Genomic DNA, 144,179 nt, shown 5'->3' on the forward strand with positions numbered 1-144,179 from the left:
AAGTCACGTACAAATGAGCCCTTAATTGAATTTTAAATCTTAATCCCTACCATTAGAATCGTTAATAATGTCTAACTTGGCTTTAGTCCAACGTTTTTATGGTGAGCAGGATGGATTCAATGAACAATGTTGTCTGTGCGTAGGGTTAAAATAAATAATAATAAAATCTCTGGACAATCCACCCAACGCCATCTAATTCCAAGCTAAGCAAAGCTTGTGTTATGGGAACTAGACAACTGATACAAATAATTAAATACACTTTTTTGTAAATGCATAATATACATAGAAACACCCAGACCAACACAAATAATCATGAATACAAATGTTTGAACTGTAGGTATGAGGAATCGAACCCGCGACCATTGGAAGTGAGGCGATTTGTTGTATCGCTAGACCAACAATGCCATCAAATTGCCATCTAAGAAATAAGCAAACTAATCAAGCAATAAATTTTTACCCTGTCTTACTTACTTGTGCCGCTAATTATAAATGCCGAAATTATAAATTATAGACACATTATTACTCGTAATTAAAATATCGTATTAAAATGGCGAATTATGGGGTACTACGATCGCAACAAATTCATTTTGCGTTGTAAGTAGTGTTCAATTCACGTATACATATAATAACGGTTGATAATTTCCATTAGATGACTTATCGACAGGTTTGCCATTCGAGTTACAATAAAAGAATTTCAGATATATATAATGATATAGAGTCATAAAGTTAATCCACTTTGTAACTACTCGTATATAAATCTGCACCCAGATGCTCTTTCGACGCACTCTAATCAACGTATATCTGAGGAAGATCAGATTCATAGTAACCTTAACTAAGATTCAGAAATACATTGTCTCGCTCCTCGCTACCAATTTGACACCAGGCACGTGTTCAAAACTTCAAAGAACGTGTCGCGGACGGGGTCATATTGATATGGCGTCAGCGTTTCGCTAACTCACCAATTAACGATTTCCAAAAATCACTCTTAAACGTCAGTTTAATAAGGATTATTTTTTAAAATGTCAACCTAGGGTTGTCGAAGGAAGTGATCCGTCAACATGCGGTGACGTAATCAACGCGTGCGACATTATAATGAGCTTTAAATTTACTGTTTCTATTGGATTTTATGGTTAAAAGCGTGCCTCACATATATCATGATACCTTTAGGTTATTCCACAGTCTTGTGACATGGACAATTGTAGCATTAAAAAAGAAATAAAACTCCGGAACTGTTTACTTAATAGTATTAGTGTAAGCATCGCCCATTTTAAATAGAGACTATATGGGTTAGCACCAACCAAAAATATTTTATTTATTTACTTACATCACTTTCACATATAAATATGCAGTGCAAGTTCAAAAAGATAATAGACAATAAGATATCCTCACGATCCTTACTCCTCCTCCTTATCGTTACAATCATAATCTTAGATAGGGTATTCAGAGGCAGTACTTGATATTTCCGCAAATCACTAAATATGTATATTTGAATCCAACGTGGCTGATGCCGACTGTTTCTGATTTTTTTTTTTGCTACAGATGTTTTTATTAACGGAGAGTTAGACAGAAATTTAAATTTGTTACTAGTAATTTACTATAAAATTACCAGGTGTCGGCTTTCTAGTTCTTTAGCTCTCAAGTTTAACAATTCTCAGTTAAACAAACCAGTACTTTATTTTGCCTAAACTAAAGTAATAAACACTCCTCGATTGTAATAAGACGTTATTAACTCCTATATAAGAAATATTAATTATTTATTTATAATAATATTATATTGAAATTAATAACCAGAATAAGAATTGAACTAAAAGTATATATCTACCTGTATGCAGAATATTTAGTACGAATTTAAAGCTTCACTAATTGCCAATAATCAACGGTCTTAAAATTATTTTGTAAATTTATTAAAAAAAAGAAAGTAACAATTTACCATAAAACCAAATTTCTAATTTAGCATCTCATAAAAACTGCCTATAAAACATATATTTTGCACGAATAAAATCCGGCCTCGTAATGAAGACATTATCAAGGCACTAATGAACGCGTCTTAAATCGCAAATTGATTTTGATTTGAGGTAACAATTAATATGCAAATTGAAACATTCTGTCTCAGACCGGCTAATGTTAATAAACAAATATTACAAATGTACCTTATTAACATAGCTATGTTATATGGTTATAACTGTCGTGTGGGTTTATCATATAAACTTACAGTTAATTGAGGATTTAATTGTCGTTTTATACCAAGAGACGGTCATAAACCGGGTTCATCTCATAATAGCATGATAATTGTATATTTTTTCAACCGACTTTAAAAGCAGGAGACTGTTATTTACTCGTCTAAGTAAGGCGCAATTAACAACTAGAAGTTTAGTTTCAGTATTTAATTTTGTTACAACTATACTCCATTGTTTGGCGGAATGATTAATACGTTATTATTTCAAACTCTTGCCCGTTATTAATAAAAAGTAAAACAAAGAAAACCTTTTAAATCAGAAAAAAATATACAATATTGATATAAAAAGATAAAAGATAACTAGCAAAAATAGACGACTTTTATAAAGTTCCTTATATTTGAACTTTTAAGAATTGAATTGTAAGTTACAATCTGGGTTTAGAATCTAAATTTCTATTTTCGGTATAGCATATTATATAATTCAATATTAGTGTAGATGTCATATTTATTACAAGCTCAACAAAACCCCTAAAGATGTTTTATAACAATACCAATATAGATAGCAAGCAAACGGAACAGGCGTACAGAATTCCTAATGAGCGTTTCCATACCCATCGTTTCTTATCAGCTCCACCCTTCCATTGAAATGGTCGCACAATATGTCATAATTATTTAATTAATGCAGCCTCACCCAGGGTTATCTGTGGACTTCATAATTCATGCCACCTACATGGAATGAATTTCGAACGACATGTTATACCGCAGATAATTGTATATTAATTTAGCACAAATTGATTTAAATTCAGATTGATTTTGTTACTTTTTAATTTTGGAATATATGATTTCATTGGATCAATGTTATTGTAAGTATATTGTTATGATCTTTATTTGTACGAATGTTTTATGTCGAAAATAAATGTATAAAAAAATATGAATAATTTCTTCATATTCAAATAGGATTCAATTCATTTGAGCTTTTACAGGTACAATATTCTTGAATAAAATTGTAAGAATGTTTTAATATACGGAGAAATAGAAAAAACTTAAAATTCATAGCGCTGACAATAAAATCTGATTGCACTAAAAATGCAATAAAAAATGAGTGCGCAGCGTTTTTTATGTTGATTATCGCATGCCTTTTGTTACTGTGTAATTAATTATTTTAAATAATATCTGTTTAAAAGAGCAATACACAAGTTTCTTACTCATTGTTCTTGTGATGAGTCTGCGTTTCGAATGATTGGTAGAATAAAAATATATTACTATTCAAAAGTGCTTCTATTGAGTTTATTTCAATAAAAATTGTATCTATTTTTAAAATATAAAATGTTTATTAAGTAGCAATGTGTAAGTTATTTAGTATATAACAGACCAATATTATGTGGAATAGAAGACATTACATTTAAAATTACATATTAGATTGATATGAATGTATGTAGGTATACCCTACATACATTCTTATCAATCTAATATTAGATAGAAATAGTCACTGTCAATTGCTAATAATATAATTAAGATATCTTCACATAATCAAAATGAAGTGAAAATCTATATTTGCCCTAATATAAAGGAAATTGGTATAACAAAATCATTATTTCGGTTATAGAAGCGTAACTAAATAAAATAAATAACGGTCTATGGTAAGGTAATAAAAAATAAATATATTCATCGTCTCATCACATGTAATAAAAAGGAAAAAATAATTATATACTGCTAAAGGTCAAGAACAAGATCAGGGGTCCGCAACATTGAGAGGCGTAATGACACAACATCTAAGTAGGCAAAGGGCATCATTCAAATTGGATCACGATCTCTTAGAACAATTCGTAACAAATGTCAAGATCATAAAGGACCCCACTTTGGTCGACTTCAATATCTACACAGACTGAGGGGGTGATCGTGAGCATACTGACAAAACCTATCAAAGAATTCGTTTTCAAATAGAAGCGTAAATGTAAATGTCTGTCAATAATTTGAATGAGGTTATAAGGTCACACGACAGGTTAACAGGATGTTCGTATTTATAAAATCGTGAATTCAATTGTGTTGTTACATTGAATTGAATAGAGTTAAGAAGTGAGTATTAAGATGAGTGTACTTAGCTATACAAATAAATAAAATTGAAGTGTCTGTATGTAATTTAAAATTAATAGCTTTTCATTAAATGCATATGAAAATATACATACAGCACTTACATAAAAACCTCATTTAAAAATTTTTGTCTGTTTGTTCTTGCTATCTCTATCTTTTAAACGGCTAAACCAATTTTGATAGGGCTTTCACTAGCAGATAGTTAATGTTATAACAGTTAATAGTTTAGGCTATTTTTGTTTTGAAAATTTAATTTCACGCACACAAAGTCGCGGGTAGCAGCTAGTTTCATAATAAAAACAATAATAGATTTAGTATATGCTTATTAAAATAGTTACAGAAGATTTTTAAAGTATTGTTCAGAAATAAAGTTTATTTGAATATTTAAAAAAAAAATAGTACGTATTGCTCTCGTAATTGGGAAAGGTATCAAAAAATAAAAGCATGTGATATATCTGGAGTTTAATAGCAGTAGCAATATATTAGCTTTTGATAATGAAATATAGAATTTCAACAATTTTTATTGCATGTTGTTGACAATTGCAAACATTTAAGAATATCATCTAGTCTCATTGTATTATAATTTAAGATTAATATATGCCAAACGAAGCATGTATCCCAATTATGAATACGTATTCTCGTTTACACGCAAGAAATCACACGAGGAATCGAAGCAATATCTATGATTGAGATTAATAATAACAAAATGCAACCGTAAGCGTTGGCCGCAGAATATGCATTCGCACCAATATCAGATATTACCGTGTGCCGTGTATATTATTAAATGCCTCACTATAGATAGGATTCGCTTAGCGGTCGGAGGTACCGCATTTACATTTGCTCGTAACGAAGTACTAGACCCTACCTCACAATGCTATCTCGGAAGGCAGAAACCAGTTATGATCCATTATCAGATCCTATGCCCGGGGTGGCACTAAAATGTCGGCTCGATCCTGCTTTGTTTATTAAATTATGTCCACCGCCGCCATAAATATCGGCCGGTGAGACGCGTTCATTTAGTGAAATACCGATCCGAGCGCGATACTGTATGAATTATGTCGTGTCCCCAAGAACACCGTCTTAAAGTCGCATAAACATGGCCGAGAAAAGAAAAATAAACTCTTATCTAGATTGCACTGAAGGACGCTGAAGGTGTATAAAGAAGTTTTGGAAAAATTAAGTATAATTTCACAACGTTTGCGTTTTATAATGATCTGTGGGGTATTAAACGTAATTGAATGAAAAACAAACGAAAGTCGGTGGCGAGAGAGAAATAAAGCTGGTGAAAAAGGAAGAGTCGAGATGTAATGATAGAGATAACTCGAGCCAATTACGGGGAACGTAGAACTGCTGCATTGGCAGGGTAAAAATGAACTCCAAGTTGGCAAATATGCAAGCGCGGTATTAGGATAAAATACGACGAAACGAATACTACTTATAAGTTGAAGTCTCTTATAAGATTCTAAGAAATCGCAGTATATTTTAATATATAGGCTATACAAATAGAAATAAAATAATACATACATATATCTATGGATAATAAATCATTATTAATTTGTATTTTATTTTAATTATGCATATTGAAGTAAAATAAAACTGTCTTTCTAATTATTGTATTATTGAAATCCTTTCAAATATACGATAAGAACCTCCCATTCTTTATTAAAAGGAGAGTCATATGCCTTTCGGTATTAATTAAAAATAAAAAGATTTCATAAGTAACTCAATTTTGAAAAGCGATACAGAACTAACGATCCATGAATGAAAGCTCAACCATTACATAAGGATATAAATACATAACATGTACAATATATAATGTTTATAATACCAAATGTCATACAACTGTCACATCTTAAATTATACAGATGGAAATCAACGAAAGTGTGTACAAACATTTACTTTTTCGGTGCATGCAGTCGCAACAAACTATCGTGCTTCAATTTCAGACTTATCTATTCGGGTCTTTGTTTGCTTGACAGGTGCATTAGTGCGCTATCGTATAACAATTAAATGCATCATGCTGCATCACTGTGAGTAGAAGAAGGGATCGGATCTAACTATATTCGTATAATAGATGATTTTGATTTAGATGCTTTATACCAAAGGTGCTCTTTTAACAGTCAGGCCAAATGAAGGAGTCAGACAATCTCAGGCATATAATAAAGTCATATTTACTATATATTCCAGTTTCATATAACTACTAATTTTGGTTATTAGTATTTACTACCGAACATTGAAGTTGTTTATAAAGTAAGTTGTTATTTAGAAAACTTTCTATAACAAAGAATACTGAGACTATATATTTGTGTCAAATGTTAATTTTGTAACAAGTTATCTATTTTGTTTCTCTTTGTCAAGATTAATCACAATTTTATTTATTATCAGTATTATTCGATATCGCTATGTCTTCCATATAACTCAGTTACCTGTTATATATTTCTCCATAGACTACTTTACAATAATGATTGATTAAAACAAACCTTTTACGTTTTTCATGTTAAACTTAACGTAACGTAAAATTATAATAGATTTTCAGAACACATGACCGCTAACTAAAGCTAAAGTTAATTGACCTTCTCAAGGCTCGAGGCAAGGAAAGAAAAGGCTTGTCTCTTATCGCCCACCTTAAAACCCTGGACATAAGTTGATTTTTGTCACAACTATTGTTTTTATGACGTAGATGAGGAATAAGTAAGGATTTTTTTAAATTTATAAGGAGGCAAAGCGGGTTTTCTATTTCCTAGACAGTATGGAGGAACAAACTTAGACATTTCGATTAAAAAATTCTAAACTCTTCTATACTATATTATTGTGATGACATCGTACTATATAGAATATTGTATATGCAATTTCAAAATTGGACAATAACATTTTGAAACATAAATTTGATTATGTATAGAAATAAGAATATATTTTCTATAATTGTACCTCAAGGTAATCGTAAAATGTTACAATGACTCTAAATATAACGCTTTAATAAAACTCAATCACACACGCTACCGTACATCGGTACCGAAAATAAACCTCTATGACCGTTATATAGTTTCACTTTAATCAATCATCTTTATCGACAAATAAATAATTGTAACTAATTTTTTAACCTCAATACAAAGTATGTTAAACGTCATATAATTTAGAAAGGTCAGTACAGCGACCAGTTTATTCATTTTTACATTAAACAAAGATTAAATATCTAACTGCTTATAAGGTAATTTGAACGGGGATTTGAGGCAAGTTCGAACACAATCATGCCTTCAGGTTATTTGCAGCTGTGGAGGTGAGCTGATAATATACGTATTTATATTGTTCTCTCTCTCGTGTATATATAATATGATAGAGAGGAAACGTTTGATTACACGTTTTATTATGTACACGATTTGATGTAGGAAAAATTGGGTTATTAATACAGAATTATAAGAACTGATTCTGGTTAGCTCAATGCCCTGTGGGATACAAAATAGGTATACATACATATAATGGATAATGACTTGGTAATTATAGATTTTTGCTTTTTTTGGTTAATATTAAATCCTTTCTTCGTGTACTCTTAACAAATCTGAGTATATTTTATATAATTAGAACCAAATAATAGAAATAATTTGTAGTGAACGGTGTTTTTTTATCTCCTCCCCTTATTTACTACATATGTAGAGTGGAAGAATAAGTAACGAAGTTTTAAAAAAAGAGTATTAATTAGATATTTAAATATATTCACTATTCTTAATAATATTATAAATGCGAAAGTTTGTGGGTATGGATGTTTGTTACTCTTTCACGCAAAAACCACTGAACGGATTTTGATGACACTTTACAGTAATATAGCTTATGCATCAGAATGCGCGGGTGAAACCTCGGGCATATATTAATTTTTTTGTCTGTATCTAAAACAGGAATTTCAACTATTTAACATTTCGTGCATCCAAAATTTAGTGATTTGGATGTCTTAAAACACTATTTTATAGCTTTTAAATGGCAGGCAACAGTTCTTAGTGGTGCCGTCGTAAAACCTTGGCTATCTCGGTGTTGGTCACCGATGATAAGTTGTATTAATGTGTGGGATGACACGAAGGCTTTTTTTGTACAAAATAAGTGGAACGGGATTCTTTATACGGCTTTTAAATCGCTTAAACTATATGATTATTGATATATATTTTTGGTAGAAACTTGAGATAAAAATTCTTTAAAATGCGAATTATTACATATTAGCTATCCGCGCGGTTTCGTTCGTATGAAATTTTTAGCTTATATGTTATTCTGATAAGTCACATTATTGTAATGTTTCCTTAAAACTCATTTAGTAGTTTTTGCATGAAAGAATAACAAACATCCACATCCACCACATCCACACTCATAAACTTCCGCGTTTGTAATATTAATAAGATTGCATATAAATCTTAGATTTACTCTGACAACAATAACGTTATATTATTATTAATTAGCGTTAGTGACATACATACTAGCTTCGGCCTGTGGCTGCATTCACGTGATCATGATTGGCCAATGTATATGCACATATCCTTCCTTATTATAAAGAAATTATTTCATTTAGTATTTTTCCATAAATTAAGATATTCAAACATTCGAAAAGTTTTATTGTTTCAGATTTCAGTATAATATATTTAGTAAAAAAATACGCATTTCAACGTTACTTAAATTATGAACAATGTTATTCAAAATAATACTATAAATGAATATGTAATATATAGAATGAAAACTTATATAAATAATTGTCTAAAAAGATATGTGTAGGATGATCACTGTTAGGTCAGCGTAGGAGTGACTTTTTACCTTATTACAATTTCTATATTATTATATAATAAGCATATCGTTATAGGCAAGTAGGTACTTTTAATATAAAAAGTATTTTATTTTGGTCGTTTAAATATAATAGTTAGTATAAAAAGAGTTTAGCTTCGTATTTTTTGTGGAACGGTTAGAGATCAGCGTCTATATGTAGCTATAAATATATATTATGTGTAAATACTATATTTTAAACAAATGTTTGTGTCGTGCGAGAATCGAACCCGTGATCATCGATAGTGACGCGGCGTATAAGACTCGAAGACACTAGGAACAGGTGGTAATCGAAAAGGATACCCTTAGTATGTTAAAAATACTGCTTAACGATTAACAAGAATATTGTCGAAATAAAATTATTCATTAAAACTTTCTTTAATGTAATTGAATATTCCAACTAAAGCAGTAGCAATTTCCCACTTCGCATATAACATTAGAGATATTGCTAACGTTACCAATAACTTCCTAGAGCACGGCGCCGCCGGTTTCCGATGTACGAATGGTCAAACATACGAAATATTGTTCCGTGTACCGATACATTGTTCGGGACAGGCCGTATTTAGAACTAGCGAGTGCTGTGGTAAATGGGTGTAAGTATAAAAATGAAAATTTTTAACATAATTTTTATTACATAATATAGTTATTTTACAGATTGAAAGAATACTAGTATTGTGTAGTTCGATAATTTTTATACAAAGTCTAATCTTTTTCATTTTTTAAAACACTATTAAATTGCGATAACGCTTTCTTTGAAATAACAGTAAAAAATAATTTTATTTAAAATAAATAGTGCCATTTCATTTACCACTTATTTTTTAAATAAATATGGTATCTTAAAAATATGTGGTACGTGCAATCGATTTCGAAAAAACACGAATTTATTTTTAGGACTGATATTGGTATATATTAATGTAAAATACATAGTATGTGGGAGTTTATTAAAGTAAAGAAAATATTAAAACAAAATAATGTAACGAACCTAAAATTGTTTATTTTCAACTTACACTCCTTTGATCGTCGAGTCGACATAACATTAAAGGTCAGTACAAGTGAGCTATAAATAAGGTATTTAAACCAATGTGTGTGGCCGAGCCTTAACTGGTGGCACGGTATTCATGGGAAAGTCCGCAGTATTACAATAGTTACTATTTATTTGATAGTTGTATTGACGTATTGATAAAACCGGTAGTATACACTCCGACTTTGAAATATTGGTGAGACCAATATTATTTTTATTGCTGGTAAAGTATGGGGTTAAAGGGACAAATGGTGCGATATTTAATAAAGAAATATTTGTACTTCAATAAAAGACTTACTGAGATAGCCTTTGTAAAAAGTTATATGATGAGATTGATGTACCCACATATCAGTCTCAACTATTTAAACTGATAAGCGGTTTGCTTTTTTTTTCTTTATTCATGTAGGTCTGTTACAGACTCTTATGATATGTCAAATCCACCGTCAGTTCTGAATGAATGATTTCGATATTTTTAAGGGTTAAATTACAGGGTACACTGACCTGACATCTTGTTCCTTCAGATTGAGTGCTACTGACATTTTAATGTGACATGTAAGTCACATGTTGATGTGAACTTCGTAATGCTGTTCCAGTACATAAGTTAATGGTCTCTATGATGTAGCGGATTAGCACACTTGTATTTAATTGTATCTGTCAGTATCCATAAAACAAGCTGCTTAGCTTGGAACTAGATGGCGCTGTGTGAAGTGTCCAAAGATATTATTATTATATAATTATAGATGGCGATTGCCAGTAATTGTCACGTTAGTCGTTGTCTGGATTTCCAGAATGAATACATATAATACCTAGTTAGAATTAAGAGAACTTATATATAACTTATAGAACTTGTTAGAATAAGAAGAATTCATAGTACTTTCTAAAACATCCTTCGTCGTCTTACAGGATAATAACACTGCACTGACCGAATACCTACTCAAGTAACCATACATCAATATTTAAGTGCTTTGTTATTACAAAATAAATCTGTGCCGGTATGGCTGGTTCCAGAAATTGAACTAGTTTTACGAGTGCATTATCTCCAGTTTAAAGCCATGCCATCGATAAAGTCCAGTATAACCGAAACAAATGGATATTGCCATTTTACTGGTTGCAACATTATTGTAACGATAACTGTATATGTTGTTTGTCTATGCTTTTATGAAGATATAAATGGCGCAGGAGAAATTATTACCCGACTTTTATGTACATTACTAGTTGTGCCCGCGGCTTCACTCGCGGGAAATTTATTACCTACATGTTATTTTGATGTATAAAGTTACATAATTGTATAGTTTAGATAAAATAGTTTTTGCATAAAAGAGTAATAAATCTATCTATACTCACAAACTTCCGAGTTTATAATATTAGGAAGATGTAACTAAAAATTAAGAAATAAATGGGATACCTACACCCGGGTTGCAAGTCCAGGGAATTGTTGGGAGTTTCTCTCATTGTCACATGAGGGACCCAGCACTCTCACTCGGTGAATTCATAAAATGCTAAGAAATTCATTTCTCTAAGCGAGCTCCATCATATAGGTATCTACATATACTTTACACTCGTGGGGGAGAGAATTCTAGTGATAGAGATTAATAACTCCATTGCCGTACCCGGTGTCATTTTTATCTCATTTTTAATGTTTTTTTTATTACTATCGCTTTTCAAATTATCTATTGCTGTGGAACATAGTTGAGACGGCTTTCGGTATACGTAATTCAATCCAATTATCTATCCAACATTAAATTATTCCTGGTAGACCCCGGCAATAATATTAATAATTTATTTGCACTGACCTTCCTAATAGGATGTATAGGGGGTAAGGAATTGTTAGTAATGGAAATGGTATCCCCTTTACTAGCAATGTGCTACTAGCTACATGTGACCCGCCTGGAAACAATTGTGGTTAATTCTTAGTTAATTCGCCACGGTGGACTGAATGCACTGATTAAGTTCATATTTATCATTCATCTTTTTGACGCAGATTTGATGAGAAGAGATGGTTTAGCACAACGGCTTATTTCCGATAGTCGCGAGTTCGATTCCTCGCACGGCATTGTAATATTTGTATTCATGAGTATGATTGTTTGTATAGGGCTGCATGTTTTCAATGTATACTGTGTATGTATTTTCTAAAAAAAAAAATAATTTGTATCAGTTATCTAGTATTCATAACGCAAGCTTTAGCTAGCCTAACTTGGGTCTGGATGCTGCTGTGTGAATTGCCCTGAGATTATTATTATTATCATCTGATGCTAGTATATGCCATTAACAAGTAGGGGCGTAACTTCATCACCACCTACTAAAACATTATATTTAACTATAGAAGCTCCGGAACTGAGATAAGTTTAATTAAGATCTATTCAGCAGTTTTGTCGTAAAAATATAACAAATAGACAGATATTGCGCATTTACAATATTATTATAGTGTGGATAAGAACTGCCGGGAGACATTACTGCAAAAAGTTTTAAACAAAGCAAATTTTACATAAAAATAAAACATAAAATATTTATAAAATAATTATGCGCATCTACTGAAGTAATGATGGCTATACATGGTAGTACACATTGCATAAAACAATGAAGTTGTCCAAGTTGTAAGTTGAATAAATTAACCGCCTACCACAACAAATGGTAACTTGATAAAAGAGCGCCCCGCTATAAACAAACAAAAATATGAATCGAGATTAAGGTAAGTAATACACGGGCGTATATTATCGGAACCGAACAAGCGTGGGTCGACGTAAATGGTAGTCAAAGGAACACGCTGTATGTGCGGTGACCACACGCCTCATTGATGACAAGACCGTCCCGTTATGTAATAAAGTCCCAATATTCAACATTTTGTGTTGTATTTTCTAAGTAATAATACAAATTTAGTATGAGAGATGACATGGTAGAGTTACTTAGATAGTAGCGGTTATAAAAGAAGCCAATAATAATACCTGCGTGATTGAACATTTTATAGCCATAAAAAGGGTTATTTAAAAAAATATAAATGTGTTTCTAATTTTTTTCGAGGAATTAAAAACAAATAAAAATTACAAGCACTTTAAAGAAATAAAGCTAACTTAAGTTGTATTAGTTACATGCCAATTTCTTAATTTTAATTGATAATGAATAATTTGCATTATTCCTTAGTCTTCAAGATTGTCAATAGATAAGGAGCACTGCATATCTCACAGCATATTTTGTGATATATAGGCAAGAATAAAACTTCTTGCCTATAGTCAATAGTAAGTCAATATTGTTAATAAATGTATAAATACTTACTTAATTTCGAATTGTAAAATTGCTATTAACTTTTGTTTATTAGTATTAGTATATTAGTCCTGTTGTATGACGTAACTAGTGGTCATTATAGTTGCAAAAGAGACACTGTATCATTTGCAATTACACGTTATTGTACCTTTGTGCTATTTAACGTTCGGACCATGGCCTTTCGCTCAATGTGGCATTGTAAGCAAAATAGTTCTCCATATATTTCTGTCAATTTTAATACCGCGACGCGTCTAATGCCTTTTTAATAACGAACTAGATTGGGGTTTATGCTAAATTCATTTTAATTAAACTCATTTCGAATATATTCGCTACTGATATGTATATAATTTAATACAGTTAGGTAATAAAAAAAATATTACTTAGAACTTCCATCTGAAGAATCACTTTTGCTAAGATAATATATATCCAAATGTATATTTATACAATACTAAATACATTGAAGAAAAAATATCTGATTTGCATAATATACATATAATACTTACGGACTAAAAAAAATTATCTAATTTTTATTTTTCAGTTATTTTTCAACAAGATTATAATTAGAATATGGCTTATTAGATTGGAAACATTTAACTTCCAAAATACAAATAGATAAACCTACTGTGACTGTACATTAATTGGCGTTTCTAAAATTAGTTAATTAACTTATATCTTGACCCTAAACTTAAGCCTTCTGACCTTTAGATACTTAACATTTATCTGACCAATTTGGTCTTAACCTTATCCAAAACATTAATCATCCAACCCACAGTCTAAGCCCATTAGCCTGCAAAAACACCAATGGATAAAACCATGTATGTATGAGAAGCTCAAATGTAAACAAACTTAATCCTGAGCACAATCAAGCGCATAGTAAAGGAGTGTCTACACTGACAGTGGCATTTTATTAAATTGTTATGTAGACAACTAAAAAGCCTAACAGCCCTGTTTCGTTTAGTAGCAATTATATCCTGTATCTATGAACATTAGATGACATATAATATACTACATACTGTAATACATGGATTGGCGCTTCTGATATCAAAATTGTAAATCGGACCATCATAACTTTTAATCTGAAAAAAAAAACATTACAAACAAATTACTTGGAAAAGGTGACGAACAATTACAACTTAGTACAAAATCTGCATCATAAAATAAGTCATTATTGATAACTAAAAGATAGGGCTGCTGTGTTAATATTATATTTATATAATAGTGTAAATGGAAAATTTGTCATGTCAGTATTATTTCTGATATTTAGACGCTATTACAAGCGTACTGGTAACTCGAAATAATTATTTACGTCTACTGAAGTAAATAATTATTACGAGCAAATAAATCAGATTTCCCGCTTTCTTAGTCTTTATGTACACCATCTACGGCTCCTTCAGCTTATAACAGTATCAAAATATCCGGATCTAAAATTAGAACGATAAATATCTCATTTATATACTGTGTACAATAAATCTGGTGTATGATATACGCGGATGTGGATGTCCCATTAAACGAATCCTTCAGATAATCCACTAAGAAAAGCCGACATGTCTCCGTCAACAGTCGACGTGCGCGTTTTCCTTGGCAGGCGTCGAAGTTCTCAACATATTTACATTTTCACACATAAAGTAAATTCCTCGTATCCAAAAGTTGGAGTGCTGGTAAACGAAAATGGCGATTCATCACAAGTTTTAATCTGTTCTAGAGTTTGGCCCACTTGCGGTTTTGTTGAGTGCAAACGGACGTTCTGAACGCTGAGCTTTGTTAGGTTTACAAAATCAGAACATTAAGATTTATATAAACACTAGAATCGGCTCGCAACTTCGTTGTGACTACAATTATTTGGATTGAAACTAGGTTATATTCTTCTTCATATCCGAGAAATTTTATAACGTAACGAGCTTGATTTTGTAGGAATATGTCCTTACATGTTTTGATTATTTATATATTTTCTATTATAATCAAGAGTACATAAACTGCATCAGAAATAATATACACAATTAATTGATTTTTCATTTATATTACACAAATAATTGATGTACGAATGAAAGTAAAGGCCAAAATGAAGCGGAACTTAATTGTAAATTCGCAATAATGGTCTAGACTACTTTTTGTCAATGGAAATCTTCGTTGCGGTAGGCTAAATGGTGAATGGGTCGAACATTTATACTATTTTGATGTACTTATTTTTGAAAGCTAGGAATAATTATGTATTCTTACCTAGTTCTAGCCTTTGTCCAGCAGTGAGGCTTTAAAAACATGCAATAAAGATCACGCACGTTTGCACCTTACCATACGTGTAAGTATTTGTACCGTACAATTTCTGGACGCAGCGGTCTGCGGTTCACCGTTTCACCTGAATGTATTTTACTGAAATACCTCTGTATGGAATGAAATATTTTTAGTTCCATTGCGTGACGACAAAACACACGCAACACTGTTTTGATTTATACCACTGGGTTACCGACGGTTCGTTACAGTCACATAATTGGGATGTTGATACCATAAAAAGTAATTTACTAGGGTTTGATTATGGAAAATTATACTTAGAGTCAACCTTACACTTTGTTTCATAAATTTAACGCTTTTCATTTAATATTAATAATAATAACATCCCTGGACAATACACATAGCGCCATCTCGTCAGGTCAGGTAGAACTTGTGTTATGTATACTAGAAAACTGACAGATATACTCAGTGTACACTTTCTTTGTAACTACATACATAATATGCATAGAAAACACTTAGACAAATAATTACACTCATGAATACAATGTTTGTATCGTGCAAGGTATCAGATCCGCGACCATAGATACGCAACTACGATTATATTATATTATCAATAAAATTATTCTTATTGCCATGCATTTATTTAAGAGAGAGAAAAATTGGAAGTAAGAACTAAGAATTATTTAGAAATAGCTAGGGTAACTGTTTACCATCCCCATCTGATGGTATACAGTTACCCTAGCTATTTCTAATAAATTCTTTATTCTACAGCCCTTATAATATATACTTGATGGCTGCCACTTTGTATAAAAAAATTGTACTCTAAGGTCAAAAAGCATAGAAACTGTATATTTAAATTTATAAATACAGATGTTTATTATGATAATTAAAAATATATATACTTTTTTATTCTATTACAGTACTACTTTGTTTTTTTATTTTTGACAAAGTTCAGTAAACCTCAGCTTAACGATATTTCCATTCTTTTTATTGCCTTCGTAAATATTCCAAAACACTGAAAAATACAACAACATGAAAATCAATTCATCAGAGGCGGAGTGGATCCAAATTTGTAACGTTTATTTTTGAACGAGTCCTTTTGCGTGGACTATTTGTTTGAAATCTTACAGAAATACCTCATTTAATATTGATAGTCTATTACAGTAAGCCCCTACAAGTTACCGGGTCTCTTTGTAACACGACACCGCACTGTCGACTTCTAATTGATGCTGTCAGTCAAAATAAAGCGGGACTCAACAATGGCCGAGTATCCATTTGATCGTCCTCTGGGAACCTTAGAGGTATTAGATTAAAGCATTTATAATTTTATTGTTCGACTTGACCTTTTTGATGGTCTATACTCAAGTTTTTTTGTAACTGGAATGACAAGTAAGCTAAGCCCACCTAATGGAAATTAACAAACCTCCTATAGCCATTACTTAGGATGACTTTAATCCTAATTTGTCTGTGTAGCTTACTCTAACCTATGATAGCCGGGGGGAAAGGGGATTGTTAGTAATGGGAACTAGTAACTCCTATTGCTAGCAATGTACCATGTCAGGTCGACCTCCACGCGGTTCCCCCTGGAAACCATCGTGATAAATTCACCTGGAATTGACCTGACCTCATGCTCATATTATCATCCTCCACTGGTGCCCGCCAGCGTAAACCGTTAGCGCAGGCGGGTGCACCTTGCCATTATCATACGCAAAAAAAAAACCTTCGGATAGCCGGGGGGAAAGGGGATTGTTAGTAATGTGGACTGATGATCTTATTGCTAGCAATGTACCATGTCAGGTCGACCTCCACGCGGTTCCCCCTGGAAACCATCGTGATAAATTCTTGAATTTGTCACGATGGGCTAACTGACCTGATCTCATGCTCATCTTATCATCCTCCACTGATGCCCCGCCAGTGTAAACCGTTAGCGCAGGCGGGTGCACCATTCCATTATCATTCATAAAAAAAAAAACCTATGATAGCCACCAATCCGCTTTTCAATTATTTTAATTCAAGAATGCGATACGGCACTCAAGATCTTTAACATTAAAGGACACAGATGCATGATATCTTAGTTCGCTGAATTGGTAACATATTATGTGGTTCCACTGGTGGTAAAAACTACTTACCTATATCACGGACGTCACGTTGTTCTATCGTCATATGTATATATGTGTCATCATGTGTTGCCAATTTTATAAAATAAATCCATAAATAAGCCATAAAGAATAAAGAATAAAATATTATTAGGATGTAAAATTATCCTAATAATATTTTATTCTTTTTACACATATGAAAATCCTTGTTACAATAACTCACTGTCACTCACAAAAACTGCGACATTCGTTCCAAATTACTGAAAAAAATACTCTTCTTTTTTATTCCGAGTTCGGATGGCTTTTCGATTTGTAATATATCACGGGTTTAATTGACTGAGAAATAAAGGGATTAAACGGATATATCCCTTTGATAGTGCCGTACTTATTTCATAGCCCTTTCCCTGCAGACGTTTGCTTTGCTAATAGACTTTCACTTTCTTGAAATCCTTAGAGCACTATTATTTTAAATTGGATTATGGAACGAGAATAGTAATAGATTTTTATTCTGTTCCAGTAAAACAAAGGAAATATTACTTTATTCAATTTACATAATAATACAAAAAATTGCAAAGATTTGGTAATTACTATTCGTTTTGTTCCATAAAAATAAAACTAATTAAAGAATTTAATTTTTTTAATGTTAATTAAAAACATTCAATATTTATTTATATAATAATTGTTCTATAAATAAACATATATGTATATGCATGTAACTGTAAATTATTAATCAATATAAATAATTTCCATAAATTGCTTGCATTGTATATGGATTTTCCTATGAATGATCTATTTTCAAAGGAAATCCCATATATACAGATTATACTTAATGCTAAATACTACTATTACTACTAAGTATTACTATTTATTTTTATTTGCAAGCTGTTAAAAACATTAATATCGTTCTAAAATATCAACATAAAATCTTACAAAAGGTAAAACTTTATATGTTTTTAAATTTATATTTTATAGCTTTTACTAACAGAATCTGCTTAAGCGTAATCTAACTTATCTCATTAGGTGTCACATATAATTTCAACCTTATTGCTCTATATTTTAGAACTAATAACATTGAAATAAGAAACATCTAAAGCCGATCATAATATTGTAATCCCACGTAATCGACAGTGGCTCAACTTCGTTTGTCATGAGCCTATCGTCTAATCCTTCCAAAACTCAGACTAAACACGTATTACCTCTATAAAATTCAGTTTCGTTACTTTTCAAATCGTTCGGGTTATAAAATTTTACTGTGGACTTTAAATTTAATATCGACGACGATAAAATCAAAGGTGAAGTATGAATAGGCGTGATTAAAGCTAACCATCCATAAAATTGTGGTTATTTGATGTAACGCGTTTGCAGGATTATAAAAGTCATCCGATAGGTTGTTTTATTTACGTATACATTGGCTATTAAGTATGATAAATCGTGCAATTTATGGCACACATAAAGACACCCCATAAAATATTACAAATGCCTACACGTAAACAATGTATTGCTTGAAAAAACCGCCGTAAGTGGAATAAGTGTTTAAAAATAAATTGAACATATATTGTTTATATTAAGAAGAATACAGGCATTTTAAACAAATTATTTAAGACAAAATAATAAGTAGAACAACAATCGTATTTCATTTACGTTTGTTGTGTTTTTTTAGAGAGAAGGAGTTAAGATCTGGTTTTATGGGAAAAATATCGCTGTGATAATATTACGTATAGCATAAAAAAGAGACGAATTTTACATTTCATTAGGACTAACTTATTATTTTTTTATATAATTGGTATGACAAACAAGCTGACATCACAAAAGCAGTCTACATTATTTTGACAAACTGCTGGCCTTTCTATTTTGAATATCTAAGAGATTTTAGTTCTGTGCTGTCTGATTGATCAATACACAAAATTAATATTCTAGACAGAACCAAATATATTAAGAAAAAAACATACAAAAAATATATTGTACAAATTATATTTTTCACTTACTATCCCTGCGACTTCGTCTGCGTGGAACAATGGCCTTGGATATGAATTTTAATTATTTAGGCTAATTATTTTACAAATAAGACACGCATGACAGCATTCTAGCTTCAAAAATGTCGAATTTCCAAACAAAATTTCATCCCCTATTTTATCTAAGGATAATCCTTAAAAATTTGAATGTCATATTTATTTATATTTAATCTATAGCCTAAAAATAAGTTTCAAGTTTCTAGCTTTAAAAATAACGATACTTCCATACAACCTATCATATTTACTTTCAACTTACTACCCTTTTTTCTTAATAAAAAGTAGCCTATATCCTTTCTCAGACTTTAGAGTATCTGTGTACTAAATTACATTTAAATCGGTTCAGTAGCTTTGACGTGAAAGCGCGACCGACAGAGAGACAGACAGAGTTACTTTCGAATTTACAATATTAGTATGTTAAAGTCTATTCTAAAAATAATAAAACAATCATTACAAAATGCTTATATAAAGTAACTAAGTCATATTTGTTTTTCGGCATTTAATATATTTTATGTCTGGTATAAATGGCTCGTAAAGATGTACGATAAAAATTCTTATTTCCTTACATGTAGCCAAGTACGTGCAAATAAACCGTTTAGTAAACTGTTATGTAATATGTACATATTCAATAATAAAGGTCCATCTACACACGCACACTAAACGCAGCGTGCCGTCGCATGACAAATTCATAATCGTCACGAGAACGCAGCTTTGTGTTAACTGAAGTATTTATGAGCGTCTAATCACGCGCTCAGTTGTCGGGACATCTCAATTAGTAAAGCTCAATGCACGAACGACTATTCAAATGCGATTTTTACGAGCGTACGTAAGCTCCTTAGAAACTAACAATATATATTATGTTTATAGAGATTCGTAGGGATTATAGATTATAGTAGGAATAAAATTATGTTTAAGTATAATATAATTTTGCAAAAAAATGCCTTAATTCACATGCTTTGAAAACGTTATGACTGGAGCGGGGATACAACGAATATTTTATTAAAAATCAAATAATAATTATAAACGTGTATATTTCCCAAATGGGTTCATAGCGAAGGGTAACAAGAACTAGTAAAAGTCACATATAAAAAACAGATATTAAAAAGTTTATAAAAAGAAAGCTGCCAGCAACAAACATATACATATATATATATATACTAGTTTTGAGTAAATTTATATAGCTATAAAATATATTTTAGTATATAAATGATATTGCAAAAAGTCCACCGTTTGGAATAAACATTTTCGTTATGGTAACTATATCTGGGTTGTAGGGTGAGAGGAGGCAGTGAAATTATAAATTAGTCCTTTGGAATTGCATCGAATAGATGTATCACGGCGTTACATAAACATTTGATGTCAGTAGTTTCGTTAGTATATATAGTACTACTATATAATATTATCTTATCTGTGGTACTACTAACCATTTGGTGGGTTATCAGCTTAGTTTCCATCATAAATGCATAAAAATCTATATTTACAAGTACTCTTGCTTCATATACATACATTAATGTTTAAATTGTTCTTCATTCATGACATTTACAGTAATTTCTCAGTCAATAAGTACTTGTGAATACATACATTTGTATTCATTGTTTGGGGAAACCAGAATCTTAAAAATCTTTGAATACAAGGTTTTGGTTTTAAGACTTAAAGATACATCGATACAGACATTTACACCTTTATTTGGCATGTTTTAGTGCTCATTTTTATATTCACCAAATAAAAGTAAATGACCACAGAGAATTCTTTATCTCTTTGTGTGTATTTGGAACTGAACAACAAATAAATATATTTTACATGCTTTTACGGCTAATGAAGACAAAAACATTTGGAAAATGTACGCGGTCATTCCACAGTATGATATCGAAATATAAGAATAACTTTTTATTAGGAGCCTTAAACGATATCAAACGTTGAATCCGAAAAATTTAAATGCTTATAGTCAATTATATTTTGGTTATTTGGAATTTAAATATTTTAATTTATTTAATTTTACAGACAACTAAAATTGGGCTAGTCTATAGGGGACTTTTCAACACAATTTTACAATGTAAGTATTCGTGCCATCGTATATATACACATATAGTTTCATAAACCAGCTTCTTCAAACTGCGATAACTAGTGATCTGCCACGGTTATGCCCGGCTACTCAAAATTTTGTGAATATACAAAGTAGGCAGAATACCAACCAGATGGTTGAATGAGTAACCACAGCTGGAAAATTATGACACTGACAGTGCTTGGTAGGCTACGTTATGCTGAAGTAAAAGATCTTTATACAAAAGTTATAAAGTAGATAGCCTGACGCTCAAGAATAATGTAACTTTGAAGCAATGAAATAATTTCTCAAATCTGTACCTACTTCCGATGTTTACTATGGGATACAGTTACATAGTTACTCCAATATAATCGTAGATATAAGACTACAATGAATTAGGACCAGTAATACAAACTAAATATTGTCTACTAAGCTGTACACAAACCACTCCTTCGTTATAATATTTGTGAAGATAAAATTAATAATATATCAGGACATCCAGATCGTTACAAATAATCATACTCATGAATACAAATGCTAGTACCATAAGAGGAATCGAACCCGCGAACATTGGAAGTAAGGCGGTGTGCTAAACTGCTAGACCACCGAGGTCAATGTCTACTTTTTGTTTAAAAAATACATTCACTTCTTCAACTGTCCCCTTTTCCAAACTTTCAATGTCTCCCGAGTCCCGAACGGTGTATTTCGAGGCTCTACCGAAAATACGTAGATATGTATTGTGAAATAAAAAGCATTGCTGTGTTCAGATTATACGTATTTGATATTTCAATTTATACTGCTGCGAGTTTAATGGATTTATTTGGTTCCCGTATTGTGTTAAACGGGAATTATTACGTGTGTAAACCGAAACTGTTAAGTGTCTTCTTTGTCTTATATTTTTACATGCATTTCGTAATATCCATCCATTGTGGCTTGTAAGAGTATTACTTAAGACATTTTACCGATATACAGTTATTGCTTTCGGAAGTCCGATTTACGAAATCCCCATTATTGTTTTTTTTTTTTATTGAAAATGCAAATGCATTTCTGCGTCGTTGCGCTAAGTAGTCCTGAGTGAATTATATTTTCAAGTGTTATAAAGTTCTTGGAGTTATTTAACAGAATTATATTTTATGTATCGACTACATTAATCTTATTAATATTATATACGCGAATGTTTTTGAGTAGGCAAAAATTACTGAACGGATTTTGATAAAACTTTACAGTTACAGCTTATATATCAAAATATCAGATAGTCTATTAATTTTATGAAGGAGAAACCGCGGACTCAGTTAATATAAAACATATTATAGCTGGTACACTGTCATTATCATCAAATGAAGATGGCCTATATAAAATGATTTCTAACCTATCTATTGATCATCTACTGCTGAAGTATGTGTACTTCTAGTGTTACTAATCTATTTTTACCCACATTATAATAATAATACAATATAATAAACACTGAACAATTCACATAGCACCATATAGTACTATATAGTCCATGATAAGCTTAGCTATAGGCTCTAGATAACTACTAAAATGCTTCTTCTTTGTTAACATTAGTTCTAATTAATATATCTAAAAAATGTAAATACATTTTTTAATATTTTTTATTGCACTTATATAAGTGCAATAAAGAATATTAAAAAAATGTCGTATTTTAGTAAATAAATACATAATATACCTAGATGAACACCCAGACACGATATCACTGTTACAAACAATTATGAACACAAATGTTTTTACCATGCGAGGAATCGAACTTGCAACTATAGGATGTAAAGTAGTGTACTAAAACGCTAGATCACCCTTCAAATTGCATTGTGTATATTCACTCATAAAACTTTCTTCACTGGTTCTTCATACCTGGTTTTTATCGGTAGCGGTTCCTTCAATTATCTAATTAGACAATTGTTGGGTTTGGTTTTCAGGTAGTTGTTAATCTTAGTTTTACATTATTTCACAGGCTTTAGGTCATATAGCCATTAATTAGGATTGTATAATTAAAGTATATTTTTTAATTGAAATCCTATTGTCTTGCTAATGTCTTAGTGATACAATAACTTTACTAGCAAATGAATAATATCCAATAGGTAAAGAAAAGAACAAAACACAAAGATTATATAAAAACCTCGTAACGCAAACACCATGAAGTAATTTAATTTTTTTCTGACTTTAGATATATACCCTTTTAATCTAGTGAGAACAAAAAAGTGACGCGTGCTGTCAATATTAGCTGTTATACAGAATTTTTGCTGTATTCACATGGTGTTAAGTCTCGGTCAGTTATGGTCAACGAACGCCGGTATATGCATATTGTTGTTTGGTCTAATTTAAAAGCGCATTAAATTATTTTATTTTATATCTATGCCTCCATCGGGGTTTAGACGATTTTACTATGTAATATCATGTTATCTGTGATTTTGGCAATATTAAAGTAAGAAAAAAGAGTGCTTGTATTGTATATTGTTTTCCTATCTAATTTTATTTTTGGGTTTTTATTTTCAAACATGTCAACCCCATTTTGTATTATTATTTGTTGCGATATTATTAGTAATCCGAGTTTGACAAAATAAACAAAAACATTGAAAATATTTTTTTTCATGAGTAATATATAACACTATATTAGTTGATACACGGTGTAAGAATAAAACTAATATGAAAATTAGAACAATACTAAATAACCAAACTATTGGACAAGGAAGTATAAGTATTGGTTACGATCTAATATTAATTTTAAAGAGACTGCTACTATTTTTATTGACAGTTATTAAATGATTTTAACATTAATATGCTGGGATCTTGTGATGGTAGCGCAATTAAATTATTAGAATTTTTGGAACATATGAATCTTCGCCAATATGTAACGAAACCAACTCATTTTACTGATCATTCGAAGACTTTACTTGACGTAATATGCAGCAGCAGTAGGGTTATGAATGTTATAATTGACTATGTGCCAGATCTCAGTAGCCATGCCTTTATTTCTTGTGAATTGAATGTAAGGAAACCTAAACCAGTGCCTCGATGGATAACCTACAGGCCTCTCGGTGATATTGACATCGACGTTTTCAATGAACATGTAAATTGCATACCATGGGAACTATTGATGAAAGGCAATATTAATGAGTCAGTCGCTGTTTTTAACATGCTTATTAGTGCCTTATTTGATATTCATGCGCCTGTGAAGACATTGTATTTAAAGGACCGGAGTTACCCATGGATAACACAAACTATTAAAGATATGATGAGATTGAGAGATAAAGCTCACGCAAAAAGTCATCGTACGAAATTGGAGGTCGATAAAGAGTACTATAAACAACTTAAAAGTTTAGTTAATGTTGCCTTATATAACGAAAAAAGAGCGTATTATAGATATTACATAAATAAGAACATGAATGATCCACGTAACCTCTGGAGGAACGTAAAACGTAATATTGTTGATTTTAAAAAGGATTGCTCCGATTTACCACAACACCTTGGTGACGCTGATCTCATTAATGATCATTTTCTTGGTGTCCCTGGCAATGACAGTATTAGTATATCTCAATTAATGTATTTTTATTATCATAGATTCTGCCCTGCGGTATTCAGCTTGAAAGAGATAAATGAATCAGTTGTATTAAAAATAATAAATAGTATTAAAACTAACGCACAAGGAGCAGATGGTATAACTTTAAAAATGATACTTATGACATTGCCAAGAACATTGGGTGTGATTACTCATATTGTTAATACATCGCTGATTAGTGGCATTTTTCCAGATCTATGGAAAGAAGCTATAGTAAAACCTCTTCCAAAAGTCAGTCAACCCACTGAATTAAAAGATCTACGACCAATTAGCATTCTACCATTTCTATCAAAAATTATAGAGAAAGCAGTATGTATGCAGTTAAGAGGATATCTTAATATAAATAACATTTTACCTCAGAAACAGTCAGGTTTCCGAGCTGGTAGGAGTACCTCTACTGCGCTTTTGAATGTGGTTGATGACATACTGGCCGGCCAGGACATCGGACTAGGAGCAATTCTGGTGTTGCTTGATTATTCCCGCGCATTTGATACTTTAAATACTAAACTACTTATGGCGAAATTAACATATTACGGGTTTGATGATATTGCACTGAAGTGGTTCTATAGTTATTTATCGGATCGTTCTCAGAGGGTGGAAGTGACTAATCTCAATGGTATAAGGAATGTATCTGCCGCTGCTGTTATAAATAAAGGAGTTCCCCAAGGCTCTATTTTAGGACCTCTCCTATTTATTCTTTATACTGCTGACTTACCTGGATGCATATTAGATACTGAATATCATTTATATGCTGACGATCTCCAGGTTTACAAATCATTCATACCCACTGAAACCGAGACAGCTGTGCGTAAAATTAACCAAGAATTGGACCGTATTGCAGAGTGGTCGGAAAAAAACGGTCTAGTTTTAAATCCGTCCAAAATTAAATTCATTGTTCTTGGATCGAAAAAACAAATAGATGTAATTAATAGTTACGGCCCCGTGGTTACTATAAAAAATGCTAATATTCAGCAAGTATCAGAGGCTAGAAATTTGGGTGTATTGATGGACAGCAATCTGAGATTTGAGAAACACGCAAATAATATTGTTAAGCAATGTTATTACAGATTGAGGGTATTATATAAGGTTAGACAGTATTTATCCGTGGACATGCGAATTTATCTATGCGAATCTTTGATTTTATCCAAGTTGAATTATGCGGACACAGTCATAGGTGGTTGTCTTTTAGCTCGCACAAAAAAGATTATACAGCGCGTTCAAAATTCTTGTGCAAGATTTTGTTTTCCGATACCTCGCAGAGCCCACGTATCACCATATTTAAATAGTAAAGACCTTATGAGTATGGAAACACGGCGTAAACTACACTTTGCCAGCTTACTATTTGAAGTTGTAAAAAAAAAGATTCCCGAATATCTTTACGAAAAAATGAATTTCAGTAGTCGTCATTCACGCGGCGTTCATTTGATGTGCCCCTCACATAGAACGGCAGCGTTTCGTGGTAGTTTTCGCTATTCTGCTACGAAGTGCTGGAATAATATACCTCCTCCTATAAAAGATTCCTTAACTGTGCAGATTTTTAAAAATAAATTTAAAAAAATACTCCTCCTCACTCAGAAAACTGTGCCGTGATGTGTCTGCACTCCAAGAGCGGGGTAATGCAGGGTATCCTAGTATCACCAGAATTTATGTTTATGTTTATTTTATGTTTTCAGTGTGTAGTTTATGTTTGGTTTTTATTTATATATGGTATTATGTCGTAAATGTTTGCTTTGTGTTGTCCGCCTGGATTTATGTATGTATGTGTATTATTACTATTATTTTATTATATTTATTGTATATAAGGTGTCCGCTGAAAACCAGCGTCGTGGCACCCCGTCACGACATATGCTGAGCGGAGACCTAGTTGGTACTCTAATTATTAATATAAAATGTAAACTTAATTTTAAAAATTATTTTCAGTGTACCAATTAAACAATTTTCTTTCTTTCTTTCTTTCTTTCAAATGATTATGTTTTATCTGTAACCTGCCTTCTTGATATATATAATATATTTTTTTATGTGTAACATACTCGTTTTATATAATGTGATATATGTTCCAGTTCTTATTTCTTTCTTCCGATTTTGATACTCTCATTCCATTAAAAGCATATTTTTATAAAATAAATGAGAATTAACTTACAGAATGATAAATTAAGCACTGGCGTTAATTTGATTAGGAATTGAAATAAGAATTAAAATTGAATAAACTTAAGCCTTAAGAACTAACATGAAATTATCTATATCAATAATACGTAAAATACTTCGTCAATATAATTATATTGTTGAAATGAAAGAGGATTGTTAGTATTGTAGTGTGGTAACCCTATTGCTAGCAATACACCATGTCAGGTTGACCTCCATGCGGTTTTCCTTGTGATAAATTCCTGGTGAATTTGTCACGATGAACTAACTGATCTGACCTCGTGTTCATCTTATCAAATACCACTGGTGGACACCAGTGGTATGTATATATGGAATAAGATGTAAACTTTAACGGTTTAACGCAGGCGAGTGTACAAATTTATTTATAATTCGTAAAAAAAATTGTAATATTTTAATTTACTCTACGGTTGTCGCTTGTGACTTACGCTCCGTGTAAAAGAGAAGCAGTGATACGGCTCTCGCATCATCGGTCAATTACAAAAAGGTAATCCCGTGGAGGCACTTAATGAATCATTATGGCTGGCGGCGCGGCCGTCTCGACGGGTGATGCGCATCAGATTTATAGTCGAGACTATCTTCATATACATTTTGTATACCTTGTGCTTCCGGAAGTCGGAACTTTGTACTTTGATCATGTACTTACAACAACACTGGTAAAAATATAAAATATGTTAAGTTGAATACTGTTATAAGCTTTTTACTGAAAGTTATAAATTAATATGTACAATTTAGTAAGTTAGTACGTTGTTATGTTTTATTTAAAAATTAATATTTTCATTACTACTATCGCAAATAGTTGAAGTATGGTCGAAGGTGATCGTTGCAGTATATACATCATTTGATATACTCACATTTTGCGAAGAAAATTGTAATTTAATATGGTGGATGTGCTAGTCTAATTATATGAATAGTTTCAACATAAAGAAGAAAATATTCTTCTTTGTGTGTATTTGTCATTAATAAAATAAAATAAAGTCAAAATGATTACAATTTTATTTCAGACTTTCGTTACCTTCCATCAAGTGGAGACATTTCCTTATTTAACATAAAGAAAATAAAGTATCAAGTACAATTTAAATATTCACTTGTAGCCACGACTATAGATGTTAACGAGCCTCGGGCTAGATGGACATTTGAGCGACTGAAAGTCAAAGGGGGCTCGCGTCAACATCACTCATAGAGGCCCTATGTGACCTTACCTTGGCGCGAGAAATGAAGGCGTGGTGCTATAAGTTCACTGTCGGTAAACAACTGACGTGTCAGGTATTTGGAAGTGTAGTGTTTTAGGAGGAGTATCGACCGAAAACGTGCTCATATTGATATGGGAATAGGGATGAATTGAAGAGAAAACCATATTTCGCCGACCTCAAATAAATGGAAGAAGCAGATGATGATGATGATGATAATTAATAATAACTCTGGACAATTTACACAGCCGCATCTAGTCCTAAGAACAGATCTTGTGTTATGTTCATCCAGTTAAGGTGGACCCAGGATACTGTCAGGTTTGACTACGAAGTTTTCCAGGAAACAACGATGATCTGAATTCATTCTATTTTATCATCATCTATTGGGAACCAATAGAGCATAATATAATAAGAGAAATATTATGTACAAATAGAAAGTATTTTTTAATGGTGATGAACATCAACTGTAAAAAAGACTTTCTATTTGTACATAATATTTTTCTTATATAAAGTAATTATTGCCTATTATTGTATCTGCTTTTTTTAGATAAAGATATGTATTTGGGTCCGTTCTCGTTATACAATATATCTTCAGGTAAAATTTCATTAAGATCCCTTTATTAAAGAAAAGATAAGAAATAGAAAGACATGCAGACAAAAACGCTTTGTTTTATATTTTATGCGTATATAGCCTAAATACCACAGTATAAAAGAAGAAGTTACATGTTAGTGAGTTACAGAAGTAGGTGCAAAAGTTATTTATGTTTCATTTTGAGATCTAGTTACTGTAACGATAAACACAAGGGGCAACCCTCGCCTATATGTTCGTGCTATTCTTTAGGACTAAGTAGACATGTCCTAATACCCTATAACTTCACTATCATATACAACTAACTATATAGAATAGAAACACTGTATATAATGTAAGCTAAATAGACACTAGAATTTTAAACTAAGTGAATTTTAAACAAGTATCTTTCACAAAAAAAATTCTTTCAGAGGAAGGTATCACTGCACTCGGAATTTAAATTAAGTTTCCTATTAAGTTCAAAATGTTAAGTACTCTTTTAATAAATGTAAAATAAACAACATCGAAAGTAGCTTTCTTATTAGTCGTCATAAGGAAACCTTGCTTCTAACGTAGAGATGGCACTCAAAAATACTTCTTGAATATTTATTTACGAAGCAACATAACGAATCGCATTAATTCGTCGGCCCGCTTCGCTTCTTACGACCCAAAGAGTTCTGAAAATCGTCTAATTAATAATTTATCAAGCTTTTAAAGAAACGGAGGATAGGTAATGAGTACTTTAAAAAGATTGTCAAGACGCTACTGGTCATACAGAAATGGGAACAGAGCGTATGTAATTCTGAATAATGTTTCCCGGAACGCCATTTTGTGAAAATATTTACTACCGTGACAACACATTTTGCTATCATCGCGCATAGCAAATACTAATTTCTACTTTATCCTGTAGAACACAAGGTTGATGATGGAGGTTTAATATTTTGGTTTTAGTTGCACGATATTCCGCCCAAGGGAAAAAGCACAACAGTATAAGACGTATGGTTTAAACGATGTTGTTATAAACCGATTATACAGAGCATCGGGATATTACGCACTTATATATTCAGAAAAAATATATTATTCAAATTAGGAACATATTCTGAGCATACTTCAGTAACGATTATTTTGCTTTAAAATAATTTCGTGTTGACGACGTCTTAAAAGCTGCAAGATATTACATACCTGGAGGTATCAATTTTGGATCCTATTACCATGCAGTAAAGATTTGTTTTAAATATATGTTAATAGGATGACAGTTTGGAAATTGCAATTTCAAGTCCTTTAAGTCAGTTAAAGGTGTTGTCTTGAAGCATTACTAATTCATGCATATTATTGGATACGTTGAAGAATAATTGCCCTTAATATTTTACTGAAAGTTATGATTTTTAAACGGTTGTTTTATGAAATTTAATCATTTATAATGCCATTATATACGGTACAATATTTTGTCCAAATTACCACACTATCTCTATGTGAATATATGTGTTTATCATACGATTCCATTAATTCCAGTAAAATACGTGAATTATTTTCTTTTATACTTTTTGATTATGACATCATGTAATAAATAATAAGATTATAAGAATAAGAATAATATTATATAAGAATAAATTACAAATAAAGTCCCTATTCTAGTCTTGAGCAGGTGGTTATATTTCCCAAAGGGCATAAAAAATAATAAAAAAGTGTATATAGAATAAATATAAATATAAGTACTTTTTATTTTTACAAATTAACATATTGTAAACATTCATCTAAAAATTATATATAAATATTTCATTGATTCATTCAAAATTTAAGAGCCTCGCTCGTGGACCTCTTACCACTTCTTATGATCTACCATCGTTCTCTTAAAATGTTAATAAGCTACAACTCCAATTTTGTTTTTAATTTGATTAATGGATATCTATATATATAAATAAAATTTGCGTGTCTGTTGTAATATTTATATAACCATTTTTTACTATATGCATATGAATATAAATACGGTACATACACCAAAATAATACCTTTTACCATTTTTGTCTGTCCGTCTGTCAGTTTGTTTGTTCCGGCTAATCTCTGAAATGGCTAGACTGATTTTGACAGGACTTTTTTGGCAGGTAGCTGATGTAAGAAGGAGTAACTTAGGTTACTTTTATTTTAGAAAAGTAAAGTAAATTTCCACCCGGATGAAATCGCGAGTACTGCTAGTAGAAAATAAAATTATTCAAAGAAAACCATTTTATGCTTTCCAAATGTGACGATAGAATCAAAAATTATTCTATTGCCACATTTGGAAATCAAATTGATACCCACCTACCACCATAGAAAACTATATAGCTCTATCCGAACGTTTATAGTGATATAACAATTATATTATTTATCATAGGTACGTAGATATAATAGAATAATTGTTAACTTTAAACTTACTTATAAAAATAACTAGTTACTAATAATAACTATCTTCCTGATTTACACAGCTTTTACCCGTGACTTCTTCTGCTTTTTTAATATAGAAGATAGTCTATGTCCGTCCTCGTACTAAATCTGTCTTCAAGAATCCCTTCAGCTGTTTGCGATCGGACAGACATACAGGCTCTTTTCTTAATAATAAATAAATAGACTAGATAGCGCTGTATTCATTGTAGCCTGTACAATGAACACAGCGCTATCTAGTTTCACGGTAAGCAGAGCTTTTGTAAAGGGTACTAGACAACTAATATAAATACCTAAATATTTTTTTTTTGTATATAAATACATAATATACATGGAAAAACCGATATAAGCAATCATACTCATGAATACGAATGTTTGCACTATGCGAGGAATCGAACCCGCGGCCGTCGGAAGTAAAGCGGTGTGTTAAACTGCTAGACCATCGAGTATGTCAATAAATAAAATAGTATAACCCGTGCGGATACCTTTCTGAAGAAGCTTACCAGCTTTTTACCGTGACTTCGTCTGCTTTTTTTAGATAGAAAATAGCCTATGTCCGTCCTGTTTGTGCTCAGATAGCCAGATGGGATTTTTTATTTAATAATATTATAGTACAGAAGGAAAGTATTTTTTTAAATTCACATAATTTTTTTACTTAACCAAATGTATCCATAACAAAAGTCAAAATGTTTCCTCTTTATAATACAAGTATTAAAAAAATAGCTGTAGTAATCTATCAAAGTTACAAGTAAATGGTATAATTTCATTTCTCACAAATAACTCCAACCTGTGAATTGGAATTATTATGTAACGTTTCATTACCATTTATGTAAGTCGGATAGAAATGTTTTACTCCCGTGATGATCTACAGTCATGAGATATGGCCTGCAGCCAATAAATATTAGCTATTATGACCAACACATATAGATATTTTATTATCTATACCCATACATATAATAGATAGGAACTTGAGAGCTCATATTAAGATGGTTCGTTTTTATAAGTAAAAAACATTGCGTTACAAACAAAAATCATGACTTTATTAGACCAATTACGATTATTACAGTTTACCTAAATTACTATACGTGTGTATTATATAAGTATTATGTTGTATGAGGGCGTGTCGTAGCTTAGTGGTTTATTATACCGTCTTGTGGATCTATAAGATCGTGAGTTCAATTTGGCTAAACCAAACTCTTCATTTAAAATTTTTGTGGCATTTACTTTTCTGTTACCAAATTCGAGAAATATCTCTTCCTAGACCCTTTTTCTAAAAATAGGTAATTAAATTGTTGCGTTCTTAGTTGACGAAGAATCTGAATACTCTACCTGAGATATCAGTTATTTTATAAAGGAAAGGTTTGTTTATTACTCAGAATGACATTTTATATCATTATAATATTTTTTATTTCTTTTTCTTTCTTTTCCATCTGCAATCAGCCTAATTATTCATTAATAGGTAAAGCGTAAAACGTAATGAAATAACGAAGATATAAACTTTATTTGTGGATAATTTTTATTTATATGTATGTATGTTTATATTATATTTTTATTGAGTTTACGTTCCTGTTTCAAACAAAAGTGCTTAAAATTTTTCATTGAACAAAACTCTTTGTTCGAAATTTGAAATGACGACCTGCTCCAATCCTATGGAGTCCGTTTGAGTTCGTCCCCATTCGGTTTCTGATTACGGCTATGTGTGGGACGTTCTAAAAATAAAACGTTGGGACCAAACACATGTCATTTGTCAGCGTTTCGCTTACATGACACGAAGTAATTTACGATATCCTTGGATGCTGCTTTTAAGTGGCACAATACACATATTTATATTCATGAGTGTCATACTCAGCTGGTTTTAGGTGTAATTTTTGATATATTTATAATATGTGTATTATCTCGCCCTCGGTGGTCTAGCGGTTTAGCACACCGCTCTACATCCGATGATCGCGGGCTTGATTCCTCGCACGTGTGTTTTGTCATGAGTACGATTGTTTGTATTGTTCTTGGTGTTCTCTATGTGTACTAATATTCTAGTAGTTACACATAATACAAGCTCAGCTTACTTTGGGGCTAGATTAGGCGTCGAGAGAAGTAAATACCTTTATTTGTCATAAAATTATTCGTGTTAAGATCCGGTTAATATTTAAATAATCTAGATTAGGCGTTATATTATCCAGGGGGTATTATTATTTTTCTATTACTTTTATTTATTGTGAAATTGATATCATTTAATTTATACTTCAAAATTTTTTTTTATTCTGTTTGCCAAATTTTTTGTTGATAAATCACAGAATACCATTTATCTGCTTAATACATTAAGTATTAGATTGTTAACTGTTGGTTTTGTAATAAATAAATTATTATTATATATTTCGATTACCGAAACTCATAATTCCTGCTTTGCTCTAGATGGTGCTGTGTAGTAGTCTAGGGCTAATAGGAGTTATTTTCAACCTAATCAACTAGGCTTCTATGCAGACCGGTTCTTGTAATTTGGCTATCTAAGTACATAGTTAGTTACCTAGTAAGTACAATCTTCTGCAAATGTATGCATCTGCAGCTATCCTCTGATTACAAGCTCTGACCGTAGTTAATCAGGTTGAGGAATCAAGTGTATAGATGTAAATGTGTATATTGGTTGTCGGCTAATATACCAGTAAAGGTGCGGAAGGGGATTGTTATAATGTGGACTAATAACCTCATTGCTAATACTAATATACTAAGTCAGATCGACTTCTACGGGGTTCTGCCTGGAAAGCATCGTGGTAAATTCATGGTGAATTTACCAAAATGGGTTAACTGACTTGACCTCATACTCATATTGTCATCATCCACTGGTATTCCGCCAGCGAAAACCGTTAGCGCAGGCATCTGCACCAATCCATTATCATCTATAAGAAAATATACTTGTACATTTTAATGTAATTATATCGCTTATACACAATTTAGTATAGCAACATCCTCGTGTAACTATTCATCTCAACTCAAGACGTCTAAAGTAATTATAGACAAGTGTTGTAACATGTAGAAGTAACAAATATGGTAAAAAAGATTTATTAAATATATTATATTATATTCAATATTGCAAAATAGGTAATATAAAACCCAATATCAAGGCTTCTGACCTATGTAGTACCAATTTAGAAACTAACATAGACTAACATACATATAGTTATTACTATATGTAATGTAATAAAAGACTAATCTTTTTATTCCTTTAAAAATGTACCCATTAGATGTAATGATTTGATAATCATAAATTAATGAGATTTAATAATAATATATGTGTGTAACAAAAGTCACTACAAATAAATAAATAAAACGAAAATAATAAAAAAATAATTTTACACAATCAAATAAAATTACTTTATACCTCCACAATAACAATAATGTTCATGAATAATTAAAGTAAAAAAATCTTTTGAGAAAATACATATGAATAATAATAATTACATTAAACGAGGTTATAAAAGTTATACAGAAAAAAGAAAAAGTTTTAAACCGAATGGCATTAAGATTCCAAGTTAGCGCCTTGTAGTCGTTATTCATATGACATATAGCGTTGAAAATTAGGTCGGATTAGTGATTTCACGGACTTTTTTGTCTATTTAACTGAATTCGGTACGTATTTGGTTACAAGCCACCGCATAGCCGGCGGAACTCAAAAAATGATCTTTTTGTTAATTGGTAATAGGCCTTTTGGAATAATGATTAATGTCTTCATTTCTTTTAACATTTCATTGATGTCTCTATAAAGTATATAGTTCAGTCATACTAAATCGCATTAAGAGCTACTTTAAAGGACTAGGTCCATTATACTTAGAACTATATAATATTTGTATAAATATGTGTAACCATTCTTTTTTAACATTGCATATATATTTACAAGTATATGCTTGTATGCATTAATTTCGGCAGTATTATTCTAGTAAGTTGGACAGTGTATTACTAAAAAATATTGTTTGTAGTGTGATGTAAACTATACAAGTAGATCTTTATTTATAAATATATATTTGAATACAATAGTTGGCAGAATAGATTTATTTTGGAACTTTATTAACTACCGCATATGAAATAAACACATTATAAGAGATTGTAGTGCACTTATAAGAACGATATCTCAATATACATCTAAGTGTCCAGTACCTACACATGATTTATGAATTCTCTATAACTTACTACAAAAATAAAAATGGTTACACAGTTTTATACATAAATATTAAGTACTTAGTGACGTGGACTAAGCGTGTCATGCGTAAACGTTCAAATATCGAACGCGTTCTAATTTCGAAAAATTGCAATCTAATTTGAAACGTGTTTACGAACGCGGAATAAACAACACCTACAGAAACGAGTTGCCAACAAAAAAGTAACACATAATTCAGAGCATATTATACGGTCCAGTATCGTGCGGTCATAATGTCGATAACTTATAATCTTACATAGTTACCAATCACATTGGTGCTGGGATCGCGTAAATTGTCGCCTTAAGGTCCGTACTGAGCACGCACTTAGAAAAATCTCTTATGCCGCAGGCTATTCTGTGGACTTGCGTGTATAGTCTTGTGGCATATTATTTGTTTTTTTTTTTACTTTTTGATTATGATTTACCTACCACTGTTATATCATTTGGTTGACTGTCTACAAAGCATCATAGGATGCTACATAATTGATACAATATCCTAACTCTACAGTTTTCATTCTGATGGTTATATAAAAGTTTGAAATGTCGGACAATGTTAATATTTCTAATTCCTTAAGTAGCTCTACTTTATCATAACAATAAAACAACATTTATTGAGGTCTTTGGAGCAGTAATGGATCTGACAGTAAGCAACTGTCGCCTAGAGAATTTCTAATGAGTGGGTTTCTAACAACTTGTTCAATGAAACTAGTAGATTTGCAATTCTACCATATAAACTCAAACAAGTTACGACTTTCAGTCATTCGTCCAATATTTGCTTAGTTGTTAATTGATTAAAATTGAAAAGTATATATTTATATCATTTTTATGGAACTGAAATGACCAGTCTTATTTAAATAGAGAATGCTTTCTGTAATTATCACAATGGCGAACGATTTGGTAATTTTTTTCTAAATTTGAATTAAAAATTTTGCTCGTATTACTGGCCAGTATTCTAAACAAGATTCATATAACATGTTACCGTTTTTATTTAAGGAAATATCTATTGCTTAGATACAAATTCTCACCAACGACAAGACAAATGACACAACAAATCATATGCAATAATAATAGGAGTATTATAACACAGGAGTGTATTATTAAAAATACCGTAAACAGAAAGAAGTCTGTTGTAAACACATAATTGGCCGTTCACATAAACAATGCGCCGGGTGCTAGCGCCTCAAGGCACGCGCAAATGAAGCGTAGTTTCACGTACTACGAAACCAATTTAGTGAGATCTCTTACTTTTATAACAATCATCCTGGTCGGACCATGAAATATTAATACTAAAAAGGGTGAGGTATATCAAGGAATAATGGATGCAAGCATCCTATGACAACAAAATGCCATGCATGATACTGGCTGAAGATTGTTCCGCATTAATAGGCTTTCATAAAAATATTTATTATAGTTATATAATATGAAATGTATATTAGAATCTACTTTAAAAAAGATGTCAGTTTGTTTTGTATATCTTACGCATGACTTATCTAATTGATTTCATTTAGTCTTTATTTTTAATCTGTGGTGATTCAACAATAATTTTGTAAAGAGAGGTTTTTCATGAAGTCTGATACCTATGAACTAATATTAGTAGAAACACGAAGTCTCCTCATTAGTAATGTAGATACATTATCTTTAAAAAATCTTTAACGCAGATGCGTTAAAGATTTTTTTTTTCTAAATCATTTCGAATCGAAGATATTCTAAACATTATGAATTTCAATAAAAAATCGAGTATCATCATATCACTCCCCGGTTATGTTAAATGCAATTATAAATCATATTCTAGTATTTATAAATGACTGGTCACGGTAGACTAAATCTTATTAATGTTATAATCACAAATATGGATGGATATAAGGATGAATTATTCATTCACGCAAAAAGTACTGTACAGATTCTGATGAAAATTTACAGTATAAGCTAATACTACATCAGAATAACATATATACTCTAAGTTATATGCGTGTGAAACCGCGGGTACACTACAGTAGTACAGCTCATATATAGTAATTGAATATTAAGAAAGTAGTGCATATTTTCTTAGTAATAGTATCAATTTTCTTATGTAAAAATGTAAACAATTTAGTATACTCAGCTATTTTACAATCTACACTACTAAGCTACAAATTTTACAATCGACGACATTGTGTCCGGGATAGAGGCAATCATAAAACTTGTGCCTTTTTACTTCAAACAGTTTTAATTTAAAGTAAGTAGGTGCTATATTTTTACTCACAATGGCATCATCAAAAAAGTAATGTTACCCATGATATTTCACGCAATTTACTTGCTTCTGTAACAGTTTATGTAACTTTTGCTCACTAACAAGACTTAATCCAGGTGAACGACACAAGTATTATGACAGATATGTCACTTCATTGATTCATTTAATTACGAATTAAATAAAAATAAGAAATATATATTTTTTTACTTTTTACAAATTCGTGTTGTGTTGGTACTGAACTATGCCAGCCGTCACACAGTTTACTTTGTAAAATATATCGTAGTTAAGTAATAGCTCATTCAAATAATTATTTTTAAGCACTGTTAAATAGTATTTTTTTAATTTACAATGCAGAATTGGATTCTACCAAGTAGCATTCTTGCGCTATAGCAATGACTTTGACTGGTACTGTTGCTGACGTACTGGCCATATAGTTTCATACTTCATATTTACATTGTATTTTCTATTAAGATATGATTTCTATATGATTTAATATATATTAAATCTTAATATACATTTTTATGTACTGAACTCAGTCTTATAAAGAATTTTGACAGAAAAACATATCAAACAATATCAATATCATTATTAATATTATAAATGAGAAAACGAGTTTATTTAATTTGACATATTATCGGTTTAACAAAGTACGTTAATTTTATACATATATATATATGTATGCATATTTAGCGATATTATATAAGCATTAGCATATTTAGTAATAAGAATATTACTATAATATGGTTCGACTATCATATTTTCAAAGGACTTGAACATCTGTAGTACCTATTACATTTTATTCTTTGATGAAGTAAGTCGGTTAAACGTCTCCCGAAGGTCTCATAGAGGGTATCTGTTTAATCTGCCCGCGGAAAATATCGCACACCATGTATATTAATGTGGTGTGCCTTTATTGCTTCTATTGTAGGCAATTTATTCATTGCACTACTGAGAACTTATTTTAGGGCGGTATTAAAAAAAATCATCTAGTGTGGTGTTGAACTCTGCATAAAAAGTTTTATTACTTATTTTCATTCATAGAAATTTTATATAAACACAGAGTGTTTGTTTATGTTCAATGGGAACTGTCACCTGGTGATTGATCTTGTGGAATATAGGCTTTTTAAAAGACCTGTAACGCATTTGCAATTCCCCTGGTGTTGCGGGTGTTCATCGACCATTTACCATCATGTGAGCCATAAACTATTTGTTCCCTATGCTGTAAAAAAAAATTGGTATTTGATGGTTTGGGTATAATATCTTCATAACCTCTAATTTCACTGCTACATCTCATTTTTCAATGGCAACACTGCTTGAGAAATCTGCTTAGCTACTGAAAAAACTGAGTCTGATATACTCACCCAAAAGACTTTTTCCCCAAAAGACCTCTTAACTGCTACATCTCTCTATACAACCAAAATAGCTTTCATAAGTTATTCGAACTAACCTATTACAGATTTCAAGCTGTTTTCTAAATAGTTTAAAAAGGAAAACAATTTGAAATCTGTAATGGATAGTTCACAAATTGACTTTACTTAATGTTAAATGCATATACATATACATCAATATTGACCCATACTTTATATACTATAGATTATAATAAAATATAAAATAAGGATACAATATCTGTGGTCACGACACTGACCACAGAAATCTACTATGGCAGCGCCGATCCACCACTCCCTTCGGCCAGTAATCTTCCTCCACGAAGGTGGATATTACTGTGGTGTACTTTATTGCTTCTATTGTAGGTAATTTATTCATTGCACTATTGTGAACTAATGTTAGGATTTATTAAAAATTTTAAAAACGAGGGTGACATCAAAATCTACACAAAATATCGAGGGGACTATTTCCTGATATACTTGATAGCACAAAAGTTTATATGTACAGCTACAAATATAAGCATTTCAGCCAGTGCATATTTTTCTGAAATATCGCATAACTAAGCAAATAATGATATAACTATAACAATACTGTCACTACCTTTTTATGTGTATAGAGCGATATTATAAATTATAATTATATTCCCTATAGTTCATATTTATGTAAGGTAATACGTATAAGGTATCAAGTGCACAATATAAATATACAGAAACTACTACTTTTACCACTCTGTGCTAAATAGAAATAATCTTTATTCAAATAAAATTAATATTTGAATAGTCACATTTTTTTTATTCTACTACTCATTCAGAACTCAGACTCATCACAAGGAGAATGAGCAAGAAACTTGTGTATTGCTCATTTAAATAAACGTTGTTTTAAGTAGATTTACATTAACGAGGATTAGGCATGCGACAATCAACATTGAAACTGCTACGCACTTAATCTCTGTTTAAATATAAAACTACATATAGTATATTCATCCAAAATTTCAAAAGAACTCTGTCGAGATGGACGCATTGCTGTTTACGTGGTTCAATTTCCGTGGTTGTTATTTATTAGACATGTTATACTTCAGCATTGATTCCTTGCATTGAAAAAATATATGTATGTTTTTAATTGCAGAATAAATGCGGAATAATTTATTTAGACATTATGCAAATTTTCTAATTCTCACAAATTAACTTACCATGTATCCATAGATAATAATAAATATAATTAAAATTGGATCACTTTGTAACAATACAAGTGTGATTATCTCGATGATGTTTGTTCTGAATCATCAAAAATGTTGGGTATAATTTTGAACTTGATGATGCCTTTGCATGATGACTTTTTAATTGACTAAAATGGAACAAAACATTCTCAATTCGAATGTATTTATTTATATATTTACATATAACGTTAATGATTATAATATTAATTAAGTATAAAATTTGGTCAGTCAGTAATAATGTTTCTTATAAACGAAAAAATCTCACTAATAGAAACTTATATCCCAGAAAAAACGCAATTAGCATAATAAAAAGTGATTAGAAAACAATTTGAGAATGTTGAATTATAAAATATGGGCGGTTAAGTGATAATAGATTTTGTAGTCGCTGATTTTGTACGTTTTTTTTTGTCATTTTACGACCGTGTATAATATTAATGGAACAGGTTACTCAAAATATTATCTGCAATAAAATTCGCCACGCCGTATTGATTAAAATAATAAGAAAGCAACGTGTATTAATTAACGGAATCTAATTAAATATCTCTTAAATGGTTTATGATAAGAACTTGTTTTAAGGAACGGCATTTAGAGTTCCTTTAGCGAATATACAGTACGATTTTTTTTTATTTATGTCCAAATAGAGAAATATGGACACAAAACTTAAATAAATAGTAATGTCGTACTATTTATTTAAGTTGAGTTTTGTGTCTATATTTCTCTATTTGTATCATAATTTGGTAGTTTTATTGTGATACAAATATATATAGTGAATATTATATTTTAAACATAAAATTAAAAAACACTATATTTTTTTATTTATTCAGTTGTTTTTATATAAGTATGTATAATTATATATGTATGAATTCGAACATTATTGTACTATCCCGGGTCAAAGCAGGTACACGTCTAGCATTTACAGTCTTTGGAAAGTTACAGAAATTAAATAACAAATAATAAAATAGGTATAGTTACTGTCTTTTCAATTTCACGGCTGAATTGGAGAAGTTTAGTTTTAGTTCAGTGAATAAAAGTAAACAAATAATAATAAAAATTACATAACGTATTATTAATACTTTTTATTATATCTGTCCCTTTCTTACAGTTGTATGTAATTCTAGAAGTATTTCTTTTACTAATTATTTTATTTTTTATAAAGTAATAAGTAAATAATTTCGACCGTCTTTAACCGTTTTAGATTACGTTTACTAAATTACAAATATACCTATAAATAATATAAATAATGAAATAAATGTCAGTTAATGCGTACAATTATAATTTAAATATTTTATTGAAAATAAATAAAATTACTCGGAATAATACCTAATTTAATTATCAAATAAATTAACATCGGCGCCATCGGCAATCCAAACTAGTTGTCGACTGGTTGTAAGGTTTTGGTAAATTAAATTTAAGTGATATGCAAATTATTTGCATTTGTATATACTCGAATTTAATCAGAAAAAAATATTCATTTGTTTAATTTAATTAAATGGCGCTTATTATGAATGTTCTAAATAGTATTCCAATCAACATTTCTAGATATGTGTTCCACAATACAAATATATTTAGTTATTGTCTATGTTTAATTCTTAAAGAACAAAAATAAATAAATAAATTTTATGAATTGTTATAAAAATAATGTATATTAAATACATTATTTTTATAAGAATCCGTAAAATTTATCATGTCCTAGTAACAAGATAAATTTCATCCGGTCTTAATCCGATCACCAATTTTTCTTTTGTGTTTACACTACGTAGGTACACAAACTATTTAAGAGGGATAGGAATATTTAGTCAATATAATCAAAATAGGGTCATCACTAATAATATACCCTGCCAAGTCGACTTCTACGCAGTTCCTTTAGCATTGTGATAATTTTTGCTGAATTCACCACAATGGGCTAATTAACTTGACTAGTAGTCTTGCTGGTATAGGAGGATGCACCATACAAGTATCATCTTTAAAAAAAATACTCATACACACACGTATGTGTACATAAAACTCTAAAATAATAGTCCTTACAATAGCCTATAAACTAATTACGGTAGGCAATTAAACGAGAAGCAAACTATTAAGGCAAAGATTTGTAAGCATCAATTAATAAAGGTTGTGATTATTACACACAAAGTAATGTTACAAATCTAATCCTTGTAGTTATTAGAATAAAGCATTAAATAAATCACTTTGTTTCATAGATCTATTATTCCTATTTATCCTTGACATAAATATGCATTGTTGTAACTATGACCTTACTGTATAGTGTGAGCATGGTGCTATTAAATTTGTCACTGATTTATCTTAATCTTTATTAGTCAAAGTTACTTAAATGGATAAATTTATCTGACTAGATTATAATCCAACTTTGTCTGAGTTTAATTATATTTTTAATCTAATTTCAATGCCAAAACTTTTCAATTATCTATCAAGTTTTAATACGTACTTAATTTACTTATTTCTCAATCTGTGATGTTTTAAAATTTCTCAATAATATAGCCTTTTGATCTTATGACTACTTGCATATTAATCTGATCTTAAACTTCACAATCGAATATAGACTTTATATATTGAGAAGCAAAGTACAAATTGTACTCTACTCGATGTATTTTTTCTTTATGTAACGACTCTACTTCATCTGTTAGCTTTTGGTCTATTGTTCATCTGACAAGGTTCGCGATAATATTGAAATACCGAGCGTGAATAGCGCCTCTATTCATCTGTCTTTCTAGTTCGGTAAGTTATGAATGATACACACAGATAATTAGTTTGTATAATAAATTATTTCCATAATTTAAGTTATGTTTGTTAATAATAAATCTTATTAGTTGATTATAATCCATATATTTCATTGGATGTTAAAAATAAGACGATTTCTGCAAATATATAACGAGAATAATTTAATGTATACTTTATGTTTCCTATACAAATAGGAAACATAAAGTATACATTAAATTATTTATTCTAAAATGTAATTTTATCAATAAATTGTTTTTATTTTTACGTACATTTACTAGAACAGATAAGTAAGGTCTTAAATTTGAGCATTACGAGTAAATATAAGGAATAATTGAGCACTTTTGTACTTTAGGTATATAATTGTATCTTTTCTCCATTTGTTACATAACTATTACGTTTTACTGCACAATTAAATCAAATAAATTAGTACAGATACTGAAATAGTTCGCTGAACTATACAACCGTGTGTTCCGTTATTATCAGCTAATTCTTGCAGCCATATGATTAGCTTATTGTGTACCAGCTACCGTTTAGACTTTGACAAGGCCTATGTATTAAGTACCATCGAGTTATAATTAGAAGTGGTCTCGAATGTGTCGTAATATCAAATAGAGAAAAGTTGCATAATTGACAGTTTCATTATATGAGGTACATTATGCTATATTGAATTTCAATATAATATGTTGTGTAATTATCTAGATATTTGGTTACAATATTGCATGTTATTTCAACTGTATTGTATTGGGTGTACTGTAATGAATTTGTAATCAGTCATATGCAGTGATTGCTTGATAGACTTTAAGATAAATGACTATTATCATATGAAGATTTAATAAAAAGTAATAAGTATCAATTAATAAATATTGTCCTACTTATGTTATAAATAATATTTACACATTTGAGAAAGTACATAAACAACAAATAAAACTATACTAAAAATATCTAAAATACTGGAATTATGGAAAAAAATATAAATATTTTACCAATTTGTAAAAGGTAAAATTAATTACAAATTAATAATATAGTAAATATAATTGTAATTTGTATTTTTTTTGAAATATAAATCAGTTAGCGACATATTGTGCCATTTGTGGAAAAATTAATAGCTTCCGAATTATAAAATCACATACATTACAGAGAAAATTGTGGATGTGGACGGATGACCGGAGAAATCGCAATAATACATACAGTGGACAATAAAAGTCGAACGAAAACCATTCCATCAATTTGAACTCTAATGACTACTCAACAAGGATCATTAAGGTGTATCATTTTTTGTTGCCGATCATATTAATGGCATGTTATTGGCGAACACATGCTGTACGAGACAGACATTCAGTGCCGGAATAAGCAAATTGTCTGTAATGGTAGTTAGTCAGTAATTAGATGGACATTACCTGAGTCGCTCGACTGTGGGGACAGTCGGCAAAAAAGTGAAGAATAAGTTTGTATATTATATTATTAAACTTTAAAAAGTTCTATATAATACTTTTATCTAATACCAGTAAATATTTACTGAACTCAAACTCAAAATAATTGATTGAGATAGGATCTTTCCGCCTCTAGTGCATGCCATATTTTTAATACTATCTCTACCGTCTAGTTCGGCTAGCTACATTAGTAAATACTATAGAAGTCATTTCCATGATCTTATCTGAATTTATAATAAAAAGAGATAAAATATAGTCCTGGGGTCATGGATTCAAATTAGGTTAACACCAGAAATAAATGTAATAAGCTACGTCAATGCTACAGTAAAATATTAAATAATTCTCCACAAAATGGGACCATGTCAAATGTTAACAATGCCTATGACTACTTCATAGCATAGGTTATCCTGTCTTAGCATATTTATTTAAAGTTGTACTAGTTACTTACCCTACTTCCTAGGATGGTAACCCATTCATAAAAATCTAGCATGCATTGAAAGAATGTGACCGCTGTGGTGGTTTGTTTAGCGACCACAATGCACTACGCTAACGAGTTGCGGGTCTGAATAAAACATTGGTGGTTATATGGGTTAATTTATAAGCTGAGGTCTAATTACTTTAGTTGAACTCGAACTATAGTAAATTTTTACCATATTTACGCATGAGTAGTGTGTAAAAATATGTATTATCTGTATTGATCTGGGACTCCATGTTAACAAATAAATAAAAAAAGGGACAACAAAGAAAGTTATGTCGTTTACATTATGGTGGTAATGAAGATATATTATGAAATATATGATATAGACTATGTAAACAGATCATATGATATCAGCTACTAATTTATATATTTTTGTAATACAGTTGTTTATTTATACTAATGCTATAAATTTGAAAGTATGTGTCTTTTTGTCACTTTTTCATGCATAAATGACTAAACGAATCTTAATGGAATTTAACGTACAGACAGAGAATATCATGACAACGGACATAGGCTACAATTTAACTCAAAAAAAGCAGACGAAGTTGCAGTTACCAGCTAGTTAGTCATATAACTGTTACGTAATAAGAATTTAAATTTAATTTTTTATTTGACGACATCCTTATAATCAACAAAAGGTTGTCATAGCATATCGCGCATGTTTTTTGACTTGTACCAAAAGTTGAACAGGAACGTTTCACTTTGCACAATAGACACGGTTTGGCTGTAACCTAAATATCGGATTGTGGTGCTACAAGCATACAGCGAAAACGTCGCTGTTTATTCAATTGAATAAAATATAATTTGACTGTGTATGGATGTTTACCCTATAATTTAGCGGGCCATTATTTCCGCCTCTGGTTAGACAGAAATAGGCATTTTGTGTAATTTATTGGCAAATCTAGACATGCAACGTTGTATTAGATAGTAACTTATGCAGTGCCTTACAGCTATTAATATGGTGCACGATAATGAGAATGATAATAGAATAGAATAGAAAAATAGAAAATCATTTATTCAAATAACTCTTTCAAGTACTTTTGAATAGTCATCACATTTTTTTTAATCTACTGCTCATTCGGAAAACTGTCTCATCACAAGAAGAACAAGAAAGTAACTTGCGTGTTGCTCTTTTAAATAATTTTGTTCTTACTTTACATTTTTAAGTTTAAGTGTGTGAATACAAACTACCAATTAGCACTAATTCAATTAAATTCTCAAATAGAAAAAATATTAAGTATACAACCAACTGGTTAAACAATTAAGAAGAGGCAATCAGTCATAGTGATTAGAGCAGACCAGTCCCTACAAGCAGCACCCGTTCACGAGTCATGGATAGATAGAAGATAATAGGTAGTATTGGTAATGAATTATTAACAGTTTTAGGATACATTGGGTCTATGTAATTTAAAGGGCAACGTTATTCTTTTCGGCTTTCATATTTTTGGCGAACTTGGACCAATAGGGTTCCTTTTTATGTGATAGCAGTTATTCAGTGCACTTACACCTTATGTGAAGTAATGCTTTTGTCAGCTATAATCATGATAAAAAATATTCGTTAAGGAACCCATGCGTAATTAAATGAGATATAATTTGTTATTAATAAAGAGGTATCTTTACGAGTTCTAATTTACTTTCTTCATATTTTGCATTTATTTCTTCATCACTTTATATTATACGTTTAATAAATGTCTTTATCAAATTACATACATACATTAAAGACGCCGCGACTACTAGTCATAGGTTCGGTTTGAGAGAATTATTTATTATATTTATTACTGCACTGCACCTTTAGTTTAACCCGCGTTTTGTAGACAATTGTTACTCTGATGTTGGTATAAGCTATATTATTGTAAAGTTTAATTAAAATCCATTCAGTAGTGTTTGCATGAAACAGTAACAAACGTCCATCCATCCACACTTCCATCTTCCACGTTAATAATATTAGTAAAATTAAATAATCAATAAAACGTATATTAAAGTACAATAAAGTTCAAACGTATATCTTAATAATTATTCAACAGACGTACCAAGTTATTAACTTTATAAAAATATTAAGACATTGTATAGCGGAATGTCATAATGTAGTCTTACATATTGTGATCTATAAATTGGCTCAACTGATTGCGACAACCTGCTCACTGGTAATCCATTAATTCACGCTTAAGAAAATTAACAATCTAGTTGCAATTATGGTCTATATATAAAATCTATTTTCAAGTTGGCACCTGGCACGCCTATGACAACCCGTTTTGCTGGTATTGTAACCGTTTGTGCAGTCATCTTTCATAATTCCAGATACTGCAAGGTACGTTTACACTATGTGTAGTGTAGAATATTAAAATATAGTTAATATGATCTTTATACGAATAATTTTATAGTAGTTATGGTAAAGCACCTCTCTCGAGGTTTTGATTGGATGCGCTGGCCATGGTCAGGTGCTAGTTGAAGTACAGCATTGTTAATTTTGGTAACTACCGGAAGAGGTTATATCTTTATCTATACTAAAATTATAAGGAAATAAAGTTAATGAGTTTGTGAGGTTGTATTTGGTATTCTCTTAAACAACTAAACCGATATTGAAAATTCTTTTAGTTTTGCATAAACCATTTAATAAGAAAGGCCATAAACTATATAACATCACGCTACAATCCATAGAGTCGAATCTAAAATGAAAAAAGTAACAGTATATATATATATATATATAGTATATAAAGTAAGTACATAGTAGTTATATGCATTTGGTGGGTTAAGAGTGAGTTTGTTACTATTCTTGTTTTTGATAAGTGAAAAAAGTACATTATTATTTTTAGCGGTAATATTAATATATATTTCAAACTATGCATCATGTTATATGTATATTTACGTATTGTTTAAACACAAGAGGATTGCATCAATATTTTAATTTAAAGTATAATTTAGGGCAGTGGTATTACTAGACACTGGAACTAAATACATGGGTTACTAGAATCGCCCACGTGCTAATAAGGTTTCTGGTATTGCAATGATTAATTGCAACATCAGGAACATAACTATTTATCTTAGAACAAAATCGTTTCTCGATGGAATTGTCTACTGTGAAATTAAATAAAAGGAATATTTGTTAAGGGATTTTGTTTGTCATAAAATATAAGTAGATTTCACCAAAGGGTAATGCGTCATCTGAATACCAAAGTAAACTCTAAAAAGACTTCTACGTGGGTGCACCAGGTTCAACTATTTTAGTCACCAAGCAGCTTTTGTTAGCTGTGTTTCAGTTGAAAGGTAGAAATAAGGCAAATTATAGGACATGGGCAATGAAGTCTTAGTTTTCAAAAATAGCAATGCATGGTGCCACCTGACCATATCATGCTATATATGAGTCTTATGGTTACCGCTTAAAATCAAGTGGCTTCTGGGTCATTCCAATATTATAAAAAGACGTTTAGTATTTGTAACTCGTACTAAAAACCCTCAAGTGTAAAGCTGCCGTGACGTATCTGAAAATAGCCCAATGCCCAGAGGTCGTTATAAAAACTGGTCATTGAAATAGACGACAGTGTAATGTTGTTTTTCCATTATACCATTGACAGGTGGTATCTTGAGCAGATTTGCAAATTAATTACGTTCTTGCAATGAATCAGGAACAAATTTTTATTTTAATTGATGTTTACTTCTGAATGCGCTGTATTTTTATATATAAGGGTAAAACAATATGTGCCTCATCTGATGGTGAATGATTACCGCCGCCCATGAGCACCTGCACACATGAATTGTACGTCATTTTCTGCTCAATAACAATAATAATATAGTAATATATCAGAATGATTGTTAAATATCAACATAAGTTGAGCATGTCTCATAGGTACTAGATAAGTGATTATTTGTATAACTGAGCATTTGAGCTCATCAAAGCAAAGTAAGGCAAAACAATATGTGCCTCATCTGATGGTGAATGATTACCGCCGCCCATGAGCACCTGCACACATGAATTGTACGTCGTTTTCTGCTCAATAACAATAATAATATAGTAATATCTCAGAATGATTGTTAAATGTCAACATAAGTTGAGCATGTCTCATAGGTACTAGATAAGTGATTATTTGTACAACTGAGCATTTGACTTCATCGAAGCAAAGTAAGGTGATGGTATGTTAAACCGCTAGTCCACTGTGACCGCTGAGAAGGTATGTGATCTTTTCGTGAAGGTTTCAGAAACTTAATGATTTACAAATAATACTTTTGTTACCTATTTGTATTTGCGCATACGTTTTGGTATTGTTATCTAATTAATATTTACTTTAGCTGGTTTCATCTATTTCATTGATTTATTTCATTTTAAACAGTCGAAGTAAATTAAACTCCATTGTAAATAATTTACGGTCAAGAATTGATACACAATGTACAATTAGCATTTGCGACATCATTAAATCTAGATCTGTGATTAAGCCTAGCGTTTTAGTTCCATTACAGCGGAATAATTATAAGCTTTCTCTTCTACAAACGCATTATTCGATGTTTACAATGTATGTAATTGCCGGACAGTCGACCAATTTACATAGACACAGTCCCGTTCCGCTTTCCAGTGGATTAAATGTTTCGTTGTATCTGCCAACTCGGATATAATGTGCCTAGTTTATTTTGTTACGATGTTACTCGTACGAGTTACTAAGTCCAGAACATAATTGTACTAGATACATTGTCACATACATTTCACCAACCTTGATAGCAGTTGACCAGTAATGTTTACAGCTACGGTACTGTCAGAGAATAATGTGGTTTGTTTTTATAGAAATGAAATCATCTTTTCCCTAACTTTGTATCTAAAATACATATTATGTTGAATTGGTATACTTACAATTAGTATTTGTCTTTATTCTTATTCCCCTTATTCTTTCCATTTTAATAATCATCTTTAACCAAGTGTCAAAAGTATTAGGGTCTCAATTTGATGGTAGGTTATACTATGTAATAATCTGTTATCTGTGGTTATACGTTAAAACTAAAAAGATTACCATGATTATTTTTGTTATCAATAAGTTTTATGATCATATTAATTACACTAGTATCGCTGTCAAGTTTATTCTTTAGTATTAATGAAAATTTATTAAAAATGTATATTTATTCATTTAACTATATCCCGCGTAAAATACAGCCCATGTTATTTTATTTATTTTTATTTAAACAAAGAAACATAGAAGCCGTTATAAAAAAAGCACAATATTTGTCACCATTATAATATTATACCTGTGTTTTTTTTCGATTTTTCTTAAATTTAAACAAATTCAGAGTAATTTGGGCATGTCAGGGGTGCGTTCTCTAAAACATCGACAATTGTGATATCAGTATTGAATGTATAATTATTTCGTAAACATAATACATTTAGTGAACATATGGTCATTACTTCTTTATTGTCATACCTAGAATAACACAATACACTATCATGCTTTTTATAAAAGACAATCAACCCATCTGCTACTTTATTTATACCATCAACGAGTTTTATATCGAGACAAGCAACAATGTCGTCTGAACAACTTTTTTACACTCATGTCGCGCGCCCTGCCAAGTAATTATTGCAAACTAGTATTTCAAAAGTTTATTCGTAATTAACAGGTTGTATGCAGCATCTGCTAGCTCAATGCAGTTTTGTAATGAAATCTCCCGAATGAATAGTAACTTTTTTATTCGTCTTAGTTGCAATTTCATAAAGATATTCCAATGTGAAGTGAAGGAAATTAAAAAAAATATTTAAGGCATAGTATATACTAAATAATTTGTTGACTATTTATGAATCACACTGTTAATTGGAATTTTGATTGATTTTAAAATACACACTTAAATGTATTTTTTATAGATAACGTCTGAATTGCCGGTCTGTGCTAATGATATACGCTGATGGGGATCGGTGAACGATGATAACATGAGCATGAAGTCAGGTCAATTAAGCTGTCTTTTGCGAATTCACCAGAAATTAACCACGATGATTTCCAGGTTAATCGCGAGTAAAACGACCTAACCGTTGGTCGCCGTTAGTATAAATCCGCTCCCCCAACAACACAAGTTGTGTTTAGTGGGAAGTATTTCGTAAAAAAGCTTAATGTAGACTAGGCTTTATGTCACAGCATAGTAGTCAAGGTTAGTTTGAATGCTTTTAACAACATCGAAGGTCAATATGGTTTTTTGCTTTTAGTGACAAACAATTGAAATTTATTAATATTACACTCTATAAAGGATTTAATTGGGATGTGGTTTTCTCCATTCAATTAAACAAGATTGTCGTATAAAATGTGGTTTGAACTAATTGTATACTGCGATATTGCCTTATGAAATAATGATATATTTAATCTATGTTACTGGCTAATAATGTATCTTTATTTATTAAAAAAAACTTCTACTTCAGAAATTTTTAGTTTATCCACTATGAATAAAACTATAAATATTTTTTTACAGGAAGTAGTACCAATTTTTAGAGTCTGATTAGAGTGACACTATTAACTGATGACATCATAGCCTACCTAATAAATTGAAAGAAAACAGCAAATAAAAAAATTGTGATAGCATTATAAATAAGAATTATTCTCTTCCACTTCAATAAATCCAGTAAGAGCCTATTCCATCAGGAGAGAACCGCTCAAAACCGGATATGGGCAACAAATCAAAATCACCGTCAACACATTTGAATTTCCCAAAAAAACGTTCGCAAACTGCCATTAAGCTCAACAAAGTGCCGTGGACGTCATAAAATATATATTCCGATAGTCAAATTGCTGCATCGGCGTGCCCACAAATCTTTTCCGATAAATTTTACCCCGTTTCGGTACGGTACTATTTACGCAAACTCACAATTTATTCGCCCCATAAACTTTTTCTCCAATTTACATAGTACGACGTACGCTACAGACCGTGACCTAACCTACATATGTAATTACTAAGTTGATTACAATGAATATGCACTGTTTTTAACGGATTTCGTGTGTAGTCATTTTTGTTCATGGTTGCGTGTGTCTCATTAGTACTATAATTAAAATAATTAATGTAATGTAGATATTCTTATATATCAACAAGACATAATACCCTCCAGTAACGATATTTCTGAACCGAGAGAATATTGAAACCTTCAAGACAAGAGCTTATTATATCTCAAAAGACTCGAGTGTTGCGGGTGCTCATGGGTGACGTCTCGTTTGTCCCCTATGCTTTAGAAAATTAAATCCGCATACAAATTGTTACTAAATATAAAAACTATTTGGTCACTAAAACTCAAAATATTGTCAGACTGAAAGAAATGGAAGAATTGATAAAATCTATCTATTTTTTAGTATCATTGAAATCTGTCTACTCTATTCTTTCCTCGATCTTTTATTTAGTTGGTATATAATGTAGCATTAGAAACATTTTATTAAGAAAAAATAATGCAAACTTTTGTTACAATTTTATACATCTTAATAAACAAAATTTTAAATAAGTGCAAGCACTTTATATATTGTAATATATGTAAGAGAGGTAATATTATATCGTTTAAAAGAATAATAGTATAAATCAGTAAATTATAAAGTGTATTTTATTATATATGGATCGAGTTTATTCATCATAATACTCGTATAAAGTTTCGTAGTAGAGCACAGTCGGTGAGTCTGGAACGGTAAATGCATTCTGTGAATTATGACCACCAAACGTGGTGACCGCTGGATTGTTAGCGTTTCAGTTAGATGGACACCTGCGGCTTGATATTCAAAAAGAAATACTTACTACCTTTGCTGAATTTAAAGTAGAAATTGGCGAATAGAAGTCTAAATTGCTTTGGTTAGCATATTGCAAAAGGAGTTTTAGTATAAAGATATTTTTCTGCCGTTGTGTGGCTCATTTTATTGCTGTGTTCTACATTTAAATACATATTTATGCTAGTAGTCGTCCAGTGGTCGAAATTCTATTATTAATGAACTATAATTAATTTAAATTATAAGTTTGAACAATTATTAAAGCTCTATTGTCAATGACTATATTAGATATATGGGTGCGTGTGTCAAATACATGGTCTGTAATATCTTTTTATAGATATCATGTATTGAATCTTTTTATGTAAAATTAAAAACAAATATTTGGATTCTGCTCTCCTTATATATAAACTATAAGTGTGAGAAATATCATACGGAGGAGTATCTGCGTAATTTTCATAACATGGGGTAAACACTTTTTGCTTGACATAAAATATAGATATAGTGAATAGATATTTAATTTAAAAATAATGAAACAATATAAATTATTATAAATATACCAAAAATAATCCATTTGCATTGAACTTATTTGTTGTGATAGAATAACTTCACGATGTAGCATAATATATATGCTGCTTATATTAAATTTATATAATCCGAACGAATTTCTATTCGAAAACTAACGCTTCAATTCTGCCAAATATAAATATATTTTGATTTACCCGCAAGATAGGTTCTTATTCTGATCAATCTATTATTGAAGTTATATGACCCTATTGCGCAATTGCTCTGATATTTATTGGTTGCCCTTGCGAGATAAATATCATATAAAGCTGTATATACATTGTACTTTCTTTAATTCGACAGATACTGTAATTATGCCGACGTCTACGAGTATATCAGATGTACGTATTTCAAGAGAACGACAAAATGTACATAATCAAATTTTGTCTACTAAAAATGTTTCAATAATAATACATTAATGTGGTACTAGACAATCGAATGTGAATAAATTCAAGAAAGAAGTTTCCCATCTTGTTTTCTCTAAATTTTCGTGAAAAACAGAGTGTCGTTTTAAGCATTTTTCATGATTATTATTTTAGATTTCTATAATGATGATATTATATTATAGAAACGGGCTGTTATTGGGAGCTCGTAAATAATATTTTCATAGTAAATATCTCGTTTACATGTATTACAATGAAACTGTTACTATGAAACTATTTAAGATGATCGGTTGCTGCTTTTGGCTTATATTTGTCTTCCATTTTCCTTGTTATTCTTGTATTACATATTCCCAAACAGCTATCTACGTTAAGTCATCAGTTAGTAAAGATGTTTTTCTAACAATAGAACAGTGTGTGCATGTCTTTAATGCGAAAAGTGAGAGGCGACTGTTTAATCAGGTTCAATCCATGTTGAACCGTAGTCACCGTTTTATTTGTCACGTCTCGTTTGACACCGCTGGCATTTTATCTACACCCATTGTATTGAAATTATTATCAAAAAGGTATATCTTATAAATATTTGGTTTTACGTTTCATTCAAAAGTTGTACCTGTTTATGTTGCATTACAAAAATATGTAAACCGGTTATGAATCTCATTTCTTTAATGCATCATAACAAGTATCATCTTGCACCCGTTTAAGTTTACGGTACACTAGAGGAGGAGGATACGTGAAGGATAAAGTAAATGCAGTTAGCCCGTCATCGCGACTTCACCAGCAATATAACACAATGGTTTTCATAGGGAATCGGAGAGACCAACCTGATATTGCTAGCAATGGATTCACTACTCGCTATTACTAACAATCCCCTGCCTCTTCCCCAAATTACTCTGTTAAGTTAATATGTGGTCAATTAACCCCATTACATATTTTGTACATTCAGAGGCATTTTCAACTGTTGATGTTGGGACCACATTTTCTTGAGTTTTGAATCTAACATGGCAAGGGACGAGCCTACCGTCATCTCTCACACGAATTTGATTTATCTATTCTATCACAAGTGATGATTGTGATTCATGACAAATTTCAATTGATGATCTTAGTGGTCTAGCGATTTTGTACCACTACTTTTCGATGGTCGCGAATTCGATTACTCGCAATGCATTTGTATATATGAATATAATTTTTTGTATTAGTCTGCTTATTTGCTATATATATTATATTTGTATTTAAAAATATATATATTTGAGTGTCACTTGTCAACTACTCATTACACGAGGTTTTCTTAGCTTAGCTCTAAGATGGAATTACAAGTGGATTATACAGGGTTATTATTGTATTTATTATATTGTAATGTATTTTATTCTTTACCGGATAAGATCGACATCATTTGTAGTCTATAAGGCGAAACATTACATCTTTAAAGTAGTTAAATACTTCAATTATATTTATACGACCACCTAGTTATATATGTAATGGTCTAACCTAACATTTTTACCAGAATATGCAAAAAGGCCAGCGCATCGACAAGGAATTAATATTTCACAACAGCTACTGTACGTAATCGGTGTGCAATTGTGGGTAATTTTTCTTGTTTATAAAAGGTTATGCACAAATTGTCGTGAAAGTTCAAAGCGCACGGAAATTCCTAATGTTAGGTTAAGATTGAAAATCGATGTTAAGTAACCGTCTTGCGTTGTAATAAAGATTTGTATATACTTTTTTCTAAGAATTAGGAGCTAGTGATTAACTTTATTTTATTTTTAAATTAATTATAAATGTGATGATATTCATTTAAAATATTTCTATTAATTTTGAATTAAAGTCTAACGTAAATCTATTCGTAATTGCTACGCATTCATTTTAAATTCACTCGGACCCATTTATTCCGAGACTAAGTAGAGTTTGTACTATATGAACAAAACAAATATATATATATACACAATAGAGGAAAATAATTCGCATTATACAATATAATTAACATATGTAATATCAACTGTACGAATGTATGACAATAGAATTTTTACATAAAACGCTAACAATATTGTAATTGTTTTACTGACGGAAATATGATGTAATTTTTAATTTACATAATGCATTATGTATGTATCTTTTCATCTATTATTATGTAATAATGTAATGACTTTCATATACTTAAACATATATACACAATACGGAATATTATTATTGTAGACATACTATACAGTATTAAAAAAATAATTATTTGGATTAATATACTTACAATTTATTTTTACAAATATTAAAAATTTGAGTTATTTCTTTATTAGGTATAATATATATTTAATTGACATCTCTTGGCATTCTAAAGATTCATAGCATTCGGTCTAGCATAGTATAACTTATTTCGATCATATTTTTATAAAAATAAAACTATGTTCAACTAACATAAAAATGCTTAAATTCTAAATTAGAACTGATTACGTTGTATATTATGTATTTATTATTGTGTATGTTACAAGACACTATAAGTATCTTTGTTAATATCAAACCGAGATTGATTATTTTTTCTTTAATATCACGGTATAAGACCTTAATAAATTTGTAAAGATAAAGTATTCTTATATTTCACGTTATACATTAAATAGGTCATCTGATTCTAAAATATTATAGAAGCTACCGTAAAATTTCCAAGCAAGTCTCGAAAAAACCAATAGAGCGTACTTTGAAACTGTAAAGAGAACGTATGACCCGATATTTCTTAGAGTTCCAAACAATATTGAGGAACTCCAGCGTCCCGGGCGTCGGAGTTTCACCACCATTGTGATAAAGGCCACACAAACTTGTCCGGGAATTGCCAACTTGGCGAATTTCGGGCGAAAGGTGCACTCGTAAACAAAGTCATGTAAAGTTTTAATTGCACCAGATTGCACAGTTACTACGTTTGTGCAGTGTGATGTAAGTAATCTTGACATGGAAGCACGTTAGTAGAGATAATTTCATACTGTTTCATTAAATTGTGCAGATACGTGTTATTTTTGTATCATCACAGTTGTATTATATATTTTTGCAAAGTTAACTTATATATAGATATAAATAACATTGCGTTTTAATGAATAATGCAATAATTATTTAATTTCTATATTACAAAATATAGTATATTATTTGTGGAGTAAATTCATGGGCAAAATAATATATTGATATTAAATAGTTATAAAATTTCCAATTGTGTGTATATATACATATTTGTAGAGAATAAATAATAATTTGTTTTACCTCTCATTTCAATAATTATTCCTATTAACAATTGCCGAGGATATTGGTATATCAAAGATTATTAAATGCAAAATCACCCAATAATGAAATAATAATTTCTTATAATAAACCAAACATTGGAAGTTTTATGAGAGAAATAATATTATAATAAAAGTAAGTGTTTATTGTATTTCTAATTAAAATACATGCTATATGAGCGCATAAAATGTTTGTTACGATCCGTTATAGTAAAAGTTCGGCTCTAAATGAATTGTTAATATAACCACTGAGTATATGAGTTAATAACTGTATGCAAAATATTCTTTATTGCCAATAAATTTATGAAAACGGTAGTGTTGACCTAAATCGGTAATTAACTGTGATTTATTTAGTCTGCGTAAAAACACGACCTAGAAAAAGGGTAAGGGTTAATCACATTAAATTATATAGAAACTTTGATAACAATAAGTTTTTATTTGTCAATAAAACTTTGTTTTTATGTTTAATAATTAAACTATGCAGTATAATAACCCCTCACTGTAAGTGAGGGGTTATTATACCGCATGTTCTAAAAACTGATTTTGTTTATTTGTTTGTAACTCTTTCACGCTTCTTTATTAATATGATTTTTTATATGAACATACAGGATAGCAACGAAAGTGTTTCGGTTGTTCAAACATTTGGTTAAAAACAATATTTGTTATGACAGAGGTAAGGTAGGGTATAGGACTAATGCCTCCATTCTAACAATCTCATATATTCAAATATCTATCACATGATCTCACTAAGAAAGCATTGTGGTTAATTGCAGCTGAATTCACCACGATGGGCATGATAACAAGCCTGAATTCATGCTTACTCTCTCATCTTCCACACTATTTCATATTCATCCATAATATAATAATAATATATACATACATTGTCATGTCAACAATGTTGAAATCTATAAACAGCTTGCAAATCATAGAGAGATATAATCAATAGCAGAGACATTTTTCATATCATAATAAAGTCGTTACGAAAATCTAAAAACACTCTTGTGTGTTCGTCAAAAATAAAAATAGGAAAAAAGAGTTCAAGGGCAAAATAACTATCCTTATATAGTAGGCGTGGTCATTATTCGCATCTTTGGATAGATAGATCATTGTAACGTTGACATTTAAATGATATGGTTACTTGGCGTATAATAAATTGTCAGTAACTTGATTATGTTTGTATTAATCAGATAAAACGGTAAACTGTATGTTTGGAGAAAGTATATTTTATTATGCCTACGTGTATTTTTTTTTGTATTCATGAGAATGAGAACATGTCACAGTCACCTGGTATATAATGGAAGGTGATAGGATGAGCATGACGTCAGCTCGGTGAACCCATCATAGACGGTTGTCCAGACCACCGAAGCCGTGGTTTAGCACAACGCTTAACTTTCGCTAGTTTAAACTAAAATAAGTATAAATAAATGGCGAGAGTAAAATTATCTAAGGTTTTACTACATTTTCTGCATTCGTTACTATGATGTTTGTTGTACATGTAACATGATAATATCTAATTTCATGTAACATAAAAATATTTCCTAAATGTCTTCACTGCATATAAATAGGTTTTTATTTAGATACTAATGCTGTTCAATGACCCCTTAATTTACAAAAGCGCACTATGACCGAAGAGACAATAGCTATTTTTAAATAGTTATATTTATTAAGTTTTTTTTGTATTATAAAAAATACTAACCCTAAGTATGTGTGAATGAAATTAAATATCTCTAATAGATTCGAAATTTGATCACAACTAAAATGTATATACTAAACAGTATGCTCTAAAGAGAGGATTGCATATAATTTTGGTGATACCTTATATAGGTGTTGGTAGGTAGAGTTCACAGAATACAGAGCTACGATTTATATAAGTAACGACATTACTCCGGATGAAGTGTATAGTGGAATTGCAAAAAGACAGAACGCTAGTGTCGTGTGCCGGTTACCGCTCCAGTTCCCAAGCTTTGTCGCTGGCACTCTTTGTGACTTGACTCTATCTGAATCACACACTAGTATGGCGTGGCGTGTAGTTTAAAGTATAAGAATTCGCGATAATTACTACATTAATTCCTCAGTATCACCTCACCTAAAAGGAATACGTTCTTTTAGATGAAGTTAAATAGTAGTAAGTTCTCAGTGAATCTCTTCAAGTGATGTATATTTTTTAATAAATGATATAAATGTCCTTATGATCCTAATCAAAAATGGATAAGTTAGAGAAATTCTTCAGATTTGGCGATAGTAATACTTTACTTACCTACATACATATCATAGAATATATTTAAATCTAACCAGACAGGGCAGTATCAATGGAGGCATTAAGTTTGTTACCAATTTTGATTACGTTATAAGGTGATCGAAGTCACTATAATACGTAAATTCAGATTTAGTGACAGTCGGAAAATATAGTTTCAATGGCATGCAGATTTAAACTTTGAACAGAAGAATTTGACGATTTTTATTCATTGAAAGATCACTCGTTATGTCAAGCTGCATACAAAACCTTGTAAATAAATATTGTGTTACATCTATCATAATATAAATATATAGACATGTATATGTAAGTATCGTTATTGAATAAAATTAAATACTTATAGCGGTTTAATATTACAACCGCTTTCGCCTATTACTTACGCTGCGGTTATAGCATACTCCCAACAAATAATAGTTCTGCAACCTTGCTTTCTAATAGTGCAACGATCAAAGCTAGTTACAATTTTAATGAGCCAATAATAAGCCAAGGTTCTGCATATTCGATCGGCAAGATAAAAAAAACTATTTTGCTTTAATTACTATCAGTTAAAGATGCAATCGCGGATCGGTTGCTCGGTCTATTTGTTTGTCACAATCAAGATCTAGTTACGTAACAAGAGATACGTTTATGTCGAGCTCCTTTGCTGATTTATTAATTCAATTAACAGATACAATTTCATTGGTATTAAATGTGTAATTTAGAATAGGAATAAGTATGTGTAAGAATATATATTGCATTTTGATTATTGTAGTGGTTTTATATAATTTTTAACGTAACCGTTTAACATAATATCTCAGTATCTGAAGCGGCACTGGATTCGATCCTCTAAATATACAAAAATAAAAATATGAATATGACTAAACAGTCATACCAATTTTTTTTTGTATAAAATACAAATTATGGATATATGTGTTTTCTTTTTTATATTACGTATTTATGTATTTAAAAAAATGATTTATATAGTGTACATGATTGTACATTAGAGGAAGATCAAGGAGAGAGCAATGAAGAAATTACTATGTCAAGAATTTTACTACAACTACTGTCTGATATTACTATAAAAGCGTAAATGTATATAAAATAGTTTACAATAGAAGTTCTGAATAGGTTTAATATAAATATTAAAACTACCTTCATTTTCCTCGAATATTTTGTAACCATGTCTGTCTAAATATTTAGTTAGCTTACTATGTTTTCATACAAAATTTTATTCACATTTCACCTTTCACACCATAAACTAAAATATATTTAATGATTCCCACAAACTTCAATGATAGATGCTTTAAAATGCCATTAACTCTGGCTCAGGGCGAAACAAACCTGTAATGCTTATTCTAATTATGCCCCAGATTCAGTTGTGGCAATCATATGGCCTCAAGCCACTGGTCAAAGTGGAGTATAGCTATAATTGTCCTTGAAGCTACTAAACTTGAAATAATAACTGTTTAACTATAAAATACTCAAAATATAAAAATAGAACAACAAAATATTCAAATAAATTTTGCATTATTTTTATAGTTTTAAATAGATAACTTAAACAAGAAAGTTTTTGAAATTACTGTAATTTTGAGTATATTATAATTGATTTTTATAAATATTTTGTTCTAATTAAAAAAAAAGTCATTAAGAAAATTATTAGTGCATTTACGCACCGATTGTGGATGGTTAATATATTTAAGATATTTAAATTTCTAACGTCGAATAATACCAACTTCCAAAAGTAGACTTTGTTCTAATCACAATTAGTTCTGTAAGAGAAAATAGTTATTTCGTGACAAAAATATAAGATAACAAACAAGACCTATCGAATTTTAGAAATATATATATTAATTCCAAATTATCTCATGGAATCTAATTGAAATGAAAATATTAAAGGACGTATAACATTAAATCGTATGAGGTTCCCAAGTCGGTAGATTATGAAATAAAAAATATAGATCGTATCACAAGTTAGTCATAATTTTAAGTCGTGGTATTATAAAGTTCTAAGAATTGTAACTTGTTACACATCGTGAATGTTAGAAGGAAACTTATCGATGTAATTTTGTTAAAATGTATGAAATGAGTCATGCATGTTTATATCAAAATGTCGTACCCGTCACACCCTCATCTCTCTATCGGCGGTTACCGAATAGACATGTTACTTGGTCTACATATTTTTGGCTTCAATGACTAATTTTATAGAACTTATACCACGCACTAAGGAGGTATTATATTGTCAAATAAAAATCATTGATAATATAATATGTGAATTGTCTAATTTTAAAGAACTATATATAATCACTGTATATATGTACATCTGGAAAATATATCTTTTAATGCGATACAATAATTTTAACTCTGCTCCAAATATTTTAAACACAGGACAATTAACACTGCGCCATCTAGTCCCAGAGCTTGTGTTATAGATACTACTCAACTAATATAAAGACTTATATTTTTTTATTATACTTATGAATACATATGTTTGTACCATGCGAGGAATCGAAACCACGACCATCGAAAGTAAAGCGGTAAGCTAAACCGCTAGACCATCGGTGCCCTCAATTACCTCATATATCCTTGTAATATTTGAGATTGATTGATTGATGAATTTTAGATTGATGCACTTCTAAATTAATAAATTTATTTTTAATTTCTAGTATGTAACATATAGACAATTTTGAGACCTATTTCCAAAATGTCCGTATATCACATGCTGGATTATAGAATAACCTCCTTATACCTCGTACTCAGAACTGTATAAAACACATCGAAACATGTCAGTCAACTTAGTTATTTGCATCGATTATACTACATCTGTTTCAGAATTTGTTCTGAATCAACTAAGCGGTATTTTTAATTGAAGTCTTAATCGTACGATATCAAAATGCTTTCTATGTACATTTTCTTTATAATTGAATTTAACTATGTATACATAGTTCATATCTAAATTATTTCTATTTTATTTATAATTAAATTTATCGACATAGTTCTGTGATATTAGTTATCACATTAGCATTGAATTCAATATCGATATCAAAGGGGTAGAGGGTGGTTAGTAACGTGGACTAATAACCAGTAGAATAATTACAGTCCACATTATTGCTGCTAGCTACTGCTAGTACTGTAACATACATTGCTAGTAGTGGGGTTATGTCTGATTGATTTCCACGCGGTTCCCTCTGGAAACTATAGTGATAAATTCCTGGTGAATTTGCCACGTTGAGCCAATTAATGTGAAAACAGATGCACCATTCCATTATAATCAATTAAAAAAATAACAATTGCTTATGCAGTAAGACTATAACCTGAAGATATTGATAAATATGCATCCTATGACGTCAAAGTAACCAAGTAGCGTAGTTATTCTACGAATTTCATTTTCACACCATAAATTAGAGAGAGTAAATTCAGTTTTGTACGGAAAATATTACCATATCCTACTTGTATTAAAATATAGTACTTTAAACTTGTAATAGTGAATAATACATTTTGAAACAGGGAATACTTAAGCGTAGTTGAAGTCAAGATAACTGTTGTACAAGCTCATAGTGAAGTTGCGGGAAGAGACTCCATAAATCCAACGTTGTACTAAGAAGACATTTCCGATACGAAAATATCTGATGCTTTGTAATTCTCCGACGCGACGGTGTATGCCGGGTCGCATATGGTTTGTTATGGACCTTTTACACTGAGTTCTAATTTTATATAGCTGACTTCGCGAAAGTTTTTTTTCTATATAAATTAATTTTATTTTTTGACTAAATGTAATTATTGACTTATTAACTTTTTTTTATTACTAGCTGACCCGGCGTCCTGAATAGCAGAATAAGTATTAAATAAACTAAAAAATAAGAGAATCGACTGTTAGGCGTTACGAAGTACGCCGAGTCAGCTAGTAAAAATATAAAAAAATGTCCAAAAAATAAATTTTAGGGGGATAACCCCTATATAACTTAGGGGTATGAAAAATATAATAGATAGTAGCCGATTCTCAGACATTGTGACACGAAAATTTTATGAATAAGATATACATTAAAATTTCCATTGATTGCTGTCTGTATATAACATTATAGGAGAAAAACTATTAAGGAGGGAATTTATCAATGTAATGGAATAGAAAGTAATTATTATTAAACTTTTTAACTATTTCTCTGTGCCTTTGTGCGCTTTAATCTTAGAAGCTTAATCATTTTGATAATTCTGTAATTAAGGTAAAGATTACTAGCTGTGCCCACAGCTATAATACATCCGCGTAAAATTTATAGCTTATGCGTTATTCTGACGTATAAACTATATTACTGTAAAGTTTCATCAGAATCCGTTCAGTAGTTTTTCTGTGATACTCATTCACATCCATCCTTTAATCCATCCAATTCATATTTACAAACTTTCGCGTTTATAATATAAGATGAAGAAATATTCAAAATTACTCAAAGTGATTTATTTCACTAGGGATATAGTATAATGGAATTGACAAAAAATATAAATCGTAATATTATTCAGAAATGATACTTGATACCATATGTTGGACCAGAAATAAAACGCATTGATTTAAACGAAATTAAATTAAATGTTATGAGCAGGGCCCCTAAACCTGTTGCAACGATGCGAAATTTCACGATGTTCCGACTAAGAAGTGGGTGTATTGAAAACTTATTGTGATCTGACGAATAGTGTACTTTATGGCCGACCACCAACATGATCAGGATCGTGTGATAATGTTTTTATACAAGTTACATAAATTGTACAGTTTGTTGCGGTTAAATATACAAGTTTCTTTATATGTATAATAATATAATATCTGTTCGACCAATATAAATTAATGTTTCTCAAAAATGATGATAAATGGCGATGAGTGAAATATAAATCACGTTATAGTTCCACTTTCCTTTAAGTATGAATACTGTAACTAATTTCAATAATTTAAGTTCGTATTAAAATAATATAATTCTGTGTTTTTTTTTTATTTCTAGGCCTCGAGTAGTACAATATTCCTATCCCTACTATATAAGCAGAGCTTGTGTTAAGGGTATTAGACAATTGCTAGAAATACTTAAATATATACTTTTGTAAAAATATACATAACATACATAGAAAACACCCAGACCGATAAAAACAATTACATTCAATAATACAAAATATTTGTACTGTGCGAGGAAACGAACCTGCGACCATCGGAAGTAAAGCGGTGTGCTAAATCGCTAGACCTAGGCCGTCGAATGTAAACAGAATAGCAAACAAGATGATGGATCACGCAGTGATAAACCCCGCTTATACATGTATATGTATAGTGTTACGGACATCACGTTATTCATATGACGCACATAATACTATTCATAATAATATGTTGACATTCCGGAGTGCTAAAGTATCATGCTTCCTTACCTTGTAATTTCACTGCCTTATCGCTCACAATACACTTATCTCAATAGGGCAGTGAAATTACAAGGTATGGATTGAGATGAAAACCTTCAACCAAGGCACTGTATTATGACAGTAGTTTGATGTAAGCTGTGCCTCGGGTGAGTGAGTGTCTTGAGATTTAATGCTGACCAGACATGTGGCGGCGTGGTGGGCAGGGTCTTCCAGCTGCCTAAAATAGCGGTCGAGCGTAGTGTGTGAGTGATGGCTGGCTCATACTCGGTCACGAGTATGAGAGCTGCTTATAGGAACTTAATATTATTAATACATGTCAACTTTAAAATCTAAAGATACAACAAATTTAAAAGTGGAACACGCATGTTTCTTGCATGTTCTTCTTGTGATAAGACAGCTTTCCGAATAAGTGGTAGATTAAATAAAATAAGTATGACTATTCAAAAATGCTTAAATTTAAGTTTATTTGAATAAAGAATTTGTATTCTATTTGATTCTACTCGATGACCGAACTATACAGGACGGGTACCTCTGTCGCAGAAGATTTTTTATAAGCAGGTAACTTTTTTTTTATGTCATACATGCTGCTGCATAAAACTGGATTTAAAATGTCAATTGCATTTCAAGAAATTGCTTTTGGGAACTTAGTTCTCAAAGTGAAATAGCTACATGAAAAAGGCTTTTTCGAGACTACCTACGAGTTTCACGTCACGTCTACAAATCGATGCAGGGGGAACCTATAGTTATCTCTCGTTAACTAATTAAGTTTGTTTAGGTAGTCCTTTCTGACTTACAATCGATGGTCTTACAACTGAACTTACGTATATTTTGGTGACTTTAACAATGATCTCACCACATCAATCTTGCAAATACTGGTACAAAACTATTAGACTTCGTTTTGTGTATTATTTGTATACATTTTGAATTACATTCAGTACATTAGAAATGTCCTAGTTTTTGTTCTATCAAAAAACATATCTTAAAACAGAAACCACTGAGAAGATGAAAATGACTAAATTACTAGTTTTAAAAATTATATGAAAAATCACAAAATTATAATTGATTCCTAAAACTAAACATTAGTGTATTTTTTCTTGAAAAAGTAAATAACTGCTTAATTTAAGTTCTTAAATTTTAAATTTGGAATTATTATTACATAGTATCAGATTTTACTACTTTTTGCAAAAAATTAATTTAATATTTAAAAAAAGAACTATTATGATTGAGAACGTGTTCTAAATTACTATTTATTTTTAAGAAAATACGTAGTTTATTTGAATACAAATTATAATTCTGTATATCATAAAGTAAAGAGGATTAAATTTAATAAAATAATATCAAATAACGATGTCAATAAATTATTAATTGTTTTACCAATACAGCGGAAAATAATGATACATTACAAAACAGAATTTATGGGCTAACCTCAATGGAAAATCATTAAATACTTATTAATTATTAATTAAAAAGTTCCAATGCATTCAATGTGCGGTGAAACATATGGAAGTGATCACAATGATTAATGAAACCGTAATTCATGATAATCATATTACTTTAAAAGATTGTGAATAATTACCGTTACATATTTAGTACAAGTTTGGCAAATATGTATATCTCATGAAAATAGGTATCAATTTATTTGTAGGTAAGCTGTATATTGTTGATTGTATACAAAATTTACGAAATTATGAGCATTCAGGCGAAGCCAAGGTGGGCCACTAGTAAACAAGAGAAGAGATATATAATCCCCGAACAAGGCTAGATTTCCTATCAATATTTATGTTAAATTGAATTTGATACCTAGTCCGAATTTGTTTACTGTTTGTGATTGCAAATAGCCATTAATTAGTTACTTTTAAACTTTCGTATTTAATTAATATAAATTATATAAACGTCGAGAGTGGTAAATACGTTTATTTGCCATAAAATTATTCGTGTTAAGACCCGGTTAATAATTTATATAGCTATTAATTTTTTCTTAAAAATAAAATGCACATTTTGAATATGGAACATCCAACGACAGAGTCATTGTATCTGTAACTATCTCGTTTTGTAAATTATACATATTCTTCTCGTACATTCCACGGCATCAATAAAGACGTCAATTGCAAAACAATTCACAATTTCTTTATTATAATTAAAATGCGAGATATTTCTCCACAACACATTGTCTAATATTAAAAACAATCTTGTTGTACTGTAATAGCTTAATAAAGCGCCATTAAATCTACGAACAAAACATGATTCATATATAACATTAAATCAATATCCGGGTTACGTGAGTAAAAAATAGTTAATAATACGATTTCCTACAAGTTTCAGGTTGCCCTGTAAATGCATACTGTGTAACTTGTGAAGGACGAGTTCTAAGTTATAACTCAATCTAACTCGTGAAAGATTTGGAAGCTGATTAGAAAGGCCCGGGGCAGAGTAAACATTAAATGTTAGAGCGGGAGTATACCCACCCACGACAAAACACGACAGCAATACACACGATCCTTGTATTTGCAATTAGGTGATCTCAAAGTGTAATTTACACGCCAAAACTAGTCACATTAAACTAGTTTCACGACAACTTTATTTGTTAATTTTATTGACAGTTTCACATATACAATGTTCTCTATACTTTAATGAATAATTGACACATTTAACATCTGGTAATTTGAATTTTAAAGAATCCGATAATCCGTCGTTATATAAACTCTAAAAGTGACAACAACATCAGGTGTCTGTCAGTTTGTTTGACATACCAATATTACGAATAACAATCTGCACCGGTCTCTTCTCTATTTATTATCTTTCATATATAAATTGTCAAATGGATTTTCTTTAAATTTGGCGGGAATATAGACTGTATCACGACGTTTGTAAAGGTTATTAATAATATCTATTATCTCAAAAATTAGATGAAGTCGCGGGTAACAGCTAGTCATATAATAAAAATTGATGAATGTATGCGATTAGAAGACTTGTTGGTTATCATGTTGGGCTTAACGTATATTATAATCCAAGTGGCCGCATCCCTTAACCTTAATAACAAGCGCAACAAGTAACTCAATATAAACGCTGCCCTTTTGTTATTGGAAATTCAACTTTCCGAATAAAACTTTGTTACGAATTTGCAGCATTTATTAATAAAGGATCTTGGATGAAAGCTTTACATTTAATCTGATGACGACTTAAAATGTAATTAATTAAATTATGAAGAAGTGAAAATTTAATAATACTTATGAACTTCAAATGGAATTGATATCAAAATTATTTCATTTTAATTCTAATTCAAAATAATTTTAATAATGTTTCCACAATACAAAAAATAGTCTCATCGAGTTAAGTGATTTGTCAGAGTAACAGTAATAAGTTATTCGTGCAAATAACGTAAAGTACCTTTAAAGAAAATTATAATTATTGTAATTAAAGCCCTTTTGTTGTGCTCATGGGAGTCGGTAATCACTTACCATCCATCAGGTGAGCCGCAAGCTCTTTTATACCCTATGCGAAAGAATGGAATAATTAACTAATAACGTATGCTCTTTAGTATTCTCTTAAGGTACATATAACTAAGGAAATATCATAGACTGCGATTCCATGCGATTAACATCTTTAACCTCTTCCTCATTCTTTGGTATCTTAATTTTCATTAAGATCTGATTATCCATTTTTTAAGTTAAGAGACAGACATGCACTCTTATTATTTGTATTAATTGTATGGATTGTTTCCAATATCATCACGTCATTTTTTTTCTTTTATGTGACGTCACACTAATTTAGTATTAGGACAAATAGTACGGAATATTATAATAACATACATCCAAACATGTATTCTCACATACTGTAGCGTTTCTAATACCTTTTGGTGGGATCATCATTGATAATACTTAGTTTCAATTTACATACATTACACAATATAACAAGGGTCTTTCAAAGTAGCTCTGTCTGTTACGCCTTCACGACTATAACGCAGATCTAATTTTGTTGAATTTTGGTATAATTGGCACTTTAATAGAAACGGATTCGTAAATTCTGAAACGTTCATATATATGGCGAAAGTGTGATGCAAGCGAAGTTGCGGGGGTCAGCTAGGTCAGTAGTAACTAATTTAGAAATAAATTTCCATTGCTACAATACCTGATCACTCCAGTTGACGCGGTTTCTTTCAAAACAACATTTCTATCCACGCCCATGACAATTTATGCTAATGTATCACATGCTAACAAAATGTCAATGGTACGTAATACTAAAACGATGTCACTTGTATTGCATGAATGCTCGAGTTCAAAGCAGATTGATGTCGAAATTATGCTCCATTAAAAAATGACTCTGCGCAGATCACGAATTGCGCAATCATTCCAAATCGAGATTTATGTGATACCTAATGTGACCATACGTTACGCTTTAGAGTGAGACAGTTCCGCTTTCAGGTTATAACTCTTTTTTCTCTCTCTTTTTCTCTGACTTTTGCGGAACAAACAAACGACTATTTATTAATGTACCTATCCTCATTCAGAAGTTATCACACTTGATTATTACGACAGACATCAAAAAACTCGTAACGAGCTGTATTTCTACTTGGCCACACAATTTTATTATTTGAAATTACTAATATATATATATATAAACCTATACTAAAACCAGATGATCATTTAATTACTTCAATGTATTATTCTCCTGGTTTTGTTTTTCAGTAAATACTATTATGTTTTCGGAATCATCAAATAAATTTTTTTTAGATTAAATTCTGCATGTATCCTGCACTAACAAAAATAATGGTCACCATAGTGATACCTACCAAGTATCGGTATCCGATGGTAGTAGATAATATTAGACACTAATTTATTGATTAAATACCTTTACCAACTGACAAGGGCAACGATACATATTGTAATTGCGATTGCTACTTTTTCTGTTGAAACTTTTTTTATCAATAACGTATTTAGATTACAAACAAAATTGTAATTGGATTGGCAAATAGCAATTAGTGTAAGCTGACGTTTTATTTCTTTTTTATTGGGAGTAAACCTTTTTAACATATACAATCTAGTTTAGCTAGTTATTAAGATGAAACACTATACATACGAGTACATATTGAGAACTCTGAATTCAAGCGTTCAAAACTCCATATTATAGATCTAAACTCAGTCGAGTTTCTGGTAACAATACTGAGTTTAAAGATAGGACGTTCTTCCTGGACAAAATACTATTTCTTATGTATTACAAAATTCTGTTACTAACTCATATTAATTATTTATTATCAATATATATATATATTGAACCAGGAACCGCGTACATAATTAGGACATAATTGTATACGCATTTGAAATACTAGTAAATACTTTTACGTTCATGCAGTAAAACGGTGACATCAGTTCACCTAATCCCTCGCAATTGTAGCGAATCCATACTAATAAAGTGTATATATCTGTCTATCTGTATGTTTATCCTATTTACAGCACTAACTGAATTGAAATTTGACCTGAATGATTTACTGAAATTTCGGATTTGAAGGGTTGTAAATGTGATGATCATACCGCGAGTACCAATAAGGGCTATTTTTTTTAATCTCAAAACAGACTACTTTACCGGTAATTGCAAGTCCACTATGGGTAAATTATGTTATGTAGGTATTGTTTTATTTTTGATCTCCATTACATCCTAACTAACAATAAAGAATTTCCATTTATAATGTGAATCATAAAATAATGTCAACCAAACGACAAACAACTTTACATTCATCTTAAACAGTAATAAAACATAAAAAATCTTTATGTGCACATGAACGCAACGTAATAAACAACTTACTGCTCCATACTGGGGCAGTTTTAAAATTGTTTAACCCAAACAAACTTATACAACGTATAAAGTAAAAGCAATCGTATGGTACTGAACTATAAGGTCTCTAATGCTGATTATGCAAGGCAGCTTCTATGAGATCTTCAATGACGGTCAGTTCACCTCTTTATTACCATTTAGATATTAAAACAAGTCAAAAGTGATTAGCGGTAAAAACTGTATCGAATTAGTTCTTTTTTTAAAATTGTTAGTATAACGTATAACGTAAAATTTAAATAAAGAATTAATAAAAATATCCAGACACCTTACATAGGTCCATGTAGTACATAATATAAGGAGTTGTCAAATTATATTATGTTCAGTCGGCTAGCTAAGAAAATCGGTTTTCTAAAAGCATGTCAATCGGTAACTGTTATTTGAATTGACTAATTAGGTAACAAGTATTCGTCGTTAAAACTTTAAATTTATATTGAATTGAGTTGAACTCTCAATTGACAAGCAATTATTTTTGACGACCATATTATCTTAATTCGTATTATCTTGATTATATGACATAACATGAAAGAAAATTTGACTTAGTTGACCTATTTGGCTTTGCTAAATATAGTTTATTTATTTTAAACTAAGACCTAAAAAGCTCCAAGGGTTGTGATAGCTATTTTGTACGTAAACATAGAAATTTGTTTGATTATTTTTAAACAACTACCTATTAAGCTGTAAACAAGTCATAACCATACAAAGAATAACCAATTTATATTGTTAATTTGGTCAAGAAAATTTTACAAATATCACTTATTTATTTTTAAATAGTGATCATCACCTTAATATCATATTCCTTACGTGTAACTGTATGATAACATTTGTATATCATCTTCTATTGATATGCTTAAAAGACAGCAATAGTTATAATATTTATAATACAATAATTGATTTATTAAATAAGTACGATCAAACTGTATATAGCAGCTACCGAATACTACGTTTAAGATACAATATCACCGTAAATTATTTCCCTAATCATCTCACCGTTAACACCCTGAAAATTTGTTTGAAAATTGAGTGCTTTAACGGATATTACGGAACTGAACTTATATGGTCATATTTGATTCTGATATAATTAAATTGTAAGTCACCTATAATTTTACTAATGGAAAATATTCGCAGGAAAATTTTTTACCCTCTGATAAGATACATATCTTCTTTCTCACATTAATAATAGATGTATTAACATTTAGCAAACACGTGATATTAGGCAACTAGTCATAGCAATTTATCTCGAGTGGTTATTTCTCATAATGATTCATTGATCCTATCTTTTAATTTAACACATGTTCTTTTTGATCTCTGACATATGTGTAATGAACATTATTACATAAGTACAAATATATCTATCGCTCTTTTTGTCGCACACTTCTAACAAACTACTAGTGACTTTAATGTTGGTGATGTCGATAGCCATACAGAACTTCACGATTGTGGCCTGCGTAATATACTTCAATCTTTTTCTATTTCATTTTTGACAAGAAAACTTCACAATTCCATTCAGTTCATTATTCATTAGGCTATCTAACAAAATTAAATTATTTTGAAGACGGTCGAGAGTAAAAGAATTTGGAATATTTATAGTCAATATTGTTTTTTTCTAATTAATTATATTTCACCGATACAGGGTACCACTATTATTTAAAAATACATATTAATGAAATCTTAATCGACAGCTTTATAGAGACACCTATATAAATACTTCAATTAAAATGTTATCTACATATTATAATGAAATTATTGTCAATCCATTTGTTTGCGTATTTATGCGCGCTGATCTTAGTAATGGCTTAACCGTTTAGGTGAGGTATTCACTTCAAATTTAGTCCAACTAATTTACAAATAATAAAATTATGAACTATGATTTCAAATACCAGATGTACTGCTCGATGGCTCAACTAGTTATATAATACATACGCAGATTGAGTTGCAACAAATATATAAAAAGTCCAAACACAAAGAGTAAACAAAACGCAATCCGCGCATGACTTGCAACCTCAAACAGAAGATACGGCCAGAGTTATAGTGTCTTTATGTCCTCACAAAAGTCTTGAGCTTTGTATCATTGCCACTTAACGGGAATGCCGTGGGACAGGCCGTCGAGTGACATGTGTCATTTTCTGAATATTTCTTCAACTGTGAGAATACTGCGTTAAAAAAATATATACATTCAGAAATGTTAGTAGCTAAAACGATGTAATGGTGAATGACAAATGAGAATTCTCATATAGTAGTGAATGAGTCTATGATTTCTTTTAATGCAATTTTACAATATCATCAGATGGACCGTATGCTTGTTTATACCATTATAACCAATACACTACTATATAATAAAAAAACATATACAATACTTTAGAACTTTTTTGCTTCTGTGTATGGACACAGAACCCTTGGGGTTAGTATGTTAGTGTATCATAAAAAATGTCTATATTAACTCGGAATAAAATTTCACAGCATATTGAGCTGAATATAGATATAAAGTAATATATTATGTAACATACTGAGTGTATGTATTATAGACTACGGAAAAATTACAAGTTATCGAGAGAATCAACATACATTGGTTGTGTATAGTGTATAGTGGTAATCCAATAAATAAAAAATAAACATTTTACAAAGACAGCGAATGCCAAATATAACAATGTATATACGCGAATAATGTTAAGACTATAGTTAATAATCAATCAAAGGTAACCAAAAAGGGAAATTCACTAGAAAGCAACAAGGAATAAATTCTAAATTACAACGTTCTAATTCTGATACTTATGCCATAAAATTACAGATCTACAATACCACTAGGGCATGTAGAGCGCCCACACAGTACCATGTTCTTAGAAATATAGCGTTCCAGATTTCCTATTGCGCCCTGTGGAATTCAATAACATTTGTACGATATAGGGATAGTAAATTAAAAGATAGCCGGTGCTATATCTGATACGGGACGAAACACATTAGTTCTCCGTAGTAATATTCCATGAAAGATACCGGGCAGTAGACAGCACAGTATATTGTAATGTAGACGACGTTACTATATGCAATTCTGTTGAATTCCTAGAATATATCTATTGTTTATCTTTATATTAAATCATAAGGTAGTGATGGAGTGAAAACAGAAAGTTTTCACCCCATCACCACCTAATGTTATTAAATATGGGTCAAAATGTAATATAAAGAACTATATAGAGTATTATGAATGCCACACTGTTCGAGTTTGTGTATGGATAGCTGCTTAGCTAAAACAGCTTTGATTTTAGAGTTAAGTAAATTTATATTAATTGAATTTCTACTAAAACCTATATCTGGAGTATGGCCTTGTATGCATGAGAGACGTGGACATTAAATCAAAAGGAAAGAGACAAACTGGAGGCTTTTGAAATGTGGTGTTGGAGGAGGATGGAAAGAATTAGCTGGAAGGATAAAGTAAGAAACGAAGAAGTACTACACAGGGTAAAAGAAAAAAGGCAGATATTGAACACAATAGAAAATAGACGAGGAAAAATGTTAGGACACTTGATACGGCACGATGATTTCATGAAAATTATTATTGAGGGGAAAATAGAAGGAAAGAGGGGGAGGGGAAGACCAAGGAATAGCTACATCAAACAAATTGAAGACAAAATGGGAGTCGTGTCGTATCAAGAATTAAAGAGCATGATGGAAGATCGCGGAAGTGGCAAGAGCTCCACCGACAAGAGCGTACATAGATCTTAAATTATGAATGAATGAAATGAATTTCTACTAACATAAACTACATAAACTACAGCAGCATATACGACTTTTCAAGCGTCACTAAAACCATTGAATTCATATATCTTGTCATAGACTCATATAGATAATATTCCATATATTACGATCCCTATAATTTAATTATTTAATTAAATAATAAGGTGGCGTCATGAAGACGCTTTATTGATTGTTGTCGTTTGATTACTGTCAAAAGATAGTGATCTACAAATGTACATGAGTGCAAAGTCACGTGCGCCGTTAGTATATTAATAAAATAAATACGTACACACATGTACAGAGTAAATTGTGTCCGAAAGAAATAGGAAACATAAAAATAACACGAATTTGAAATATGAAAATGATAGTGATACAATTATTCTACCACATAATATGTATAGAAAGTATCGTTTAGTATAATTTTTATTATGTTACTAGCGGACCCGGCGTACTTCGTAACGCCTAATAGTCGATTCTTTAATTTTTTAGTTTATTTAATACTTATTCTGCTATTCAGGGCATTTATAGTAATATTATATATATGCACATCAATGAGACATGTACATTTCAAGTGACATTTTACCACTGACAACCTGCTTTTGACTAATATTGACACATGCCTTCCCGTCTTCCCTTCCTACACTTGAACTTTATAAAAAATTAAAAAAAAAAGGAGAAAAGCGTTTTTAGGCATTTTTAGGCAATTTTTAAATTTTTTCTCTCAGTAATTATCGAAATCGGTTCAGTAGTTCTCGAGATTAGCGCTTACCAACACATTTAGCGATTCATTTTTATATTATAGATAAGTATAATAAAGGTATGTTAAGGTTTTATAGGTTGTTTCCTATTTTCCTATATACTTTTCTGCCACCAAACATCACGGTTGTTAACTTACAATGACTATGAGATATTTATAATATTATCCATATACTGATTTATATACATCTAGTTACAGATTAGTAATATATATTCCTATAAAGAAAACTTTAATAAAATACATAGAAGTGATATTTGGGACCTGTATTTAGATGTCAACCTGATAGAGTAAGTATAATATCGTCATTAGTTGCCATTACTTGCAATGTCTATTTTTATTTAGTAGTTACATTTCTATTAGAGTAATCTAGACAAACTGATCTGTAAATTATATAATATGGCCTTCAACGACTGGTAGTGAAAGTTTTGGTGTACATTATTTTGAGGTACTCTCATAAAAATTCACAATCATACGCAATATATGTATTGTTTATGTATCTCACGATGGATTGTACACTTGGTGGTATTATGTAATATTGTATTGTATTCATCATTATCTTTCAATAATCTTATTATTTGGGGCAGCACAGTGTATTTTTATTCTTTTTTTGTTGTGTATCAGTTGTTCTAAAGAAGCGTAAGGCACGTATTTGCATTGTATTTCTTATATAAAAGTTGTTTTTTAAGAAACTGCAAATTACTAGGTACAATAATACTTGTAAAAGAATTGCTCTTATTATCAGTCCAAAAGAAATAATTCTTAGTAATATTCCTTCAAGTGTATTGTTCTAAATTTGGATTTCCATTATTATGTTAATTGTTTAAATGTTATGTCTTCATAGATTTGAAACCATGTTTACTGATACATACTAAATTCATTAAAATTAAAAAAGTTTTTATTCATCATTACATAGTATAAAACGAAGTCGCTGTCGCTGTCTGTCCGTCCTTAGATATGTTTAAATCTTTAAAACAACAGATTTTGAAGCGGTTTTTTTTAATAGATAGAGTGATTCTGAGGAAGGTTTATATATGTACAACACATGTGCGAAGCCAGGGCGTGTAGCTAGTTATAGAAGAAAATTAAATTGTTTTATGTTAATTTTATGTAAAATTAGTATTATGTTTATTAATATCTATGAAACTAAAGAATATATACATGATTAGATTGCAATTTTGCAATTGCATTATATCTTTCGTAACATGTTATTATTGAGGACAACTTGAATAATTTAATATCATAACTTGTAACTTGACGACGGGAAAATTATTAGGTCTTTTGTGTTGCCAATGAAATGGTAATTACAGTAGACGCACAATAGTCTCAAATATCGAATATCCAATACAATGTCGAGTTCTACGATTATATCTCGATGAAATTAATTATCATTTCTCATTAAATGTTTGAGCAATACTCGATGGGAACCACTTTTTAGGTCAATGATGTTCAAACTCGGATGAGCTTCTTAATTTGCTTTTGTACCTATAGTGAACCATTAATTAGTAGTTTATTTTAATTGCGTTACATGATTGTGTTGTAACTTCGTTTAAGAGTTTGTTCTTTAGTTTATTTGTTATGTAATAAAAGATAACCTTCGGAGCGATTCCTTTTATTTATCTGATTAATTAGTTCAGTTACCAGTTATACTTATTCTTTTTATATAATTAGATGAATTGTATTGTAGACATTACGTAATATTATTACTTTTTGATAATTGTATCTAGTAATGGAAACACGACTAATTAATAAATAATTTCATTACGATTACTAACTATTTGTTGTATACTCTTTATGTAGTAATAAATTGCAATAATTTTATTAATATTCTCTAAAACCGACATTATACTGTAAAAAAACAATCAATATTGAATGAAATTGGTTTACATTTTTAATAATTCATTTCGATATATGTAATATAATATATGTATATAGGATATGTTGAACTGATATTGATAATGTAAATGCGAAGGTAAGTTTGTTGATTGTTACATATATACACATTAAAAGCTTAATCAATCATTATGACATTTGGCGTATATATTGAGACATTTGAGATGAGTTACAAATTAGAAACAAGGTCACTCATATAAAGGCGCAAACAAAAATTATTATTTTTATAAACCGTAAAAATTCAGTCTGTAGTTTGATACTTACACTTAATTATTAATTTACAACATCCATAATTTCAATAATAATAATATCTTGCAAGTATTTCACCAACTGTCTCATTTCTTTCAGAAATTAAACGTCGGAGAAGAAATGTAGGTCTTCTCCATCTGTCGTGCGAAGCCTCCGGCGTAGGCTGCCCGCAATCATTCGACATTTCGCTGGGCGTAATTGTCTGGCTAATGAGAGCCCGCCTACGGCATAGCTCCAGTTTACGCAACTAAAATCACCGGGCCCAATGTCACTTGTTAAAAACACCGTTCCATTCACAGTTGCGGCACAAGTTGTTCTTCTTCACTGAGATAAAGCAAATAAAAAAAAATACTTGATCGGAAATATTATATGGCGAATAATTAGTACAATTGATCAAAACTAGTTCTACTCTTAAAATTGTTGTATATTATATTCCTACAATTATCATCATTGTACATTTGCTGAAGTAAACTTTGTGCAAAGCCGTCTGTCGTCGTCTCAAAGCAGCTTGCTTATAATCAGTGTTTCAGTTTAAAGAATAAAAGATTATTAATAAATATTAATAATAAAAAAAAAAGATTTCACACCTGACTTCATGATAAACTTTATGAAAAGCTCTCTGTACTCCTAGCAGCTTTCTTAGAAAGCTGAGTTATGGTTTAAAGAATAAAAGATTTTACTGGTATCTGGCGGTATTTACAGTAATTTCACTTCCCATCAGAAGGATCGGTAGTCATAACAACCGTCACCACAGCTATCACGTAGTCATATGAATTATGTGACAGCTTTAAGGAATCGCAAATCTGAAGGAATTAGGTTAGATGTTTAATACCTCCCCCTGTCCTCGTAATTAAATATTTGACTATCTCAGTGGTCGACGACCTTAGACGATTCGATCGATGGCCGCGGCTTCGATTCCTGATCTGATACAAATATTTTTATTAATAAGTATGATTGTTTATATTGGTCTAGGTGTTTCTATGTGTAATATGTATGCATTTATAAAAAAATGCATTTAAGTATTTATTCAGTTGTCTAGTCTTCAAATCAATTCATCACTTAAGATCTTCCTAGCTTGGTTCTGTGTGAATTGTTCAGAATTATTGTTAATATATATTGTTCTTCAAACCGAAATACGGTTTAAGAAGTAAGCTTCTTTTTGTCAGAAATAATTGAAACAGAGCTAGCTATCCAATAGAAAACGACCTTGTTTGTAAAACTTCTTACTTCATAAAACATACAAAACTAAATGACATTTGGCCTTAGATTGTCTTTAATGCAACAAGAAACTGCATATCTCAATAAATGGACACTGTTCGATTTTTACTGTGCTGCAAAACTTCCAAAACCTTTAAAATGAAACCTTTAAAACTCTTCAGTCTGAGCTTAAACTTGGTGCTAAATTGTTTTCTAAGTGCATGACTGGTACATAACTACATGTATACGGTGTATATATAAAATAGCAAAACTACATTCTTCCTTTGCTGCGAACATTATACGATCTTTTCCAAACTTTGATTGTTAACGAACAGCATCGCAAATGTCTCATTTATTTTACGTTGCTTTAAAACATACATTCCAGTTTCGATTTCCGATATATAAAGTAGGGTATATATCGGAAATATAGTAATTATAGACGTACGCGTACTTGCACAGTCACTTTATTGTATACACTTTATATTGTTAATAACAGCATTAAATTTACCTAAACTTACTCATACCCACTACCTGATTGGGTTAATAGTATTCATTTAAACTATTATATAAATTGTGTCTGAAATAATTTATTTAATATATCAATGAATCAGAAAGTTATTATATTACCGATAAACGTAAAGTACATTAAAGTAAACTAAGCCTACTTACGATAGCTAGGTACTAGACAACAGATAATGGGTAGTTAAAAACATATATATTTGTAAATATGTTCTTCGAAGTATGGACATACTCTTTAATACAAATTTTAGAAATAATTACAGCATTACTTTTCTATGGTCGACCATAGAAAAGTAATGCAGTATGCAAAACTATACAAATGTATTAAAATCAAACGTATAAAATTATAGAAATAATAAAAACAAGCCATGACAAACAAAAATTCTAACAATTTTAGTAACCTAAATTTCATATAGTTTTACAATTCCACCGATCGTTCAGATCGTATCACAGACAGTAGTCTATGCGTATAGATAAGGTTCTATCCCTTCAAACAATATGTTTAACAGGGGTTTAGGGACCGACTTCTGTACTTGTCCTCTACCTTGTATTTGCTCAAGTCACAGTGTGCATACAAAATCCGGTGTATACGTTATTTGTTCAGTAATCGTCTGACTTCGTTTGTATTTAATTTCTAACTCCAATACGTATTCTACTGACTTATGGAATTTATGGATAAATCTTATTAAAAAGATTCATGCCTATTTTAAGGAAAGTGAAATATCTATATCTGGTTTCGAAAAATATCAATATACCGATTTTGAATTTTTTTCTAACACTGATTAAACAGTAAACCACTGTTATTAAAGGGATGCTATAACTTAGACAAAAAGAAGGAGAAGAAATCTTATTAGTAACTATTAAAAATCTCAACAAAAATGATAAAATGGTTAAATGAATGGTTTAATCATTCAAACAGTTTTATATATATGCTGTAATATTTGTTTTTTTTTAGATGCCTTCCAGGTGCTCATTTTTCACTATCTCAGTGTGTAACCCAGGCTTATGATAACAAAAATACATTATGTAATTTATTTAGAACATAGGCCATCCTGGAGAAGAGATTTGATGAGCACCTAACATTTTTGAAGCACTACTAACAGCATCATACTGTTTCATTTTGTTAATATCAATCTTTTAGTTTTGTTCTGTCATCTTTATTAAGATCTTACAAAATCTAATATTAAATAATATCTACTATTTATTATTACTATGAACCGACATTTGTTAAAAAGAAGTTCTAAATTTGATACTAATTGTTGATAAATTTTATTCAACTTATAGCAATGTATTCAAATTAATGAACATTTATAAAAAAGTTTTAAATATTTTTTTTTTAAACCGTTTAAAAATGTAGATTAGACATATAAACAGAGAATGGGCCTTTATTGACAGTTCGTAATGACTGTTGTAGTCGCCGCGGCCGTCGAGAGTAGTGTGTGGTTCTAAATCTGTTGTTATTTTTAGTAATGGTGTAGCCCTATACGTTTAGCCTTATGAGTGTTTATATGGCGTAATACCAGCTAGCTAAGGATTGTCAATTGATTCTTTGACCAGAGTCTAGGTACACACGAAAAGGTAGGAAATATTATTTTAAATGAACTAGAAGACTTCACTTGTGTGTATGTAAGTTATAATTCAACTATTCGGTATTAGATTTCATTGGCCTTGGTGAGACTAAATCAAAGTCATCAAATCCAGTTACTAAAAAAAACAAATGGGATCAATAGAACCATTACTTCGCTGTTAAAATCGACGCGGACCATGTTGAAACTTTTGGGACAGAGGTTAAGCTGAAAATATTCTATGTTATTTAAAAAACGCAACTGTTATTACAAAAATAAAACAATATTATAATAATATTTTATGATATATTATGTCTAAATAACATGTATATTCTAATTAAAGCCGATGAGTACTATAACATATCGTGTATTTCAGTCACGTCTATCCTATAAAAAACAAATTCAGAACTCTGTCTAAGTGGGACTTAGACAGAGTTCTGAATTTGTTTTTTTAGTTTCTGAGTTTTAATTTACCATATATATATATAGAATATACATTCATTGCCATTCTAGAATAAAGGTACATTTTTCTATCCTTTCAACCAATGATTGAATTTCTCATAGCAATCAAGATCCGCTCTTTTTCTTAATAATATTATGATGCAATTACATATTTAAGTATGTTCATTTTGTTTCCATTTCTAAAAGACTCGTGTCTTATATTTTGTCTTACAACACAAAGCGTACATCAATATTGTTCAGAAAATGCATTTTCAGAATTTTTATAAATATTCTTTTTTTTTTTAAGCTAGCTTAATTTAATCCGTAAAGGAATAAAATAAGCTGGCTTAAAAAAAAAGAAATTAATTTGAATTTCTTGCCAGTTTTTCTCAATTGAATCTGTATACTGAACAAATATTAATATAAAAATTTGATGTTTATAGGCGGCTAAAATGTCCTACATGAATAAATAAATAATAAATAAATAACCATGGACAATTAACACAGCGCCATCTAGTCCCACGGTAAGCAGAGCTTGTGTTATGGGTACTAGATAACTGATATAAATAAATAAATAACCCTGGACAATTAACACAGCGCCATCTAGTCTCAAGGTAAGCAGAGCTTGTGTTATGGGTACTAGATAACTGATACAAATACATAGATATTTTGTTTTTCGTAAATACATACATATTATACATAGAAAACACCCAGACCGATACAAACAATCATACTCGTGAATACAAACGTTTGTGCCGTGCGAGGAATCGAACCCGCGACCATCGGACGTAAAGCGGTGTGCTAGACCGCTAGACCACCGAGGTCGTCGAATAAACAGTTTTTGATTTTATTGATTTAATTTTAAATTTCTAGGTATGTTGGAAGCAATTACCAAAACGTTTATTATGATATATTTTCGAAATTTTGTACCACACATATAAATGAAAATAAAATTCATATTTTACGAAATATACACGAACTTTGATATTGACATTCTTAACTGTGTATTTATTTAACTATCCCTCTTAAAATTATTATGACAACACTCGTAACATCCGGAACACATTCGTTTCCTATTCATAACAAGCGTTTAACAAGTCAAGAATTCATATTACCGTTGTTGTTATGTTATAAAATTATGGTATTTAAGTAATGTAGGTACAAGGTTAGTTTTTGATACCACTGCATTATATAAATGATGCTTAGGATGCTATTCGTAAAAGCTGTAATGTGTTCCTTTGTGAATTTAGTTGAAATACCATAAAATTCTACACTTACATAAACAGGATATTAAACATATTGTATTGGATTAGTACTGTATATAATTGTTGTATATACATGTGTGTATTATACATACATGTATTATTTACAAGCTTCTAATATTTCGATCCCGTCAAATTTGTCCTGGTCATGGATCGACTGAAGATAGAGGTGGCTATAAATAATTATTACAAACAGATAAAACTGTCTACCCGCTTTCTTAGTTATTTCTAAATACATTGTCAACACTATTACTGGAAAACACTTGATACTTGTCCTCTATCGCATTTTATATCTGTTTCTTCAATCTTCCACCAATATTCAATATCGTTTCCGTTTGTCCATTTCCATAAGATCATTCTAATTATTTTAATTAGTCTAACTGTATTGTTCATCATATCAAGCACGGAAATGGAAGTCAAATTGTCATCATGCTAACGAATGCAGTTGCTATTTAATATTTAATCTTTTTAATCCACTTCCGCCAATGTCTATAACAATTAGGCTAATTAAAAAATAGCTCCATATTTTTAGAGCCATTTCAATTAAAGATATCATTTTATTTGTGACTTTCCGGTTGGTGGAGTTATTTGTTGACATTACGTAAGAACTCGTTATGGTCCACGAGTCTTGCTTTAGAGGATAAAGATTTAGTCGACGGCAGCTAGCCGGGTTGGTATAGTACTTTATTTTATTCTTTGGCACTACTATATTTATCTTCTTTACTTTAATAATAGGGGCGACAAATTGTTGATTTTTTTTGTAATACTTTATGATATAATAAAGTCTTAAGAAATGAATTAGTACAATAGCGGACTTATCCCATATTATTCTTACACCTTTGCAATATGCAATACAGTTGTTACTATATAGTCAATTCATAGTAAGTTTATCAGAAACCTACTGCAGTGTGCACTTCTCTGGGACATAAGAGTAATGCCCTCATCCTGACTGGAAACCATGGTCATAAATATCTAGTATACTGTTCATGTAATACCAATACTATTTATGTATATATGCGATAATTACCACTTACCATCAGGTGACCTGTTATCTTGTTTGCGTTACAATTCACTACAATATTTATTTCTGTGTTTTTGTCGTATATCTATAATAACTAAGTATTACACTTTAACCTATATTGAGTTACTTTTATGTACGTTACTTACCCTTGCAGTAAGATACGGAATTTTACGATCTAATACAACAAACGTGTTCCCTTTCCGTATATTTTATTAAAGCTTATATAGATTCAAAACGATCGCATGAGTGAGTCTATTTTACTAAAACATGGAAAATATATAATACATTGTTATTATCAGGAGCCACGCACGGCCCTAACTCTTTAAGGAAGTACAACAAATAATGAAGATTGAATACTAACAACACCATATAAGGTCTTCCGTATACTACTAAATAAAAGTCTGTTATAAGCATTTACGTATAGTTATTATATATTTATGTGAAAAAATTGGTATGTACCGTAACTATTGCATGTGATAGACCCAATTAAACTAATAAATGACAAATAACTATAGTTATACTTCCTTATTTAATAAATGTCACGCGTCATATAAATCAAATTTAGTTATTGAATTGATTTTTATTCTTTTCATTCGAGTTATATTCTTAATCTACACTAAATTATTATGAATAAGAGAGCGAATTTTATTCGAGGAGAGTAAAGTTTCAGAAACCGCAGCACGTGTTTGAAAAAACCCTTCGCTGTTTAAAAATTACGTGCAGATTGATATAGACTATATGTTATATTAAATATAAATCTCACAAAGTTATGAACACCTGGGCGAAGCTATAGCATGCTATCAATAATATATTACAATACTATTCGTAATGGTAAAAATATATTTAAATATAATCTCTTGCGTATATGACTACAGCTAATAGAACAATGGCAAATAAATTAAAATGTGCATTTAAATAAGTCAGAATCCGCTCAATCTTTATATCATGACAGCTAGGATACAACTATTCTGTATACATGACCTTAAATCATTTGCCAAATTATCTCACCCCTAACAGCCTGAAAATTTGGTTGAAAATTGAGTGCTTCGACGCATATTACATAGCTGACCGAATTTATATGGGCGTATCTGATTCTGATCTAATTAATTCGACGTTGATTGATGCTAATGTAGTTTGGTAATGTCAAACCTGGGTGAATAATTGATTGTCACAACATAATCTATACGATTAAAAATTCAGAAATCAATAGTTAAGTATTGTTTATGTGAAAACATTGCTATGTACTGTAACTATTGCATGTGATAGACCCAATTAAACCAATGAAGAATAAATAACATTAATTTTGCAACAAATCTTTATTCAACTAAATTAGGCACTATATTTTATTCTTATATTTAATACAAACTACAAGGATTATAAATTTGACGCCTCGATGATCTAGCGGTTTAGCACGCACTCCGCTTTAATTCCGATGGTCGCGTGGTTCGATTTTTTGCTGCAAACATTTGTATTCATGAGTATAAATATTTGTATCGATCTGGGTGTTTTCTATGTATATTATATATTTGTGCTTAAGTATTTTTATCAGTTTTCTAGTATTCGTAACACAGTGTGTCTGTATGTATTGTCCTGGGTTATTATTTGAAATTACGCTCCGCTACTAACAATCAGCTGTTTGTACTGTATAAACTTAGTAGCTACAGTGCAATTGTTGAGTCCCCTCCGATCAATCACCTGTCGCGATCCAACTTGAATTGAAATTACATGTCGTACGAGAAGATTCAAACCCCTAGCGATGCTCTCACACTAAAGTTGTGCAGGAGTTGGTTCAATAAGTCCTACCTTTTGGAGTACTCTCAGTACTAGCTGCCATTTTCCTCTATTTATGTAATTTACATGTATTGTAGTATATCTAGAGTATTGTACTCGTATGTCTGTGAGAATAGAGTTAATTAATGTACATACAACACAAAAGCAATGCCATTAATAAAACTCGCTAATATTTCGCGTAAACGCACAAAAATAACAAACTACGACGGAATTCAATAACCGGCGCCTTCAAGCGTAATCTTGCTCATTTCAATGCGCTGTGGCTTATGAGACTAGCTACGAAAGATTGTTATGGATATAACATTCTTTTTTAATAGGAGTTATCTATCTTATTGATACCTTTATCTATTATATTTTGATATCAGATTTAATAAAATTAATTCACCAATATGCACTTTTAAAGGTATATCTCTCTATATCTATCTATATCTCTTCATTAAAAATAATGTAATATTACTTTGAAATCATAATAATAAAGTAAACAAGGACTTTAACGAAAATACTACTATTATACTTACTTAGACTTATACAAAGAATACTACATTAAATAAAACTAAAATCAATGAATAGGTGTATGAGCTAGGATAATGTCTCAATTGTTTATTTTTTTAATATTTGTGTATTATTAATGGCTGTAATTATCTAATTTATTTATTTCAAATTATTAGTGATGTAAGAATTCTCAATAATTCGAAAAACTTTTTTCAATCTACTATTTCAAGGTAAAAACCAAAAAAAAAATATTTCCTCCTTTCTTTGTAGTCTATATATTATATATGGCTGATTTTAACAATCATTTATGTAAATAAAAAAATACAAATTAGGCACAAATATTTCAACATGAATTTATTACTTCTATTATATATATATTAGAAAATTCATTACAATTAAGTTGAACAGTCATAAACACAGGATGTAGGTGTGATTTTCTGGAGGCGATGCATGCCAAATGAAATGACCAGTAAATAGGGGGTGGAGTAAAATGCACAACGTGTATAAATATGTCCATTCGCCTCATTCATTAGCTCGCTCATTTTTATAATGAGTCCTGTTCTTAGTAACTTAAAATATAATAAGTAAGGCAAAGGAAAATACGAGTATTCGCTGTAGGGGAATGAACGTTTATTTTTATCCTATTAACTTTATAGTCACTATGACATGCTATTATGAAGTATAACGAACAAAGATTTTTCTACAAAACAACTACAGATATTGTATATTATATAAATAATTGTCCCATGTTCAATTAAAAAATATCTATTTTAATGGTTTAGTTTGCCTCTAGGTTTTTTTACGTAATTGGAATAATGAACAAACTACTGGCCTGATGGTATGGAATATAAGTAAAGTAAGCGGCAGAAGTATGTGACAAAGATAATCATATAATAATGTGTAACAAACATAAAATATCTACGCAGACAACTATGTACTAAATTTGAAACAATAATTTCAAATTGGTTCTGTGTAAGGAATTATTTATATTAAAAACTTATTGGTTTGATATAATTGATCTATTAATAACGTTGGTTGACTTGATAATTATTATAAAACATGTATGTGATTTGTTTTTTATAAAATATGTATGTACCTTTCGCGATAGCCGACTAATGAAATTTATTTTTTGTAATGAAATTTGATGTATAGATTGTCTGTATAACAAGGATAGTTTTATAACTCTATATAAACAGTCAAAGGTATCAGCTGATATTGTAATTACTGATAAAAAAAAATATTATTTTATCTGTTTATATTAATATACAATAATGATGTTGACAATTCCACCACTATATAGCTATACACCATACAGATGTTTCTTCGAGGGGCACGCGATTTTTACTGCGCAAAGAACAATGGGTGTGTTTTGAGGAATTAACTCATGGATTAATTAACATATCCACAGAGCGTATCTAATTACCTTCCCTTTAATTAAAAGCTTAAACCACTGTATTCTTTATTTACTTGCATTAGCGTAAATACAAAATACCAATAGTAATAAATGTATTTAAACTTATTAGCATACTGCGAATAGAAAAAATCTTTATTGAAACGAATTTAATAAATAATATTGAATTTTTTAACTAATAAAATTGTCAACAAATCGAGTATTTTGAAAAAAATGCAAATTTGTTCAAATTGTATTGGTAGAATGTTCACAAAACACATAAAAATACAAGATTAAAAAAATTCTAATATTTAAAATATGTAATTACAGTAACTGTGATAGATTTTGTGTTTGTGTGTATGTCAAGTATAGAAGTAAGTATTAATTTTTTGAATATACATATTTGTATATAAAAGTATAAATAGTAACTTGGTCATATTAAGATTATACTATACACTACGGTTTGGCTTAATTTCAAAACGTTTGAGATGTTTAATAAAATAATAAAAGAAATAAATTCAAAGCAATATTTTTTAAAATTAAGAAGTAGAATACTTTTGAAGATCGCTTCTAAATTTTCTGACTTATCGTAAATATCTACCTATATAAAGATAAAAAATTAGATAGGTAAAGACAAATAGATAAAATATCAACTTCTAAATCGAGTACTGTTTATATATAGGCGACAAATGACACTTACCTTATCATCATCATGTTATATATATATAAAAGTTCTATAATGTATTCAGTGATATTTATACTCAGAATTAAGGTACCAATTATGAACATACATCTTGTGTCATTAAAAGTTAAAAATAAGATGGCGCTAAATGCGTAAGCTGTATTATCATCACACATTATAACTAAGCTTTATTTTATACCTTCATTAAAGCAACTCTAAGTAATGACTCATATCCGGTCACGAATATTTTGCGGTTCACATAAATCCGACAATGTCACAGATTTGCATGTAAACCCGAAATTGCGAAATATACATTATTTTTTTCTCAGAAAACATTTGTCAAAAATTAATCAACAGAAATTAATAGTTACATTAGTCACTACTACAATTATGAAATAATAGCAAGCTTTCACGGATAAACGAATTAAGTGGAACGGTGAAAATAATATTAATATTTTAATACAAACAAAATTATTATTTTGACTAGGACTCACTGAGACTCGTTCTCAATTGTCTTAATCTAAATTAATTTCATATTTTAAAGGTATGAATGTATTAAATCCATTTTCAATTAATGTTTCTTAAAATTATTATTATTCTGTCTTTTACCTGAGTTCAAATGGATAGAATAGGATTTATATTCTAATTCTATTTATATTAAAATGTTTTTAAGATTATTAAATTAACTTATATAAAAATCCACTAGTATATTTTCTGTTTCTATTTTGTAATCAGTAATCAAATTATAAATAATTTTGGAGCATCTTAACATTTAAATTAAAAATATTTATTTATAATAAACAATAACTTTGAATAATGCATTTAATAACACAAAACTTTTATTATTCTAATATTTGTTTTCTACAAAATTATTTAAAAAAATGTTTACTATTATAACTAAAAAAGTCGAACTATGCTAGATTTTCTCAAACAGAAACATTTCACACTTTTTAATTATTAATAAATTAATACATAATTTTTAATCGATTTATGGAACAGGTATTAAACAGGTACCAGTGATATTGACATCAGTCGATCGTGGGTGTAATTACGTCATGTGATATTTTACGAAAGCTCATTTCAATATCGGTGGCATTATAGGTAGCTGATAGACAAAGGTTCCGGCATATCGAATATCAGATGTAAACGCTGGACAGGTTAACAACCTACGGCGGCATTCCACCTTGGCGGCTTAATTATGGAAATGTATATAGAGCTGTGATTTTGTAAGATATAATTGGCTAATGTACGTGTTTGTTTACATTGTGTAATGAGCTCTAAATTATTGGGTATGGTGGTCTAACACGCTGGGCCATAAGAATGGGAACACGTGTTAAATGTCCGGTACGAGTTGTGTGTCATTCTGTGATGACAGTGTTGCTGTTCAAGTTAATAGTTGTTGACTACAATGGCTGTCATATGAGGTGTTTTTTATTATATTATTTTATATCATTTTCTCCCATTCTATACAAAAATTTCATCATTTCATGAGATCTGAAATAATTTTTGTGTTTGGAATTTCAAAGACAGCAAGAAGCAAATTAATAGCTTTTTCGATTTTTTTCTGTATAATAAATAAACGAAAACGACTATGGTTTTTCTGTCTGTCCATCTGAACTTAACCTATAAGGTATGGAAAGTTTTGTGACATCTACCTACATTTTTTTTTTAGTGGTATTCTCAGCCCTGTCAATATAATTGTCAACGGTTTCAAAGATATTATGAAAAAGGAACGCTGTTTAGTACCTATTAAGATCTGATTGCATTTCAATTCCACCTTCGTGTCTAGTAACTGAGTGATGGTCGGCAAAGAGGGACTTACGGCACACCTCACAATTAATGAACTGGAAGTGACTTGCCATTATTATTTGTGGCCATTCACAATATGTTTACTAAATCGTTTACCAACTAATGGGCTTTGTACTTATTTGCCACTATTGTGTTGTAAAACAAATATATGTATATTTGTTATATTTTATACTTTGATACATGTATCGTTATATTTTCATCATTGTGTTATGTCCGTCAACATTATTCACGGACAGTCTCGGTAATCGAGTGGATTAGCATACCGTTTCACTATCCGATGGTCGCGGGTTCGACTCGCACGGAACAAATATTTGTGTTCATGAGTATGATTGTTTATATCAGTAGTTAATTTCCAAAAAAAAATGTCTCCATGGATTTATATCAGTTGTCTAGGAACCATAACACAAACTCTACTTATCTTCGGACTATATGCTGTTGTGTGAATTGTCCTGAGATATTACTATTAATTATTATTATCTGTACCAATTTATGGCCCTGGAGGTCTAGTGGTTAAGCACTTACTTTAACCGAGACCGAAGATACCAGAATTTCTGCTCTTCTAAGCTTCTTAGAAGCGCAGAAATTCTGGTATCTTCGGTCGGTGACTAGAGTCACCCAAACACCCAAAGTAGCTTGGCTGGCTACTTTGGGTGTATCTAGTCACCGGCCCAAGCAAAGCATGGCAAAAGTAGTGACTAGAGACACCCAAAGTAGCCAGCCAAGCTACTTTGGGTGTCTCTAGTCACCGGCCCAAGCAAAGCATGGCAAAAGTAAGTAAATATTTACAGTAATATGGACTATAAAGCAGTTAATCCGAATTGTCACCGTTACACTATAACAATTTCCAGAACATTTACTTTAAGCAATTTAATTTAGTAACTGTCACATTGCTTGCAAAACACGGTATCCTTTCTAATACCAAAGGCAGCTGTTAGAAACTGGTTTCATGTGAAATATTATCAACAAGTTTATGCCACAATATAGTGTATACGTTTCTATTATAATGTCAGCTTTCCAATTCTTGGAAATTGTGAACAAGTGAATAAGCAAGCTGTTTTAAATTGTTCACTTGCTAGTGGCTATGAAGTTATACATTGTTTAGTGGGTATATATAGTGTATATAATCGACTATCGGTAATGATATTGTAACTGATTATAAATATATTATGTATAAAAATAATATATCAATAAAATTTCTCCTCAAGTAAAATAGTCAGTTATGGTTCTTTTCTTTACAGTTTCAATTGAAATGGGTAGTTTGGATGAGTCAAAAATAGATGTAACAAAGGGTGACCATAAATGCATCAGTAAAGTAGCCTCCTATATAAAATCGAGTCTCATTTATATAAGATGAAATACGGCAGTCTTTAATATTAAATGATTGAACAAACATTTATTTGTAATGAGTAAATTTTTCTAAATTGTAAATACATACAAATATCATTACCTATTTACCTATAAACAAAACCTTAACTAATTATACAAATAAATCTTACTCAGATGTCATCATTGTTAGATGAATTTCAGATTATCGTGAACATTGATAGACATGTTTTTTTATATACAATTTATGTTTTTATATAATTATTATGTACAGACTAGTGTTTACTCTGAAGTCTACGAATTATCTTTAGCCTCAAATTAAATTAATATACTGTGATGCGCTTAAAACTTGTTACATTGTGTGTCGATGGTAACAGGTTTTAATTTTAAGCAACAAAAACTGCTTTATTACTCATTAAATATTTGTTTTATTTTGATTAAAACCGCAATACAGTTTTAATTCTACACAATTGAAACGACTAATAAGTAAGTTCCGCAGTAGTTATACGTCGTAACCAAAACCCATGGTTATACTAATTGTACAGTGGGATCGCAGGTTCGATGCACGTGCTCATTGCGAGGTATTGGTATCTGTTATTAACATACATACATACTTTGGAATTAAATAATAATATCAGATACCCCCGATAGCCTAGGGGTTAGAAGTCCAGTTCTTGAGCGTGTTCTAGTTACAGACAGATGTATTCGATTACACCTTATAGTATTATCTTCATATAAATAGATTTGTCCTGAATATCTGACTAATCTATTGATGTATAACAGATGCTAGCAACCTAATTAAAATCAAATGAAATCACTGGATACAAGCATACTATCGTAGTCCTTGGGAATGGTAATACAGGAGTGGTATTAGTAAGCGACACATGCTAAAGTAATGTACGTAGTGCTATTCATATATTTAAGAGACGGTTACTACTTAGGACTTACCATCAGGTGAACCGTCAGCAGGTTTGCCATTTCAATTACATATGTAATAAAAAGACGATAATTAGATTGTTTATTTTTCATAAACAAAATAATTAATTAAGTACCATGAAAAATAATTATATTTTGAAGTTAAAAAATTATTTGTAGTGGAAAATACAAGCTAGACTTTTCTGGCACCCATAAAAATATCCATAACAAACCCAAGTTTAATTTCTTACAAGAGATTCCGCCGGACTTTATCGGATTCGGCGGGCCGAAGCGAAAATGAAACAATTATGCAAATTGGCAACAAAATAAAACTCATTTTATTAATAATCAAATAACGGGAGTTCGCATTCGCAAATGAAATAAAATTTCGTAAATGGTGGCATTAATTGTCGGGGTGGTGGGGTGACAACCCCCTCCCAGCTGGTTTCTATCAAACAGAAGTTATCTCAAAGGGGGAGAAGTTTTAATAAAATTCCGAATGCCCGAGGCAGAGTACAGAGAGATTCTTATATGAATATCTCGTAGTTATAAGAGTATCAACTTAACTTGAATCTTTTGGTTCAATGAGTGCCTTTGTGAGACTTCAATATTCAGCTTTGCATGCTTTTATCGGTTTGTACAAAAGTATCTCATAAAATGATATTTTTACTTTTCCATTTCGGTGAGATTTCACATTTTCTTGTTCATTTATTCTTTATACATAACCCTTTTTTTTATAAAATTTAATGATCTACAATGTCACTTTCTTTTACTATACTTTGATATCTTATAATGTACTTAAGAAGGCCGAAATTATGCCTTTATCTTTATTATTTTTACATATAATAAAACTGTAGAAATCATAAAATCGTGAAGAAGCGAAAACTGTCTGTTTGTTTTTTAAGGTTTCATGGAATAACAACAATAGAATAAGAAATTGCAATTTTCGCAGAATATTTTGTATAACAATATGGGTCAACTATTTCAGTTTCCTAAATTTCTTAATGTAATAAAGCTATATCCTAATTACATTAAAATATTTAGCAAAACGGGGAATAATTATGTTTATGAATGTTTTCAATACGCTATCAAACTTTATTTATAAATGAATTACTCAAATTGTAGATAGCGTCATATAGTTTTATTTATTTATCAATGTAGTTTGATATACATCAATTCATTACGATCTATATATGTACACGTATACGAAATTGCATAAAATGTTGCATGTTGATAAAATTTGATGTGGCTGATTTTGAACCATATTCTATTTTATGTATTTGATTAACTTAGATACTACATACTAATTATTAGGTTAGTCAACTACTTCTAAAAAAATTGTTAGTAAAATATGAACACAGAATAGCTTAATTCGTATGTCTGTGTCTGTCTCTATATGTACTGGGTCTGCAGCAGTGCAATGATGTTCAGTACCGCTGGGCAGTGGGAGTGAACGATGAGCAGAGAACTATATTTTTAAACAATTGTATAAAAAAATATACTATCTACGCGGATGAATTTTCTTGTAAAGCCTTTAAAAATAATTTTAATCAGATGTATCATGTTTTTATTAATAAGGACATAAATAGGTTGTTTTTATTTGTATTAATCATATTAATTTCAAAAGGTAAAGGTAAATCAAGTCTTTAAATAAACATATTAGGCAATATAATCTTCTTAGAAATGAATGAGAACGATACAGTTATATATTGTTGGGACATGAGGGGACTAAACATTTCAGGTTACATTTTTTTTATTTCAGGCTACTAATGGCTCATATTGCACCTTATAGACTAACATACATATGAATTAATATTATAAATTATGACGACGGCAATCTGCCACGGTAGCGCCAATACACCACCTCTTTATAATATATAATAGTTCGTACTAAAATTTAAAAGGACTATACAATCTGTTAATATTACTAAACACTTAAACAATTTTTTATATTTCTGAACAATTACATAGTATGGTGCTCTTGCAGTGAACAAAAAGTTAATTGGAATGAGCTGCTTTTAATAGTTTGTAAACTTTTAACTTCATATTGGACTGATACAATTTCTAAATTACATCTTTATCAGTAGAATTCAAAGTTTCAATAATAGTTTAAGAAATCCTTTATTTTAAGAGTAATATTAAAGTTTTTTATAATTGACAGGTAATGCAGATGCTATGAGATATGGGTATATTATTTTTAGTATTCTCTTCATTGTCTTTACATATTATAAAATAGTCCAATTATAACGAGAAAAACTGTGTGTTTATCTGTTTGTGTATTTCGTAAAAAATATCTGAACAATTAGCATAAAATTTTCACAGAATGTGTTGAGAAATATCCACCAAAATGGAATAATCATTAATATTATGAAAATTTTGATCCCATCTAGTTAGTATAGTTTTATCAAATATTATATATTTTAATTATAGCTATCCTTAAATTATATATTATGAACATATAACAATGTTGGCGATCTACAATAGCTCACGGGCACCGCTAATAATATGTTGCTTATAATATGTATATTAATAAGGTATTCAATAATTTAAATAAATAAAATCCATAGCAATTAATGTGTATTATTTACGTAATCGTAATTACTAGCGTCGTTTATCACGATATTTCGAGTTCAAAGAGACCATAAGAAATTTCGTTTGACTCAATTAAAATGTTACCGGGACTAAATAAATATTTCGCTGTTACTTTAGATGGTATTTATGGCCCTTCCAAAGCTTAATTAAGCCTTCTTTGATGTTCAATCTGTTACGGGAACTTGGTAATTACGTAGGTACCTAAGCAAGTTGTGAGTTTTTGCAAATTTGCAGAATTACAAGCTTGTATGGCATTAGAATTATTACATAGATACTTAATTATTTTTTAAAGAAAGTTACGCATAAAATAATGTTATTGGATATTAAATTCATAGATAGCAGTTTAAGTCTAAAATCGTGTAAACTCATAAATAAAATTAGATAATAAATCATAATAAACTTTTAAGAAGAGACCATATAACTTCCTAAGTAAATGCAATTCTTCACAGTAAAACACCCTAGTCATCAGCTGGGTCCCATTCTTGTTTGCCCTAAGCTGCAAAATAATAAAGTTCCAAATATTTATGACAGCAAAATTGCATTTGGGTTTCTGTAGAAAAATCTTCTTGACTTAAGGTTTCCTCAGTAGCAGTTGTAAATATATATATATATATATATATATTCAAATCCAATGCTGCAGAAGCCTGCTGTGTTATCTCAGAATACTTTGCTCTGATATCGGTGTTTCCATTAGCGGGGGATCAATCAAAAATATAATTTAATTTATATGTTTTTTAGCGTCGAGCAAATTTCAACTCACGACCTTTCGTTATAAGTTAAAGTGAAGACCGCAACATTCTTTTCTCCTCTCAGAGAAAACGCATATTGTATAATCTGACTTTTTTTACCATAAGTTTTATACAGCAAGTCGCTGAGCATTTCTTCGTCGGTGAATAGTTGTAGTACCTTATGGACAGCTAAAGAAACCTTATTACGCCGTGTTTAAAGAACCCCGTAATAGAGAAAACCACTCTCACTAACATAATCATCTCGTAAAGGGTACTAACTCGAGGAAATTAGGTTTCCCGCCCCGTTAATCTCATAACGTCATACCTATACTAATCACGAATAGTCTTGCCAATTCCATTCCCCCAACATAATCCGCGACCGCACAAAAACTTAATTAACCAAAATATATATGGGTGTGTATAAACAAACTGCCGCCACAAAGTCACTCCCTTCTCCCTTGGGACTTTATACGGTGATACTATTTCGTGTAATGACTCCAAAATGAGGATACACCTCCCCACAATATACGGGGTGTATTGCGGCCGTATACTTCTACTGGAAGTGTTATCATAATCACAATTGCATTATAACTTCTATGGAATCTAAAAATCTAATATATGGATCTTCTTCTAAGAAATGGAGAGAGAGAATAAAATAAAGATATTATACATATTTAAATAGAGTGAAATTTACATTGACGTCTGATAGTACTCCTATTGACTATATATTTTGTTTCAGCTCATAGGACTTTCCTTCCAGAAAAAAAATGGTAATAGTAACGAAATTGATTAATCAAGCATTGTAGTTTATTCATCAAATTTAAATTTATATTAAAATTATTTACCAAAATATAATGTTTGATCAAAATATCTTTTGTGATAGACTTTGTACATGTCGTCTTGCTTGCTTGCTTTAAAGCTGTCTTTTCAATAGTAGAGTGAGATAATACATTGATAACAAATTTATTTATTTGTTTATTGTTATCACGATGTATCAACTATGGTCTCTTCATGTATGAGTATTGATTTATTCCATGAGAATAGTTAGTACTTTTGACGAGGATATTTAACAATTAAGTAGAGAAAAAACATTATCTACGTATCGTATTTAGTGTTAGTATATCGTTGTTCCGTTATTCACGGCGGCTCCTTAATTCATACACGTCACGTTTCCACGGAGGCGTCGAGCCATTCCCGCGAATCGGGTAAAGCGAACGAGAAATGAACGTTGCGCTAAAGTATCGCTTCCATCTCTTCATATTAACAAATTCGCGCCCAACACAATATACGATCGTCATTGTTGGCGTGTTTGGTAGCTACTATGTAATTTGCAAACCTACTTCCAAAAGGAAGAAACTTAATTCGATTTTTTTGTCACGTTAAATTTCTTATTAACTCTCTCATAGATATCAATCAGAAAGGAATTATATTCTTGAAGATACGCCACCTGTGAAAATTAATTAGGCTTATTATTATTAATATAGTTAAAAGAATTTTAAACACGAATATTTTTATGGTAATATCTCTATATTTTTTGCTATGGTATGGTATTTATCCCTCTCTTTTACGTGTCGCGATTATTAGTCGAATAATCGACGATAGTTAATAAACTACCAGTACTTACTTATCAACATTGACATTCGCTATTACACCAGTCAGCTCGAGACCACGGCTAGTGGAACTTAGCCTGGACGTCGAGAGAGGCTACCTATATTTACCATAAAACTATTCGTGTTAAAACCCATTTAAGCATATTAATAATCGGCTTATTATGCTACGTAATATAGAGTTAAACGAAATTACGTGTGCCCATAATATCGTACACCATACTCGTAAAAGGGTGTTATTTGTTATGATTGGTTTTTTCGTAATAGGAATGACAAAATAGCTGTAAGCTCATCTAGTAGTCAGTGGCGACTGTAAGCATCTACTTGAAGAGCCACGGGCATCATTTTATCATGTAACACTGTAGTATCCTCAAGCATTGCTATTACTTTCTGTCATTACGTCAATGCTTTAAAGGATCAAATATCCTCATCGTTGCCTCCTAGTACATTTATGAAAATATTTTGTATACATGGAAAAACTTAGATAGTTTCAAATAACTTAAAGACTGTACAAGTAGAAACTTACGCATTAAAAATAAACTAGTTTTACCTAAATGCTGCCTACACAAAGTTAGTAATTCATTCTATGGTAATTGCGTAAGATTCTATAATAAAATGGCAGAATCTACGCTAAATCTGACAGAGAGCCTATTCAAATTTTATATTAAACAAATGTTATATAGAAAATCCTATTATAAGATAGATGAATTTATAGATGATAGCAATATCTAGCAAGAATAAGTTTATTTGCGGACAACGTTATAATTTATTTTTCATACTGCTTTCTTGATATATGATAGCGTAGCGGTTTTTGTATTGATTACCGCATGCATCCTCATGTAAAGTGCGAATACTGTAACTACCATTTAGTAATTTTAAGTAGATATGACGTGGTCGAGTGGAATGAGTCATAGTCACTAAAATGTCCAAATATGTGGCGGCGTGGTGGGCAAGGTCATCCCTAAAATATGGTCGAGTGCAGTGATGGCTGGCGCATCCGTCATACTTGTGAACGAGTGCTGCTTGTAGGGACTGGTCTGCTCTTATCACTACACTACTGATTTAATCTTATTGTATATTTATATTTGACCCAACTAAATTAGTGCTGGTTGATAGTTTGTATTCACACGTTTCGACTTGTAAATGTAAACTTACAAGGATTATTTAAAAGAGCAACACAGTTTCTTGCTCGTTCTTCTTGTGATGAGACAGCTTTCCGAACGAGCAGTAGATAAAAAAATGTTATGACTATTCAAAAGTGCTTAAATTAAGCTTATTTGAATAAATTATTTTCTATTCTTATTCTATTCTATTCTATTCTGTCTCCATATACTTATCACCCACCAACTGAAACACAGCTTATAAAGAAGTTCTTGTTTCTTTGTTGTAAGGCTGAAATGGGTGAAGTAGAGGTACTTATACTGACAACTATATAAAAAGTATACGTAATTAGAAAATTGTATTACAAATATTTCCTGTTCAACTTCATTGACTATTCTCCTTAATGTGCATTACTTAATTATTTAAATAATTATTATGAGAGTATAAAAATAATATTACTGCATATTGTCCAATTCTTCAATCTAATAAGGACAATCACAGTTAGTGATAAAATATATCTAGCATTAAACCTCCGGTAATGCTTGCAAACAGTTCCATAATTTATTTAAACAGCGTTTCCTCTAATTGAATTCGAATTTTCAGTGGCGCTGTGGCGCCCTCTGCACTCCAGTCACGCACACGTCCCTACCCCTTATATGAATATTTTGTCTCAATGAAAATGAAATTATGACTTACATCCCTTCGGTCGTGGGTCATATAATTTATACGCCATAGCACTTGAGGAATTTTTCATATAAGAAGAAATATGTACCATGCGTTATTTTTTTAAATTTCATTATATGAATAAGAGCTTTTTATTGAGAATACTATACCATTAGCATAAATAAATTGGTTTAACAATTCAATTGTACTTTTAACGACTTTTTGCAATATTCGAACCGACTTCGAATTCAACTTTGATTTTTCTTATGACTATGTACGTGACGTTATCGAACTTACTATGTTCGCGTATTTCTCGACAACTGTTTAAACTCCACCCAGAAATCTTCAGCATTTTGATGATTATTTTTACTAAGTTTCGATTTAGTCTTTCGGATTCATATACTGTAATTGTACTCGTTTACTATCTCTAGAGGCTGCATAGGATTTCCATTTTCAAGATGGTGTACGTGACATTCTTGGAAAGCTGTCTGAAGGCTATCGTAACAGTTTACCAACAGATGGGTCGTATGCTTATTGCCACTAATGTGACGTAAACAATCTTGTACTGACAATTAAATGTATTTATCTATTAAATATGAACATGTATGTATACAGAGACTTAGGATTAATATATAAACTGAAAATTGTCTTAAATATGTAATGTACATACCTCACATACTTAAGACAATTTTCAATATCTCTTATACTTTTCTATATTTATTGGATATCAAAATTATATATAAAATTAAATGAGATATTAGAAACCATATCAAAAGAGTTTCATCAGTCTCAGTAATTAAGGCACATACTCGTACACTACGCTAAACTTCTTCAAGTTAACTAACTGCCTACAGCCTATAAGCGTATCGCATTACACTCTCATAATGAAAGCTGTTACACTTTATGCTTATACAATCTTCTGCTCCTGAGTAATTTTAGCCACAGATTAAAAAATCATATACAAAACAGTCTCAACCACCAACAATATCACAATATTAAAGTAGACACTAATTTAAACTGTGTCACAGGAAATTTAGTACAATAGTACAAACGTATTCATGCCTACTGCAATTACGGACGTCTTCCCCCAACTAATAAATGAGGCTAATTAATCTAGAGCAGTTTCTGTCATGTTAAAGAATAGTCAGGATGCTGGGGGCAAGCTCACAGCACAAGTTACTGAGTAATTGCTTTGTTAAATCAACAGTCTTCCGTAACGAAAATAACCGGGGTCTATTAGTTGTTTGTCTCTTTTAAACTGACTTAAAATTTTAATATGCTATAATTAGTCTTCAGTGATTGTTTTGGCGCGTGGGTGATTATGAAATAGTCATTGTATGTAAGAAAGAATAATTGAAAGATACGTATTCTAGAATGAGAACCATCAATTCCACTGTGATTAGTGAAAATCTATTATCTATCTATTCTAATCTATTATATATCTATATTATATATGGGAATATTTTTTTATTATTCACAATTCCTTTCTTAAAAAACCTAATGACAATAATTTTCAATTATAAAATATTTTATGAAAATATTTATTGGTTGGTATGTTTTTGGCAATTTTTGTTTTGTACAGATATCACATATTGCATGCGTTTAGTGAGAATCACATATGTACATATATTATAGTTATTTATGTTTACCTAAATGAGTTTATATTATATTATATTTTTATATCTCAGAAATTTTTAATATACCTAGATACCCAAAAATGCAAAGCCCATATCAATTCGGCGATTAAATTGTTATGTTCAAGCTGAAACAGAATAAAATATGCATATTTTCGACATTGGAATATCATAAAATTATTAATATTTTGTATAATTATATGTATATCACAACTCTAATTCCACATACATAGGTATTCCAGTTCGTAGTACGAATTATCAAATTACTAAATGACATTAATAAATGCATGTTTCGTTTTTTTGTGTACTTTTGAGTGCAACAGGCAGGAGTCCACAACCCTCTCGGATATTTTGTCTGTACACCGGAGACTTAGTGTACCAAGAAATATAAATTAACACACAAATTTTTGGTATCACCTAATATTGAAGTCACGATCTCTAGGTAGTCCAGTCTAGGCAACAAACTACTAGACCACAGTATGATATTACATGCATAAAAAAAGAGAAAACAACATAACTGCAAAGCAATATTATTGCATAATGATATTATTATGATGAATTTCACTATTGACTAGTTCAGAATCAAATCAAAAAACCCAATTGTTTCGGAAGAAAGTTGCTAACATTACGAAATCAAGTCGTGATTGCGCGATCATAAACTCAGTTCGAATTACTGTTTTTGTCAAATAACCCAATGATCAATATAAACAATACCGATTATTGCCATAATAACGTCAAATTATAACCTGACAATAGAACTGGGCGTACAGAAATGAATTTTTGATACGAATCGATCGTCTTGTGCAGCGTTGACACCTAACCGATCATTATCGATGAACACTCGATTGTTTTGAGTTATGCAAGTTACGGCACGAGCGATGTTAAATTCATAACTTGGGCTATTTAAAATCACTTTATTGCTCGCCTCGGTAGATAGGGACAATAAATTTGCCCACGAATGGAGCGCATGACTACCCGTAAATTTTGACTTTCCACAATATCTGAGCCCCATTTCGTCCGCAGGCAAAGCGTGAGCTATAGATTAATTCTTATTCAGACTATCGAAAGAATTCATTTTTAACACGCGAATATTGCACGAGTCAGCTTTATGAACGATATATGTACAGTTTATTTGTTTCATCTGTTAAATATATACTGTAGTTCCCTGCTTGCAAATATAAAGGAAAGCTCATCGTTCTATTTGTTTGTTTACTGTAACTGCATCGAAGAGAGGTTGGTAACTATTGGATAATGGATCATGAGAATGAATGAATTGACTTCAACATCTCATTTAATATTTATCAAACCCATAATATGTAGATTTGACTTAGCATCTAATATAATTTCAACGATTATAAATAGCTTTTTTGTTGTAAAATCTATTGTACATTATTTATATGTTCTTATCTATGGATATATGTATAAACAATTAGGAGTAATTTTTCATTAATTTACGGTATTTGGTTTTCATACCATTTCAATGAAAGAAGTCAATTTAACTGTTAATGTGTGTTACTTCAAAATTTCACTGAACATTATTAGTTTCGATGATTCTTTTTAATCTTTAAGTTGGTGGTTCTCAAATGGTCCTATATAATTTCTATATCTAACCACAAGTTTTTGAGTTATCCTAATAGAGTTGAAGTCGATTTTTTCGTAAACTGAATTCTCACTATTAGAGCAGACCTGTCAGATTAGTTATTATCTAGTTTTTGTAATTACTTTCTATCAGGTTATAAAAGAGCTGTGGCGTGAACTAATCATACCATTTAATTTACTGCTCCTTGTGATTCAGTATTTAGTGCTCAAATAGTAACGTCTATAGCCTAATTTATTTCTAAAAAAACGATAACAATTAGATTTTTTTTACTCAATAAAAATGTCATACAACTAAAATAGCACTAGCTTTAACACAGTAGCTTTAACAGTTGTAAATTTTAAACTAAGACCATAAGCCTGCTTGCTATCGCTATTGCTTTTTTAATAGAATTGTATCTTGACATTTTAAAATGTTATGCATGTGTACCATACTCGTACATATATGAAATATAGATACAACGTATTTTTTAAAAACACAGTAATATACCAATATTGATAAACCGAATCAATATTCCCACCATCTCGGCAACCTTTTTCGCAGCTAAAGCTTAAGCCTGTGAATACTTTTACTGATCTCTTTGTATTTTATACTAATACGCAAATCGAAGAAAATCCGACTCAATCACATGGTATTATGATTGGAATTTAATTGTACCCTTAAATATTGAAGAGTCGAATATTGTTAAGTTAATATAAAGTATCTTTGTGAACAAAGTGTTATCCGATGCACGATTTTTGGACGGCTCTCGAATGAAATTAAGGGAAACATTACGACATTGACTGACCTGCCTGCTCAATCAATATACAGATAGTATTGTTTTGAACTTGGAAGAAAAAATATACTACCATTGACTTGTTTGGATTATGCCTATCTACCGATGTGTTAACAAAACAATTTTGCAAATAAAAAAAGAATGTTATGTAACTTAAAAACAGTTATAGATAATTTGCGAGTTAACAGATTGATTTGGTATGGGCTTGTTATGCGGAGGAACTACCTCTTATAGAAAGTTATTTAATATGAACGTGGATGGATGGAAAGGGAGAGAATGACCAAGAAAAGATGGATGGATTGTGTGAAAGATGATATGTATAAAAGGGAGAGTAAGCTGAGATATGACGACTGATAGGGATCAGTGGAAGAAAAACCCAAATAATGGGATAAAGGCAAGGTAATGATGATGTAACTTAACGGCAGTATTAAAGATTTTTGGTAAAGTTATTCAAAGAACATACAATATGTTAGAATAGAATTGTGAAAATAAGCCATTACTATTTTCAGATACCATAACTTCAATAGGGGAAGATTGATATGCAAACTTATTCCATGATTAATGTTTTAATTTGTTTCTATATTAGGATTCGCAAAAATGTGAAGTCTCTATATAATAGATAATATATATAATAATATACCACACCATATGTTTATGTGATGCCTACGGTACACCTCATATGTTACCATTTTGGAGAATTATGTCAAGCCTCGTCTAATTAATCAACCGAAACACAGGTTATGCTTCACAATATGCTTGAAGCCTGAAATAGGTAGGACAGAAGTGCTTACGCAAACTTTGTAATGAATCTAATACTAAAATATCTGTAATATAAAAGCAAAAACATCTCTGTCTGTCTGTCATTATATCACGACAACCTCGGTCCAGTGGTTTAATACATTTCGAAGGCCGCAGGCTCGATTCCTCGCACGGTACAAACATTTGTATTCATAAGTATGATTGTTTGTATCAGTCTGGGTGTTTTCTATATACATCATGCATTTGCAAATAAAAGGTATTTAAGTATTTCTTTTTAATAGATGATAATGGTACAGTTCTCCGCCTTCGTTAACGGTTTACGCTGGTGGGGTTACAGTTGAGAATGATAGGATGAGCATGAGATCAGGTTAGTTAACCCATCGTGGAAAATTCACCAAAAAATGATCACGATCGTTTCCAGGGGAAACCGTGTGGAGATCAACTTGACGTGGTACATTGCTAGCTATAAATACCCTTATTTACTAATAACACCCTTCCCTCTGGTAATTATCTAGTATCACAAGTTCAGCTTAGTTTGAGACTAGATGGTCCTGACTGGCGTGACATATCCTGGGGGTATCCTATTATAAAGGTATGAATATATGTTAACGGAATATATGTATGAATATATAAAATAACAGATGATAGACTACTATATTACGAAATTTCTAGTGAGCGTGAGTCGAGTAATAAACGCCCGAATATGGTGCATGGTAGGTCATTATATAAAAAGTTCTTAATTTACTAACGTGACGCAGGGAATTAAAATTAATGATATAATAAGGGTGAAAGTTGTCAATTCGTGAATCCAACTTCTATACTAATAACTGTATAATTGATGGAAGCAGATATTAAATATTTAATTTGAGATTCAGATATTTTACAGTAATGTACTATTTTTTATAATATATTTGCAATTATTTAGATAAACCTAAAATAAAATATTATTACGAAATATTAACATTTTCATTAATAAAATTTAATTTGTATTTTATTAAAGTTAATAATAATGTATTTCATAATGACTAGCATAGTTACTTTGAAATAAATTTGACTTTACCTGCTCTTAAATTATATTTGTTAAATTATTGTGACGTTGTTTAGTCAATATTATTTAATTTACAATTAATATAATATTATAATTAAAATATTATACAATGGAGTTGTAAACCTATTTCATCCAGTACATATATAAATGTCTAATACATATAAAATACTAACAATCATACTCATGAATGTTTATACCATGCGAGGAATGGAACCCGCAATTATCGGAAGTAAAGCGGTGTGCTAAACCGCTATGTCACTAAAGCTATATAAAAGAAAAAACTTTCACATTGCAGTCCTTACCCTTCCAATTAGACGCACCTTGTAGTAAGATTCAAAAACGAACAATAGAATTCACGATATACGAAGTTAAAATTCAAAATGGGAAAGAATGTGTCTAAATGACAGCGTTTATTATTAATAACCAAAACTATTGCTTCTTTTAAATCATTACTTAGGAGAATAGTTTTTGCTAGAAATACTGTAATACAATCTAAAGTGAATAATAATACCCTAAACTAAAATGATAAACGATATTGTAATATTTTACAGTTCTTTGATATAAATATAGTCGTATATTCAGTCATTTGAATACTTGATGTTCAGTTTCTGCAAATTGAATAATGTAACATTTCGCCAATATTCCGCTGCTCGCCGTCATCGGAACTCAAGATGACTTGATGCATACGGGCACGAACTCTCGCCTTAGCTTGAAATACAGCACCAATTAAAGTTGACACCCTAACGCTTCTGTACAGTTCGCACCTCGCACGAAACACTCACAATCGATCGGCTCCCACGTATTCATTGTTTCTTTTGAATGGTATTGACTGAAGTTTCCAATATCAAGTATAATTTTAACAATATTTTTCATTATAGTGCTTGGTATTATTAAAATTTTCAATATGTATATTTTTATTGTAACTGTAATTAAATGTCTACAGTATATTTTATTTTTATAATTCGATTTCTAAATAAAAAAAAAGAATTAATTGTCTTATTTCATAAAATTTATCAAAGATGTTGATTTCCATTTGTAAATTAAATTTTATAATACTTATTTGTATGTAGTCATCATAAATTAGATTAATAAATCTTTTTATTAAGTTAAAGTAATAGGATATAAATAGGGTTAAGATATTAGTGATATAAATGATAATGCAGAACTGTAAAGATTTTTTGTTTCAAAAAATTAAATTATGTACTGTAAAAAAACAAATAAGTAAGACCAGAACATATTACTCTACTTTCTTTGTAAGTAATTAGACCTCTATCAGAAACACAATTATTATGAAATATGACATTCCATATGATATAGGCTACTTTTTGTCGCAGACAATCATGGTCATGCAGATAGAATTGCGAATCGCGCTCGTACATACTACACATAATCAAAGCTATAAGTAAAACAATTAACTGTTATTCCGATAATTTACAAACAGTGAAAGACATAAATCCTCTTGTCTATATTATGATTAGTTAATCAAGTATAATAATTATATGAAGATTTAAAAAAAATAATAAAAGTGTGGTGTTTTTTCTTATTTTTAACTTTCATTGATTGTTAACTAGTATTGTTTCCATTATGCTAAGAACTATGTTCAGGTTCTGGAAAGTGTTTTAATGTTTGCATGTTATATAAATACAATATTTGAAAAATGAAACAAACTTTTTTTTTAATTTCAAAGATTGTTCATTTTACCTAACAATTATTATTTTAGTATTATGGTAAGAAGAGTACATGTATCGAAAAAGGTACATTTCGTATATAAATCTGAATCATGTCCGCCACCCTCGATAGGGTGGTGGCGTGTCATAAGGAAAGCTTTCGTGCAAAGTGGATTTGTGAAAGTTTCCCTTGAAATAATATTTGAATTTGTAATTTTGACGTCGCCTGTATGTGTACAGGGAAGACGGATGTTCGCTGTTTCAAAAACATGCAAACTTGATACAAGTTAAAAAAACTAACCGCTGAAAATGTCTAAGGAAAAGTATAATAGATATCTACTTATATATAAGAACTTTTTTGATAGTAATTATTACTACAATAGAAAAGAAAATTAGTTTTTCAAATAAACTTAAATTTAGGTACCCTTGAATATTTATTTATACCTTTTTATTATTAAATACATAATCAACGGGTTAAGTACTAAATAAGATTAAATCAGTCGTAGTAATTAGACCAGTAGATCAGTGTTATATTAATATATCTGATTATATTATAAATACATGTTATACTACCAAACTGCCCCGGCTTTGCTCGAGCTGTTATTATAGATATATGAATTAAGAAATTATCTACAATAACAGCTCGAGTAATAATATAAATTAAAATTCATATACAGCCCAATTATTTGTTAGCAGTGTAGTTTTCCGTAGGTGGTATAATGTGGGAAACTGGTTAAATATTTTAAATTTATCATTATCATTATAAAATAAAATCATTCCTCTTATACATTCATTAATATTAGTTTCTATTAGTTAGTTTCTATAATATGAATATATTATGAAATCTTTGTGAAATAATATGCAGACCAAGTACTTTTATCTGTTGAAGACGAAACTTCTCTCTTATTCAGTTTCCGACAAGGTCTTTTAAATTAGGTATTATTACCAGTATATTACATTATTTTCTTATTTTATGTAATAATTCTTTATATTATGCAATTCAGATTATTTTATAATTTCACACAAAAGACTAAAAAATCAATAGATTTTAAAAAATCTCATAGAGTAACATCCGTGTGTTTGTGTAAAAATGTTACCAGTGTCATCGAGTTGTAAGTATCTACTTCTGATATTTTATGCACTGTGTTTGATTTGAATAAAAACAAAGGGCGTTTCGCTTATGTGTATCTATCTTAAAGGCTGTCAAAACAAATTGCATGGAAGTTTCTCTCGTCTCGTTTCCGCGGGTCAATGCCCTCCTTTATATATTTCACTCACCCTTATATGTACATTTATATTATTCAGTTAAACACAAATAGATTCATATTAAGGGGATACGTCAAAGATATTTGTTTTTATTTTTATTTATGTTAAATATGTACACATTTTTTGTTAAATGATAGATGTCATATTAAATGGAGACATTTGATTGCCTGATTAATTCTTAAAGTAAATTTTAATACATCTTACAAGTCAATATCTTACTAAATTTCATATATTCATGTATCTAGAAATTTATCATTTTATAGAGTAGACAAAATTAGCTTAAAATTCTTTGTTATTAGAATAAATATTAGCTTTAAGTTCTATTTTAGTGACTACGTAATAACTAGACAACAATAAAATAAGTAAGCCCTGTAACTGAGTAACTGTAGTAACTTATAATAACTAAGTAACAACAGTACCTAAGGAACTGTGGTCACTACATACTTTTTACTTCGATTTGAGTAACTGTAATTTTATAATTTATTTATCTTTTTTACTATTTATGTAAATGGTACGTACGAGTATTCCATTATCGTTACTTTTACAGCACTAACGGCTGATTGACCATATAAATGTATATCATTTCTGTGAAATATTCATAAAATTCCGTACCTATAGCTTATTGTAAGGGCAAATGCGTAAAACCGAGGGGTCATATCGTATGTGCTTCAGTTTTTACGTGCAAACGACAATAAAAAATGCCGCATTCGAGATAATGTCGAACGTGAAACAAATATTTCAACTGAGATCAACTTTACGATTACTTTAATGGGTATGATTTTGTTTATATGCTTCTGCGCTGTGGAACCTAAAAAAGTATACACATAAAACTTTTTTAATTAGTATTTTGCGAGGAAAGTAACATGCTCTTTTTGAACTACATAATTTTGTTTATTAACATATAAATTATAAGAGCTGAAATGTATATCTATATAGTATCAAATATTAAATGCTTTAAAATCTGATGCTAAAACATACGTTTCAAGTTTACATACATATATTTAACTGCATTGGTGGTCTAGCGGTTTAGTACACCGCCTTAATTCTGATGGTCGCGGGTTCGACTCCTCGCACATGGTACAAACATTTGTATTCATGAGTATGATTGTTTGTTTCGGGCTGAGTGTTTTCTATGTATGTATTTATTACGAAAAACATATATCTATATATTTGTAAGTACCCACAAGCTTTTTAGCTAGCTTAACTTGGGTCTATATGGCGCTGTGTGAATTGTCATGACTTTATATTTATATTATTATTATTATTATATGCTATGTGTGGAATTATAACCTTCAGACCAACCAATTTCAATGCCTTTTTTATCTAATAGAACGCTTATTGAATTAAGGTTATATTTATCAATGTTTTTTGTATGCAAAGGATTAAAAGCAGAAATAAATAAATATATTACATGCTTCTATTATTTTATTCTATCCATATTATTATAAATTTATGTTTTTGTTTAATAAGAGGTTTGTTAATGTCAGATTTATAACATCATGTATATCATAATAAATAACATAGTACTGGTTGTACTAGAAGAATTTAAACTATAATAAATACATATTAAAATACAAGTCACTATATTGCATTTTAGATTCATGTGGCCTTATTAAAAGCAATATATTCATTCCTCCCACAATTCCAGACCACGGTACACTTGCGTGCATATAATTAAGCACATTTGGAAAGCCGTTTACAATTTACTAGCTACAGTTCCAACCAAACCCTAATAAGGCCTCGAGAACCCAATTTGCTTGTAAACTAGTCAATGCGCTCCAATCAGACCTACATTGCTAATAGGCAATCGAAGTGCTATAATAGATTTTGTTCTTATCTGTTCAGGAGGAAGCGATTGGAATTGCATTGATATAAATAAAGTTAGTGAAGTTAGTTGCGGGTTAGAATATAAATTTAATATTATTATATTCAACTAGAGACCCGCCCGGCTTCTAACGGATGCGTTACAAATCTTTGAATTTCTTGGATTATTCTGTAATAGCACTATACCCATGTATTATATATGTAAACCTTCCTCTTGAATCACTCTATCTATTGCTGATTGAATCCGTTGCGTAATTTTAAAGATATAAGCTAACAGACAGAGACGGTGACTTTCTTTTATACTAAATATATATACGCACATATACTCTTTATTTTTGTATTAAAGTCTGTGTTAAATTAAGAATAGATTAAAATTGTTTGTTTTTAATATTATTTGTCTATAGTCTTACTGAATATTAAATTCATTATACTATTATAAATACGTCACACATATGTCACAGCCTCCCTAGTGAATATTATGATATAAAATGAACTATTTTATATTTTAATAGAATGTAGCATTACTGAAGGAAAAGTTTTATTGAGCGCTGAAGCTCAAACTCTTCCTCTGTTTCTTTGATGATTTCAATTTCCGTGACATTCCGACTAGTATACTAAAGTCGTATATACACATCTACATATTTAAGTTTAATGTCAATACTACAAATAGTTAAATATTACATGTTAGTGATCTTCAATCAAAGTATAATGTTAACAAGTATGAGTTACATAAAAAATAGTCACAAATGTAAAAAAATATTTAAATAAAAACCAGCGAATATACTGGGACAAAAAGACAAATTAGCACTACCTGTACTTGTATATTTAAATGACTCTAAATGGGTATTATTGGGTAAGTTTAGCGAGAGCAAGCTATTCACCATTCATATACATTTGTATGTGTGTGTGTATGTGTATGTGTGTATGTAATTATATAATTTTATTTATACTTGTAGAGCCAACAATTATTCTCTGCTCCACCCATGGTTTACTGTTAAAGTTACATTAAAGTTATATAAATAAATAAATTGGTATGACTATTTAAAAAAGGTAGTATTTAAGGTATATAATTTCTTAGGATTAGCTAGATCGCTGTAACTTGTGATATGGTATAAAATAAAGCTACAATTTACCTTTATATTTGAATGATTTAAACAAAGGTAACATAATATTTAGGTGCTAATAACTAATTTTTAAGTGTTAATACATATTGATACAGCATACAACAATTGGAGATATTACTTTTTATATTGTGCTTACGTAAATATCTGTTTTGTATATACAAATTATTAAGTAAGAGATTATTCATGATATGTGTCAAATAAATGTTTTATTAGTAAAGGGTAAATGTGTTCACATTTTAGTACCAAATACGCACTTGTATTTAACACTAATCAAAGTGTAAACTGGCCTTTATATATTGAATATCTGTCTACAATATTGATAAGCATTCTCAACTACCGCTAGCTTCCGAGTTTATATCCGACAAAACAATACTTTCAACTATTCTATTCGTAGAAGTTACGGAACTAGATACTGTATTTTCCGTTGAATTTTACGCACATAAGTATATAAAACTATTTACTCTTCTCTATACAGTAAAGGAAATGGAAAATGTATTTATTTCTATGTAAAGCTGTACTCGTGGTAAATATTTTTTGTAAATTTGCATGACCATGTATATACAACACATACATATATATGCAGTATACTCATAGATTTCTTCATATGATTCTTGTGTACCAAAATCATAAAAAGTAGACCAGTATACTACTAGATAGACTACTGAAATAAAAAAAACCCTTAGTAGTTTACTTTTTAAACTAGTCAAGCGATATATCTAAGTCACGAGCAAATTTGTGTGAAAATTTTGCATACAATTTTGCATACATGCACTACGTTTACAGGGCACTAAATTTCTCTATAATATATAACTTAGAACATATTACGTATTGTCATCTAGTCCTAAACTAAGCAGAACTTGTTCTGTAAGTACTAGACAGCTGATACACTTAGAATATATAGTATGTAGTTTTGAGAATAATAGAGAGGTCTACCAGACATGGTACATTGCTAGCAATAGGTAAAATTGTCCTTATGATATATGACAAAGGTCTTCCCCCCTACACAGCATTAACAGCATAATAACTACCCTGAATAATTCTCACAGCACCATCAGGGGTTTTGTGTATTAAACTACTGATATAAATACTTAGATATATTTTTGTAAATACATACGTCATATACATATATAATTAGACTCATACAATGCAAATGACTGCATTGTGCGAGAAATCGAATCCGCGACTATTAAAGCGAAAGCCGTGTGCTAAACCACTATACCACCAAGGCAGAGTGGTATATTATAAGAGCGAGACTAAATTATTTTCTCAGACCTATTAGACTTAGGTATAGCATTGACACCCTAAGGGGCTGGACTCATAGACACATTAATGTATTAGATGCTCTTGACGGCTTATGTGGCGATTCATCTAAACAATACTCATCTAAAATTGTAACAGTTAGGATTTAATACTAATACTATAATACTATAATATTTTCAACTATACAATTATCTATTACTACATAGTAATTTTTATATTTGAATATACGCAGAAAATGTTACGAATGTACTGACGTAATCTGAACGAATATAAGCATAAATACAAAAAAATATGGCATAATCGTAGACTATAGTAGAATAAAGATAGAAATTACAGTCAGCTAATATCGTCATTTGGGATTAATTAACAGTGGGTTGAAATGACGTCAATATATTAGTTCATAACCTTTTACATAAAATAAAAATGGTGAAAAAGTATCAATTATTTATGGAAGACATAAATAAGGTTATATTTCAATGAACTAATAAAAATATTATAGTATTCTCATCTGAAACAAAACCTGTGACAACACCTGACTTTATTGTTACTTTTCACATATTTTTTATTCATACTCAGATTGTTTTATCGTCCTATTTCATAGAAATATAATAATGTTTAAATTTAAATTAATACAAACAATATATAATTCATAGTTTTAACCAAGAAAATTATTTATAAAAACGAAAGAATGTACATACTGGTAAAGGTATTTTGAAGTAGGAAAAATATAATGAAGTTTATTTCTGCCGGCAAGCAGTGTTATCTATGAACTGTGTTTTTTTTAAAAAGTTTTGAATTTTCAGGATACATAACATTTTAGGTACAAGGATGATAAGCCATGGGTGTCACATGCGTCATATTGCGATATCCGTAGTGCTGTTTATGTACTCGTATGTACGTATGTCGTATATCGGGCGCCACTTTTCCTCAGAAAGGCTATCAGCTGGGCTATAAGCAAACAAGGTGACAGCAACCGGATGGTAAATGGTTACTATTGTCTCTATGCATGATTTGCATTATGGGTATCATATCATTATGGGATATCCGTGGCACATTTGGTATTTTGGAAGAGTCAGGAATCATGCCTTCATGCCCTGTAACTTCACTGCCACCTCTCACCCTTCAACTTAAATACATCTTATAAACTAAGATATTTGGTGGCAGAAAGAGATACCTAGACCGCTTTGTACAAAGTCTACCTCCTACCAGTATCATTACAGTTAGGGCTATTCGGGTGACGACCTCGGTGGACTAGAGGTTTAGTACACCGCCTTATTTCCGATGGTCCCGGGTTCGATTCCTCGCACGGTACAAACATTTGCATGAATATGATTGTTTGTATCAGTCTGGGTGTTTTCTAAGTATAATATGTATGTATTTACAAAGAAATGTATTTATATCAGTAGTTGTAGTTAGCGCAGTGTGAATTTTCGTGAGATATTATAATATTATAATATTATTATAGTTACACGAAAAAGTAGCCATCTCAGCATTACGGATGAGTTATTCGGATGAAGCTACACACAAGTACCCTTGAGATGTCCCCTCCAAAACTCCTCCTACGCTATTTGTCTAAGCTAAGTGCCTTTAGCAGTTGCATAGGATATTGTTCTGAGCTTAGTACTAGGTATATGATGTCTCACATAACTTACACACATACTAGTATAATTATAGGGATTAATTTCAAGTGACAGTTGTTGTTTGTGTCCACAGTCAATTGTAGAATTTCGGTTATAGTGAATTAAATCTTTATGCTTCTTAAACAAAGTTCATTTTTATTGCGAGTATATTATTTACACATAGGTATGATCACTAACTAGCTTAACTTGCTATTTTATACCCACATTAGATTTTTGTCTGCAAACTGAATGGAATACATACTAAATTTTAATTAAAATATACCACAATGTTACACAATTAGTGAAACCGCATCCAAATCCGTTAAATGTTTTTGAAATTAGTATTCACAAAGGCACAGACAAAAATTGTAACTATTATTATTTTGGATTCTATTACCTTGATAAATTTCCCCAATATCGGTTTTATCATATATCACACATCACCTACATTTTTAATATATGTATAGAAGAATTGATAATGTATATTAATTAGTATGCAAAAGTGTTGATTATAGTCGAATATCCGCGGCATCTAATGATAAAAGTTGTTGGGAAGTATTATTTTTCAGTTCATTATCCTAGTTTTGTTAAGATAACCATTATCTTAACTAAACTAGGTAATTGTGTATAAAATAAGTACTTGACATCTCGGATAAAGGTTGTCACCTGTCACCTTAAATTCAAAACATTCCTAGCAAAATATGGACATGTCAAATATTGTATTCACCACGACATCCATGACAATTACAGTAGGTAAAGATGTACCTATGCCTCTGGAATTATCCTCTGTGTATAACTATAATATCAACTCCATCCAAGTTAAAAGTCGTGACGCAAAGTTTTTTTGTTCTTTAAATAGGGCCTGAATAACATTTTATTAACATCCTTATTGTTCTTTAAATAGGGCGCAAAGAACATTTTATTCACATCTTTATATAAATAATCAATAAATTAAATCAATCTTTCCATTTTGTAGTACGTTGAAAGGAAGGAAAACATTGTTATTTATTTTTATCGACAAATCGTTATAGAAGCTAAAGCGTGACGTAATCGTATCATCAAAAAGCTTTTTATCATTCGCCTACGCGATTCCGACAAGATTAAATCGATACATGGTATAATGGGAGTGATACAGCCCTAATTAAAAGACGTTGAGTTCAATACACAACATCGACAGATGTGATACGATACAATCCTAGTGTACGTGACGGCAGTTATCTAGGCTCTAGTTTAATTGAACACTGGCCACATGACCGCTTGTAGTTGTATCGCGGAGCAGACAAGTTACACAGAGAAGCTAGAAGCGTTTTATATTTATTCTTAAAATGATTATATATAATATAATAGTACAAAATTATAAAACTCGAATGCTTTTATTTTTAAATTAGAATAGGCGTGGTTCATTATTTTTTAAATTACACAATGAACTAAATATCCTTTTGACAACTGAAAGGAATTATTATAATAAAGTATTATAATACTATAATTAAATAGTTATTGTTACATTTAGATATTTCCTCCAACTGTTCGTTACAGTAGTATTACCCACTCCTCTAGCTGTACCACGTTACTTTGAGTTGACTGAAAGAGATCTCCTTTAGAGATAAATCTACTTTTGCTCCCATTGTTTCTAATTAGTATTCTTACTGTATGTAATAGTGCCGTAAATAAAATATAATATTTAAAACTGACGTAGATGTATTTACTTTTTTATTTAGAAGAATATAGTACAAGATGTCAACATACTCTTGAATGTTTGTATAGTGCCAACCTAAAACCGAGGGAGGAGCAGAATGGTTTATTTTATATTATTCGACATGATAAACGAAATATACACACAAGACAATATAACAAAAGTATTAAATGAATATAGAGAATATATAATATTACAAAAATATATTTTGTTAAATTCATTTTTTTTTTATTTTAATATTCCATATCAATAAGAAAAACTTATAGCTCGATCTGTACATACATCTACCATAAAGTTATTTTCATATAAACCGTCACATATAGTTACTAACCAGTTATAATCTTAACTATAACTTCCAGGTTTAGTACGCAATATGTGTGTAGTTTGAGTCTTAACTCTCAACACGAATTATTTAGTTTGGTCGTGACCACGGCCAGTGCAACGTAGTTAAAACTTTATTTACCATTAAATTATTCGTGTTAAGGCCTCAGAAACTTATTAATAATGTAAACTGTAGCAGTTTTGTAATTAGAACTGACAGGTTTCTAAACCGATATCAGTAATGCTATTATTGATTTATAAAAGACGATCTACTGTTAATCCTTCCTTGTTGGTTCGAATTGCGCCTTTTATTTAGGAGCTTGGTTTGCATAATTTTTACCCCTAATTATAACTCCTTCTAGATGATTACTTGAAATAAAAAAGTCTAGTCCGTATAATTTCCTTAAGCATGTACCGAATGTGAGTAGCCGAAATAAGAAGAAAATTTTGCAATTTAAAAGGAGCTTCCTCACGCATACTCTTTGAATATATAACTACCTGTGAAAATTTTCTCTAGAGACTACAGCATGGGGTTTTTCAAGAAAGGTATATTATTCTTATTAAGAAAGAAAGAAAGAAAGAAAGAAAGAAAGGGCTGGTAACACGCACATACATTCATGACACATCTGCTGTTTGAGACGTTCATAAACTATGGTAACTGTTTCCCATCAGATGGGCATTTTCCTTGATTGTCACCGTCATATAATAAAAAAATAGAATAAAATTCATCAGTATGCGTTTGGAGGACAAAGCAGTAGAAGAAAGAGAATTTCTTTGTAATTGTAGTGGTTAGTCCACACAAAGACACCAGTTAGCCATTTTTTATATAACTAAGGAGTAAATAAGCTTGTTGCACGCCTGATGATAAGACCCATCAGAACACTCATAACAACAAAGCCAAACAGTCACCAACTCACCTACCGTATTGCCTGCTATTCAAAGAATATACTGTTCTCTTATTGGTTTCAATGTCATATCTGATCCCATCAAGATCTGAGAAATGGGACGTCCAGACTTGGACGTGACTTATACAATTCGAGTTAAGAATACATTTTGAGTTAAGAAAGTTTTACAAGATCTTCAGTTTTTTCATAAGCCAACCTTTGTAACTATTTAAGACAACATATGGAGAAGGTGAGTGGAGTACTGGAGTCATTCTTAAAATATACATCTCTTTATGTTTATCTTCAGGAGAAAACCACTAAGATATTCGTATCATTATTTACATATACAATAATGACTTGTCAAAACGTCTCGCAGCTCAGTATTATTTTCAATATCTCACTATCATTAATTAAAAACATATTAACATTGAAATAAAACACATAATTGCCTGTCACTATAAAATTACATAGATAAAAGACCTTGAACGATTGTATACATGATAAGAAAATAATTTGACTCAGACGTTGTACAGGACCAACGAATGTTGACCTTTCTAAACTCCACATCGTCTCAATAAATCAATTCCTCACCATGATACTTCGAATACCTAAGAGATCTATTTAACTTACCATTTCAATATGACCAGTCGCAATACCAGAGAACCATGCATACAAAACTTTTTAATTACTTTCTGTCAATACACAGAGTAATAATCAATCAAGAAGTCAAAAAGATTGATGAATGAACCGGCAAAGTCAATTTAGTGGTGATGATATGTTTTGCCGTTTAATTTGACACTAAACACGTATGTGAGAGGTTTAAAAACCTTATCTTATGACCTCCATGTAAATTGAAAAATATTCGATCCATTATCACGTACTTATGGACATTTACCAAACTAGTCTTTGTGAAATACCCTCTGTTTCTGTAACTCTGTCTGATATATTGAACGTTTTAATTATAATAATACAGGAGAATTTTCACCGAGCCATTTAGCCTCATGCTAAGTAGAGTTTGTGTTATAGGTATACATAAATGCATTTTTTGTTTTTGTAAATGCATTCACCCAGCTCAATACAAATAATCATTATATAAATGTTTGTACTGTGCGAGCAATCGATCCCGTACCCTTCGGAGGTAAGGCGGTGCAGTGTACTAAACCACTAGACGACGGAAACGCCGTCAATTTAATTATCAAGAAACTATTTTTTTAAATTCTGTTTCGGTTCAAAGGGTGAGACTAGGCAGTAAAATTACACGGTACATAGGCAATAAACGCAATATTCGCAAGGTTTCCAAATTCGATAGGGTATAAATGTTTATGTTAGCTGTGGTATAAATTAATAAGGTGTTAAGAGTATAAAACGCTATGATATTTTATTTGTTATTAAATGTTAAGCTGCATCTGTATACCTTATATATACATAGTTGGTACTTCGTTACATTGCGACGCAAAGTCACAAGCAAATCTAGTTCAAAATAAATTGCTTCCAAAGTGGTAATTTGACGTGCCATCAGTCGAAACAATCACAGTTTATCAACACTCAAATCTCGCAGTTCGATCTGAATGCCCAATGGCACAATGAAGCCTTAAATAACGTCAGTGGATGTCGGTGCGGCGCCTCAGAGACGTCTAGAGGCGCAACTCTCGAATCGACTGGACTGACGGACAATACCACTACGTTGACTGCACCGCCAGTGGCATTCATTCAGCGGGTGCGCGGCGCGGCGCGGCGGGCCGACCAGACCGCATCCGCATTTACGGGTTATTCGACTGCGAAAAGATAGGTTCATTTAAATGAAACGGGTTAGAATAGAAATGTTAATACTAAGCTTGGATGAAAAGTTGAATGCTATTTCGAATATACACATGAAAGAGTCGTATCCTAGTCTAGCGGTCGACTATCTCGAGTTACGTACCTCAAAGACCTGCCAAAAAATAGGTAATTTATGTAAGATCTCAGTGTCTTTTCTGCAATTAATTTGCACTGTCGCTCACTGATTAACACATATTTTGTGGAAAGAGGTATAGAGTCTATTTTTAAAAGTAGCTTGAAATAGTATGCACCTTCATTACGTTTGAACTATCAAGTAATGATCCTAATATAACTTGGTAATGAGTAATTTGAAATAAATAAACTGACGTCTTTTGGTATTTAAATAAGTATACGTATAGTATACTACATATTATAGTATATATAGCATACAAAATTAAATACGATTACCAGTTTATATATGTATAAAACATATACATATATGTGTACATATATGTGTAACAAAAACAATGTACTGAATTTAATGGTATGTTGTGGTTGCATTACGCCGCCATCTTGTTACCAATTACTATGACATGTGAACGACGTAAGCTGTCGTAAAAGCAAATATATTAGAATTTACATTGAGCTTAGGTTGAAAATCCAAATATGAATTTTAACTGTCGTTGAAATATAATAAAATTATTTCACCATAAAATAACAGACCGGGACTTTGACGGTTCTCATTAACATTATTTATTTTATTTTATAGCTATTACTTAATCTATGGAGATTTGATAAACTATTGTATAATCTATTGTGTTTGATAATTTTATTTAGCAAGTGAACGATTTCTTTATGCTTTAATGAATAAAGACAACATAACATAACATTTTATCGTAATCACATTAAGAAACATTATTACATAAATAAATAAAAACTACAAAGGAAAGAAAGGTTTTGTTTAATGAATGCGTAAGTAAGTGTATTCCAGCTATATAATACGTTGTATGTGTTACGTATTGTTGTGAAAATGCAGGAATGGAAATTTGACATGAGAATTTGAAAGAGCTTTCACTCCGGTATATACATTCATTCACAAAAACCACCGATTATACAATTTTACTGCATAAATTCTAAAACAATATTACGCTTTTCATTTACAGGCTTATACTCAGCAAAATAAAATCATTTATTATTTTTTCACTTAATTACACTTTTTCTCCTAATTACAATACTATGCATACGGTTTATTGCGGTTTCTACGGTTCTACGAACACCTATGTAATTAGAAAGAAATGACATGATGTAATTTTGTAGAGATATTTTGGTAATTGGATTGACAATGATAAAACAGGGATAGTTTGTAGTTGAAATAGAACAGCACGAAATATTAGTTCTTGTCAATAAGATTTGTAAAATACTAATGTAAATACTTGACTAATAATATGTACCTTTCCGTCCCTCCACTTATTTAGAGTGAAACTTATTGTTACGCAGGAAATTTTTATTAAAAATGTAAATAAGGAGAATAGTTTTATAACAAAACACAAAGCAGTAGGCAAAGTGTGCTGTTAACAAGAAATGTCATGGAACAAAGCAACTGCTGTCTGACACTGCTGAGACGCGCGCTGTGATTACGCCCGCTGTCGCAACACCCTGAGATATTAGACTTGGTATGTCTCGGTGCAGTTGTTCGCAACCAATGAAATAAAGAACAGGAAATAGAGCATTACTTACTGGATGTACCAAGGAATTTATTTAAATTAAGCATTTATTTTTTAGGAGTGATAACCTCTCAATTGGAAATTATTTTTTTCGATGACAATGAAGATGAAGTCAGGTCAGTTTACCCATAGTAGCCAATTTACAATGGTTTCAAAGGGATCTCGTGGATGCTGACCCAACAGGACATTACTAGGAATGGGGTTACTAGTAATAAATACATTAAAAATCACCCCCCCCCCCCTCACACTACGATTGAAAGTTAAGATATTATTGTCACTATTAAAGCTAATAAATAGATTTTATTGTGTATACATATAATATATTATTACTTATTGGTTTGCGCTTGAATGAACAATCAAGAATAACAAACAACAAGAGTTGAAACGGTACACAAATGTATATATGTACATAATAAAATTTTTAACTACAGTAAAGTTATTTTAAAATAACTATAATTTTATTAATAGTACTAAAGTAACTGGCATTTTAATTTTTGTAAAATAGTATTTTAGGATAACCATAAAAAAACTTATTTAAATTATTACAGAACACTTTATTACATCTTTGACGATAGTCTTTCGCATTCCTTTGACTTTCAAAACATATCTTTTATTAATTGTACTGTTGCGTAATCCTTTTTATACCTATAATATACATATCCTATAGCCCGTAATGCCCCGTAGAAAATTGTTTTCAGTATTTTATATTTCTTATTGTTGGTATATTATAAGAAATTCCTATGCAAAATTTAATGATGCTGAACCTATTAGTCTCAGTTCTGCATCGATCAATCGACCAGCTTATTATTTTACATACGAGTAAACCTTTGGGCAATATAAAAATCCTTTGTAAATTATTCCTTTAAATCATAAATTAATTATATAGTTATAGTATATATAAGGAAATGAGATTTTTTTAATTGTTTGTTAGAGGCACATCCTCTAACAAAAATATAAAAAAATCTCATAGTATCCAAAAATCAATTTTAAAAAAATCTAATGATAATTCAAAATTTAATTATAGATTTTGAGATTACGCCTCTCGGCGTAAATCTATCGGTATAAATTCTACTCATAACAAGATTAATAAGTCTATAGGGATGATTTGTAAATCTTTGAGAAAATGACTTAATTAAATATCATAAAAGAATTTCTTACATGTATATCATATCCTAGATTAATATGCAATATTTTTTTCTATGAGATACAGATAGTTATGTAATATTATACCATTCATGGTTTACATCATTCTGATAAAAAATATCCGTGTATAAAACTTTGGAGTTTGCGATATCCCTCCATCTTCCACTTGCACGTTATCATTAATAACGTATATGTAATAGTTTTAAAATGTGAGCTTTAAATGACTTTATCTAAGTTGAAACCGCGTTTAAGTCTGTCTTTGTGTCCCTGACGGATTCATTTAACTGAATTTGTTCAAGGATAACAATGAAATATTAGGTAAGAGTGTAGGTTAGGTCTTTTGTTTGAAAACATTTGGGCAGAAACAGTTCATTTATTTAATTCAATAAGTAGATCGCTATTTCAATTTTAATACATATTTTGTTTGGTTTACGACTTAAATAATTTATTACAATTATTATTTTATGCAATTATAGTACCTGTTTTATTTAATAATCTACCATAATTTCTTTATTTTGTATATGTTAAATTGTTTAGTATTTAGTTTTATATTATTTTGTGTTCTCAGTATTTTAGATATATAATTTATACATACAAAAATATTCATCCTGTGTTTTTGTGACATTTTGATATACTAATAACAGCATAAAAGTTAACAATTAAAATTTGATAAACTACTTATTTGTCATCACACTTATTATTAAAATCTTTAAGGAAATAAAAGTGGCACATAGAAATAACGATCTCTGCAGACCATTCGTCCTCCGAGTATTTACTCCGGCCGACATTTTTTTTCCTTAAACAAAATTTATGAGCAAATATTTTGAAAGTCTATACATTAGTTAATGAATGCAGCGCTTGCCAATGTGTACGCTGCGTCTTCGAGAGCCTTATTCTGGTATTTCGATGTTTTTAATATTTCTTTATATTTTCAAGATTATAAAACTAACTGTGTAATTTAAAAGATTTGTCAACCAGTCTAAACATGTGATGATAAGTAACCAATAATCATTCTCAAGACGGGGGAGGGGGTTATTAGTAATGGGAAGTAGTGACTTTATTGCTAGCATGTCAAGTTGACCTCCACATGGAGGAGGATCCTTGTAAATCCTCTGGTGCACAGCGAGCACAACTGTTGGCGCAGGCGGGTGCACCGTTGGATTAAAATCCTTTAATACAACGTTCTCTAAAAGAAAGTTATAACATACAAAAGGATTCATTTTAAAACCGATTTCCCAGATTAACGCGATCAAACAAAACATAAACTCTATACTAGTATAAAGTATAAAAGGAATGATTATCAAAAATAAAGGTCAGAATGCTATTTAATAAATTAGTTGTACCTCGCATTACATATCTCATTAATTAAATAAAGTAAATACCTTAAATGTCACAATTATCCGGCAGATCCAAACATATGTAAATGTAACATTTTCAAAACTAACAATCCAAGATAATAAACATATGAGCATGGTTTTATTTTTGTGTCTTCTAGGTATTTTGATCTTGTTACTTTTGTGTGTAATATAATCGTCGTTTCGTGATCTTTGATATTTATTCATATGAACTGTCTAGCGTCTAGCCAGCGGCACTAGATGCCGATACTTCTAGAATAAAATAAAAGTAGCAGGGTGCAAGTGGTGTCTGTCTGCCAAAGCGAAATAGAATAGACAATACGGAATTTTTAACAGCAATGTTCAATTCAATATTGTACTCATGTGTACACTCGAATATTGCTCTTATTGAGTCTTTTTGTTTGTACTTCTGTAGAATTGGAATGGCGAAAAAGCTAACAGCCCACTTGATGCTAAGTGGTAACTATTATATATATATATATAAAGTACCACCAACATCATGAGTAGCACCTATCAAACAGCTTACAGCTAGAAGCTGCTTTACTGAAATAGCTGAGATTGAGGTTCCCATGCAAACTTTTTACAAAGTCTACCTGGGCAAAATATTATATTATTGAATGAGTGACATCGCCCAGGTGCTCATAACTTTGTGAGTTAATTTCATATTAACATAATATATACCCTATATCACTCTGTAAATAATATGTACAAATCAAAATCTACAAATTTTTATAACGAAGTCAAATATGTTTCAGTTTATTCATTAATGACATAAAAAATCATTTGTATAGTACAAATAATAATAATTTAGTTATTAAGAGAACAGAATATTTAAAATCTGTCGAATATTTTAAGTTTGTCCTTTATTACCATATAAAAACCAGTTGATTTCATTTTTATATTATTAGTATGAATTACAATAAATATTTTGTAAACAAAATTTAGTAATTTTTATAATATAGATATAATTAATTAAAAATTATTGAAAATTATTAAGAAGCATATCTCAAGAAATAAGTGAAGATGAAACAGAAACAGAATAGGGCTTACATGTAATGGATGGAGGGGGTTCTGTCACTTGACGCACCCCAGCAATGCCATTATGTAGACTGACTATCGCCCTCGTCTGCCAAAATAATAATTTACGTTCGTTAATATATATCGGAAAATTTCATAACATTCATCATTTAATTATTTGTAATAATATTCTAAGAAAAATTATAATTTAATGCCAAGAAAGGAACTCCAAACTTAAAAAAAAAAATAACAATTGTTAGTTAAACAACAGTTAACAGTAATAATATAATGCAGTGAAACTATATGGAACAATCAAATATGTTAAATTAAAATTGAATTATTTTCTTTACTACTTACAACGCCTTAAATTACAGAAAATAGAATTCATAATTTAGTAAACACACCATTATTAGAACTACCCATATTTTTTCCATTCAAATTAACGACATATTCTGCAGATACAATTTTATATATGTTGAATAAATGACTCTATTTGAAAGTAAAGTAAAAACGCTTCTATTATTTATAAAGCAAACACGACGATGCACGTCTAAAATTCGAATTTAGTTGTGGAACTATGCGTATTAACAGTGGTGTTATGTGTATTATAACATATATCTTAAAAAATGTAGCTCGAATACGAGTAAATATGCATAAACAGAGCAATAAAAGTTATAAATTGCATCGTTTTATGTAAAATGTAAAAGAATTAAAACCTAAAAACATTTCATTTACTAGGTTGTATAGGCTAAGTTTTCTTTTCGCGGCATTGGTCGTTATTCTTCTTCAACCTAATCTGGATTATACAAAAGTATGCCTTGGCGGTTACCAAATGGTGAACATACACGAGCGTTTAAGACGCATGCATATAGAGTTCACTTTAAAGCGACGTCCTCGGTGATTTAGCGATTTAACACACCGCTTTACTTCTAATGGTCGCGGGTTCGATTCCTCGCCTGGTACAAATATTTTAAATTCATGAGTTGATTGTTTCTATCGGTCTGGCTGTTTTCCATGTATATTTTGTTTGTATTTTGTTTACTCTAACATCATCATTATTTTTATTGTTATTTAACTATTTAATTAATAGTTATCCTTGGCAGCTAATTAAAAAAACGACTATGCGTTTTTTAATTAACCGCCAGAAGGGGAGTTATTTTTGCATATATCACGCAAACAACAAAACACTAGGTAAGAATTAAAAAAATATGTAACACTGTTCACAAATATACTTATGGGTATTAGTCATAAATAATTATTATCCAGCAGTATAATATGGTTTAGAATATTAATTACCTACGTACTTACAAAATTACAATTACAATTACAAACTTCCATATTTATATAATAATTTAATAATAAAATTATTCATAGCAAATCATTACCTTAGGTAAAGGTATCAAGTCAAAGTATATGAGTGACATACGATATATATAAAATATCTACTGCATTGTACACTATTGAAGGGTATTGAATAGCAAGACAGCAACACGCGAAGCATGTGCTATAGGTATCTATGTATCTCATAGATACCTATAGCACATGCTTGTCGCATTGCATATGCCGCTGTCTCCGTCTCCTATCGCGGTTGTTGTTAACCTCAAGTAGGTATACCTAACTGTATTACCTTTTAAGTATTATATAGATGTCTGCCTGCTGCCTACCTACTCATGCTTAATTAACACAAACTTTAATTCAAATATGTACATTTGTTTAAAACAGCAGAATGCTTTAGGTATTTTCAGCCAAGAATAAATAATCAAATAAAAATTTCTATTGTTATTATTGGTTGAAACTGCATTCCAAATTAGTCGTAGATTAAAAAATTTGATTATTGAAAAGTGATAAAGCAAAGAAAATTTGACTTTGGTCCATTAAATCTATACAAAATAACAGGTCTTGTAATAAATTTGTATACGAAATTCGAAATTAGACGAATATTTTGTGGTAGGTGTAATATATTATAGTAATATACTCATATAGACTTATACGCTGTCTACACTAAAAGTCATTGTACATACTTAGTTCTTGAATCATCTTTCATTTTGTCATCCTGCACTGACACTTCGCTAACGAATACTATCGCAAACGGATGCATCATTCCATATTCATCGATTTCCAGAAATATTTTGTTACACCCCAAGCCGCTTGTATGCACCTGACTTGTTAGTTCAAACAATAGAAACGGAATGCCACATTACATACCATTTCCTTATGTTCCAGGTCACAGCCTGTAAAATAAGGTGAACTAAAAATGCAGAACATAAATAACAGCCATTAACATGCGACGCTAGTTAACTTTTTAAACGTTTACTTGGTGCTGAAGTATGATATGATAATTACTTGTAGTAAAAAGTACATAAATATTATAATCCCACGTTGTCTGCTTGAATTGTAGCCAACAGTATTCTATGTATTAATTGAGGATATGACTTATCTATGTTATAAATTTCATTGAAATCTGTACAGCGATTTAAGTGTTATATAAATATAGATATGAAAATACAACCTTCCATATTTGCAATGCTAGTACAGTAGAAGTTAGTTCATTAATAGCAACGTAAGAGAAATAATTATATACATATTTTGTAACATTAATGATATTATATCATGTACATAAATAGTCAGGTGCCTAAATAATCTTGTTCATCATTCCAATTACATATACTTGTTCTTTTTTGTACCTTTAAAATACAAAAGGCACTATACTATCTTTTGGTCCTAAAACAACAACAAAAGTTAATAACGTTGTTCATATAAAAGACGCAGAGTAAAAAATGTTGATCGGATGTTTCAATTTCACTTTTTATTTAAAATGAAAAGTCACTACCACGTAAATGCGCACGTGGTAATGCGGAAAATATGACAGACGATACATCAGTAGCGCACCCCACTCTATTATACAGGCCCCGGCTGCATACGGTAAGCCTGGCTTATTTTTCAACGTCATTAGCCACGTCACAATGTGAAAGGATAATGCATTATTTGCAATAAAGTGATATGCATAATACGTTACGTGTGGGAAAACGGTGCAGCTCAATTCTATGGGGATTGGTGTTGTGACACGGCGAAATTGTTATATTTTTCTTTTTCAGCCCTAACGCCGTTTGGGAGAATTGAATGTGTCGGATTATTTTTATTTGTATCAGGTGTGTAGGTTTTAGTATTATATACTCGTATGTTCATATTAAGATTTATAGGAGATACGTTTTATTGTTTTATGTACTGTGTACTGCCGAGCGAAGGAATTGTTATAATCAAGATATCTATATCTGAGTGTAACGATCCTAAAATAATTACATTTCTAAATACTTTAACGACTGTTAACGACAGGTATTGGCGTTTTGGTAACAATTGATATACTTATGTTACACCAGGTATGTAATAAAACGTAGTAGGGCCTACAGCAGTCTCTCAGATTAATTTCTTTTGTTCACGGTGACCAACCGAAAAGTTAATGAGAAATATAAACTTAGAAATATTCTTATATTTCACGGCCTCGTTGGTGTACAGGTTTAACACACCGCTTTTCTTTTGATGGTCGCGTGTTGGACTCCTCGAACGGTACACACACTTACATTTATGACTATGATTGTTTGTGTTGTTCTTATTTGGGTGTTTAGGTTAATTAATATTAAATATATAACTATAAGGAAGACATTACACATAGTCGTCGCCTGTGGGTATATCACCTATTTCTGTTACGCAGCTCGCTTTGTAAGTTATGTTCCGGTGTGAAGGTGAGATATTGCAGCAAAATTACAGGGTAAGGAAGCATAACATCTTGCAACAAATGGGAAGCCACAATGTGTTGTATTATGTCCAAGGTACGAAATAGAAATAGAGAAATATAAATAATCTTTATTTAAATGAACTTAATGTAAGCATTTCTATATTGTCATATTATTCTAAATAGTAATATTTTTTCTATTCAATTGCACATTCGGAAAACAGATTGACAAGAAGACTGAGTAAAAATCTTAGGTGTTGCTCTTTTAAATTATATATTTAGTATGTAATATTATATTATCTGTGATATTTAGGATTTTGAGACTCGATAATATGTTATTTTGTATCCAACTAACATATGTATACTCTAGAAATATATATGTGATTTAATAAAAGACGTGATATATTTAGTTATATATATTTTGTAATAAACTTTTGTATATCCCGAAACCTGCGAATAGGCTTAGATACTAAAGCATACGTTTGTTGATCCTACAAAATCACAACAAATGAATCTTCAATCTTAATATTGAACATACTAATATTATTAACGTGAAAGTGTTTTTATCTGTATCTTTGCTATCTTTTTATGATTAAATTGTTGAACGGACCTTACTCTTTTATCTTAGAAAACAGATGTCACGGGTAATAGCTAGTTTCATATAAACGTAGCTACTAAACATTTCGCAAAGCTAAAGGCTAACTACCTATCGCGTGTCTCAGATGAGTAAGTAAAGCATGTGAAAACATTTGGAAAATTTTACAAGTTCTGTGCAAGGCAAGGCAATAATGTCACCTAAACATGCAAGTGCAACGTTGGGGGCACAACTAGGTGCCAAAATTTATAGTTCCCTTTCTATAGCACCATGAATTTAACGTCTATTTCATGGGGTTTTATTAATGCGTGAATAAAGGCCTTCGCGACTGGTTACGATGTGGTTATGGGTATAATAAAAATTCTTTTGTAGTTTATACAGGTAAATATAAGGGTAATAGCTCAGCTTTGTATTAACTATATACCTAATAATGTTACAGTAATACACGCTATTTACTGGCTGTACATTATTCGTTGAATTTACTTTGTTTGTTGTTGATTTTATACCACGGGAGTCAAAAACACCCACAACACAGGATACTGTATATAAAATTATATATTATCTTTCATACGTAGTTCACTATTATTTAAAGTATATTTCTTAGCCTGACGGGTTTGGTGGTCTAGTGGTTTAGCACGCCACTTTACTCTCAATGTTAGAGGCTTCAATTTCTCAAACGGTACAAATATTTGTATCCTTGAGTATGATTGTCTGTATTGATCTGCATAATCAATATATATATTATGTATGTATGTAATAAAAAAATATACAGTATTTGTATCAGTTATTCTGTACTCATAACAAACCTCTGTTTAGCTTGGAACTAGATGTCGTCGGCTGAATTATGCAGGGTTCATACTATTATTTTAGTTGAGTGTTACTAATGTGGATTGATGACCACATTACTAGCAATGTCCCATCCTGATAAATTCCTGGTGAATTTGTCACGATGTGCTAACTGACCTGACCTAATGTTCATCCTATCATCCCCCACTAGTACCCTGCTAGCGTAAATCGTTAGCGCTGGCAGATTCATCCATCACGTCATATTGTGACGTCATTGGTACAACTCATCATCATGAACCAATTGCTAGCAATGTACCTTGTCTGTTTGACCTCCACGCCTGTTGAATTTGCCACGATCGGCTAACTGGACTAAACTAGTATTACCGTAATGACACCTTATCGTCCTCCACTGGTACCCCGCTAGCGTTTGGAAGACTAAGGTGTTATGACTCCGTATTACGTAATCTCACTGCCTTATCATATCCCACAGCTAAAACATAGATTACAAAGCAAGCTCCTTGACGGCTGAAGTAAGTGAGACCTAGGCACCTACACAGGCGACTTTACTTTTTATAGTCAAACTCAAAAGTTTTTATATAACGTGACACCCCTGATAAAAGAACAAAAGTAGACAAAAACAATATAATTCTAATAAAATTCCATCTAAAAATAGTCAATAAAATTTATTAAATAAATAATCATCTTACAAAAATAAATTTACTTCTAGTCCATTTTCTCGTTAAAACTCATGCTTTGTCTGATCAAATTTAGTTTGCGAAGTGTGAAAAAACACGCCTACATTTCCATATAATTGGAAGTCGACTTAATACGAGACTTGTTTTATTATACTATTTATTCCATTAAATATTTGATATATAGAAATATATACAACATATCTAATGTGTTTAAGATTAGGTTTGCTATATATAAATCTATTTATGTATTGAGATCAGTTTGCAAAAGTTAAATAAGATTTTGTCTATTCTAATGTTATTTAGAAAGTTAGTGGGTATGGATAGATGTTTGTTACTCTTTCACGCAAAAAATACGACAGAATCAAGCAAAAAATATATGATAGCTTAGATATCATAATAACACATAGGTTACAAATTTCGTACTAGTAAAATCGCGGGCACAATTAGTATATAATAACAACTCAGTTATCATTTTTAAAACAAATAACTTTATCTCCTTAGTACTTCTGTTTATAATGTTTTGTAAACTGTTATACAAAGGACTTTTAATAATAAAAAGTACGTGTTCACAGAATAAAAGTATAAATCTTCTGTGATAAAGCGTCTTCAAGAGAACGTTATTTTATTGTACAATCTAAACAGGATTCTAAAAAGCTTAAAAACAAAATGCACTTGCGAGTTGAAGGCATTATCGGATCTTACAGCTTCGATCTTCACTTAGCACAGATAAGTGATCGAGCGGACGTATTCTGAATTAAAAACGATATTGATACGACATGGTTGAGTTGTCGATTTTTTTCTAACATTGTACTATATGTACTTCTACGGGGCTGAGATTTGGACAGCTAGGCTAGCTTTTCGCACAAAGGTATTTTTTCTATAGAAGATTCCCCACCATGTGTCGCCACAGAATATTAGAGTTATTTGGTCACATCGCCCGAAAAGAAGGCCATAACCTGGGTCAGATGGTGGTGATAGGCTCTGTCTGACCAATTTCGCTCATCGCTGGGCATCACGTTCCATTATGATGACAAAATTAGTCTACAATCAAAACAAGTGCAGTTTTCAAAACAGTATATTAAAGATTCTAATGATATTTTTGTCCAACATATTTAGCACCACTATGTTATAGAAGAAGTGAGGACAAAACCCTATACGCAGATTCATTTAATTCATTGCAGCATTTTTAGAATAGGGACATCTGAAGTCCTAAGTTAGCACGATTTTGTGGATTTCGCTACTTGTTACTTTAAAACTGCCACCTACTGTCTGTAACTGTAAAAGAACGTGAACGTGGAAACTTCTTATATAAGTATAAATGTTCTGAGATAATGTAGTTTTTGTTTTGTATTAATGATTATGAAATGCTGCATCCGCCTGTATCAATAGTATACGTTTGCGACGGAGTATGAGACATTGGCAATGAAAACATGACAATGAAAATAACTCGCTTCCTCCCATATAGGGAAACAGCCTGGAATTCAACTAAATATGCGATAAAACCATCTTTTGTTAATTACATTTATGCAAAATGTTATATTTATAATTATATGTTTACTGCACAATAAAGAGTTTTAATATCATTAATAATTTATGAAGTAAAAAAAAATTTATTACTTAAAATACCCTGATAATGTATATTGGTAGGTAATGTGGGAAAAGATTATAAAACAAAGTCACACGATCCTGATTACATACATATAGCGTGTATGTAATCAGGAGAGTGTGACGTCATGGCATAACACACAAAATGTATCTACCGTAATTTGACCACAGTCGAAATAAATACACACATTATTTAATTGATGATGGATTAAAAAGAAATCACTAAACCGAACGCTTCTGTTCTCAAATTTAAATTAGTTGCCATCAAAGCAACATATTAGCCGAACAATATCCGAGCGCGTCCACTCAGTGATTCCAGATTGAGGATACTCATCCTAGCTTTGGGGGATTTTATGACGATAATGGTAATATAGGAGAAACAAATGTTTGGAAGAATTTGTGAGGAGACATAAATTGTAGTTTTTTTCAAGAGTGACAACTTTTATGTCGTTAATGAAGATAAAAAGAAGAACACAACGGAGAGAGATGGTGCTGTACTAAAAAAAAACAAAAGCACCAGAGTTCTTAAAAGAGGAATTTTATTTACCTTCTTTATTAGATTGTTTCTACAACCTATGAATTTTAGGAAGAACTTTGGGCGTAATTTGAGGAAAAAGCGAGACACATGGCAACACTGCGTCCACTCCAGTAAGTCAACGGCTGTTTCGGACGCGACGAAAGCGTAGGAATTAATGACGCTAATAAAATAAATGTGCAACATTCGTTTACACGTCCCTGTGTTTATGTCTCATTTAAGACGACATATACTTTTACAGCTGAGTCGTAAAACTCGCCATGTGCCACGCTTTATCAAGCGGAACACTAAGAAGCCTATTCGTATGTAACTTTCTAATGAGACGGGATGGTTGAGTGAAATCTGACGTTTTAGTGGTGCCCGTGGAAATAGATTGCGTTGGGTCGTTATTACCGTGGACTAATATATGAGTTTGGTATGTGGGTAGTATCTACTCTTTGATAAACCGTCTCATCTTATTTAGGTGATGCCTTCATTTTGTTGAGATACATTTATTCGTAGATTGCATATGCCTACACATATTGTAATTAACGTATTTTAATGTGTGTTTAGTGTTCTGTAAATATGTAATTTACAAATTGATATGACTTTCTTAATGCTTTTTCTGTAGTTTAATAATCAGAAAATACATATACTTCTTGTCTTCAAAATGTCGTAAGATCCAACTAGAGAATTAAAACATAAATGCATCGATATATAAGAGAGAAATAAAACTCGAAATTAACTTATTACAATTTCTTGCTTGAAACTATTTTTGTTAAATAATAAAAATGTAAAATCATAATTTTCCTGGATGATTTACAATACACGATTAGCGCGATTTAACAGAATCACGTCGCCATTAGCGGGAGAAATCATCCGTTAGTGTCGTCGTAAATATTTCGTCAGTCCATTGCTGCACACAGTGAAGAGAATCGAGAGATACAATAACTATATCGTTCTCGATTGTTTCTCGATAGTAAATCACAAAAGGATATCACGAAAACAATATTTTCGCGCAATTAGAGTAAGTAAATAATAATGAAAAATCTTATTTTGTCCTAAAGTACTATGGATCTTGTGGTATTGGAAAAAAATTGTTAGAAAGTATAATATTATAAAGTATATTTAAGCGATGTTACATTTTTCCAAAATCATCGTTTTAATAAAATAAGTAAAAAGGATATACGCTGCCACTGGAAACAGTTCAATACGTGTAATATTAAGTCACTGTGGAAGATAATAAGATGAGAAATAAATCAAGTCAACCCTAGGTGAGTTGACCGGATTTTATTATATTTAACATAAGTTTGCTAAGAATAAATCATCATAGATTTCAGGGTGTAGTGAACCTAATATTGGTACCTAGAAATGTGGCTACTGTTCCCCATAATTATTAATCTCCTCCCCCTAGGGAAGAGTAGAAAAATATAATCGAAACTTCGCAAACATGGTACGGGATACGAGCCCTAATATCTCGTTTATTGTGATGAGTCGAAAGGGAGAGCGAATGAGACGATATCTGTAACTGTTATTGACGTTATTTTTGATGTTACTGTCACGAACTGCTTTGTGAATGGCTCCTTTCACAGATTAGTGCTTGACGGCGCGAAAACGTAATTGCAGAAATGAGTTCTACGAATTTTATACCTAATCAAAAAACTTTCGATTTCATTTATGTGTTTTCTTTTTAAAGTAATATTGAATACGTATTTCTAAAAAACAATGAGTAAAACGTTGATACAGCATGTTAATTAAAGCAAATAGTCGATACTAACATTATAAATGCCAAAATTTGTCTGTCTGTGTGTTTATTACCTTACAGCTAAGCGGCTCAAGGGATCTTCATGAAAGACGTGAAAATACGTGTAGCATCTTATATTGTGTTATAGTGAATAGATTAACTTTTATCAAAAATAGTAAAGGATGTGAGGGTAATTATTATATTTATATAACAATACTATTGATATTTTATCACTTACGTATGATACGAATTAGATAATTTTATAGTATTCACAAGTTCGTCGTTTCGAATACTTTAATATTTGTTTGCGTTTCCCCCTTAATAATAATAATGATAATAATAAATAATCTTTTATTTCTACCTACGGTAAAAAAAGTGTAATATTATATAAATATAGGTTTCATCGTATTCTACTGCTTCTAATATTAAATATAATTAAAGATGATTAAACAAAAAAAAAACATTGAAAATTCCATTATTAAATAATAATAATAATAATCTCAGGACAATTCACAGCGCCATCTTGACCCAAGTTAAGCTAGCTAAAGCTTGTGTTATGGGTACTAGGTAACTGATATATATACATAGATTTTTTTTTGTAAAACATATATATTATACATAGAAAACACCCACAAATGTTTGTGCAGTGCGAGGAATCGAACCCGCGACCATCGGTCGTAAAGCGGTGTGCTAGACCGCTAGAATACTGAGGTCGTCGAAAATAACTGCTATATATACCATATATTATACCATTCAATAAAATTTATAATCAGTGTTATTCTTTTATCTTTTGTAGTCCTTATTTAGGTCTTACTTTCCTTTTTAAGCTAATTCTTTTCACGCTCCTCCACAATTCATCTTTCATCCAAAAGCACATTGGAAAATCTCTCTCCTTTTCCATTTTGTTTCAACCCTCACTTAAAAATACGAATAGCAAATGGAACGTTAAACGCAATATAATAGACTGTTTAATAAGCAGTAACATAGGAAACTAGCGCATGGTGAATAATGTAACGCCATTCAGAGCCATTACACAAACTGCGGAACAAGTAACTATGAACGGCGGTGCAAAAGAGGCAACGTGTGAAATCCCTACGAGTCAGCTTATCGGCTGATCTAATCGGATTCATGGCTCTGCATCGATGTAGGCAGTAGAGGTTGAGAAAGTATTGTTCTTAACCGACTTCAAAAAAGACGTTCAAATTATTGAATGGTACAATTTACTATTTTTTTTGGGATTATGAGGAACTAGTTCATACGTATCTTACCTAACGTAAATAATCGGAATACCTGATAATAATTTCAAAGTATATTAAATAAATAAAAATTTGGTGAGAAGGCGATTGAGAGTAAGTATATAGAATCACATAGCAATGTAATATATCAGGTTGACCTACAAGTGGGCCATTGAAAACTAATCTGGAAAATTTCTCGTGAAATGGCATTAAAAATTTTCAATCATCAATCCTAGAAATTTGAAAAGTAAATAATTTATAATTAAATTATTTAAAGAATTATTAAATAAATGTTATTATATTCCAATAATGGATTGTAATATAATAATAATGTAATATTAATATTATTGTAATTTTTAAATGCCGAAAACGGCAGGGCATCTTTGGAATTAGTATAATCTTAAGGCCATTATTTACACATTTTTAGTAACTAAATTGAATTGAATTGAATTTGTCACAATGGGCTATCATGTCATACCTCATGCTCATTTGAGGTATCATTATAATCTTCCACGTGTGCCCCGCCAGCGTAAACAGTTAACGGTGGTGGGCACACCATTCTATTATCATCCATTAAAAAACACTAAACCTACAAAACATAATGTATATGTACAAATACAAAATAGGCGATGATAATTATGAAAATTCAAATATAGTTACATGACACAACAGTGCAGTAAAACTAAATGTATTACACGGAAATATCGATTGTGTTCTGTGATATTATAGGAAATATATTTTGGTCACGAAACCGTGTATGGTACCGAACAAAAGAATAGAAGTGCGTTGGTAACTCTAACAAAACAGAGCCAAACAAACACTTATAACGACATGTCATTAACACTTACCGATGTTTACAAAGGGGAATAAGTTCGTGTATGACAAACTAAATTATATTTGGGACATACACTCTTATATGTTGTTTAACAAATCGTTGCAATTTTCTGTTAAGTCTCATATTTGAAACGTCATGTGTCTATAAAGTGGTTACTTTATGTATTAGAATCCTTGAAAGTTAGGCTGACACTAAAAAATGCGTGTTAATTTATATTTTATGTTTAATCTCTGGTAATGGGATATACCAAAAATAAATTAATTGTAATGTTTAAAGGATCGAACATATCATTCCGTCCAACATATACATACTATATAGAACCGTTTGTATTTCCAATACCAAGTTTTATGCCACGAATTCTATGGATTTTTCAATATAAACTTTTCAGTTAACCAACAACTACAGCAGTTAAATGCTTATTTATTGAATAAATTTGACTACCGTATGTAGAATAACTATCATTAAAAGTATTTATACACGTTTGTACCTATATATATGTTTATAAATTTTGTTTACTAGAGAAATATTTTGAGATGATGTTACTTGACTATTTTTTTTTATTACTTTTTATGTCGACCTAAATAATAACACCGAGATAATAAATACTTATTTATTATAACATGTGATATTTATTACGTTCTCTGTGTTTTTCATCGGCTCACAGATACCTAATATTATTAGATAAGTCCTATATCTAGTCTTATTTGTAGGTTCTCTAAATGGATACACAGTGTGTATTAAATTATTAATACATACGAGCCAACTTAACGTTCCTGATATTTGAATACTAATATTTTTATGTCATCGGCTTAAAGTCCAAATTCCATTAACATTATTGAAGTGTACCACAAATATATTTTGTAGGGTAAACACGTGCTGTCCCCAATAATGAGATAATTCCTCATGGGATATGTTAGACAATGAAATAATCATGGCCACCGAATTGCAAATACACCTTATTTGTGTCACAAGTAGTCCTATTCAAATACTCTAGTAATAAATTAAATGTTTTCTACGTGTATAGGACACTGCTTGACTTCCGTTGGTCGCAGGTTTGATTCCTTACAAACATTTGTATTCGTGAGTATCACTGTATTTGCCGATCTGACTGTTTTCTATGTATTATGTGTGAGCCGCATGCTCGTTTGTCTCCTGCGTTATAAAAAATATGTATTTAGAAAAAAAGTATTTCAGTATTACTTCGACGGCCGGACGATCGGTTTAGCTCACCGCCTTAATTCCGATGGTCGCGGATTCGATTCCTCGCACGACATAAACATTATTTATGAGTATGATTGTTAGTATCGGTATGAGTATCTCTTTATGTAATATGTATGTATTTACGAAAAATAAATATATCTATATATTTGTGTCAGTATCCATTACCCAAGCTTCAGCTAGCTTAATTTGGGTCTAGATGGCGCTGCGTGAATTTTCCTGAGATTATAACTATTTCTATCAATTGTTTTTAATGCAAGTGCTGTGTGGATTATCCAGGGTAATTATTATTACGTTATTGTATACATTTTTGTACTGTTTTTTTTAGGTTAACCCGCTGGTTACGCACATGGACTTCTCACAGTTTCACACGCAAGTGTATATGCCAGAGGTCATATATACATATGTAGTTCCTTTCTTAATAAACTTTAAAGTCTGTTACATAGTTTAGAAGAAGTAAGTAAAGAAACAGATAGACGAAAATAAAGACTGCTTTACAACTTTATTGATCTCAGATGAGAGAGTATGGGCTTAGTAGTTTGCTACCCACACTTCAAAAATAGAAAGAGACTTTCATTGTAAAACTAAAAAAAACTGTTTGTTTGTAACACTTTTATGTACAGTAAATATATTTAAAATAACTAATGATCTTAAAAAATAAGTTAATATTTTAATATTTTTCTAAACCTCAGGAAATAAATATTCAGTGTGATATGTTGAACATAAATAGGTACATTTATATTATAATTATATATTTGTACTAGTATTAAGTTCTCATTTTCCAAATATGAATTCGAGTTCTAAATATAGATAATATTTAGAACTCGAAATTCATATTATTAACAATTAAAATAAAGCTTTATGGAAGTGGGTTCGTAGACAATATAGACAAAACTCTTTGTCGTTACATCATTAAAAAAATATTGATACAAACAGAGTTGACATTCACCAAACATATCACATTCCACGGTATATGAGAGAGAACAGACAATTAAAAGTACTAGAACTGATGTAACCACATCGAGGGACCGCGTGAAACGTGTTTGTGAACAAACAAAGCTGATATCAAAGACGTTTTGTTTGTGACAAACAAACAGACGTTTGGACGTGAGAAAAATGGGTGACTGAGGAAATGGGGAAAAGTGTATTTACAAGATATGTATGTCTATACAGCATTTACGAAGAACTAGTTTTTGATAATTACTTATTTATGATGAACTAATTTTTCATTGACCGGAGGAAGAAAATAGGCTAAGTCCATTTCCATCGCCACCTGCATGCTGCCTGCTATTATATTATAGGATGATGTTAACACTTAAGCCTGCGTTAACTCTATAAGTTAGTACTAGTATATTGGTAAGGTACATGTAAGTATGAGGATCAAGTCGAATACAAGATGAACAGCATTACGAGCATAACAAAATGAATTTGTGATGGTGAACCACATCGTTATGTACTGCTATTCCTAAGGAGTAAGGTATCATATCGTCATAGCATGTAATTTAATTGCCATATTACCCATAAACCGAAACACAGCTTATATAACAAACTGCTTACCGGAAGAAATAGATGAGACAGAGGCACCTATGCGGACGCTTTTATAGAAAATCTCTGTTAAAATTGTGAAAAAATGTTATAACTATTCAAAAGTGTTTCTATATAAGTTTATTTGAATAAATTATTTTCTATTCTATTTAAGAATTTCTTCTGATGTTGATATATTTGAAAAAATCAGCTGACGTTACTTTATTATAACATATATATTATACAACATGTTTCAATATTTGAATATGGAATTTAACTCAATATACGTAGCTATATAATAATATAAATAAAGTAGAAATTTCATAAATTTATCACAAAAAGCATAAACCGTATAATCTGAAGCGCGTTTCACTGAAACGACGTCACGTCTTCGAAAATATAATAAAAACGTTGCTAAATTTGAATAATGCGTCCGCTCGAATGCTATCGTATTTCATACTTCCATTAGTACAAGCCCGTTTTTCTCTATTTCGATACACTTTAAAACAGCCCTATTACCACCCGTTAAGGTTTAGTTTAAAATATGCGGGGATACTTAAATACATTATGTTACCCTGTATATCAAATTATCCTTTAGGTGCTACTAAGCCATTAGAAAGCCTATCGTGTTTGCTCCCTAATGCCGTTTATCTGAGGTTAGGGGCTGATCAGTGTTTGACTTATACCAGACGGAGTTAATTATAGTAACGACCTTCAGTAGTGTAGTGGTTGGCACGTGTCTTTGAATAAGTTAGATTTCGAATTCAATTCTCCGTAGAGCTCAATTTGGGAAATAAATTTATCTGTTATTTTAAATCCTCTGTTTTTTGTGTAATAGGAATAGCTAATGGCCCACCTATGGCAATGTAGTTAGAATAGAATAGAATCGAAAATCATTTATTCAAATAAACTTAATTTGAACACTTTTGAATAGTCATAACGATGTTTTTTTTATCTACCGCTCATTCGAAAAGTTGTCTCATGACAAGAAGATCGTTCTTCTTGTTATAAGACAAGAAATTTAATAAGACCAATAGGCACAGGGTACGAAAAAATCTTTTCGATGTTCATGGTAATCTTCTTACGTTGCTTTTTAATGACATCTTCTGGTAGTACGGATATACGGTTGGAGACTACGGATATCGTAATACTGTTCATTTATATACAGTTAACACTTACCATCCAGTCCGCTATCAGATTTTTTATCCTTCTAGTTATACTTATAAAAATTTATCGATTTAATATTACTTATATAAAATATTCACAACTACGGGCTGAAGTGTCTGCATTTTCTAAGCGCCTTACTGAATATTAAGGCATTCTATATAAAATGTAAATTCTAATACAAAAGAAAAACGTCTATTGCTATTAGTTGTTGTTAAGTTACGAAGTTACGACCCGCTTACCGAGTTACGAGCTTAAAGTCGGTAGAAGCAAACAATGTCTTGTTTGGATCCAATTAATTTAATCCTTGTTGTAAAACTGCAAAGAAATTTATGAGTTTTATGTACTTTATTGTAGACTGGCAATATAGTTCAGCTTCGTACGCGTGCGATTATATTCACTATAATATTTTGGAAATTAAAATTGGAATTGTTACATACAGAAAATGCAGCTTTCTATTAGTATATTTAAAATCCGTTATGTATAATATGTTAAAAAACAAAATCTCTTAAATTTAAGTTAAATATTTAACATATTACTACATGAAATAATAATACTGTAGGTGATAAAGATCATAGCGATGTAAGATTATGAACTTAACGTATCTATTTTAGCATAAAATTTTAGATATTACAAAAAATATAAGCATGTGATGCTATATGATGGTAAGTTGTAATCGTTATCTATTATATATACATGAACAACATTTCTGATATCATATTATCATTTAACGCCCGTGATACCACTCATGTGGGACAATTCCAGAAGCCTAAGATGATATACCTATTTTATTTCATTTCAAACACGGCATTCAAAGCAAATTGTTTGGTATACGTAATAGGTAAGATGAAGGTAAGACTCCTCTACTCTACTCTCTGAATGTTACCTACTGCAGCAACTTATGTATAAGACAATATAAATGTATTTTCAGATATTAACATATAATGACAGTAAATAGAATTATTATAATTCCATTTATATTGTTGCAGAAATGAGAATGCTAAGATGGGCTGGTGGCATAACAATGCTGGATCACATCAAAAACATCCACGTTCGAGGTAGTTTTAAGATGACTCCCATACAGGAGAAGATTTTAGAGAGCCGCCTAAGGTGGTACGGTCATGTCATACGGTGACCATCAGACCACATGACAAGAACAGTGCTTGACATAAGTACCCAGCCCAGAAGACGCGGCAGACCCCGTTTCACATGGATGTCCATTATTGAGAGGGATATAAAAAGCGCCAAAATAACATCCCAGACGACCCAGGACAGAACGTCCTGGCGAAGACTGACCAGACGGGCCGACCCCAAATAAATGGGACCAAGGCCAGGCAAAAGAAAGAAGAAGATAAATCCATTTATAAATTTAATATTGAAGAATAACAGACTGCGAGTACCTTGCCTGTGGATATTGAATATAGACAATATAGATAATACGAAATCTTATTATCAGCGACTAACACAAAAGCTAGAAAAACTATCTACGCACTTTTCAAAGTCGTTTGACAAGTGACATCACAATTAATGTACACCCTTTTCATATTCCCTTTCGAGGTAAATGGAGCGAAGAGAAAACTTCTTAGTCATCTAGGGGTTTATAACTCTTTCCATTCGAGGGTGACAAGTGTTACCTTATATTATTTTGATGGTTACTATGTTATGATAAATCGTTTGAAAATGTAACAGATTTTCAAATACATTTGAATGGACGGTGATAGTTTATTTTTTGTAGATGATGATGAAATGGTGTTTTTAACTGCGCTGGTGTGAATGAAATCCGTTTACTTAGCATATCATAACATATGAAGGTTGATTTGATATGTGAATACTAAACATTAAAAATAATTTTCTATCGAAACCAACTGGAAAACCAACGAATTTGTTAACAGTCGTTTGAACAGTCCATTAGAACTAGATAAGCTACAACTTGAAAAAAAGTTATTTAAAAATGATAATAGCAGTAGGTTAGAGATAACATAGAAATAGATTATTTTGACATGTCAGTTCTTCTTATGAATTATCTCTGGGCATTCATTGAGGATATCTGCTTTTCTTGAGTCGAAGTCGCTTTCTGAGCTCGATAGTCAAGCTTCTTACTCTTTCTTCTTAGCCGAGTCTCCATTTTAATTAATATGTCAATAAAATTAACATTAATAACTATTCAAAGGTAAATTACAATACCATTAACTACATTTAGTCGTTAATTCGCTAACTTGTTGAAAAAGCAATATGCGTTTATTATATATAAAGAGTTATAACATGTAATATATATGTATAATAATTATAAAATATTATAATTATTATATATATTACAGAAGTCAATAAACTTTATAGATCTTCTGTAGTAAAAAATATTAAAAAGTATTTATTGAATAAAAATATAAATTATTTAGGAGCCAATCTTGTATGTCAGTCAGAATTTCTTCTGATTCTGAATTTAGTTGAATTGAGATCTGAATTTACGGTGAGGATAAAGTATTATACATTTTTATTTCTGATTACCTTAATAATCTATAATTTCATACAGTTACAGACACTTGCTGTATGTATGTAGCTGTAACTAAATCAATTTAAAACAACTAAAATGAAGCACTATGCCTTAATATAATTGGTAACCATACTAACCACCGAAGCGGAGCCAAGTTTGCATAAGCCCGGCTGTGGAACGCTTTATTTTTGCACGTACTCAATTTCTCGGCTCACTGGATGTCTCAGAGAATAGATATTAATTTACATGAATAAATAAAATTTGCATTAAGGGCGTCCAAGCAACGCCAGAGACGGTGTGAAGGAAACTGTCACTTAGTACACTATGTTTCGCAGCGCATTTTAGTTGCAATGTCACAAAATAAACTGTTTTGATAAAGGGTGATAATGAAATACTAGAATAATATTTGTTTAAACTAAGTGTGTTTTGCTACTGAAGTGTGTAATATTTTTAAGTATATTTGTATTGTATTAGTATTCATAAATTGTAATGAATTAACATATTACATATTTTTAAATAAATATTCAATTAATCATTTGTAATAATTATTCTTTACTTCACAACTTTATTAAAGGATATTTCTCAAATCTGCTATATTTTAGAACTAAGTTCATTTTTATTATTTTATATTGTGACTTTGTGAGTAACATAATAATAGTTATATACTTTGTATACCTACTTAATATACACAGATTGTACTATTTAATATAAAAGATAATTAAACGTAATTTATATTAATATAAAAGATGAAAAGAAAATATTTGTACGTAATTTTCTTTTAATCATATCTATACATATTTATTACAAAAGTTTGACGTTATACCGATAGCTTCAAGTCTTACTTTGGAATATTTTTTAAAACCTAATTACACTCACAAATTTGTGAATCTACGAAAAAAATACTGATTTATGTATTTTAGCATAAAGTCTCGACATCAAAACTGGAGTGCAGCCCCCAGTCTACTTTCCGGTTTCCCTCGTAGTATAATAATGCATTCATTCGTACTAATGCAATTTTGTACTTTTTGCCGACGCTTATAAGAATAATAATGGCATTTTCCCTTTATGTTTCGTTTCCGTACAAATGTTTATGGAAAACTTCAACACGGTTTTGCTTTATTCTAATCAAAATTACTTGGGAGTTTTTTTGTAATGTAAATTTGTATTGTATACTTAGATCTACTTTGTTTTTTAGTCTTTATTTGTACAGATGTGATGTTCAAAGTATGATACTATATTATCCTGGATGGAAAATTAGTTCAAAAAAATCTTTACTCCATATGCCTATACTGTTAATATTTCACGTATTGTGATGGCGTCAATAGTCTAGACTATAGAGGTTTAGCATACTATCTTATTTAAAATAATCGTAGGTTCGATTCTTTGCATTCAAACCTTTGTATTTATTAGTATGACGGTTTGTATTAATCTAGGTATTTTTTACCTATATTATGTATGTATCTGTCAAACTTTTTTGGAGGAGTCCGATAACAAAAACAATGATACTAGATTTTTATATACTAGATATAAAAAAATACTTGGAAAAATAAAAAAGTGTAAAAATGGAGTTTGAACTAAACTTGAATAAAGAAACAGCTAACAGCTAATGGCACAATTCTATTTATGATATAGTGCATTCTGAGAAATATGAAGAAAATATATATCTTTAAGTTTAAGGAAGCTCTTGAAATGGAATGGCTGATACTAAGAAATAAAATAAATTTCGTTTAACAAATGAAAAACACATTTTACACTCACGCATGGGCGCCTAACTGTTAGTTTAGTCCAATTTACAAGAGTCTTACTGTTGATGATTTAGAAATTAATAATATAAATAAAATTATAAATTTATATTCCACATTACCTAAAGTAGCATTTTTAAATTAACAAGAAGATATTGATAAGAATACATTAGAACTAATTTATAAATCTTATACCGCTAAATTATTCTTATTACTCGTATTATGAATACGTTATTTATAAATAAAATATAAATATATTTTTTATTTACTTCATAAAAATGAACCAGACTGGATATTTTATTATGGATATGCACTGGAAATTAAAATTACCCATTTGAATACAATTAAATTAGATTGTAAAAAACAATCGTCAGATATCTCGACCTTGTTCCATTTTGGTGGCGATTTTCAAGGCAAGTCCTGTAAGATAAACGCTACCGCTTATGATTTAGTATCATGAAGTAATCTGGCAGAAGCGAAGGGTTTCAATTTGTCATAAAATTTATCGTCGAACCGCCGCCACCGGCACAAAGAGATTGGAAAATTGTTTCCAACTATTCCCTTATTAGATGTCCGGTGACCCGCGACTCTGTGGTCTGCAGATAGGCATTACAGGGGAGTATGGAGTGGCTTAGAAGAACAATGTTGACCAGTCATACGGAAAGCAATCTAAACAGCTATTGGAAAAAATATTAAATAGTTACGATATATTTTATTGATCATTCAAAAATTGAATCCTCAAATGTATATTTTTGAAACTTCTTTAAGAAATTTAATATTTTAAGGTTCTTAAAGAAATGGGGATATTCTCACATTCCGTTTATTTCCACAAATTTATTGCTGATTGAGATGTGTAACAACATATTTTATTTATTTATTATATTGTAACAGCATAAATGGAATGGTAATGGATATTCTTTTACTATAATAGATATAGTCTTGGTTATAATAAACAAATATATTTTGGAAATATTATGAAGTATTATTTAAACAGATAATGTTATTTATTATCTACTTGATAACATTGGAACGAAGTAATATTTACTTCTCAATACATCAACAATAAGAGGGGAGATGACAAACAAGAAACCTACGCTCATATCACAAGTATCTGCTCAAAGTTTCTATCCCTGCTACAAGATATACCCGGCGTCCATGGAATGCTAAGAAGTTAGTCAAGGGAGACGATTTTAAGTTGGCCACTCTAGACCCGTACAAAATAACTTATGAGACTAAACTTAAAGGAATTCACAGACGCACCTGCCTAGTCTAGCAATAATATGTAGTCTAAAAAATATAAGATTAATTAACAATTTTCCTGGTAGAAAGTACTTTTATATATATAAAGAAAAGAACGTTTATTATGTAATCCACCATTTAGCAAGCGTTAAATCCAGAATGGGGAATGCGCTGAAAAATCCAATCGACACTTAGACTTACCTGTCTCAACGGAATTCTGCACAGATCGATTCGTGTTTTACAACGGTAAT

General features: G+C 30.6%; 1 protein-coding gene across 1 annotated transcript; it reads left to right on the forward strand.

Moving 5' to 3' along the window:
• Positions 1-24,506: 24,506 nt before the first annotated feature.
• Positions 24,507-117,603, forward strand: LOC131851036 (uncharacterized). Its single transcript, XM_059201460.1, has 2 exons — positions 24,507-26,372; positions 117,373-117,603. Exons 1-2 carry the CDS (start codon positions 24,507-24,509, stop codon positions 117,601-117,603), a joined length of 2,097 nt encoding a protein of 698 aa, XP_059057443.1.
• The last annotated feature ends 26,576 nt before the right edge of the window (positions 117,604-144,179 follow it).

This window comes from Achroia grisella, unplaced genomic scaffold (genome assembly GCF_030625045.1).
Source record: "Achroia grisella isolate CSIRO2021 unplaced genomic scaffold, CSIRO_AGI_Agris_v1 utg780, whole genome shotgun sequence".
NCBI classification, from domain to species: domain Eukaryota; kingdom Metazoa; phylum Arthropoda; class Insecta; order Lepidoptera; family Pyralidae; genus Achroia; species Achroia grisella.

What these genes read in the sequence shown, in the direction of transcription:
- LOC131851036 (XM_059201460.1), top strand. Translation starts at nt 24,507, where the DNA reads ATGCTGGGATCTTGTGATGGTAGCGCAATTAAATTATTAGAATTTTTG. An exon ending in GATTGAGGGTATTATATAAG is followed by an intron (nt 26,373 to 117,372) that starts GTTAGACAGTAT and finishes CAAATCTCGCAG; the next exon opens with TTCGATCTGAATGCCCAATG.